The sequence below is a fragment of the Lytechinus variegatus genome, chromosome 13 (assembly GCF_018143015.1).
Source record: "Lytechinus variegatus isolate NC3 chromosome 13, Lvar_3.0, whole genome shotgun sequence".
In the NCBI taxonomy this organism is placed as follows: domain Eukaryota; kingdom Metazoa; phylum Echinodermata; class Echinoidea; order Temnopleuroida; family Toxopneustidae; genus Lytechinus; species Lytechinus variegatus.
Window position 1 is genome coordinate 9686381 of NC_054752.1, and position 144179 is coordinate 9830559.

Sequence of the window (144179 nt, forward strand, 5' to 3'; positions counted from 1 at the left end):
AAAGGAACAAAAACAGTGACTTACCTCGGCTGTCGCGCAAATTCACTTCCCGTCACAATGAACAATTGTGTACAACGGATAGCGGAGCGTGAACGTAGCGGTCGTGTACATTTTTGCTTATTACATGACGTCATCCAGCCCCTGCCGAGAACCAATTTATGAATGAAAATATAGTAAGCATGCGCAGTGCAAGCCTTTTATTTCCCCACACAGAATTCCACCAAAACAAGTGTGCAATTCTCTATCACCTCGTACCAAAATCGACCTAGAATCTCACTTTCCTGTATTTTATATGAATTATGAAAGGTATTCTCGGAGGATCTATTTTCTCACCGATACCGCACAGGTAAGCGAATTTCGATTACTTCTTGCTTTTCCGTCAAAATCTTACGAATTAGCGTCTATATGTCATCGTGTTCGTTGGAATTTGTAGAGTCTATCGCAACGTGCACAAAGTCAATTGGCTTCTGTGTTTCGGAGCGTCACGTGAATATGCATGAAATTGCAGAGTTTCAATAATTTTCGATCGATACCAGAGCGATCCGATCACGAACCAAGACCATTTACGGCGTACACAACGTGACCGGATATCGTTATCGCTATCGATACTTCCGCATGCAGTCCGAAGGAATTATTTTTGGGACCACGTGGTCATGACGTGATCTGTGCGATTGACCAATCAGCGGTCTTCGAATCGCTGTGCAGAGACGATCTATCCGTTGTACACAGTCTATGGACAATTGTTCGTTGTGCCCGTTTTATCCGATCTTAAGTACCGGTACATAAACATATATGGCCATTGAGTCCCCTGTACAGATCGCGCTAGAACTTCGGTCTCTGTATTTGGTGAGTGAAGCCAACGGAGTTCAGCTGAACAACCAACATAACAGAGGCCAAAGCTTTTGGTCTATGGCCTTATGTGCAGGTAGCGGCCTGGGCAGGATTTTTCTTACGCGTGTCGCAAACCCGCCGATTCGGTGGTGGCCGATTTTACACGTGATGTTTTGATTTTCACATGCGCTTTGATTTGATCCCGGTAAAGTCAAGTTTCATTGCCAATCCGCGAAGTTCACTGTAATATTGTTCTAATCGGCGGCGCACACCAATACAAGAGTTGATATCGGCAAAATGTTGAAATGTTAAGTTGCTGTTTATCTAAAAATTTATATGGGTCTTTTTGTCTGGAAATGTTTTAAAGTGTTTTGAGCTGTATTGACTTAAAATATATTTGGAATACCTTTCGTTATGGACTCCCGTTCTCCGAGAAGAAATATATTATAAATCACGCATCTATCAGGACATGTTTTAACATTATTTTGAGGTGCTTGAGTTGAAATATATTTGATATGCCTTTCGTTACGGACTCCCGTTCTCCAAGAGTAAATATAAATCACGCATTTTTCTGACAACCGCGGGACAGAAAAATAAAAGAAAATAGAAGTCACAAATATCTCAGATTAATGAACGATCTATTAGGAATGTTTTAAAATTGTTTTGAGGTCCTAACGAGTTGAAATATATTTTATATACCTTTCGCTATGAACTCTCTAAGAATAAAAATCACACATTTATTCTGACAACAGCGGAAATGAAAATAAAAGAACAGAAGTCACAAACATCTAAGTTTAATGAACGATCTATCGGGACATGTTTTAACATTGTTTTGAGGTGTTGATGAATTAAAATATATTTGATATATCTTTCAGTACGGACTCCTGTTCTGCGAGAGGAAATATAAATCACGCATCTATCAGAACATGTTTTAACATTGTTTTGAGGTGTTTGAGTTGAAATATATTTGATATGCCTTTCGTTACGGACTCCCGTTCTCCAAAAATAAATATAAATCACGCATTTTTCTGACAACCGCGGGAAAGAAAAATAAAAGAAAATAGAAGTCACAAATATCTCAGATTAATGAACGATCTATTAGGAATGTTTTAAAATTGTTTTGAGGTCCTATTAAACGAGTTAAAATGTATTTTATATACCTTTCGCTATGAACTCTCTAAGAATAAAAATCACACATTTATTCTGACAACAGCGGAAATGAAAATAAAAGGACAGAAGTCACAAACATCTAAGTTTAATGAACGATCTATCGGGACATGTTTTAACATTGTTTTGAGGTGTTTGAGTTGAAATATATTTGATATGCCTTTCGTTACGGACTCCCGTTCTCCAAGAGTAAATATAAATCACGCATTTTTCTGACAACCGCGGGAAAGAAAAATAAAAGAAAATAGAAGTCACAAATATCTCAGATTAATGAACGATCTATTAGGAATGTTTTAAAATTGTTTTGAGGTCCTAACGAGTTGAAATATATTTTATATACCTTTCGCTATGAACTCTCTAAGAATAAAAATCACACATTTATTCTGACAACAGCGGAAATGAAAATAAAAGAACAGAAGTCACAAACATCTAAGTTTAATGAACGATCTATCGGGACATGTTTTAACATTGTTTTGAGGTGTTGATGAATTAAAATATATTTGATATATCTTTCAGTACGGACTCCTGTTCTGCGAGAGGAAATATAAATCACGCATCTATCAGAACATGTTTTAACATTGTTTTGAGGTGTTTGAGTTGAAATATATTTGATATGCCTTTCGTTACGGACTCCCGTTCTCCAAAAATAAATATAAATCACGCATTTTTCTGACAACCGCGGGAGAGAAAATAAGACAAAATAGAAGTCACAAACATCTCAGATTAATGAACGATCGATTAGGTATGTTTTAAAATTGTTTTGAGGTCCTAACGAGTTAAAATATATTTTATATACCTTTCGCTTTGAACTCTCTAAGAGATAAAAATCACACATATATATGACAACAGCGGAAGTAAAATAAAAGAACAGAAGTCACAAACATCTAAGATTAATGAACGATCTATCTCAGGACATATTTTAACATTGTTTTAAGGTGTTAATGATTTAAAATATATTTGATATACCTTTCGTTACAGACTCCCGTTCTCCGAGAAGAAATATAAAGCACGCAATTTTCTGACAACAGCGGAAATGAAAATAAAAGAACAAAAGTCACAAACATTTTAGATTAATGAACGATCTATCAGGACATGTTTTAACATCGTTTTGATGTGTTGATGAATTAAAATATATTTAATATACCTTTCGGTACGGACTCCCGTTCTCCAAAAATAAATATAAATCACGCATTTTTCTGACAACCGCGGGAAAGAAAATAAAACGAAATAGAAGTCACAAAAATGTCAGATTAATGAACGATTGATTAGGAATGTTTGAAAATTGTTTTGAGGTCCTATAAAGAGTTAAAATATATTTTATATACCTTTAGGCTTTTGCTATGAACTCTTTAAGAAAATTTAAAAAAATGTAGCTACAGCCAAAGCAAGTGATACCTCCTTCGTCATAAGGTACATTGCGTAATACCTTGGGTGAAGCAGCTGGGCTAGATCTGTCATCAGGACACTCGACAACAAATTTAGATAATCTGCCAAGATTTGCTGAACCATTAAATCAGGTAAACATGAGATGAAAATCGTTTCTCTTGGGTCTCATTTGGGAAGCCACTGAGGTCATTTTAAAACATGAGCCATGTGAGCGATTGCTTTGGGTGCATGGTGACGGACATTTCATTGATTTTTTTTCAATCAGCGACTATACAAATAAAAAAAAGTTATACAAATTCTAATAACTTTTAAAGTCTTTGATGAATTTTCGTAAAACTTTCATCAATGCTTATCATTATGTTTAAGTTCTACTATGTTTACAATAAACTTTTTGTCAGGGTGAACTGCCGCTTTAATGTTTGGTCACTTGAAAATGACACCTACGTATCACGAACGTGTGTTTTCAGTAAGTTAATTTTTAGTTGGGAAAATATACAAAATCACTTATCATTCATTTTTACCATGCTTTAATTTTTTTTCAGGTTGAGACTTCGAAAATGTGTTGACCATTTTCATCATTTTGCAATTCAAATTCCCTTTCAAGATGTTGCAAAGTCTTAGGCATATTCCTGATCTGTACGATGCAGGATCTTTGGGCGGGGGAGTTGGCATGACATATCGATTAGAAATACCTAAACATCGATCTCATGCCACCCCCCCCCCCCAGAACATCAATCAATAGAACTGTACACACATGTGAAAAAACAATACAAGAAATTATAGTCTGTTTTAGATGAAAGAATGAAAAATAAATGGTGAATCCAGCAATTAGCTGTCATACAAATAACATTAACATCTCGCTCCCGGGATCTCGCTTTTTTCCTTTCACAAAATCATCCACATGTATATCGCAAACCGTTTTAACATTCATTCACATTTTCTGATATCAAGAATTAATTTCTTGATGTCAAGAATTAATTTCTTGATATTAAGAATTCATTTCTGATTTCGAGGGTCAATGTATTGCAAGAAAGCATTCTGATTTTTAATCAGAAATTCTTGATATCAAGAAATTAATTCTTGATATCAAGATCTTCATTTTCATTTCTGATTTTGTGCATCAATATATTGCAAGAAATCATTGTGATTTTTATTCACAAATGAATTATTGATATCAAGAAATTAATTCTTGATATCAAGGTCTTCATTTTCATTTCTGATTTCGTGCATCAATATATTGCAAGAAATAATTATGATTTTTATTCAGAAATTGATTCTTGATATCAAGAAATGAATTCTTGATATCAAGAAAATCATTCTGATATTTATTCAGGAATCAATTCTTGATATCAAGAAATTAATTCTTGATATCAAGAATTCATTTTCATTTCTGATTTCGAGTGTCAATTATGTATTGCAAAAAATCAATCTGATTTTTTTTAAGAAATGAATTCTTGATATCCAGAAATTATTTTTTTATATCAAGAAATGAATTCTTGATATCACAAGAAATGAATCTTTGATATCAAGAATTCATTTCTGAATTCGATCGTCAATTTATTGCAAAAAATAATTCTGATTATTAATCAGTAATGAATTCTTGATATCAAGTTAGAAATTAATTCTTGATATAAAAATAAATGTTTTTTTGGTATCAAGAATTAATTTCTTGATATCAAGAAATCGTTTTATGATATCAAGAAATGAGTTCTTGATATCAAGAAATTAATTCTTGATATCAATAAATCTAATAATTTTTGATATCAGAAAATGTTAAAATAGCTTGCCATACGCACGTCGCTGGCCATTAAGCCTATTAGTATTACAGTTCATACATCCAAGAATTTCATCAATTATTTCGTTGTGACATGACAGCAGAAATTGAGAATGAACGTTAAGAATATACTTAGCAAGTAATTACCAGGAAAATTATATGGAACAATTCATTTTAAAATCAAAATTTCTTGAAAGTTATCAGAATCATGTAAAAATGAAAAGTTACGTCGCATCGCGGACAATTCAGTTCCAAACACTGCGTGCAGGTCCGGCTCTGGCTCAGCTAGCTAGCCGCGCCAGCGGGCTGGCAAAGCTAGCGTGGCTGGGTGGCTGGCTACTGGCTAGCCGGCTGGAAGTGTAAATGCGCCAGTGTCTATGCATGGATATTATCCGGTCAAGTGATAAGATCGTAGTTTGTCTGTTGCCGAAATGATTCTGAAACATTCTATATTTTTGAGGATTGATGATGAATGATGCAACAATTATTTTCGATGATTTTCCCTCACTTTTTATAATTTTTTTTTGCCCGTGTCGCTCACTTTTTGCGCGTGACGCACCAGGAGCTTGTGGAATTTGCGTGTGTCGCATGCGACGCGTGTGTTCTACGCTGGCGAGAACGTTGTGTACAGGGAAGAGGGAGTTGCGCAACAGCCGAAGTAAATCACTGGGGTTTTTTATTCCTTTTTAGTTTTTTTTTTCCCCGTTTTGCATTTCAGGCCAAATCGGAATAATAATCTTTTTTTGGTCCAGTTCTTTTTATATATTATTATGAAATAAAAGCAAAAATCGATGAGCCCCGTCGGCGTCGAAGGGATTTTGCAAGTCAACCCCTAACGGCTGCACGATCGCGAGCCATCTGTGTACGAGGAGAAATGAAAAGAAAAAATTAATGTTTATTTTTAAAATAACTCCTCAAAACAGAAGGCTGCCAGCTGTCTACGACTACTACGGCTGTGCATCATTCTCATCATCATGATCATGTCATTTACTCATTGCAATTGAATTTGCATGCTCCGTCCGTTTTTTGTTTTTGTTTACTGCTTTATTTCATGGTGCACAGAGAGTACAGTAACTTTGAAATAATGGCACAATCTAACATCATCCAATTTAGCTGACTTTAGCCCTCGCTTCTGGCTTACTGCTCTCTCCAATTCATTCTCCAATTTCATTTCTCAGTCATAGCCATAGGCTCACACTACTGACACAGATTTTAACATGTGGGACTTGGATAATCGTATCCCAACAAAGGAAAACGCATTTATCAATGCATGATTACTGATAAGTTATATTGGTTTTACTATAAAATACAATAAGTTCGAGCTTACAGGAAAGTTAGAAGGTGGATACTGTCTCATCCCTGGTCCTGGCTGTTGAGAATGTGGCCCAAATCTTTGTTGAGGCATGTTTGAAGGCATTGGTGATGATCCGTGCCCGTAAGGATTTGACGCCATCTTCTTCATCTCTGATAATTCCGGCGATTCCACCAAAAAAAAGGGGGGGTCATACGGTATGTATTGTTGATATCTCAAAAACTAGATATATTTATGATGGTTTTGCAACAAATTTTTTTTTAAATAATAATTAAATTCTCAATTATAAAATGACAAATTATTTAATGTAAAAATCTAGTCAAACATTGAAAAATCCTTATGATCAAGAGTTTGGGCTTATGTTTTCTACCTAAATAAAAATCGTCTCGGCTTCTTTGCCCTTTGTCTCGAAGAAGTTTAGGCCGAAGAGAGTTGGGAAGAGAGCCGTCTGCTAAACCTTTCCCTACTTAAAAGTACTTACTCAAGTAAGTAGATTTAAACGCTCCTATGGCAAAGTATATACCCGTTTGGATGCATATTAATTTTACATAAGATTTACTGGCAAACAACATTAAAATTCAATTGGAATGATGTTAAATAACTAATGTTTACTATGAGTTTGGTAAGTAACCTCGCTCAATGGCAAAGGATGTGCTGGGTCTTGCGATCTTGCTCATGTGTAATTCGAACACTACTATCACAGAAACGTGAATCTCGCTATTGTGTTGCATAGGGAAGGATGTCGCACGTAGTAATGGTCTCGGGATTGATCATAATCAGTAGGGATTTTTAGATTTGCACGTTCGCGTTTATGCCTTTAAATTTATTATTTACTCCATCCGTGATCCAGTCTTCTTGAACTGCTAGCTACTGACTGACCCATATCAGTTCATAATTCCAAGAAATTCCAAAAAACAAGACTCTACCGTCGCGTCTCTAGACTAGAGAAAAAGGTCAGGATTGGATCATTTTTTATTTTAGGTGTACCGTTGGGAAGTGGCATAAGCCATAACTAAGTCGTAATTTTGTAATGGCTTCATGCTTATAATGCAAAGGTTCCTCCCCCGGACTGTGCCAATTCTTAAGAGTAAGACCTCACTGTATAACACCAGGAACTGGACATAGATTAGAGGAATAGAACTAGAAGATTCTGCGTCCATGACTGAACCTTTTTGTATACCATTTCTTTTCATCTAAATTGGGTACAATTTTGGAACAGTATCAAAACAATAGAAGAAAAGACAGCAAACTGCAAATTATGATAAGTTAATGATTAAATACCAGTTGTAACAATCTCAAAATGAGTTCGAACGGAATGAAGTTACCACCCAAGTGTTTGTATGTGTGAATAAAAAATATGTGCCAAATGGTTGAAAAAAATGCGTAATTGTTGAGAAATGAGCAAAATAAGCACGGAATTCCAAGCAATATTACAACTCTGTCCCTCATATGCTTTTCTTATAGATAGTACAGTGCGCGACACTGGCACTGGTTTGACGGTCCCAGACTGGAAAAAATTGATGTCGGGCCAGAAACTTTTCAGAAATAGCCAGATTTACTGGTCCGACAAATATACCAAACTGTTACAAATCTTTTGTTAATCATAAAAATGGCTCTGCAGTCTCAAAAAAATGGCCCTTATGAATTATGTTGTAGTGTGTTTGTGTACTTTGCACTAGGTTTTTTTTTGGGGGGGGTAACAATAAGCAATAAAAGGCAGCAAAATAAAAATTAAGTCTCTTTTAGGTTTTTCTTTATTTGGGGGGACTAGTAAATTTTAGAATGGGACCAGTAAAAATGGAAAAACTGGGTATTTACTGGTCCAACATGAACAGGTTGGACCAGTAGAAAAAAAGGGTTAGTGTGGAGCCCTGATTAGTAATCATAAGAATCATTGGTTTTGAGCTAATATTCATGATGGTTTCACAAAGATAAGTTTATATTAATGTACCAGATCTAGATATATGGTGACAATATACCTTGATTTAAAAGACTTTCTCACAAAATAATTGTTTGCTGCACCAACTTTCTTTTACCTTTAATATAAATGTAAACTTATGTTGTAATTTACAGGAACTTTTGTTAAGTTTACTCCAACGATGTTATAGGACGAAGCCTGTTCATCGATCAAAGTAGAAATGTCTATTGCTGCTCTCCTTCAGACAAAATTAGATGCGCAACTTATGTTGGCATGGAGGGGTGGCAGGGGTATCGTAGACAGTGAAAAATTCCATGTTCTGTTAAGTGACATTTCCAATACCTTCCTTACTTTATCTTTAGCCTTTTTTAATCTTTTGTATCTTTTCAGAAAGTGGAAGTTTGAGTACTGTTACAGTCTTGAGTTGGTGCACTTTGAAAGTTTTGAAACGTCTTCAGGAAAAATGGAAGACCAATCGGGGACATTGGTAACCATCCGTCTCATCCGTTCATTTCCTCATCGGAACATCAAACACTTTGTCCTGCACAACATCAACCTAGATGATACTGTTGAGGAGTTTATGAACAAGATACGAGAAGGTTGGTGTGATATATCACTGCAAAAATTGTTTTTATTTATTGATTTAATTTGCAAGCTTTACTTATTGAGTTGTTACCTCTACTGAATTTTAACTTATAAAAATTTATTAATGGTTAGGCCTATCCTACACCTTTGGAATGAATGTTGAATTGAATTAAAATTGAATTTCTATTTGTCAGTCATTAAATTTTTCATTCACATTTATTAATCTTTATTATACATAGTAATAGTAATTTATTTTCATTATGGATATACTGTTTCTTTTTTTTTAATACATGAAAGTCAATGTAATAAATGATCATATTAAAAGAAGAAATAATGAACATTGTCAATTGTAAGTGATAATGATCCCACATACTGGTACTGATTTTTCACACAGACAATTTTATAAATAGTAAGAACAAAGACGGATATCCATGTCATTATTGTACCAATTTTATAGTATATATGCACAAATAAGATTGGAGGTTAATTAGGATAAGTGCATCACATAGTGTTTTTGTTTTGATATAAATCTGGGGAGCGTTTCATGAAAGTACTTGTCGGACGTTTTATCCGACAAGTCCTGTTTTATCCGACAGTTACCATGGTAACACTGCCTCTCAGCCAATCAAAATGAAGGAAAGATGTCAGATCTGACAACTTGTCGGACAAAAATGTTGATGAAACGCTCCCCAGAACTTTCACAAGTGTGTTTTTTCCTTTAATTTGATCTCTTAATTTTTCTCTGTTTCCTTTAATTTGATCTCTTAATTTTTCTCTATATTCAGATATCAAGACGAGAAGTGGCCTCCCTCCTCCATTTAGGAAACATGCGTATGATACACTGAAGATTGAATACAAGGCTTATGGATCAAAGGTAATAATAATAACCATATATTTACCTGGGGTAGCCACTTCATTTCTGAAAACTGTTCTCCCAGCGGGTCCTGCTATTATTATTACCTCGGCTTTAGCTGGGCTGCGTAGGCGCTCAAAACATTCAAAGAATTTCTTCTTATCAGGTACCCATTCACCTCACCTGGGTTGAATGCAGTCCAATGTGGGTAAATTTCTTGCTGAAGGGAAACACGCCATGGCTAGGAATCGAACCCACGTCCCTCAGAATGAAAGACAAGAGTCATAACCACTAGACCACGACGCCCCAACAATGATGTAGATAATGATGAATTTGAAAGCAGGGCTTGAAATAATCCAAGGCAATCCTTTGGTGGACTTGATTGCCTTCATGATGGGGAAATATTTCAAGGGAGCTCTGAGCGATTTTGCCCGTGAAATGCTAAAAAAAAGCCCTGGAAATCCCCATTAATCGCAATGTTATTAAAACGCCTATGAAATTTTGCATATTTAGGCAGTAAGTGTTGAAAAGTAGTCCCTGCTTCATAAACCTTAATACTGGTCTTTGATGTGGGGGGTGCCTTTTCCTGTAAAAAATGTGCCCTACTGCGAAGCAATGAAAACATTGACATTCAAGTACTTAGTATCGGTATTTAGCCAAACGAAATAAAACGGATACATTCAAGCACTTTTTGACAATTTTCAACATTTAGTAAGCACAACCTTTACCTTTTTTCCAGCTGGATCTGGAGGACAGAACTGAATCTGAATTAAAGTTTATATCAGACATCTCCAGCATTTTTCACTAAGTTTTTATCATTTAAAGTGGGTTTACATTTCATTTTTCATTTAATACTTGTTTCTCCACACTTTTCCCAAGCTTGACAATGATTAAAAAAATAGAAATCAAGCCTAAGCCATTTCATGTAAATCACAGCTCAGTGTAAAGCAAATATCGTCACGATGGCCTCTGTGTGTTGGGGAGTGGGGTGGGGTGCAATGCACTCTTTGAAATGTTTTGGGCAAGGAAACAAGTTTAAAAAGGTAAAAGATATCTTCAAATCAATTTTACTAGCTAAATTCCACGTGTTCTTCATGATTAAGGTCTACTTTTATTTGCATAACTATTTCAAAGTTCTGCGCAAATCATTTTCACTAACTTTTCAAAAGTAAGTGGTGCTCACTCAAGCGGAAATATTTTTCGACAGCTCTCTCGTCATTTGCTTAAATGGATCTGTACCAATGCTAAAATGTGGAAAAATCGTCAGAATATTACAAATATATCATTTTACAGGACTTTTTCTAAGTGTAAACTTTTTTTTGATACGCACTGTATAACTGCAAAAAAAGAAAGGGACATGTGTGTAGAAGAAGAACATCCAAGTTTTCCAGATGTTGGAACCTTATGAGACTTTTTGAGATAAGAAAGAGCAAGATCATCATGGTAACAACAAAACTGATGATTGTACAATTTCATCCCCTGTGGGTAGTGGGTAGTGGGCTTTGCCCACTACTTCAGGGCGTGACGACCCTGCCTGACACGAGTCCCGGGCTCAGCTGGCTCCGGCTGACAGTACCTGGTATGGGCCCCTTATCCAGGGTTACGGATACCCCACTGCCTTTGGGGTCACCTAATTTGTTAGGAGAGGCTACGGTCTGGAGATTTCGCTGTTGCTGTTCTAGGACACTAGACCAATTCAGATGAACTCTAGATTTAAAGGGTGGGGCCAGGCTGCGCATCCTGTACTCCACCTTAAAACTTCAGTGCGCAGGCAGGAAGACTCAGCTTACTGCAACCAAGAAGTCCTGCAGCGATGAGAAAGGGGCGAATCCGGCAGGTGTAAGATGACGCTGGCAGCCGCAGTTCCAATCTTACATGCAGGCGGCATAGGATATTGGTCGTCTCGATGTTGACCCGGAGATGACAACATCACCCGGCACACCCTATGTGACCAAGCAGCCCTGTTTAGGGAAAGCTCTGCTTGCTCCAATCCGGAGAGGGGCCTAGAAAAGGTGGCCTAAAGAAATGCTCATCTCCAATATACCCAGTTGGTTTACCACGGCCAACGGGCATCTTACCTTGTGGTCGAAATCAAATGAGAGCAAAAAAGTTATCAACAGACTCTAAAATGAAGAACATGAATCTTGCTTGTTGGAATGTTAGGACCTTACTAGACAACAATGCTTCTAATCGCCCACAACGAAGATCTGCACTCCTAGCCCATGAACTTCGTAGACTTGATGTAGACATAGCAGCCCTTAGTGAGGTTCGCCTCCTCGAGCAAGGTAGCTTAATTGAACAAAATGCTGGCTATACACTATACTGGTCTGGCAGACCGTCAGGCAGTCGTCGAATTCATGGTCTTGGCTTAATGATCAAGAACTCTATCGCCTCTAACCTTTCAAGTTTGCCAGTTGGCCACTCTGAACGCATCATGTCTTTACGTCTGCCTCTGCTCGGGCAGGAACATGCAACCATTGTGAGTGCTTATGCTCCAACCCTCGATGCCGATCCATCAGACAAAGACAACTTCTATGCAGACCTCCGGCTTATCATTGAGCGTACTCCACCAAAGGATAAGCTCGTGATCTTAGGTGACTTCAATGCCAGAGTTGGCAAGGACTATCAAACCTGGAAGGGAATCTTGGGAAGACATGGTGTCGGCAAATGCAATGACAATGGCCGCCTGATGCTAGAACTCTGTGCAGAAAAGCAACTGACTGTGACAAATACCCTCTTCCAGCAGAAGGATCGTTACAAGACTACATGGATGCATCCGCGTTCTAAGCATTGGCACATGATCGATTTCATCCTTGTAAGACAACGTGATGTGAAGGATATCCTACACACCAGAGTCATGCGCAGTGCTGACTGCAATACAGACCACAGACTTGTTCGCAGCAAAGTGAGGTTCCACCTGAAGCCCAAGCCCAGAAAGAGAACAGGTGTTGTTCCATCACATAAGCTCGACGTCAATAAGCTTCAATCACCAATGCATAGAGAAAAATATCAAGAAGCACTACAAGATTATCTTGGAGAATGCGATCCAAGCCTCAACAACGATCCTGAACAGATGTGGGAACAGATGAAAAAGGCAGTCCTTCACACTTCCAATGAAGTCTTGGGACCTTGCCCCAAAAGAAGTAAAGACTGGTTTGATGAGAATGATGAGGAAATTTCCAATTTGTTAGCTAAGAAGAGATCAGCTTTTCAATCCCACCTGGCCGATCCTTCATGCGACAGAAAGAAAGCGGCGTATCGTCAAGTTTGTAGCTTGGTCCAGCGCAAGCTCCGTAATATCCGAAATAATTGGTGGAAAGAAACTGCCAAGAGAATTCAACTCTACGCCGACAACGGTGACACAAGAAACTTCTATGAAGCACTTAAATCAGTTTACGGACCAACTTTTCACGTGCAATGTCCCTTAAGAAGCGCTGATGGAAAATCTTTATGTACAGACAAGGAGTCCATCCTCAATCGTTGGTCAGAACACTTTGAATCACTTTTCAATGCCAACAGGCAAGTGTCGGCAGATGCCATAAGTAACATCACTCAGCAGCCTCTCCAAGAAGAACTTGATAGGTACCCATCTTTACAAGAGGTTGAGAAGGCTATCAACCAAATGAAGTGTAACAAAGCCCCTGGAGTTGATGGAATCCCTCCAGAAGCCCTGAAGTATGGTGGCCCTGCTCTCCACTCCAAACTCCATGAACTTTTCAGGGTCTGCTGGGAGCAAGGCAAGATTCCTAGTGACTTAAGGGATGCTGTAATCACCACCCTTTACAAAAATAAGGGCGAAAAGGCAGATTGTTCCAACTATCGTGGTATCACCCTCTTATCCATCGCTGGGAAGGTTTTAGCCAGGATTCTGCTGAATAGGCTTCAGCCCACCATTGCAGAGCCAAATCTTCCAGAGAGTCAGTGTGGGTTTAGGGCAAACAGGAGTACCACAGATATGATATTTGTTCTGAGACAACTACAAGAGAAATGCATCGAACAAAACAAAGGCCTATACGTAACTTCCGTTGACCTCACTAAGGCCTTTGATTCTGTGAGCAGAGAAGGGATGTGGAAGATTCTGGAGAAACTAGGTTGTCCACCCAGATTCATATCCATAGTGAAGCAGCTGCATGTGGGACAACGTGGGCAAGTGAGGTACAAGAGTGACCTGTCTAATTCTTTTGTGATATCCACAGGAGTGAAGCAGGGTTGTGTCTTGGCTCCAACCCTCTTCTCAATTTTCTTTGGTATGATGCTGGAGCAGGCCATGAGAAATATACATGAGGGAGTATACATCCGTTTCCGTGCAGATGGAGGACTCTTCAACCTTAGACGCTTTAAGGCTCACACCAAAACTCGGGAATATCTTGTACGTGAACTGCTTTTTGCAGATGACTGTGCTCTAGTAGCACACAGCCAGCAGGATTTACAACGCATCACTACATGCTTCTCGGAATCAGCTCAGTTATTTGGCCTATCTATCAGCATGAAAAAGACTGAGGTATTGTTCCAACCTGCACCTCAAGCGGAATACTCTCCTCCGGTCATATTCATTGAGGGTTCAGAGCTAAATGCTGTCAAGCACTTTACGTACCTGGGAAGTACTATTTCAAATGATGCTAGACTTGACAAGGAAATTGACAATAGACTCTCTAAAGCAAACAGTGCTTTTGGCAGACTACGAAGGAGAGTCTGGAACAATCATCACCTTAAAACAGAGTCTAAATTGAGCGTCTATAGAGCTGTTGTCATCTCAACACTCCTGTACGGGGCAGAGTCCTGGACTTTGTACCGCCGTCACATACGCCTTCTAGAGCGTTTCCACCAACGATGTCTCCGAAGCATCTTCAGGATTCGCTGGCAAGACCATGTGACAAACGTTGAGGTTCTCAAAAGAGCAGGCTTGCCAAGTATCGAAGCCATCTTCATACAATTGCAGCTGCGTTGGGCTGGGCATGTCTACAGAATGGAGGAAAACCGCCTTCCCAAGATTTTGCTCTTTGGTGAACTTTGCTCCGGCAAGCGGAAGAGAGGTGCACCTCGTAAACGCTACAAAGACTCTCTAAAGTGCAACCTGTCCTTGTGTAACATCAGCCATGATATGTGGGAAGCGCATGCAGTGAATCGAAATGCATGGAGGCAACGCACCAAGAAGGCAACTGCTTCCTTCGAAGCAGGACGTCGTGCAGCCTTAGAGGAAGGACGCAGAAGGCGGAAGGCCCGTATTTCCACTCAGGACGCTGCCCCCCATGAGCAAGTCCATCCATGTCCAAGATGTGGGAGAGTGTGTCTCTCCAAAATTGGACTTTATAGTCACAAAAAGTCATGTAAATCTTCCTAATCTTCGCTTGCGAAGTTCAGCCATTATTATTATTATTAATATCGTTATGGATATTATGATTATGACTGTAAGATGATGAATGATGATGATGCTTATGATGATGATGATGATGGTGATGATGATGATGATGATGATGATGATGATGATGATGATGATGATGATGGTGGTGGTGGTGGTGGTGGTGGTGGTGGTGGTGGTGGTGGTGGTGGTGGTGGTGATAATGATGGTGATGATGATGATGATGATGATGATGATGATGATGATAATGGTGACAATGATGATTATGATATTATTTGTCTATGTTGGTTTCATCATCATTTTTTTTATTGTTATCATTATGATTAGCATAAGAACAATTCCACACATATATCCAACCCTATTTGTTATTCATTCCTTTGGCTTTGTGAAATGGTTTGTATCTTTTTTCCAGTTCATATGAAAAGTTGCAATGCTCTCAAATTGTTAAGGGACAAGTCCATCCCGACATAAAGTTGATATGAATAAAACAAAAAAAAAACAAGTATAACACTGAAAATTTCATCAAATTCGATCAGTCAGATGTAAAATAAGAAAGTTATGACATTTTAAAGTTTCGCTTTAAAAAAAAAATAGTTATATGCACATCCTGGTCAGTATGCAAATGAAGAGAGTGATGATGTCATCCACTCACTATTCCTTTTTTTTTCAATATAGAAAATATGAAATATTCTAATTTTCTCCTTATTGTCTTATGAAACAAAGTTTATTCCTCCCTGAATATGTGGTAATACCATTTTTTTTTTTACATTTTATGAATCATTAAAGTTGGTCCTTATTGTCAAATCCATAAAAATTGAAATATTTTTAATTCAAACAGTAAAAAACAAAAGAAATAGTGAGTGATGGACATCATCAACTCATTTGCATGTGACTCAGTTGTGCATGTAACTGTTTTGTGAAAATCAATCAAAACTTTAAAACGTCATTACTTCCTTATTTTACATCTGATTTGGATGAAATTTTCAGCGTTATGCTTGCTTTATTCTCTATTGATTCAAATCAACATCTTTCTGGGGTGGACTTGACCTTTAAGGCATAATACCAGTCTGTGTTGTGAATTTTTTTTAGATGAAAAATTAGCGTAGGATGTACAAAAGTGTTGTTTACTATATGGAATTTACCATTGTTATGAAATTACTATTTCTATTATCATCACCTTCCAATAAAATATTATTAAGAGATGTATGGATGGGTGGTTGTTGTGTTTTGTGTTTTAAAGGACAAGTCCACCCCAACAAAAACTTGATTTGAATAAACAGAGAAAAATTCAACAAGCATAACACTGAAAATTTCATCAAAATCGGATGTAAAATAAGAAAGTTATGAAATTTCAAAATATCGCTTCATTTCACAAAAAACAGTTATATGAACGAGCCAGCAACATCCAAATGAGAGATTCGATGATGTCATTCACTCACTGTTTCTTTTGTTTTTTAATTTTATTGTTTGAAATATGAAATATTTTGATTTTCTCGTCATTGGCATGTGAAATGAAGTTTCATTCCTCCCTGAACACATGGAATTCCATTATTTTAACATTTTGAGCTTCAGGCAGGAAGGTCCTAATTGTCAAATTTGTAAAATTGAAATATTGTATAAATCAAACAATAAAAAACAAAAGAAATAGTGAGTGAGTGACATCATCAACTCTCTCATTTGGATTTAACTGGCTCGTTCATATACACTATTTAGTTGAAAATAAGCGAAATGTCATAACTTTCTTATTTTACATCCGATTTTGATGAAATCTTCAGCATTGTGCTTGTCTGATTTTTCTCTTTTGATTCAAATCAACATTTTTCTGAGGTGGACTTGACATTTAAGAGGTGTTGCAGGAAAATATTTCTAATCAATTTAAAATTTCTCTTGCTAATTTACGTTTGATGATGATGTCAGCAATCATAATGATGCTCATTATGATAAGGGTGAAAAAAGGTGTCTATTTTTTGTAAAACATTTCAAAGGCAAGCAACCCCCCCCCCCACACACACACACACATAAATGTAGGACCCTTTTTTTTCTTGTCAAAAGAAATGATGGGAAAATGATCCCATTTAAGTGTTGACAAGTTGTTGTTTTTTGGGAGGTTACATGTTTTTGTTTTTTGAAAAATTCCCCCCCCCCCCCGGCCAATCCTAGATCTGCCATTTTTTGGTAATACTGTAGTACATGTAACTATCAAAACCAGCAATTCCATGGGGTTTTTTTAAAGAAAAACAGTAATTCTAATAGTTTTACTCCCCAAAATGGGTCTCATTAGAAAATATTCATCATTCTGAAAACCCTTTTTTTACTTTGAGGAAGTCTTGTTGGGGGGGCGGAAGTCTATTTTGAAGCATATTTGTCTTCAGGTTATCATATGCACCTGTTGGCTGGCGATATAGTCATGTATAAGGGCATTAGTTACAAGTTCACAACGTGTTTCTCTGCTTTGGTACCATGGAAAAATAGAATGACCCAATTACGGTGACCTTCCTCCATCACATATTTTGCAGGGTGCATGTTGATGAGCCTGCCTTCAATTCACACTACAAAGATTTATCGCAATTCTGTGCAAGACAAAATAAACTCCTCAAAAAAAGTTTGGAAATCTGACTTTGATCGACTATCCCTCCTCGGTTTTAATGAATATTAATATGTGATTGATACCAATGAATAGATCATTTAATTTTCTTGAAAACGATACCCTACATGATATGATTATGGTTCACATGGAGGTGCAGTGCCTTGAAATGTGGGGCAAGGTAAACATTCAAAAGTTGCAAAATGACACAATATTGAAAGTCACTGTTCTTTTTTTCCGTGGTGATGAGTGAGTTTCTCATCAGTTTCATTTGTTTTCATGCACCTTAACATTAACATGGAATCAAACACAAGGCACCTCGATCTGCACAAGCAAACACATAACAAACAAACAAACATGCATGGGTATTCCAAACCACGACTCAAACCATGTTATTTCACAGAACTATCACTACATAAAACACAACAAAATGTAAAAAATGAAGCTCTAAGCAGGGGCTTGATTTGAATGGATTTTCATCTCTAGTGACACGGACAAAAGAATCAAGTTCTTTATTGACCCTTCAATACTATTTCTGCTCGTTTTGCAGCTTTTCAATTCAGACTTCATCCAACACTTTTGAATCCTGCTCTTTATTACTTGATGGCTTGATCGTAACAAGCATGGTATAATTTTAAGGAGAATTAAATATCTTTTGAATGATATCAAATATGCATTGTGTAAAATTGGCAGTGTGAGAAATTAATGGCCAAACTCAGATTTCCAATCTTTTTTTTTTGAGGGGTTTATATGTAGATAAGTACATCGTTTACATTTCAGTGAACTTTAGAATCTCCCAAATTAATTTTGAAATCATATAATGAAACTATTTGAAACATTATGCTTTTAAATCAACATACAAAAAAAGGGTCCAATTACAAATGCGCACTATTGTCAGATGGCACTAAATTTACACTTGTAACATTGGTTTGAGAAATTGAGAACCCTGTTTATAATTTCATTTGCACATGTTTATTATTTGAATAAGCAGTGAACTCATTAAAAATTGTACATTCAATTTACATTTAGATGCTGAAACCATTATGTAGCTCGTAATACACCTTTGTGATATTGGACTATTTTTGCCTTTGAAAGGGGAAGTCCTAACAAAAAGTTTGTTAGTAAAAATACCAGAAAAAACAGAAAATATTGGTGAAGGTTTGAGAAAAATCCATTATACAGTGCGTATCAAAAAAAAGTTTACACTTTGAAAAAATCCAATAAAATTATACATTTGTAATGTCCTGAAGATTTTTCCACATTTTAACATTGGTACAGATCCATTTAATCAAATGACGATATAAATGTCGAAAAATATTTCCGCTTGAGTGAGCACCACTTACTTTTGAAAAGTTAGTGAAAAATGATTTGCGCAGAACTTTGAAATAGTTATGCGAATAAAAGTAGATCTTAATCATGAAGAACATGTATAATTCAGCTATTAGAATTGATTTGAAGATATCTTTTACCTTTTTTGACTTGTTTCCTTGCCCAAAACGCTTCGAAGAGAGCATTTCACCCCACCCCTCTCCCCCACATACCGAGGCCATCGTGACGATATTTGCTTTATACTGAGCTGTGATTTACATGGAATGGCTTAAGCTTGATTTTCATTTTGTTAATCGTTGGCAAGCTTAGGAAAAGTCTGGAGAAACAAGTATTAAATGAAAAATGAAATGTAAACCCACTTTCAATGATAAAAATTTAGTGAAATAATGCTGGAGATGTCTGATATAAACTTTTGTTCATATTCAGTTATGTCCTCAGATCCAGCTGGCACAAAAAAGGGTAAAGGTTGTGCTTACTAAGTGTTGAAATTTCAATTTGGGTGGCAAAATCGTTACAAAATGCTTGAATGTATCCATCTTATTTCAACTGACTAAATGTGCAAGGGAAATGTATGAGAAATGTTTTGCAGGGTAAGTTTGATTTCACTGTTTCCCCTTAACACAGCGTGAAAACGAGAATTTCTGCACAAACTGATTTCTGCTAGCTTTACAAAAATGGACAGTGCTCACTCAAGTGTAACATTCTGACAAAACTTTTACTTTCATTGGATAGATGAGACCCAAACCCAAGATTATATGTGAAAAAATTACCCACATGTTGTATATTTTTTAATTCCCAGGGCTTTTTCAAAGTGTAAATTTTTTTTGATACGCACTGTATAAAGATTAAGAAAGTTATTAGAATTTTAAGTTATTGATTTGTGACATCAAATATGAGAAGCTCAGCTGCCCCCATATGATATGTAATATAAAGTGCATAATTTTCCATTCTTTCATGGTTCATGATGACTAAAGGCCACCGCACACCTTACGACTGTTCGCGATCCGATTTTGGAACAAATCGCATTTTGCTAATTTTCTGAAAATGTGAATGGAACATATTTCATTTGTGGTTAAAATCGATTGAAAGAATACTAATATAACCATTTTGAAAGAGTGCAAGCCTTTATTTTCGAGTAAAGGCCAAATTAGTTTCAAATCGTTGTCAATGTTACAACTGCTATGACGTCATTACGACTAGATATTAAATTTGCTTTTATTCTAAGAAGGATGACAGCATAGTCACAGATTTGAACATAGATTTCGTACAAAGATTTCGAACATTGCTCAGTAAGATATTTCGAGTCTCAATATTAGCATCAAATTCTACTACATTTTATTCCAAAATTGAGTCGCAGACTAATCGTAAGGTGTGCGGACGCCTTAAGATATAATTTGTCAGCTACTCTGTTTATTTAATGAAGGTACAATAAAACCCATTTTCATTTTTTTTACAAAATGGCATTTCATTGATTTTTTCACTTATGATACATGGCAAGCTGCTCGCATATGAAGTCACACATCAATCACCAATATTTTCTATTTTTCTGCTATTTTTTATAATAAATTTTTTGTCAGGGTAAAAATTTGATAAACAATAACAATTCTCTTTCATTATGAAAATCATACATGTAAGAGATGTATGATGGTAAATTGCAAATTAGTCTAATGCCATTCCGTCCATCAGCATTTCGTCTAAAACCATTTAGTCCAATCATCACCTTGTCTAATCACCATTTTGTCTCGTAACCAGTTGGTCTAATATCCATTTCATTTTCATTCATTTTGCACAATTTAACACTTTGTCCAATTAGACCAAATGGTATATATGGACTAAATGGCTATTGGACCAACTGTTAGACAGAATTGCATTAAACTAAATGAAAGTAGACCATGTGGTGAGTGGACGAACTGATGGTAGACCAAATGATAGTAGACAAGTTGGCAATTGGTCTAATTGGCATTAGACGAATTGGATAAAAACCATATATGACATGTATGACCTACTTTACCTGTTAATAAGCCAGCTGTTGTGTAATTTGAATCTTTTAATCAGTTCTTTATATAACAATATTTTGTTGTAAAAAAAAGAATTCTCTCTCTTTTATCAAACTCACTCATTGATATTGATCATAGTTTTTATCAGCCATTTCTCATGTGGCTATCGTGTGACATATACTGGACATTTTCAGTTTTAATTTGCGGCACTTAAAACAGTTTTCACTTCTGTTTCTTTTCAAATTCACTTGTGGTAATGATTATGGAGAAATATTTCACGTGCATTCATGTTTTTGTTTAAGTCATTTCAATTATTTTTAATTGTGACTCATGTGGAACAGCATTGCTTTGGTAGGCCTACTGGCATGATTGACAAACAATTTTGAATTGAATTGAATTGAATGAAGTTCATTTAAAATTAAAAATATACAAAATCAAGTTATATACATGTATAAACAAACACAAAGCATAAAAAACAAGCCAATATACAAATTAGCAATAGTTCTTTTAAAGGGTATTATTGGATGCCCATTAAGGCAGAATGTTTGTGGTGTTTGGTCACCTGGAGAAAAAAAAATTAGATAAAGGATGATGGAATACAAACATGTCATAATATTGTGAAAGAATTCAAAGAAATAAATGAAGCGAACAGTGGAAGGCGTAGCTTAAATCAAGGTTCCCCAGAGCTACCTGCCCTTTTGGAAAAATTGGTGAAGCCAAAAAAATGTCTCTGCCGGGATTCGAACTCAGGCCCCCAAGCTTGAAACGCGGATGCCTTAACCACTAGACCACAGAGATGGGCTAGTGGATAGGGCGACCTCGATCCGATTGACCGTCAAATGAACAGATTCTCGACACCATACCAATTAAATTTCATATACATTGTATAGGGCCTACATGAAAATAAACACTTCCATCAATTGCAATGGAAAAATTATTACAATATATACGTCACAGGTTTTTTTGAGAATTTTATATACATTTATAATGAGAGTGTATATGTACACACATTAACTGTCCATACTGCACATAAGCTCATTTTATAAGCCTAAGTTGCACCCCCCCCCTCCCGCCCCATTTGCTTTTTTTATGACAGATGTCATTTAGGGATTAACAGTTATACCAATTATGATTATTTGAAGGTGAAAGGTTATTCTCAGGAAATACTAATTACTTATTTATGGGTTGATTGTGTTTTCATGAGCTGGATTTGATAATTCCAGCTCTTGGTATGAAGCTGCATAGAATGGCTGTTGTCGGTCATTTCCATTGTGCACTTGTTGCATATATTTGACATACTTACAATTTCACCATGAATTCACTGTTCTCCAACTCCATACATGTACACATTTTTTGCAAATAGGCCTATGTTCTTATGCTGAGAATTAATTAGATCCTCAAGACGTAGTCAGCCTATGCTATTAAAAAAATATTTAAAATTTTAAGCCTGTCACTCTACTAACTACTATTGTTTAAACTTTTAAACGATATGATTAATATTTAAAACTTGTCAATATTAAACAAGAGTTTAAAGGAGAATGAAACCATTGAAACAAGATAGCTTGTGTGAAAACAGAAAAATCAAAGAAACAGATCAACGAAAGTTTGAGAAAAATCAGACAAATAATGAGAAAGTTATGTGCATCTGAATATTGCAATCAATGCTTTGGAGACAGCAAATTGGCAATGCGACAAAGATGTGTGATGTCACTGGTGAACAACTCTCCCCCATTACTTTAGTATATATTTCACTTGAATTGCCTCTTTTATCACATCTATCCATAGATCATGTGTTCTTTCTACATGAGGGCATGTATATAATACATATTTTTTAAGAATACATCATGGATAAAGAGTTTGTATCATCATAAGAAAAAGCAAAGAGACATTTTGAGGGTATTTTATAGTCCACCAAAGGGAAAGTTGTTCATCAGTGACATCACGCATCCTTGTCGCATTGCCAATAGGAGGATCTCCATAGCATTAGTGATTGCAATATTCAAATGCTCATAACTTTCTCATTATTTGTCCGATTTTTCTCAAACTTTCTTTATTCTTATTCTTTGATTTTTCTGTTTCTACACAAGCCTATTTGTTCCAAAGGTTTTATTCCCCTTTAACAAATAGTTGTTTGAGTGACAGGCTTAGATAACGTACTCAAATTTTTACAGGTAAAATTATAGAATTTCTTATGTTAATAAATTTAATGCAACAGGGTAGAAACCTTTATATTTTATGACTCTATTTTCATTAATTTGTCGCTTAATCCACGAAGTAGCACAACGTCACAAAATCACATGAAAAGTTAATTTTAAGTTTCTTTCAGGTTTAGTATTCTCAAGCTATGGTCTATCGTTTTACCGATATTTAGAACCCAATTCTCTCTACTTAATGAGTTGATTAAAGTGAAAAAGTGACACTAGCCTCAAAATCCTTTGTAAAAAATGCACGAACCGGCACGCAGGTGCGCGCTGTTTCTATGCACAAGACGTCACTTGTGTTTGAATCACTGCTATGTCAAGATTTGATGTTCATTCAATACATTTTTAATATGCTCTTGGTATGTGCATTCTTCATTCTGTTAAACTTCACAATCATAAAGCAACGGGCAGTTGAAAATGTAAAAACTTTTTTTGTGTTTATCTCGAAAAGTGATTACGCGCATCAACGGTCGGGTGTGCCACTATTACCGTGTTTACACATTGACTCGGCTCGGGTGTTGAATCCGCGAGCCGGGTTGAACACTGCGAAGAAGGGATCAGAGATCGCGTTATACATACATATAAAAAAGGCGAGTTCAACACGGCTCGCGGATCTCGAACAGAAGAATTATGACGTCGCAAATTAAACGCGGGAAATTCACCGCCGGAATCGAATCTTGTCCGTGCGAACAACAACAATGCCAAAAGTGAAAGCGCGCGCAGTGACCTGGTCAAGAGAGTTTGACACGGCTTTCTGTTTACACACGAAAAAATTGCCGAATCTGACTCGGCTCGCGGGTTGAAACCTACGATTTTGGCGGATCAAAAAAGCCGTGTTCGACACGGCTCGCGGATCACACTGATCACGTTTACACAGCATAAAATTGCCGTGTTGAGCACGGCTCGCGTGTTGAACCCCCGAGCCGTGTCACTGTGTAAACACGGTATATGTGGATTCGGCAACAAATTGTGGCTATTTCTTTCATAGCAACCTAGTATTATATCTGAGGTCCATACATAAAAGTTAATATGATAATAAAATTTGCAATAACAGTTAAAATCTGCTGAAATCCTTTAATCTGATTGGCTGATAATAGATTTCTTATAAAAACTGTTCATTTGTTATTTTAACAATTCTTCATGAAATGGGACCCATTTCTCAATATTCACTCAGACACTCATCCTAATACGGACTTTATCCTTTTTTTTCAGTTGATGGCAGAAAGGCAATGTGTATTTATGCTGCTTGGGAAAATAAGAGTCCGTTTTCATTAAACGCTTCTAAAACTAATTTACTAGAAACCGATTCAGGACACCAGTTTGGAAGATCACTTTGCTAGCATTCCCACTTGATCACATGAAAGGGATTTTCAAAATCACTTCACGTAAAGCGATCTTGTTGCTATGGAAACTCTCTCAGTGGGATGACACGTTTCGCGCGAAATTCAAACCTGCAGCATTGGCATTCTACACCAGTCATGTGGAGTAGCACGCTCAAAAATGTGCAAAGATCGCTTCCCGAAGAACGGTTGTGTCCTCACGCTAAAACCAGTTTAACGAGGCAAAGCGATCTTGAAAACTACATCGCGAGGTTGTCTTCTGAACTGGTTTGGAAGATCGCTTCTAAGACCACTTCGACCGTTTTCACTACGTGTTAAACTAGTTTCCACTAGACTAGTTTTAGGAACGTAGTGAGAACAGTGTCTATATGTTGGCAGAATAATATTACATGAGTCATAGCATTATGATTGCAATGGGAAAAAACTGGGTGACCTTCTGTTTCATATTAGACTTATTTACACCTTTCAGATGCTAGAAGCTTTATACAGAATGAATACAATGAACGAGTCTATGGACAAAACAATGACAACGAAATGAAATGAGCCAACCGTTGTATTGGCTCGGATGGTAGAGCATCCGTCTCGCAACCGAGAGTTCAAGCCCCGGCCGTGTCAGACAAAGAGATGTTAGCCGCTGCTACTTTATTTGGCATTCAACAATTTAAAGGGGGAGTGAACCGTGTGTGGTCTCTCATTGGCTGTGTGTTATAAATATATAGCCTTAAGATATACGATTCCAGATATCCGCTTACACTACAGAGAATAAATTGACCTATAATTATATTTGTATAGAGAAACTAAAATGTTTTGAGAGGAAAAATAATCGTTTGCTAATTGGTAACATAATTATTGCGGTATAAATGTAGAGTAGTTACATTGTAATTAGCATATTATCATTCAAGTAGGTCTATATTACCAGACTACCCTAGCATTTACCGTGTTTACACATTGACTCGGCTTCGGGTGTTGAATCCGCGAGCCGGGTTGAACACTGCGAAGAAGGGATCAGAGATCGCGTTTATACGTACATATAAAAAGGCGAGTTCAACACGGCTCGCGGATCTCGAACGGAAGAAGAATTATGACGTCGCAAATTAAATCGAATCGAATCTTGTCTGTGCGAACAACAACAATGCCAAAAGTGAAAGCGCGCGCAGTGACCTGGTCAAGAGAGTTCGACACGGCTTTCTGTTTACACACGAAAAAATTGCCGAGTCTGACTCGGCTCGCGGGTTGAAACCTACGATTTTGGCGGATCAAAAAAGCCGTGTTCGACACGGCTCGCGGATCACACTGATCGCGTTTACACAGCATAAAATTGCCGTGTTGAGCACGGCTCGGGGGTTCGACACGCGAGCCGTGCTCAACACGGCAATTTTACTGTCACTGTGTAAACACGGTAATTATGGGTCAGGAAACTGGCCAGGTATGAGTAGTTTAGGAATCGAGATGGTTTGTATAGAAGAGATAGAACAATGTCAATCTGCACAGTGAGTGCTGGGCCCACAGTCCATCTAGCAAAAATACATTTTCAGAGCATTTCTATTTCAAATTTCTATTCCAAACAATGAAATGAAATATGGATTTTTTGTTCATTTTTTTTTCAAACTTAAATCAATAGAATACACTAGACTGGTAGAGTGCTTGCCTCATTAGCAGCAGGTTGTGGATTCAATACCCAGCCAAGACACACACAAAAAAAAATGGGACCATTTGCCTTCTTGCTATATGCTCAGCATTGAATAAGTATCACAATAACATGTTATGTTATGCAGGGTATGCTGCTAGAACAGTTTTCTATTACTGAAGTGGCTAAACTGGGAATGTTATCATTATCGTCATATCAAATTGTAAATTAATAAATGAGTATGTTTTGTTTGTTATTGTTATTTTGTAGGTACAGATATGCTTGGCATTCAAATTTACCTCATGCATGAAATAAACTCCACATCATTTTTCTTTTCTTTTTTATTTCATTATTGGTGTGCAACCTATAGTTTTTCATATGTACAGAAGATGTTTGAGTCTGTATGTTACCAACAAGGAATCATGATGAGTTCCTTTTTTAACATTCACTTAAAAAGTTAATAATGTTTGATTTTTTTATCGCATTTTGCAGACAAGTGATCCTGTTATTAATAAAGGAGATGATGACAAGCTTATGCTGAAACCAAACCAAACTCTTAGGGCATGCAACATAGGTAATAATCTCAATATTGTTTTTCCTGTTGCTAAATGGTGGTGGTGGTGGTTATGGTGTTCAAGGTGGTGGTGGTGGATCTGATGATTGTCATGGTTTTGGTGCTGGATGTGGTAGTGATAGTGTTATTGTTGTTGGTGGTAGTGGTGATTATGGTGGTGATGGTGGTGATGGCGGTGGTGGTGATGGTGGTGGTGGTGATGGTGGTGGTGGTGGTGGTGATGGTGGTGGTGGTGGTGGTGGTGATGGTGGTGGTAGTGGTGGTGAATGTGATGGTAGTGGTGTTGTTGGTGGTGGTGGTATTTGTGGTATGGTGGTAGTGGTGATGGTAGTGATTGTGTTGGTAGTGTTGGTGATGGTGTTGATTGTGGTGGTGGTGATGGCGGTGGTGGTGATGGTAGTGGTAGTGGTGGAGATGGTGGTGGTGAATGTGATGGTACACGTAGTGGTGTTGTTGGTGGTGGTGTTTGTGGTATGGTGGTAGTGGTGATGGTAGTGATTGTGTTGGAAGTGTTGGTGATGGTGTTGATTGTGGTGGTGGTGGATGTGATGGTTTTCGTGGTGTTGGTGGTGGATGTGGTAGTGATAGTGTTATTGTTGTTGGTTGTAGTGGTGATTATGGTGGTGGTGATGGTGGCGGTGGTGATGGTGGTGGTGGTGATGGTGGTGGTGGTGGTGGTGGTGGTGATGGTGGTGGTGAATGTGATGGTAGTGGTGGTGTTGGTGGTGGTGGTGTTTATGGTGTGGTGGTAGTGAGTGTGGTGGCAGTGAGTGTGGTTGTAGTGTTTATGGTGGTGGTGGTGGGTGATGGTAGTGGTTGATGGTAGTAGTAAATAAATGTAGTAGTAATTTTATTACAAAACATAAATGCTTGTAAGCTAGCAACCAGAGGATTAAAGGCTTAAAATCCTCTCGGGGTGGCATGATAATAGGAATGAATGCTTCATTCCTGCCAGATCCAGATAAAATTTATATATGATTATGAGTCAGCAAAAAACTCTTGCAATCGTATAGCTAAAGATCTACTTTCTACTTGCCTCTTATAAAAGATATCTTATAATTTGCTACATGTATGTACTCAAAAAAATATTTTAATGTTTTATTTTGTTTAACCGGCATATTGTTATCAGGTTTTTAATAATTTTCCATCCTTGTATCCATTCGATGTATCCCTTCCCCTCCAAATTCTTGACGTAAAATACTGTAGCACTAAAATATTTCATTTTAATTCAAATTTCAGATTTACCACTAAATAATTGTATTAAAGTCTCTCCAGTCTTTTAAATTTATATTATTCACCTGTTGAAATAAACTGCAATCTCTTTAATACCAGTATACTTTTTTTCTCCATATAAAATTCCATTAATACTCATCAGTGTGGTTTCTTATATTTCAAATTTTGATTTTGATATGTATATTGATTATTTGCTGTATTTTATTTTGTGATGTAAATTCCACTCGATTCAACTTTGGACTGTTTGACATGTGGTTTTTCAAATTCATATCAAAGTAGGAAAAAACGCTGTAATTTTATTTGTGATTTTGGATAGTATTAGTATGAACTTGCCTGTGGATATTTTCTTTCAGGAGTATTATGTTATGTCTTTTTACATTTTGCTTTGTTTTGTTTGTTTGTTTGTTTGTTGTGGTTCTGGGGTTTTTGTTTTTTTGCTATGAAACCAGCAGGATACCTGGTACACTGTTGAAATATTGGGTAAAATTTTAACCAGCACGAGGGTAATTATTATGTGTCCAACCAATTTGGGGCAGTATTTTACCCAATGCGGGAAGCATATTGTCTAGTAAGGTTAAAAATAAGCAGCAATTACTTTAGAATGGGCAAAATTTTCATCACATTGGATAAATGAAAATGCCCAAAAGAAATGCCCAATGTTGGACACATAATTACCCTCGTGGAGCATTTTTGCCCAATATTTTTTATAGTGTGCTTTATTTTGTTGTCTTATTGTTGAGTATATTTGTATGTCTTTATTTTCTTTGCAGAGAATGAGACAGAATTGTCCTTCTTCAATCTCAAAGATTATGAGGAGTACAAACTTGATAGCACTACAGTTTGGTGACGATAGTTTCCTTGATATCTGTACAAATATCTTGTGAGAAGAGATTCTATACAAAAGTAAGTTTTTTGCTTCTTATTACAGAGCTGCCAAGAAGTACTGATTTTCAGTATTTAGTACTGAAAAGTGAGAATACTGATAGTTTCATGTAAAATACTGATTTCTATAGTTTCAGTTGTATGTGTGGTCCTATGGTATTTCTTGAAAATACTGATTTCCTCACCAAAATACTGATTTTCAGCTTCAAAAATACTGAAATGTTCCTTTTCAGGTTGGCAGCTCTGCTTCTATATATTTGATATCTATATTTCATTTCATTTATTTATTCTTTTATTATTTGTATCGTAGGCTTCTTGTGATTTATTATCTCATACAAATTGTTCATGATAAAATACATACAAAGTAATACCTGCAACTAATTTGCTACAGTATGTATTTAACAGATCTCTTTTTTTAGTTTAATTATTTAATTGAAATAAAATATGAAGCAAGAAAAAATACAATCATGAATATCATACAACAAAAATAAGAATAAGGGCAGACAAAATGGAAATGATTTGATAAAATGCAAGTCAGAGGTTGGAAAAAAAAATTTGCTAGCAGCTAAAGAAAATGTGTTGATTTTATATATAATCATACACGTGAAAAGAAATGCTTGATGTATTGCTCATTGTTAATATGTCAGCAAGGTGATGCTCTCCTTGAATATCGTGATTTCTTTAGGTTTTAATCCCGAGTCTGAACAGAGTTTGTATGTGTCAGGCATCTCATGTTGCAGCTCCATTACCCTTGTTCCAGATGTTTTCAAACGTTATTGAATGCAAACACAATATTGACAGCAGAAGGGAAAATCCCTTCTCCAGATCGCAGACATATCAGCTCTCAATACTCTCACATTTATTGGTCTTTAAATTCGAAGAGACGTTAGGTTGCTAAGGCCTTAAAGTTCATTTAATGCATGTATCCATTGAATTTTCTACTTCATCAATTTGTGGAGGCGGTAGTCAACGAAAGTGCATGCATTACTATCTGTCGCAATCGCCCAGACTTGTCTTAAAATATTCGGTTTATTTCGAACGGCAAGGTCGACTGTTATTAAACCATGATTTTTTTTTCCTTTGTGTAAGCAGAGGTTTGTGGTAATTTGTTTTATTGGATGTAGAAATTGATTGTCATGTATGATTCGTTTCAATTCTGTTGAATTGTGTTTCAGAAACAGATTTTGAATTCTCTTTTTTTTGTCACATCATGGGCACTGACGAAGAATGGGACTCTACCTTTCATTTTGAGAGCTATGCTCCTTTTGAAATCTACGATTTTATTTCTACGGCATTTACTAAACTATTTGTGATTATTTTGTTCCATATGCCGAAGCAGACTATTTGTTCAAGTTCACCTTGATTTTTTAATAAAAGCATAAGACATACAGAAAATTATTTGCGAAGGTTTGATGGAAATCGGTCAAAAAAATAACAGAGTAATGAATTCTTGTACTTTTGAAATTAATCAGACAAACAAAACACTAAAAATTCAATCAGGATTGGAACGGAATAACAAAGTTGTGATGTATTTAATATATGCATTTATGTCTTCATGAATATTCAATTAGCAAATTGATGATTCCACTTCCCCCACTTGTTCTTTTCTTTTGTATTTTAGTGTATGAAATTATGTTTATTCAAATTTCATCCTACAAGAATTTTTTTTAAAGTTGGATGATAACCAATTTAATGCATTACTCATTGCTGTAACTTGTTTTATTATAATAAGCGAGACATTGTCATGTATGAAATATTTATATGATTTTAACATGTGATGAAATAATACATATGAAAGTTAGGGCATGTCATCATCAGCCCACCTAATGAATATTCATGGTGTGCATTTAATTTGCTTTCACAAAATATTCCTATAGATGTTACAATTCAATAACTTCATTATTTGTTATCAGATTTTGATGAAATTTTCAGCATTTAGCTTGGTGAATTTTACTCTGTGTATTTAGATATTATTGTTTTCAGCCAGGAGTACCCCTTTAATGGTGATTATGTGGAGAAGAAAGATATTGGTTGACTTGTGGAGAAGTTGGAAGTATTTGAAAAAGGAAAGGATGTAGAGAAAGAGGGTGAAAGAAAGAGTAAAAGACAAGGAGGAAGAAAGGATAGGAGAAGAGGAGGAAAATAAAAAAGAAGTACCAACAAGAAGAGGAAAACAGGAAAAGATGAAGGAAAGGAGGAAGATGAGGAAGGGAAATGAAAAGAAGAAAAAAAGATGTGGCATGAAAAGGGAATAGATGAAAGAACTTGATATCGACTTGATGCAGGTTGTTTTAACATCAGAGAAAGGTTGCTTGACATCTAAAATAATGAATATGCATGTAGACTTCGAAGTTTACAAAATATAAGGAGATGTTATTGGGTTTATGAACTTTATCCCCCTAACAATGTCTGTGACTCTCACTGTTCCATTTCATGACTACATGATATGGACTCTTTTGATGTCATAGCTTTTATTGTGTGGAGAGAGAGAGAGCACTAGGTCTAGAAATCAAATTCCACATGCATATTTTACAAACAATCAAAGAAATTAAAAAGAAATCAATGGCCACAAAATTTTTGTAAGATTCAAATGTTCAGGGATATTAGATTATAATTCACATTGTGAACCTGGGTAATAATTTTTCCCCTTTAATACTGTGCACAACTTGATGAGCATTTTTTATCATAAGGGAAAAGCTTTTAACCTTTTTTATTGTTGAAAGCTTTTTTCTTATGATAAAAAAAATGCTAATAGGACTAGGACCTAGGTCTGTACAGTCAGTACAGTACAGAGAGAAAGGCTACTTTAACACAAAATACTTTTTGTGTTGCAGTTTTAAATGATGTGGAACAAGAAGTGATGCAATACCAATGCCTCAGAACCCTTTACCAAAGCTTTATGCAGGCTTTAAGACTAGTATATGGGTTGTTTTATTCAATCTTCCAAAAGCTCAATGGCTCCTTTTAAGGCGACCGCACACCTTACAATTGGTCTGCAACTCAATTTGGGAATAAAATGTAGTATACTTTGATATTGAGACTTGGAATCTTACTATGTAATGTTCGAAATTATCGTACAAATACCTTTGTTCGAATCTGTTACTATGCTGTCATTCATCTTAGAATAAAAGAAAATTTAATATCTAGTCGTAATGGCGTCATAGCAGTCGTACGATTGGCTGCGATTTGAAACTAATTTGGCCTCTACTCCAAAATACAGGCTTGCAATCTTTCAAAATGGTTATATTAATATTCTTTCAATTAATTTTAACCTCAAATAAAGTGACATGTTCCATTCACATTTTCAGAAAATGAGCAAAATGCGATTTGTTCCAAACTCGGATCGTGAACAGTCATAAGGTGTGCAGTGGCCTTTAAAGATAAATACCTGGGGGATGTTTCACAAAGATTTAAGTATGACTTAAGTCGCACTTAAATGCCGACGCGTACATGATTATGCAACGCGCGATCTTATTGATAGATACGCATTAGTGCGCGTCCTCATGACACGATCTGACCAATGCGGTCAAGTCTTTCATACCGTACGCAACTCGGTATTTAAGTGCGACTCTTAGTCATACTTAAATCTTTGTGAAACACCCCCCAGTTTTGGTAACGAGCTCAAAATGAGTTCAAACAGAATCCAATAAGATTACCACTAAAATGTGCCAAAATTGCTCATAAATGAGCAAAATAAGCACAGAATACCATCAAATGTCAGGTATTTTTCCAAGCAATATAATACTCTGTCCCACATATGCTTTCCTGTGTTAGTGATCATCAGAATTATCGGTTTTCAGCTAAAATATCAAGAATTCATGAAGATAAGTTTATTTCAATGTCCCGGATCTAGATCTATGATAATATCGTGGCAATTAACCTTGATTTTAAAGACTTTCTCATGAAATAATTGTTTGCTGCAACTACATGCACTGTTTTTTACCTTTAAAATAATCGGAGATCGTTTCAGTTATGGTGTCTTCATTAACCTCCAGATGAGAGTGCAGAGGTGTCGTTGGGTTGTGTACTGAAATCTATATGATCCTGAGACTTTGAATAGCTTGCCTTTATAAAGGAAGCTGTATTCCTACATGTAGATCTATGTATGTGTTAAAGGGATAATATTGGCAGAAAATAATCATACACCTGATTTGAATAGAGTAAAATTTACTGAGCAATTTGCTGAAAATTCCATCAATTTCTGATGACATGTTAAAAAAAAATCAATAAAGTTATTGAATTTTGAAATTAAAGGAGTACTCCATGATGAAAATAATTACATCTAAATGAATATGGAGTAAAATTCACTGAGGGTATTTGCTGAAAATTTCATCAATATCTGTTAACAAAAAAGAGAAAGTTATTGAATTTCAAAGTTAAGCAATATTTTGTGAAAACAGAATAAATGCATGTCATCATGAATATTATGTGGGCTGATGCTGTCACATCCCCATTTTCCCTTTTCTTACGTTATTACTACAAATCATAATTATTTCATATGTGCGTATGATATGTCTCCCTTAATACAATAAGTTGCAGCAATGAATATCTAATGTATTGAATCAGTTGTCAATCCAAAATTGTCACTTCTTGGAGAACAAAATTTGAATAAACATAAATTTCATATATTATAGAAAAGACCAAGTTGGGATGTGACATTATCAATTTGCTCGTAAACATGAATGCATACGGCTGTTCACCAAAATAATGCAAATCTTTAAAATGTCATAGCTTTGTTATTCCTTGTCTGATTTTGATGAAATTTTCTGTTTTGTTGTCTAAATTTCCTTTATCTCTTTAAATCATACTATTTTCAGCCTGGAGTACTCCTTTAAAGCAGATACGAACCGATAGCGCCATCTTAAGTCCTCAACTACTCATACCTGGCCAGTTTCCTGACCCATAATACCATACCAGCATAGTCTAGTAAATAAACCAACTTGCATGATAACATGCTAATTGACAACCGGTACTCAATACATATATACCGCAATAATTATGTTACCAAGTAGCAAAACAATTACTTTTCCTCTCAAAACATTTTAGTTTCTCTATACAAATACACTTATAGGTCAATTTATTCTCTGTAGTATTAGTAGATATCTGAAAACGTATATTTTAAGGGGGAAGTTCACCCTGACAAAAAGTTTATTGTAAAAATAGCAGAAAAAATAATAAGAAATATTGCCGAAGGTTAGAGAAAAATTCATCTAATAGAATAAAAACAAACAATTGTTCATATTGTTTATGCTTTTTTACAAGTATATCAACATGTCATGATGAAGATGGTGGTGGTGGGTGGTGATGATGATGATGATGATGATGATGATGGTGATGATGATGGTGATGATGATGATGGTGATGATGATGATGGTGATGATGATGATGGTGATGATGATGGTGATGATGATGATGATGATGATGATGATGATGGTGATGATGATGATGATGTTGATGATGATGATGGTGATGATGATGATGATGATGATGAAGATGATGACGATGATGATGATGATGAAGATGATGATGGTGATGATGATGATGATGTTGATGGTGATGAATAGTGATGATGATGATGATGATGATGATGATGATGATGGTAATAATAACAATAATGATAATAATAATACGGAGGAGGAGCAGCAGAATGATGATGACAGTTGCAGTGGTAAACATATCAGACTATCACTATACAGTGCGTCCCAGAAAAAAGAAAACCAGAATTCCCATGTCTTTTCTCTTCAACGGAAAAAGAATAATGATATCTAAAAATTTACGTAATCATATATTTCAATTATTCCTCTTTTAGTGAGATGAACACTTTACGCATCAATGAGCAAGATTAAATGTCAAAACCAGGTTGCGCAGAAAAACTGAACACAATTGGTTTGTGATGAGACGACCATGCTGTTTCGACGATTGGCTTATTAGCATTTCTTTTGTATTCTTTGTTAAAGGGGAAGTTCACCCTGACAAAAAGTTTATTGTAAAAATAGCAGAAAAAATAAGAAGAAATATTGCCGAAGGTTAGAGAAAAATTCATCTAATAGTTAAAAAGTTATCAGAATTTCAATTATTGGATTTGTGACGTTTTATGCGAGCAGCATTCCTACATAGCGAATGGTAAAAAAATCAATGAAATGTCATTTTCTCAGAAAATCTAAAATGGTTTTCACTGTACCTTTTGTATATCAATAGACAAATCATTTTACACCCGATCATGAATAGAAAACAGAATTATGTCATCAGGAACCATACAAAATTTGAAATTCATGCATTTTATATTACATAACCGGGGCAGCTGCTCGATATGACGTCACAAATCCAAAACTTTGAACTCTAATTACTTTCTTACTCTTTAACGGATTTTCCTCAAACCTTCACCAGTATTTTTTATTATTTCTTTTGCTATTTTTACAACAAAGTTTTCTTTAGGGTGAACTTCCCCTTTAAGACTATGTATTGATAACACACAGTCAATGATAGACCACGCTACAACCATATGTTCAAAGGATTTATGGAAAATGTATATTGAAATTTGTGGATTTTTGAGTGAAACAGTGATTTTTACATTCAAAATCAAATCCAGAATCGTTACCCATTTTGTTTTCCAAAAGTGATGCATTCTCTTTTTACGTCCCTTTTCATCCACTATTCAAATTTTCTACATGTTTCTATGATTTTCATACAAAAGGAAACATATTAACTAGATACTGCATGATCAAGAGTCTATTCACAAAAAGAAATATAAACCCTGACACTTGAATTCTCAGGAGCTTATTTGTCAGGTTGGCTAATAGATACAAATGAAATTAGGACATTGAACTGTGTACTATGATGAGGGGAAGTGTATTTCATTGATTTGCTTCATCCTTCCCAAGAACCAATGGTTTTTACCACCGTTAACGGTGACCTCATGCCGGGATCTGGGTCAAACGATTTTCAGAATTTAGAACAGTAATGAGATCTTTGACACTATCCTAATTCCTTTGCTCCTCTTTGACGTCATCAGGGAGCAATGATTTAATAAAATGTTTCCCACCAACCAATGGTGTTTGTGGCCCAGTGCTGCGGTTGGAAACAAAAAGGGATAACTTTCTGTGAAAGACATCTAGACGTCCAGACATCTTGTCGTATATAATAGCTTACAATTTCAATTTTTTAATGGATAAGCCATGCACCTATACTTATTAAAGATAAATTGGTAAAACTTTGTTCTGAAATTAAAGTTTGCTAACCATTTTATGAAAGTTTGCATGCCGATAACAAAGGTGTGATTTTTTAAATTAATATAGGGCAACTTTATCCAGATGCAGAAGCAAAATTTATACTGGTGGCATGTGCACTTTAAGGCCACCACAGACCTTACGACTAGATCAAGATCCGACTTTGGAGAAATTGCATTTTGCTAATTTTCTGAAAATGTGAATGAAAATTAACTTTTATTTGAGGTTCAAATTAAGTGAAAGAATGCTGATAATACTGTATCGCAATTTTGGATGATTCCAAGCATTTATTTTGGAGTGAAGGCCAATTTAGTTTCAAATCGGAGCCAATTGTACGATTGCTATGACGTCATTACTAGATACTAGATTTGCTTTCATTCTAATAAGGATGATAGCATAGTCACAGATTTGAACAAAGGTTGTACACTAATTTAGAACATGACACAGTAACATATTCCATGTGTCAATATTAGCATCAAATTCTTCTTCTTTTGGAAACAGTACAGGCCACCGTCCGGTGTATTGTCGTACTGCTACTACTACTATTCAAAAATTGGGTCACAGACTAATCATATGGTGTGCAGTGGCCTTTAAAGGACAAGTCCACCCCAACAAAAACTTGATTTGAATAAAAAGAGAAAAATTCAACAAGCATAACACTGAAAACTTCATCAGAATCGGATGTAAAATAAGAAAGTTATGGCATTTTAAAGTTTCGCTTATTTTCAACAAAATAGTTAAATATGAACGAGCCAGTTACATCCAAATGAGAGAGTTGATGACATCACTCACTATTTCTTTTGTATTTTATTATATGAAATATGAAATATTTTAATTTTCTCATCGTTGTCATGTGAAATGAAGTTTCATTCCTCCCTGAACACGTGGAATTCCATTATTTTAACATTTTGTGATTCAGGCAATGAGGTCCTAATCATCAAATTCGTAAAAATTGAAATATTGTATAATTCAAACAATAAAAAACAAAAGAAATAGTGAGTGAGTGACGTCATCGACTCTCTCATTTGAATGTAACTGGCTCGTTCATATAACTATTTTGTTGAAAATAAGCGAAACTTTGAAATGTCATAACTTTCTTATTTTACATCCAATTTTGATGAAATTTTCAGCATTGTGCTTGTCTGATTTTTCTCTATTGATTTAAATCAACATTTTTCTGAGGTGGACTTGACCTTTAAGGCTTCAGTCACAACAAAGATATTGACTCCAAACTGACCAATAAAATGCCATTCAAACTAATGTAATAGCTTTGATCAGTCAGGGGTCGGTCTCATTGGTATGACTGTAGCGTAAGAGATAGATTTACCACCCATCTGAGAAGGGGGTAATAGTAAACATGATAGTCCCACCCCATCGATTAACCTGATGGGTTTTCATCAATGTCCTTGCGGCTTGCGCTGAAAGTTTATTCCCACATGTTTCTGGATCCAGTTCTGGAATGATGTATAGATATTGTGAAAAGTGCTTGTCCTGAAATTATGAAAGAAGAGACCACCAAACAGCTAAATGTGTTTTGAAAATTAAGAAGATGAAGTAGGGAAAGTCATGGTAAAAACATAAAGAAAAAGTTTGATTTTAAAGAGAAATGCCAGTAGTTGCAGTAAACTCTGATTTCATGAGAAAGTCTGTAAAACCAGGCTTAATTATCAGAATATCATCGAGGATAAAGATCTGGTACAGTTACATAAAGTTAAACTGAACTTTGTGAAATCTTGAAATATACGATGAAAATGTTCACACTGAAGATCACCAACACAGATAGGCACACGTGGGACAGTGTAATAATATCGCTGGAAGACCCGACGGAAGTGACCGAACCCGCGCTTACTTTGCTATTTCTCAGCAATTGCACAATTTCTTCCAGAATCATTTGGCACATATTTTTTATTCATACAAACAGACACTTGGGTGGTCATTTTATTAGATTCTTTCGAAAGTTATTTTGAGATCATTACCAAAACTGGAATTTAACTTTAACAATGTCTTGTAATTAAATTGTAAGCTTTGGTGTCATGATTCATTAGAATATTTATTCTTTAGACGTATGCTGCGCATAATGTACATCTCTGAAAAATGTGCACTTTTCAGATGACCGTAGCTGGAAGCATTATTACAGGGGATATGTATTTCTTAGGAAATTAGAATTAAAGTGTCTTATAACAGATACCTGATATCCTGTTCTAGATCTATCCAATTGGGCCGTTTTCAATGACATGTCTGCAATATGGGAGAGTATTATAAAATGGAAATTTGTCACAATTACACTGTAGTTTACCACTGAGAAAATAAACCCATTAATTGTAATTTTCATGTAAAAAAAAACACCCCCAAAAAAGAGTTAAGCGGTATGATCATAAGTTAACCTTCAGAATGGGGGCCTAGTCTCTGATATTATTGGAATTTATCAACATCTGTAGGATGTTTTTGCAATGTACGTAGATACACAAATCAAAGGAAAACAGAAGCAAGCCTTAAAGATAAATTCCAGTTTTGGTAACGTTCTTAAAATGACTTTTTACAGAATCTAATATAATGACCACCCAAGTGTCTGTTTGTATGAATAAAAAATATGTGCCAAAGGATTCTGGGAGAAATGGTGTAATTGCTGAGAAATAAGCAAAATAAGCGTGGATTCGGTCACTTCCGTCGGGTATTTATTCCTGCAATAATAATACACTGTCCCACGTGTGCCTATCTGTGTTGGTGATCTTCAGTGTGAACGTTTTTCAACGTAGATTTCAAGATTTCACAAAGTTCAGTTTATGTAACTGTACCAGATCTAGATCCTCGATGATATACTGACAATTAAGCCTGGTTTTACAGACTTTCTCATGAAATCAGTGTTTACTGCAACTACTGGTATTTCTCTTTAAGTTAAGCCCATGAAAATTAAAAGTATTCCTTTGGGGGGAGCTAATCTGTCATTGGAAATCATGTCAAATGTTTCTACCTAAGGAGCATAATGTGTTGCAATTTATAAAGAAACAGAATATAAGTAAGTACAGAGCAGAGTTTTCATTGCGAAGAGGTGAACACATCCCACTGGGACCTGAAGAGGCACTGGATGAGCTGTATAAAGCCTACTGATTAATGTGAAAACCTAAGTCTGTTTGGGGGGTTTAATGTGATATTTTCTGATTTAAGTTTCTGTGTGTGTCTCGGCAATAGCCAATTAATTATGTTGTTTACAAGGCCAGGGTGACGGCATTGTGAATTCATGTGTGATTTCTTTTCATCAGAAGTGTGTCTTTCATTTTCAAAATATTTGTTTCCCCTGTACATTTCATTGACATTTATGTATAGCATGAGGAAATGTATGTTGTTGTCTTCCTCCTTCCTTTGCTCTGATAGCGAGATGTATCGCAAAACAAGCATCTGTAGAGTTGTTTGATAATAGCTGTCGGATTTGTCAAGCTTTATCTCAGCTGCACTTTGAAATGAACTTCATGCATATTCATGAAGTGGGAGTGTCCACTTTCCTGCTGTGGGCAGGGCTCTGGGAGCTCATCCCCCTCTGATGTTCATAAGCATTATCTTTTCTTCTGTTACTCTCGCATCACAGAATCTGGGTTATTTGTCAAGGCCTCTTTGCAAGGAGTCAAAGATTCACATTTTGTAATGTGTCACAAATTTGATTTTCCTCTGCTGTAGATTAATATTGAAATGTTGCTTTTTAGAGTTATCAGGGGTGGAATAAAAATCATGTTATAGAAAATGTGGATCACCTCGCTCTCTCTCTCTCTCTCTGCCTATCTCCTTTCGTAATTTCTCTCGGAAACATTGCATAAATCTTGTTAAAATTTGAAGTGTTACCATTCTTTAATGTAATAAACCTAGAAAGCGTAAAAGAGGGATTTTCCCTTTCATCAAGTGTTTGTCGATTTGGAAAGATTAAATAATCAATCAACTGCACTCAAAAAAATTTGCTACCAGAATTATGTCAACTCAAGTTTACAAGATGAAAGTTAACACGATGATAGGTGTATTCAGACCACCTCGATCAACAGAATAGGGGGAATTTATATGGCTCTGAGCTATTTTGCCCCCAAAATGCTCAAAAACAGCTCTGGAAAATTAAAAGATAGCCTCTGAAATTCTTTATGATTCACTGTAATGTTGATGGTCATGCAGTGTTGCAAATTGTGGCAGAAATTTGTAAAAAGTAGACCCCCAAAATAAAAACAAAAATTTGCCTGAATAGCCATTACGAGAATTAGTTCAGTCCTCAAAACACCTGATAATTATTTTTTTTGGCATTTATACCGACCTAAGGCAGACCCTTTCAGGATATGTCCTCAAAGTTACAAGCGTGATCAGTAAGGTCTTATTAGCAGGAGAGGTGCATGATTCAGAGCTGCCAAGTAGTACTGATTTTCAGTATTTAGTACTGAAAATAGAGAAGAATACTGATGGTTTCATGCAAAAGTTTCAGATTGTGTGTTGTCCTATGGTATTCCTGTGATAAATACTATTTGCCTCACCAAAATACTGATTTTCAGCCTTGAAAATACTTAAATGTTCTTGTTCAGGTTGGCAGCTCTGGTGATTCAAAATCACCAGTTCAGCAACCCACAGCCCCTGCACCCATCAGTTGCTGGGATGATAAAGTTCTTTTAATTTTCTTTCACATCGCCAAAATACCTGCAACCTTAAACAATTCAATATCATCGTAATCTTTACAAGTACCTAATCACAATGGCAAAAAATAGAGTATTTCCTGATCAGGGTAGATCAGAATAAATTTCCTGATCAGACTCTCGGAGAATACCTGGTATTCCCAAACCTTGAGGCGGTCTGAATACGCCTTTATTCCCTTTTCTTTAGGAGTATTCTGTTTGTGTTACATATATCCCCATTTACACCCCCTTGTGTGTAGTTCAAAATTTAGGCCGTTCTCAGGATCAGCTCCTGGTCAATAATAAAAAAGAAGAACGGGACCAGGACAGGAATGTACATGTGTGGGACTGAGATGTTAAATGCACGAGGGTGTCTTTAATCCAGTTTTCACACCCCTATAAATAGAGAATTATTGTCTTGAGAAAGGCAGGCAGTGCGTGTGGCTGGGGCCATGCAGTTTGAACCCACTAGCGAGGTATTAGTCTACTTCTGACAAGGAAAGTGAATTATATTTGGGACATTTCTTTCTATCGTGCAAAATTGTTGTGACAGTAAATTGGCAACTTGTCCACTTATCACGTGGTCTACCTTCATTTTAGTCCAATGCCATTCTGTCCATCAACATTTCGTCTTCAATCATTTGGTCCAATAATCACTTCGTCTAATGACCAGTTCACGAGATGGCAGTTAGACGATGTGGATAGTGGACGAACTGATGGTAGACCAACGATAGTAGATGAGTTGGTCATTGGATGGATTGGCATTAGACCAATTTGAAATAAACGATGATGACCATTATTTTTTTTGTTTCATCCATTGGTTATTTATGCAAAAATGACCCATATTCTGAGCTCAAAAATTCAAAATAAATATTTTATCTACTACAAATGTATGGGTAGCCAAATGTAGAATTAATCATGAATAATTAATATAGTGTGTAAATTCGGCGATTGTGGGCAACTTTCCATCATATTTGTGGTGGTAACATCAGGCCCAAGAGAACAGACTGAAAAAAATGTTTTAAAAAAGGGGATGTATATAATAATAATAATAAATAATATAGGGTATTTATATTGCGCACATATCCACCTTGTTACATGCTCAAGGCGCTCCTATATTACCCGGCTAAGCTAGGCGTTCATAGCGCACAGCTTTTTAAGGAATTACTTCCTACAGGTACCCATTCACCTCACCTGGGTCGAGTGCAGCACAATGTGGATAAATTTCTTGCTGAAGGAAATTACGCCATGGCTGGGTTTCGAACCCACGACCCTCTGTTTCAAAGTCCGAAGACTAATCTACTGGGCAACAAAGCTCCAACGCTTTCTCTATTGATTTGAATCAATAGAAAAAAATCAGACAAGCGCAATGCTGAAAATTTCATCAAAATCGGATGTAAACTAAGAAAGTTATGACATTTCAAAGTTTCGCTTATTTTTAACAGAATAGTTATATGAACGAGCCAGTTCCATCCAAATAAGAGAGTCGATGATGTCACTCACTATTTCTTTTTTTCTTTATTGTTTGAATTATACAATATTTCAATTTTTATGAATTTGATGATTAGGACCTCCCTGCCTGAAGCACAAAATGTTGAAATAATGGAATACCACGTGTTCAGGGAGGAATGAAACATCATTTCACATGACAATGATGAGAAAATCAAAATATTTCATATAATAAAATACAAAAGAAATGAGTGAGTGATATCATCAGTTCCCTCATTTGCATACCGACAGAGATGTGCATATAACTGTTTTGTGAAATGAAGCGAAACTTTAAAATGTCATAACTTTCTTATTTTACATCTGATTTTGATAAAATTTTCAGTGTTATGCTTGTTGAATTTTTCTCTTTTTATTCAAATCAAGTTTTTGTTGGGATGGACTTGTCCTTTAAAGCAGGGAAAGAAAGCCGAGTGAACCAACGATCTTCATATAAGCTGGATGGAGCTCTCGCACGCACACATAGATGACCTTGAGACCGAGGAAAAGTACTCCAAGACACAATAAACAGTATATGAAGAGCTCAGTTGCAAAAGGGGTTAGGTCCATTTCCATCAAATTTTATTTTTTTTTTGGTCTCGAACTAAAGATTTTTAGTAGCTCTATAAAGATGATAGCAAAGAAAAGTTGTAATTCCCTTTAAAAAGTGAACAAAAATGGCAAGAATTTTTTTCTTAGGGGTTAGGTCAAGTACAATTTGGTTTCAAAAGGGGTTAGGTCCACAACATTTTCTTTTAAAGAATATTCAAAGAAATATAAAGACAGGTAGATTTCGTTTATACCCAATTTTATACTCATATGGTAGGGTTTTTGAGAATTTAGTTTCGCATAAGAATATTGCAATATGGGAGAAAAAAAAGTGATTTTCTTCGAGTGGACCTAACCCCTTTTGCAACCAAACACTTCTGAAGAGTTTGTCAGAAGGGGTTTGGCCAATTTTTCATAAATGTCATTGTTTTTGTCTCAAAACCTATAGATTTTTAGTTTCTCTGATGATACCAGAGAATATTTGAAATTCTCATGAAAACATGAATAAAAGTGGCAAGAAAAATCACTCTTTTAATCAAAAGAGATTGGATTCATTTTTAGTGTGCTTGCAAAAGGGGTTAGGCCCACAATGATAATTTTTGAAAAAATAAATAAAAATGTATATAAAACTTGAAGACAGGTAGATTTCTTTTATACCCAATTTTATGTTCACATGGTAGGGTAGTACATCATGACAATTTAGTTTCTCATAAGAATATTGCAATAAGTGAGAATAAAAAACATGATTTTCTCGGAATGTTCCAAAATGGACCTAACCCCTTTTGCCACCAAACTCTTCATATGAGGCCATACTTACGCGTAAATTACTCCACGTATGCACACCCACAAGCAATAGAAAAAAGTGTGGAACTTTGTGCGCACTTGACCATTTCCGGCTCGGGGGGGGGGGGCGCTTCCATTCACGAGTGGATACCATGCGCGACCATGGGGTCTCGAAAAGCACCCTAAACACGTAATTTCCATATTCTGAAAATGCACCCCTTAACAAGTATTGGCGTGTGAAACCCTAATATTGGAAACAAAACGATACTCTTGGCAAATGTTCCCGAAATGAACCCCTAAACAAGTACAAGCATGTTTTATTGTTACAGGTCCTTCGGTTGTCGGCTTTACCTTATTTGGTTCAGTACGACCCCACCTTCTACACCTCGCGCAAATCGGACTCTAAACACAAAGTGTTGGGGCAAAAAGGACATCCTTTATAAAACATTTTAATTTTGTTTTATCATCCCCGCAACTTCGACCCTAAACACGAAATTTTCCTAGCAAAATAGATACCTTTTTTTCATTATTTTTGTGTTTTTGACACCCTTATCACGTTACGTACGTAACGTGCCCTATCGTGAAACAGACATCCTTTTTACGTGTTTTTTGGTTCGCTCATGGTATCCACTCGTCAATTTAAGTGCCCCCCCCCCCCCGGGTTCCGGCTCAAAAAAGCGCATTGCAGCTCTATCCACATATTGATATTTATTCAGTGAACATATGAGAAATGGGAATTTGCCCTTAATTTAAACCCAGATTTTAACCGGAGTTCAATATCCAGGCCAGCATCCAGTGAGACGAAAGAGGGCATTAGTCCATCTGGGTTTGGGCATGAGAGGCATTTGCTAGAGGAATTATTTATAGATCTCACAAGCCAGAGAGAACATACCACAGACCCCAAAACACAGACACACCTCCCATTCTTTTAATAGCTATAAACCTAGTTCTGCATGCAGTGAAAAGGTGACAGGGAAGTGTTACAGGGCCGCTTTGCACTTCTTCGAAGTCCCCGAAGGGGGGGTTCATGACCAAAAAGTAGTATGTATGTGCCGCGGGCGAGACAAAAAACGGGCGCCTTGGAGCGGTCTTATTGTAAAAAAAGAGGGTCCTCGGAACGGGCTACAGAACTACAAATGTTTGTGAAAACAGGGGTCCTTGGAACAGGTCGCCTGCGTGTGCATCCCAATAGAACGGGCATACGTGCATGCAGCTAGCCCGGCGGCACAGCTGCCAGATGCACTAGCGCAGAGGCGATGGTCGGACAGTGCTCTGCGGCTGCTTTTCACCAAAATTGCGGCTCATCATAGCAGATCAATGTAACCGGAACGGCGTAAATATGCAAGAATATGTGAAGCATTGGAAAGGATATCTTTCCTCTTTTTTCTCCATAAGCAGAAAATGCTATGCTTTGGAGTAGCTCTCTGTTATTTTTCTCAATAAGACAAAAATGCTATGCCTTGGAACGAAAATTTTAGCGTTATACCCCTTTCGTAAACCCAATTATGCGGCTAATAGCAGCATAATTTGGTCGTAAAATTGGAGGAGGACCAGAGTTATCCGCATTATTTTGATGCTGCTATTATCCGCATAATAGCAGCATCGGGACAAGATTTTGAGTTTATGAACGCATTTCCAAATAATGCAGATAATTGCCATGGTGCGGTCACAAGGTCACCCTTTTCCAACACAACCGCATCGGAGGGGGCGTGTCCAGTTGTCATGACGATTATCCGCCTTTTTCAGGACGGGCGCTCGTAAAAATAATGCGGCTTATTTTCAGAGTTTGTGAACGCAATTTTTATTGAATTATCCGCATTACTCTTAGGCGGCTAATTGGAGGATAGGTTTATGAAAAGGGTATCAATTGCATGGCATATGCTTGATTTCGGGACTTTGAATTGATTGAAAGTTCCGTGCAACGCTCCATAAGAACGCATTTCGGAATGCAGTAGGAATGTACCTGTTCCATATTCTTTCCACCCTAACAAAAAGTTAATTTTAAGGAATACAGAAAAATGAAACAAGTGTATAATGCTTAAATTTTATTTAAAAATCTGTTGTGGAATTCTTTGAAGAACGGTATTTCAAAGTTTTGCAAATCTTCACAAACAATGTAGGTAGGTGATATGCCAATAAGAGAGTCAAGCAATTTTGGCAGATTTTACCATCAGGAAGCAAATGATAATTGATAATTTTGATGATAACAAGTATGATGATACACCAATCTGGTGGACTGTACTTTCACAGATGATGATGGTGACGATGGTGATGATGATGATGGTGATGATGATGATGATGATGGTGGTGGTGGTGATGATGGTGATGATGAGGATGATGAGGATGATGATGATGGTGGTGGTGATGATGATGATAGTGATGATGATCGTGATGATTATGATGATGATGATGATAACCTATTTATCGGTTGCACTAATATCCATAGCACATAAAATAAATAAATACAAAGGAAATAGTAGCTGAAATCATCAGTTACTTCATTTGCAATTTACCAGCCAGGATGTGCAAATGAAGTAAATTTCAAAAAAATTCCCATCATGCTTGTTCAGTTTTTCTCTGTTTATTCAAATTTTACTTTTTACTGAAGAGTTGGCTTTCACCTTGAAAGAAAAGGAAATTAATATTCCTTAGATTCGCAGACTTGCAGGAGCACCTTGTTAAGGGTTGCATGTCGCACAATCAGCCTTTTTTAACTGTGAATATCCTTGATCGTTTTTTTTCTTTAAGAGATTGATTGATAGTCAACAGAAATTAAAATATTGTGCCGCTGTCCTCGTGTCAAGCGCTAAAAAATGCTGATCCGCTGTCCTCTTTGGTCTTGAACTTCACAAATATTTACACGTTTAAGGAACCCTAAACCAGTTCATCTTTCAAAAGAATCCAACATCGTCTTTGGCCATGTACCAAATGGCAGACAAATCAGGCCACACTATCCCTCCTGGTGGCATTCCATAGGGTCTCGTAAGGAGTGGGTTTATGGTGTCACTGTGTGTTTTTATTTTTGTTTTGGTTGCTAGGTTCAGTCATAAGAAATCAGTGTTCAACTTTTTCATAACCTTCAGATAAAAGTTGGACAGTATGAGACCATCTTTATAAAGCATTTTACAGTAATTACATGATCATGGTGGAACGTTGTAGCCCAGTGGACTAGTCTCGGGACTTTGAAACAGAGGGTCATGGGTTTGAATCACACATTGTACAGCACTCAACTGAGATGTGGTGAATGGGTGACGTGGTATGATTTTATTCTTGAAATGATTGTGCTTTAGAAGGTTTGCTAGGCTAAGGTCTAGCTGGGTAGTGGCATTGGAAGTCCCTTTGTCATCATCGGTATTATCATCGTCATTATCGTAATGATCATCATAATCATTTTCGTCATTATCATTGTTATCATGATTATCAACGTTGTCATCATCATCATCACCACATTCACCATTGTCCTCAGCAGCACCATCACCATTGTCACCATCATCATCACCATCATCATCAATACCGTCACCATCAACATCTTTATCTTCATCACCATCAGTTTCATCATTAGCATCATCATCACCATTATCATCATGATCATTAACATCATCATCATCACCATTATCATTATCACCATTATCATCATTATCATCATCATCACCTTTATCATCATCATCATTATCATCATCATCACCATTATTTATCAGCATCATTATCATCATCACCATTATCATCATCATCACCATTATCATCAATATCATCGTTATCATCACCATCATCATCAATACTGTCACCATCAACATCTTTATCATCATCACCATTATCACCATTATCATCATCATCATCACCTTTATCATCATCATCATTATCATCATCATCACCATTATTTATCAGCATCATCATCATTATTAGCATCATCACCATTATCATCATCATCACCACTATCATCATCATCCCCATCACCATTATCATCATCATCACCATTAGCATCATCGTCATTAGCATCATCGTCATCTTTAGCATCATCTTCACCATTATCATCATCATCTTTACTATCATCATCCCCATCACCATTATCATCATCATCACCATTATCATCACCATTAGCATCATCGTCATTAGCATCATCGTCATCATTAGCATCATCGTCATCATTAGCATCATCATCACCATCATCATCACCATTATCATCACCATTATCACCATTATCATCACCATCAATAATACCATCACCATCAATATCTTTATCATCGTCACCATCATCATGGTCATCAATACCATCAACATCTTTATCATCAACATCATCATCTTCTTCATCCTTTATATCCTGATCATTATCTATTACAATCTAATGAATTCCCTTTAAAACAAGCTGCTCCCCACATCAAATGTGTACACATATTCACATGAATAATCCCATTGGTTCTCCATTCAAGTGGTTAAGTCAAGGGTGTGAGAGTTCTGATTTTTAGCTGATTTCAGATTTTTTTTTTATTCTCAGCTTAATTTCAGCTTATTTTTGGCTTTCCTCTGTACAAAATGTATGTGAGCTCTTTCTACTCATACTTTTTCAACACTCTTCAACTTTTTTATGATCTTTTTATTTGTGATCACTCACACCCCTGTTAAGTGTACAAGACTCATACCCCTTTCATAAACCCATCATCCAATTATCCGCCTAAGAGTAATGCGGATAATTCAATAAAAATTGCGTTCACAAACTCCGAAAATAATCCGCACTATTTTTTTTACGAGCGCCAGACCTGAAAAAGGCGGATAATTGTCATGGCAACTGCACACGCCCCCTCCGATGGAGTTGCGTTGGAAAAAGGGTGACCTTGTGACCGCACCATGGCAATTATCCGCATTACTTTGGAAATGCGTTCCTAAAGTCCAAATCTGGTCCCGATGCTGCTATTATGATGATAATTGTAGCATCAAAATAGTGCGGATAACTCTTGTCCTCCTCTGATTTTACGACCAAATTATGCTGCTATTATCCGCATAATTGGCTTTATGAAAGGGGTATCAATGTCAACATTTTGTAGAGGTGTTAATTGGGGCTGAGTTGGATAAGTCTCCGGACTTTGAACCACAAGATCCGGGATTCAAATCCTACCGCAGCACTCACGTCCTTTGGCAAGGTGTTTATCTACATTTGTCACTCTCCAACCAGGTGGTATAAATGGGTACCCAGTAGCAAAATTCCTTCAATTCTCAAGCGCCCTCATAAGAGTAGCCATGCTAAAGGCTAAAGCCAGGGTAATAATATGCAGTGCTTAGAAACATTGCATTAAGCGCTATATGAATGTTGCATATTATTATTATTATATTACATATTTTATCCACATCTGAACCAATTTCCAAAAAAAATCCCACCTGTGTTTGAAACATAATATCTAACATCCACTATGAATTTCTAGCAGAATAGCTTAAATATACCAATTCAAGTTCAATTATTGTATTGTCATAACAGAAAAGTGCCTAGGAAAAAGTATATATATATATATATATATTTATATTTATATATCACTTAAATTGGCAACTTTCCAAGTATTTGTATTAAACAAAAACTAAATGATTTTTCTGATACAATCTTATGTCAATAATACAATGTTTTAAAAGACTGAAAATAAATGACCCAGTGAACCGATACTTGTATGTGTTGAGAATTTAGATATTGTAACTCAGGACTTCTATGCTATCCTTGATAATTGTGTCACCTGACTCTTTTTCTCACATTTAGTTTTAAAATTCTTTTTAATCTTATCTTATTCTCATGCCAACTTTGTTGAAAGGTGCCAAGCTTACTACACCCCGGAGCAATATTAGTCCAGTTGTAGCCTGCAGAAGTTGGTAGTTGTGAAATATTATACCATGATAATTGGGGCAACAGGTGGAATGAAAGTGTCCCAAATATTTCTCCAGTTTCTACTGAAAGTTTGTTGTCCCCTGCATCCGAAACTTTGTTGTGTTAAAAGTAGAAGGAAAAAAACCTACTATTGATAAAAGTCATAACATACACATAAACTTGATTCAAATTCAATGATAAAACATATTACAGAATTTATAAGCCTTTAGGGAATGAGAAAGAAGTTGGGAAAATGAAAAGAAGGGTTTACAAACTCGTTAGGCATTTATCCTCATTACCAGGTCCCTAGTGGAGGACCTTAAGCCGTTGGTCCCCTGGTTGCTTGCTCACAGGCATTTCGTGCTTTCTTAGCAGCAGGGTAAAAAAAAACCTTGGTAAACCTCATTAAAAGTAAATGTAATGGGTGAAGAAAATGAGAATCAAAATAGCAGCCATTCACCTTGTGGACCCTATGTAATATTTTTGTGTGTCTGAGGGTGTGGGGTTGAGTGTGTGACATGTGTGGGTTTGAGTGTAAAACAAAAATGTATTTTTCTGGTCGACCAGTGACCACACAACTTTACAACATTTGACTGGTAAACCTTCCATCTATTTTCTCATCCGTAGGGCGATATGCAGCACCGGTTGGATGATGGATCCTGGCCTCTTGCCCAGAGGATGACCTTGAGAAAAGAAGAGTAATTGACCCTGATCATCACCCCAAGGCCCTCCACCCCCCCCCCCTCTCTTTCTTTCCTCTGACTTAAACGCTTATCCCATCCCACTCCGAACCTCAATTCCTCTTTTATCTTAATCACAACCCTCCCCCCCCCCTGCATTCGTGGATATCTATTACCCACCATTCCTCATCTCCCCTCAACTCTAATTTCACCTTCATCACCCATCCTTCCCTGATCCTTGGTCATTGACTCATCCCCCCTCCCCAACACTCATTCCATCACACCCCCCCCCCTTCATCTTTGGATATCTATTACCCACCACTCCTCGTCTCCCCCTCCCCAACACTCATTCCACCACACCCCTACACCTCAACTCCAATTTTATGTTCATCAACCCCCATCCCCCCCTGCATTCTTGGATATATATTATCCACCACTCATCATCCCCCTACCTAACACTCATTCCATCTCACCCCTGTACCTCAACTCCAATTTTATGTTCATCTCCCACCCCCCCCCCTGCATCCTTGGTTATCTATTACCCCCCCACCCCCCACTCCCCCCCCCCCCCTCCCCAACACTCATTCCATCACACCCCTATACCTTAACTTTGATTTCATCTTCATCAACCCCCCCCCCCCTGCATCCTTGGTCATCTGTTTCCCCATCCTCCCCCCTCCCTCTGGCATCCAACAACCCCAACCCTCATGCCATCTTCCCCTTACTCCATTTCCACCACCTAAAGAAGGGAAAATTTTCTGTCAAACTTTTGTCTCTGGGCCAGGGTAGGAGAAGACCCCGATCATCCTCCGAAGAATTCCTTTCCGGTACATCTGAACAAAAACTGCTGGATTACACGTCAAAATTGATGCATCCTCTTTCTTGGAAAGTGGCTTTTGAAGCATGGCCAGGAATGTAATGGATTCTCCTGAAATGAAAACAAAGTCTCTCAAACAACATGTTTTCTTTCTTTTTTCTATGGATAGATGTATTTATTTATATGGAACGTGAGAATTTCATTGGTAGACGTGATTCTTTCAAATGTGTTTGTTTTTTTAAGACAAATCCCAGGAATTTTGGCATCAAATATCAGGTCTGTCGTCCCATGATAAAGGGAAGCAGCTCTGTGGAATGAGTTTCCTATTAAAAAAATTGTGGAAAATATGTCATTATTTTTTGTGGGAATATAAAGAGTTACTTGCTTTTGCAATGTCTATATTTTAGAAATTGGGGGCTGTGTGGCTCCAATTACCTTAGCATCATGGAGGGCACACAGAAAATTTCCCAAATCATGGAAAAAATCAAGTTCAAAAAAAAAATGGAGTTACTTCCTTTTGTCATGCAATGGCAGGAGTGTACAAAACTGTTGATATCAGAATTTTCAACTGAAGTCATATAGTCAATATAAAAGACTTAGTGGCAGTTTCATCTTTAAAATATTGATTTAGGGAGTACACTTTTACAATAAAATGATAATTATAACCTATATGGATTATGGATATAGAGACAAATAAAAAAGGCCACAACTATATTTTCTTCTCTTTTTTTCTTTTGTATTGAACCTTCCACCCCTCATTTCCATTTGCACTATTTTATGTTGATTTTTTTTTAAATGTCAATGCATTCATTTGTATCTGATTTATGTTAATTTGTTTTTGTTTGAATGAAAATGAGGAGGAATTTAATTCAATTGAATTAAAAACAAGCCTGCATTTATTGTTTGGGATGTGACATCTGTTTTAGGATAATTACGTATTTTATATGTTTGAAATATAAATGGCACCTGAAAGTGAGACTAGTGAGCACAGATAAGTTCAAAGCATACATGCATTTTTGCTTTAACAAATATGAATAAAAGTTATATTCCTTTTTAGCCCCAATACAGGATATGCATTTTATTTAGCAGGCTAATTCAAGGTCAAGTTTACAAAAAGACAATTCCTAGTAATGAAGTTCATTTGGCTTTAACAAATATGAATAAAAAATTGTACACTTTATCCCCTATACAGGATATACAATATCTCTTAGTTAGTAGGCTAATTCAAGGACAAGTTTACAATTCTTGTAACATTTGTGGTTTTGGGGAATTTTAAGAAAACTGTACTCTGTGTGTAGCTGTGTTCTCACAGCTGCATGTCTTATTTATTCATGTCCAAAAGGCAAGTTTATTTATGTTAGTATTATTGTAATATTTGTTAGAATAGTATTGTAAGGTTTTGTTTTTTTATGTTAAAAATGTTACTGAAAAACGTTTGCTTTAAATGAGCTACTGAAGTCAACATTTAGTATATATTTTCCTGAGTTTATACTACTTGCACATCAAATATGATTAAGTGCATTCTACTTGGTGTGTTGATGTATTATAAACTATCAGACACTTGTATCTTTTTTATGATATAGGCTTTTTGATCAAATCTTTAAAAAGAAGAATACACTCTTCAGTTATCTTTGTGGGTTTTCAGTTTATATTCCTATGATAATATATCACATCGTTATGACTAAACGATATCCCATGTCTCTGTATTTAATTTATGATGTTCTATGATCTCAAAGGGCGCAGTTCGAGATTTCTTCATGTTGGGGGAGGGGTGTTGTAAAACTAGTGTACTGTAAGTCTGTAACAATACTTCAAAAAGTGACATCAGAGCATTTTCTTTGCCAATTCTGCCTGTTAAGAATTCTGATCTATATTTATTGATTTTCGTTTCAGGGTGGGGTCATTTCAAAAAAATTTTTTTTTTACTTTGATAGAATGCTACCGGGTGTATTCCATTTTTTGTCTTTTTATGTTTTGAAAAACAATGAATAGAAACTTTATTGCATAAATTGACACACTGCTAAATATACTTTCTTTTTTATTTTGGAATATATTTTCTGTTTTATTTTGGAATGTATTTCATTCTCAAATAATAGTTTTATACTTTTATTTATATGAATGTAACAAGGGTCTTTAAGACCTTATTTTAGTTATGCATTATATTACTTTCGTTTGCCTGAATAATATATTTATTTTAATTGTTATCATTATGAAATTAATGAGGGAGAGAAATATTCATAAAAACTTGTTTATGACTTTTTAATGTTTTGTATGGATCAATTAAATTGAAATGATATTTTGGGTTAAACTTGTCTCCATGGAATTTTGTTCTTTTGTTGATTTTTCTTTTGGTCTTTGAAATTGTTTGTTTGTTGTTTGTATTTATTTCCATATAAAATAATTAAATATATACATGTTGAAATTAGACAAATCATATATAATCATATACAATATGGAGGATGGCCCATTTCAGCAGTACTTACATAATACCACTATTCTTCCATGTGGTCCTTTGAATTGAATTGAAGTGAATTTGGTAAATATCGAAGTGGAGGATTCTGAACATCATTAATTAATTTACTACATGAATTGCTTCTCTAAACCTCTTATCATGTTACACCTGAAAATATGTAAACGTATTGTGGCAAGCCATTTATTTATTTGTTCATTTATTGATTGATATTGGCGAGCAGTAGAGCTAGAATCTCATTACAATGTAAAATTATATGATATTTACAATAGAATTACCGGACTTAATGATTGGATGGCATTAGTTATGGAAATCAATTAGGTTTTTAAAAAAAAGAAATCCTCGGGGTAAACTCCCTTTTAAAATGTTTGTAACCTTTTTTTAATTCCTGTCCGATTTTTTATGAAATTTTAAGTTGTTTTGTTTGTCTAAATATACTTATCTGTTGGAAACATCCCTTTTAGCCAGGAGTACTATACCCCTTGACCCCTTCAAAAGCGGGAAAGAAATGCGACGATTATTTGGAATATAATGGTGAAGATGAAAAAAATAAGGTTGGTCTGAGCGAGGAAGATGCTTAAGATAGAAAAATGTGGAAGGTAGGATTGTTTTCTTGGCGTGACAGTCAGTAACCCTTTGTAAAAAAAAAAAAAATGCGGACTGAATAAATGACGATGCAGGGGCGGATCTTTGAGGCGAGGCCCACGACTTTTAATCGGAGGACACCCCCCCCCCCCTCTCTCTCTCTTATAGACAGAGTGGATCGTCCTTTGATGGCGATGATACAGTGAGTGACAGATAACAAGATCATTGGTGTCTTTAATATATCAAAGGGTACACACTTTAACTTATCATGTTACCGCCCACCAAAGTACTTTTCACACCCTCTCTTCAAACTGCTTTATTCATTCATCAGTGCACTTAAAAAGGTGGGTATACCCAGAGCTGATTTTTTTTTTATATTCAGGCCTTTAAAAGAGACATTTTACTAAGCACTTTTTTTAATCAAATAGAATGTAAATGAAGTTCGATATTCGAGCTAAAGTGACTTCAAAACTGCCTGGATATTTTATGCTCCATTTACACCTCTTGAGCAAGATATATATCTCATCAACATTGGCGGCGGAAGCCAAAAAAATTAGGGGAGGTCCACCTGAAATTTTTGGATGGACACTGATACAAATTTGACAAGCCCCCCCCCCCCCAAACAAAAAAAAAAGTTATCAACCTGAATTTTTGGAGTGGATCAAAATAATGTAAAGATGACAGGGGACCTGGAGGCGGGGGGGGCTGGCTCCGCAACCCCCCCCCCTTCCCACACACACACATTTTTTTTCAAAGACCGTGTACAAAAACGTAAAAATTACCATCTGCTTATGATTTTTTGCATGGCCAGCCCCCCCCTACACACACACACTTTCGGCTCAGCCCCCAACTTCCAAAACCGTTCCACGGCCCCTAGATGCTGATTGTAATATAATTGAATTTAAGTCAAAAATTGGGGTTTATTTCGCTTTTGAGGTTCGGTTTTATAATTGGCTTGACGTGCAGATTTGACATCGGAGCAATATTGTCGCGGAGCTAATGTCATGGAACCATTTCTTGCAAACAGATGAGATACTGATATTAACAGTAATCTTAAAAGTTAAAATTCAAATCCTTTAGGTGTAAATCTTAATACAGTATTCGAATTGGTCACTGATCATATTTGATTATTTTTATTATATATTCGGCAACGAAAATGACAAAAACAATACAGTTCATTATAAACAATTCAAGATAAGAATTGTTAACCATTAAAACGCCAGGGACAGAAAAGGTTAACTAAATTACTGTGACATAAAAATTCCTGTCCCCTTTCCTCCCATCTAGAGTCATTTTAAATCCACGAAATTTGGAGTGCAGAACAATTCTGTTACTAGACACGGATTATTTAAAGTACTAAAAGAATATTTTCAATCTATTTTAGTTTGGATGTAAAATCATTATAACTACCATAAATGACCCTTTTGACATTTTGTAAAGATAAAATAATCTATCAAATTCTTTTCCTGCAATATTTAAAACAGGCAAACCCGTGGCGTAAGGAGCAAAACAAAATTGAGGGGACAAGATAATCATAATGGATGGGGCAAAAGTTCTAAAAAGATGCAAGCAGGCGAAACGAGCAAGCATAAACTGTGACCTTTTTAATACAAAAGTCTAAATTTGGACGTGTTTTGACATATTATATTCTAAAATAGTATATTTCACTCTTTTTTCTATCTTTTCCCAATTTTTTCTCTCCACCCCCCCCCCCCCCCCCCCCCCCCTCTCTCTCTCTCCCTCTCCGCTAGTACAAAGTGACAATTTATGCTGCGGGTTCTTTGATGGAACATTGGTTATTTTTTGTCCTTGCGAAATGCAAACTTTGGTCGCTTGAAGCTGAGAAAAAATGAATTATTTCATTTTTTTAAATAAGATTAATAATATGAATTGTAATTGAGTATACTTGAAGCAATATCGTATAGGCCTAATGACAAAGCCGGTTCTCTGTATATATAGCCACTTCAAATTTATTCTGTCTTCGTTTATTTTTGTTATGAATTATTACGACTGGCATGCTCTGTGATTATGACTTTATACTGTTTGTTTGTTTTATGAGAACGGGAAATCAAAAATACGATTTATACAAATACAAATGAGCCAAAAAATTTGAGGGGGTAAGACATGCATTATACGTCAAAAGTTGTAAAAAGTTGCGAGCGATGAACTTTTGACCTAATTTCATTTAAAAGAAAATCGTAATTTTTGTGACAGATTTGGACATAGTTTTTAGAAAATGATACCATATTTCTCACCCCCTTTTTAATTATTTTTCTGGATCTCCTATTCTCTTGATAGCGATTTTTCTTCTTCTTTTTTTTGGGGGGGGCGTGGGTCAATGCCCAGCCCCCACCCCCTCTGTACGCCAGTGGCTTGAAGACTGGTCGATAGTATTGACTTAATCTCAGCATCAGTCTGCAACCTTCGATCAAACACCTCCGGAATTTCTCCCACGCTTCGTCTCTGAGTCTATCAATTTCATTTCAAACTGACGTTTGCCATATTTGAGAATAGCACAGTAACCTCACATATTGCAAGATGTAACCAAAACGAATTTTAATTGTCACCATTATACTCCATATTTGACGTCACTATTACGTCATTTATTTCCCTTTCAAGTAGATCGATTGACTGTGGACATGGCTGGAAGAGCGATGGTTATTTTAGGATAATCGGAATTGATCACTAAAGGCAAACTGACCGATTTAAGCGCTCGGGTCTTCGACGAGATAAAATTAATCAAAAGGGAAATCGAAACTTTATTAAAATGTGGGGGAGAGTAGCAACTATATCGATTTGTAAAGAGCCCTTTCGGCTATATATGGACCACTGAAGGCTACACTGAACTTGTAGAGTTCAGAAGTATGGACTGGCAAAGTTAGTGACGTCATAGTTTCAGGCAGTCAAACTAAATTAAGAAAGGAAAACTAACTAAGACCTTCGGGGAGTTCCTGAATCATATTGCTTTAGAGTAGTTAAGAAAAAACTATAAAAAAAATCTTATCAAGGCCCTTGGAAGCGGGAATATGCTGGTGTGAATTACCCCCAACACGAATTTCCGAAAATGCTGCGCAATAAACCATGCACAGTAAGAACGTCCCAAGGAAACTAGGTTAATTGGTATGCCAAAAAATCAAGTTGTGATTTGACTAAAATCTTCTTCATTTGGGATCAAAAACCTTTTTTTTAATTTTTTTTGTTCTTTTTTCTGATCAAAATTTCCTTCATTTTAGAGTGATAACTTTTTTTTTTTGGGGGGGGTTGGTGTCTTATGTTAAACCAGGACCCCTCTTTTAACACCGTTCCCAGGCCCCTCCATCCGCTAAAAGTGGAAATACTAACACTGTGAAGGCCGCCTGTCCAAATGTAGCCCCAGACAGATATTATAGGGGTAAAATCAAACTTGAATGTTTATTTCATTTGAAATGTAATCAGCGAAATTTAGATTTAATTCACTCCTCAATCCTAAATCAATACAATCTCCCTATATTCATTTTACTTAACAGGTCCCAGGCGCGGATCCAGGAGGGGGCCGAGCCGGCCCCGCCCCCCCCCCCCATATATTTTGACAACCTGCAGACAAAAGTGTACTCTTTACCTTGATAGAAACTACGAAAATCAGAAAGAAAAGTAAGAAAGAGGTATCATACCAATGATGTGTAATTTACAGCCTCGTATTGACCGGCCCGTCCCCGAAAGGAAACAAGAAAAAGGTTACACTTCGTAATTCCGAAGCTTCGTAATTCCGAAGGTTCTTTATTCCGAAGGTTCGTAATTCCGAAACACGTAAATTGCCTATACCTCGATGTTCGTTAATCCGAAAACGAAAAAGGGTTCGTTAATCCGAACATTTGTGGCGTAATTCCGACGATTCGTTATTCCGAAGGTTCGATAATCCGAAAACGAAATAAGGTTCGTTGTTCCGAAGGTTTGTTAATCCGAAAACGAAATAAGGTTCGTTGTTCCGAAGGTTCGTTAATCCGAAAACGAAAAAAGGTTCGTTGTTCCGAAGGTTCGTTGATCCGAAAACGAAATAAGGTTCGTTTTTCCGAAGGTTCGTTAATCCGAAAACGAAATAAGGTTTGTTTTTCCGAAGGTTCGTTAATCCGAAAACTAAATAAGGTTCGTTAATCCGAAAACAAAATAAGGTTCGTTAATCCGAAAAATGAAAACCGGGAAAGCAGATCGAGGCAAGGGGAGGGGGGCGGGGGACACTTTTGCCGTTCAATTATTATGAGGATGGGAAGGCAAGGGCGGCCGAACGAATTTTCGTTGGGGGTAAAGCCAAAAAATGACACTCATACGTCAAAATGGGCACTTTGGTGATATTTTCACCTTAAGATTATCATCTGCTTGAAGTCATTGTGTGTTTAATAGTGATTAAGTAGAGAAAAACTTTTTTTGAAGTGACTTCTTATTATGGCAAAATGTATAGACCAATTTCACAACGTGAGAGGGCAGCAGACTGGTCGCCATGCTGCGGTGGGCGAACCAACTTTTATAGTACACAAGTCAATAGGGTATTTGGTACATTCGTTCGATTTTTTTTTTTTTTTGGACCAATTATGAGCAGATTTCTTGTAAGATTCACAATGAGCATTAATCGGAGAAGTTCAGGTCGCAGCTGTGCTGTGTTCAATTGCCACAACAATTGGAGAAAGCTTCAGGATTGGAAGCAAAGTGAATGTGAAATTCACTCGCCTTGGACTCATGAAGCCTGTTTGTGTGTGAAGCCGTACTCCCTGCATAGGCTTCCAGGCCGTGACGAAGGCCCTGTTTCATAAAGAGTTGCTATGATAGCAACTCCTGCTGGAATGGTAACTACCATGGCAAAAGTGAGAATTCTGCTTCCTGATTGGCTTTTATAATAAAAGTTGCCATTCCAGCAAGAGTTGCTATCATAACTTTTTTTATGAAATGGGCATTCTCACTGTTACCATGGTAGTTAACATTCCAGCAGGAGTTGCTATCATAACAACTTTTTATGAAACAGGGCCCTGGCCCTCTCTTCCCCTTCCTCCTTTCTCCTTCCTCTCTGTTTTATTCTCTTGCCTTGCCCCCTCCTTTTGGATACTTATAGGCCTGCATAAAATGTGGTGGTGGTGGTTTTTTTGTGGGGGGAGGGAGGGGGGATTTATTTGATCATGCTTAGATGGAAATATCAGTCCCTCTCTCTCTCTCTCTCTCTCCCTCTCTCACTCTCACTATCCCCTTCTCTGTATTACACTATCCCTCTCTCACACACTCTCTCGCTAGCCCCCCCCCCCCCCCTCTCTCTCTCTTTCACTACCCCCCCCCCTTTTCTCACTATTCCCCTCTCACTATCCCCCTCCTCTCACGCATACTCTCTCCCCCTCTCCCATCCTCTCTCTCTCTCCCTCTATGTCTCGTTCACTCTCCCGCTACTCTTACTAGCAACAAGAAGTGAGCTCCCTGTTGAAAACCAACAGCGATTCTTGGTCATCATCAACTCACTTTTACTGACAAAACTAAGGGAAAAAATAACCAAAGTGCAAAAATTCATCATATCTTCATCGGTCAGATATGGCCATTGTCTTACATCGTCTACCCAGGTGTCCATGCTTTATTTTATTGATTTATGATGAAGTTAATGACACAATATCAGAGCTTATCTGTAATCTTTCATTGAATTTGTACACAGAGCCAATCGCGGTCAGCGCACTTGCCCACCGCAGCAATGGCGTCGCCGATAGAGGGCCAAATACATAAACCGGCCGTGAAATTGGTCTATACATGTATTTAGGCTTTATTTTTCGGGAGAGAGTATAATGAGCGAGCGGCTTGGTAAAACAAATTCAAGGGTGAAGTTGTATAACGTTTTTTGTGGTCAATTATTCTTAAAATGGCATTATTGCGAGGTGTTGCGAGCGTGAATCACAAGCTAAAACTTAAGGTTATTTTAATAAAAAATGAAAATTAGTTTTTAAAAATCCGAGCAGATTTCTGCTGTCATTAAAAAGATGTGCATCTAACTAAAAAAATACCACGAGCGCAAAACGCGAGCTTAAACATACTGACCAGAAAAGGAACCTGTTAAAGAAAGCATTTAGTGACCTTTTTAGGATGCATATTTCACCGATCGAATGAGAGTGCGAAGCGCAAGCTGAAAATTTTCAATATTCCAGCCTGAAAACTTAATTTAACTTGTATACTTTAAAAAGAGTATTTTATTTCGAAAAAAATATGAAAAACGGCATATTTATTTTTGAAAAAGGAACTTTCCCATTTTGGAAAATATTAATTCCCCTGTTTTTTATTTCATTTTTGATGCCTCCTGCCTCCCTCCCGGCGGATCCAACTTTCGTCAAATAGAGGGGGGGGGGGCATTTTTTTAGCCATAGTTTCCTTGATCGGCAGTTTAAAGTTGATTTTTGTTTGTTTCTTTGAAAGGGTAGTCCTAACAGTCAATAATTAGCTTGATCCTTATGAAATAAAGTAAATATGTAATAACATGATAAACCCTTTTTAAATAATGCGAGCGCGAGCTACATATTTTTGTTAATATGATGGGCAATATGTTTGTGATCTTCAAAGCGAGATGCCTATGTAACTGAATTTAGACAATAACTGCTATAGCAAGAAGCGCGAACAGAATTTTTAAATATATAAGCTCTGACCTGATCTAAAGGGGACATTTTAAGAACTTTTTGCAGTTAGCCATGAAGACGATGCGTGTTTTAACCAATGGCGGCGGAACGTATTTTTTTTTGGGGGGGGCAAAGCAAAAAAAAGGGGCCAATAGGGGCAATTTGGTGCAAACGGATATTTTCACCATTAGATTATCATCTGTGTAAAGAGGTTGTGTGTTTTGTAGTAACTAAATTGAGCACAATTTTTTAAGTGATCACTAAAGTTATATATTTACATTTCATTTCTGCGAGCGTAGAGAGCAAGCGGTTTGGGGAAAGTCAAATCTGAAGATGTAAAATTCACCTTTTTGGTCAATTACTGTTAAAAGGGCATCCTTGTGAGATGTTGCGAGCGAATCACGTGCTCAAACTTTTGGAAATTTCATGTGGGCCTAGAATGATATTGATATAGATATTATTTACCCAGGGAAGCCACTTCAGTTCTGAAAACTATTCTCCCAGCTATTATTTTTTTTACAAGAATGCTTAGTATTTCCAGTTTTCAGGTTGGAAAATCAGAAAAATTTGGCTCACGTTTCTCGCTCGCATCAAGTATTGTTTATTGAGGAACTCATTCTATTCCTGGTTACAAAAAAGAAGTATGAAATGTCCAGTTTTCAGGTTGGAATATCACAAATTTTAAGCCTGCGGTTCGTGCTCTCAGTATTTAGTTCGTGAGATATATATTCTATTCATGAGTCACTAAATGCAGTCCTTAAAAGATTACTTTCTGAAGCCTGTTGCATAAAACTTTTTACCTGAGAAAACTCTGGTAAAAAATGAAAACTAAGGTTAGTCTGATTTTCGCCATTGACTTTAGCACAGGGCAAAAACTCCTGTAAAAACAACCTGAGTTTTCTCAGGTAAAAAGTTTCATGCAACGGGCCCCAGGTCAGTATATAAACAAATTACAGCTCGCCCTCGCATTAATTCTTTAGAAAGATACACATCTTTCTCGGGATTACAAAAAATGCTCCGAATGCTCACTTCACGTCTTGTTACATGAAATGTCTACTAGTTTGAGCTTGCGATTCGCTTTCAACATCTCACAAGGATCATTATTAGTATTATTTTTATTTTTATTACCAGCAGAAGCTGTTATTAAAAATGACATCCCCTCCAATACAAATCCTATTATCTAGAGGTTGCTCGCACGCTTCCAACACACTTGATCCCCTGCATCTTTAATTAAACCATTTGCTTATAGGCAGCAATTGCTCAGATAAAATCGAAATTAGCCTATGCTTGATCAGGGGCCCCGTTGCAGAAAGAGTTGCGTTTAAACGCAAGTCAAAAAATCAATTGCAAGTCAGAAATGCGCGCTGTTAATTGGTTGAAAATCAAGTTGCGCGTGATTTTTAGAGTTGCGTTTGATTGCAACTCTTTCTGCAACAGGCCCCAGGGCGTCTATATTCTTAATGAAATACATGCTTTGGCCCCAACACACGCATGTAGTCATCGATCATTATTACTATCATTGCATAATATCGTGTAATCTTGTAATGACAACATCGTTTTTGTTATCAAAATAAATTATTTTCATTTTCGGAAATACGAACCTTATTTAATTTTCGGATTAACGAACCTTATTTCGTTTTCGGATTAACGAACCTTATTTCGTTTTCGGATTAACGAACCTTCGGATTAACGAACCTTATTTCGTTTTCGGATTAACGAACCTTATTTCGTTTTCGGATTAACGAACCTTCGGAATTACGAACCTTATTTCGTTTTCGGATTAACGAACCTTCGGAATTACGAACCTATTTCGTTTTCGGATTGACGAACCTTCGGAATTACGAACCTTCGGAATTACGTACCTTCGGAAATACGAACCTTCGGAATAACCGAACCTTCGGAATTACGAATGTATGCGAACAAGAAAAAGGTGAAGGGAAGAATTGGAAAATAGACTTTATTTAAAAATTTTAGCTCGCGCTTCGCGCTCCCATTGCCTGTGTAATGAATTCCATTCAAGAGGGTTAAATGACACAATATATCCAGTTCGGATATCAATTTGCACACAATGTTTACAGCTCGCACATCAAGCTTTCATTATTTTGTTTGATTTACATAAATTGTTAATGTATATCAAAATGTTCAGCTCGCGCTGTGCGCAGCGGCTTGCATTGTTTGATATGTGAGATACCTATCCTCTTTGGAAATTCTTACCAAAATTTGTCAAAATGCTCCTTTATCATGTCAGTATATAAAAAAAATAAGCTCATGCTTCGCTCTCGCATTTAATTGTTTGAGACACATGTTTATTTGAATAAAAATGCGCGGACTATCCATTTTTCAGGTAGGAAGATCAGAAATTTTGAGCTCGCGCTTTGCACTCTCATTATTTATTTGGTGATACTTGTATCCGGCTTGTATCTTCTTCATTAATCACTAAAAACAGTCCTAATTGAGTCACTTTTCACGTTACTGTGATATTGTGATAAATTTCGGCTCGCGCGCTTCGCGCTCGCATTCTTTAGTTGGATACTTATCTTTGTTCATGATTATAAAAACTGCTCTGAATCTTAAGTTCTAAGGACATAAAATTCGCGCTCGCATTATATATTTAGACCACATGAGATTTACCTTATATTGTTTATAGCAATAAAAACTAACATATACTTAAAACTTCAGTCTTTAGTTAGGACTACCCCCTGAAAAACCAACCCCCAAAAAGCCAGATTGTAGCGGCCAATCGAGAAAATGTTGATCAAAATATTTTTCGGCCCTCCTATTGGCGAAAGCTGGGTCCGTTATATAAAGAAAAATTAAAGAAAGGGTCATTACAGTATTCTATTTTTCTCACATAGCCTACCATAGTACCAGCTAGATGAATATGGCTTTTCATAAATTCTGTAAAAATAAATAATTTAATTTTCGAGTTTGGACGCCGATATTTGTGAAAAAGGAATCAAATTACTCAAGCTAATTTACGATTCGTACACCATGGTTTCTCGAGAGTTTGTGGAGAATATAGCTTCGTCTCTTGTTCGAGAGTATTTAAGCCGGAAGGTGAGTTTTATGTAATTAAAAAATTACCAGAGAAAAGGAGAAATTATCGTTTGCATTCCCGTTGCGCGAGCGCTGGTTGCTAGCCGAGCGTTAGGCCGGGCGAGCGAGCGGCGACCGCTGCGCTGGCGCTGGCTGTATGATGGGTAGACCATCGACCCAAAGTTTCAGTGAGTCCAGGTGGTTTCAAACCGCCTCGATCACAAGAATCCCCGTTAAATTACGAGAACTTTTTAAGGCTAAAAAATACTCGTTAATTATTCCTGCATTCACACCGCCCCGAAACACATCCTTCGGGCACTCATTCAATGAACAAGGTTATAATATAATATAACCTTGTTCTCACTTATATCTCCATGTGTGGCAAAATAAGTAGCTATATTACATGATTTTTTTATTTTTTTTAAATACAGACAAATTATACATCACTTGAAAGGTTTTTTCAAGACAAATTCAATGGTGAAGACCAAATTACAATTGGAGCACCATAACTGAAGATATGGCCTCTTAAAGGGACGCTATACGCAGAACTTTTCTGCCACCCAAGACAAGTACCCATTGGGTGGCAGATCTACAGGTACTTGTAGATCTAAGAAACTTCCATACTTTTTTTCATGTAGGTTACTAAGTTAATTTGACTAAAATGCAACACAAGAGGTGATCTTGTAGAGCATGGCTGTGTTACCTTCATATTTTTCTTATTCAAACAGCTTCTATTTGTGAAAATATAGTAAGATAACAAATTAGAATAAGACAAGAGAATTGCATGGAACGCTTTGCGTTGTTAAAAAAAATTAATCAACTCTTGGGGGTCTCATTCCTCAACAGACTTTAATCAGAAAATAAAAATGAATGTCCCACTATACTTCCCAGTATCTGTAAGATTTATATCATTCAAAAGTAGAAAATTAAGTTTTGCAAGTAAATTTTTTTTTCTTTCTGTTTTCCATGTTCACTCTGTATTCTGTATAATTACCATGATGTCTCTTTTTGTTTGCAGATCTGAGAATGCGAGATCAGACAGCTGGAGCTGCAACAGTAGCTAGAAATGTACTCCACTGCTTAGAATTATAGAATATATTAACATTAAATATATTGGAATATATAAAGTTAAAAAGCAAGTCTCTGACATTATCTGAATTTCTACTACATTTAAAATCACATTTACAAAATAATCTCCCTCCTAGTAAACATAATAAAACAGGGACCCATTATTGTGTACATCATGTGAATTGATGAGACAGCTTATTGATATGATGACACAAAACAACAGAATATAGATATAGTCATGTATCTATTCATTTTAATACCAGTACCAGGCAGCAGTCAATGCATGGTCTGCGCCTGTACACCATGAAAAAAAATGAGACTGGAATTAAAAGTGCTTTAATTCCCACCTTTTCTTTTTTCTTGAAATATTAAGTTGAAATTATCATTAATTTATCATCAATACACATAATTCATGCAGAAATCAAATGCACAACTTATCACCTACAACTAATTTCAATGGGTTTAACAATAACATACATGCATCAAGTACCACACCCACGGCCACCACGCCCACTCACTCCTTTCGGTCAGCCATGGCACCAAAATCACACTCTAGGCGGCACAACATGGGCTTGCATTCGCCTCTTGCGCAGCTATGCGACACATTCTTATATATCAAAATTAGATTTTCTGATACAAATACACTTCAAAGAATTAATTTATATCTGATATTTGACTGTTCCCTGGGAAATTTTCTGTTTATACGGCTTTGAAGTAAGAAAATAGAAACACGATTTACCTTAAGTGTCCAAAAAACTCCTTTTTGTAACGAAAAACATTGCCGACATTGAAATGAAATCGTCACTAACTTGTAGAAGAAAGTCTGCCGATTTTAATGATACATAACACATGGTTATTTGATGCCCCTAGAGGGTGTCAACAAGTAAAAGTAACTTGCAAGATTAACCCGGTTCTGGAGTCATATTTTCCAAAATGGCGACTTCCATCGTGCGACGACGGACAGGTGGTGCTCTCGAAAACGGCCTTAAAAACAACATTTTGGCGATGCAAATGTGAGTAAATTGACTAGAAATAAGAAGTTTAGATATAATAGAAAAAGATCGTAACATTTTATGAAAAAAGGATTTGAAATGTTGATACACTGGCTCAATGAATTTTGCCCATTTTGTGTGTTGGCAGAATAGGAAATGTGTTAAACGCGAACCCGTTGCGATCGCTATAATAAGGGTGGCAATGTTTGGCTTATTTTCTCTTTTTCTTTGGGGCAAATGCTTGATTTTTTTACACTGACAGTTTCCATTACACCTATTATTCATACAACTTGACTCTTATTTAAATTTGATTCTTTAAATTATTTTTTTCTTAATTAAAAACAATTTTCTTGCCATATTACTTTCCACCAATAGAGGGCGTACAAAAAAATATGCCCAAAATTCAAGTTTTTGAGTGCTCTGGTGAATACAAAAATTATTTCCAAGTTACTAATGAAAAATAAATTGCAACTGTATAGAAATTAGTAATTTTGGTCACATAAGTGATATTTTAATGATTTTTTAAAGTGTGTACTCAGTATGGCAGTGAGTCCAAACTTCGCGCGTGTCCAAACTTCGCGGACGGTCATTATCTCCAAAACTAGCCAATATCCTTAAAATCTGACATCATCAATGTGAAAAGCGACCTAAAATTACCCTTCGCTGAAAGTTTCTTTAGGATTAGTCCAGTATTCATGAAAATATTGGCAAAAGATCGGCAAATTTGTCACCGTTAGCACCTGTTTTGAAGAAAGCAACAAGCATCACGATATCGAATTTTGCAAGCAGAAATCATAAAAAAATGTGAGTTAAATGTGGTACTAACCGATTCAATAGCATTTTGCCATCAATCTGATATAAATATTTCACTTTTTGAGCTTGAGTCTTTGTTTAAATCTCCACAAAAGCTTTGGTGCGCGAAGTTAGGTCACACTTTTTCTGAACGGTTTTCCAGCACAGCCCGCATTCGCCGATCGGAATAGAATTTTGAGATCGCGATACCGGCGAAACCCCGTGACCTACTTTACATTTTCGTCCATGATTTTATAGTTTACGATCTTGCCGTCAATGTGGTTACTATTTCTTGAATTGGTTTTGTATAAATTATGAATAATTTGTGGACAAAATTAAGCCTGATGAATATCTTTGAAAAGTGCGCGAAGTTTGGACACCCCATCATACAACATTGGCATTCCATAGTCCTACCTGTAGATTCCCCACAGCTCACAGGCAGGGTGGTAGCAGTGAACAAGTGCCTTCGGGATTATCCCGAAGTTACGAGTATGCGCAGTGTGGTCTGATAAGCAGGCAAGGCGGGAGATTCAAAATCACTAGCCCAGCAGCCACCCACGCCGCCGCGCCCAACGACACGCTGGGATAAAAGTTCCCGTAATTTGCTTTCACATCGCCAAAATACCTGCGACCTTGGAAAAATCCCCACGAAAGTTCTCGTAATTTCGCCAAGTACCTACTATTTAGCGGGTATTTTCTTTCGGGGAAATTACGCGTAGTTCGCTTTCACATTACCAAAATACCTGGTATTTTCTGATCGGGGTAAATTTCCCGATCAGAGAATACCTGGAACTGGCGAACTTCGAGGCGGTCTAAAACCGCCTTCTAATATATTTTGGTTGTTCCGCTGAACTGCGTTGGCTCCGCTGAACTGCGTTGGCTCCGCTGAACTGCGTTGGTTCCACTCACCCATACATAGACTGAAGAGTTGTTGGCTCGTACGTACGGTACAGTACGATTAGCAGTACCGTATAGTTAGATCTAGTAACATTCGGTGGAATTGGAAACCAGGGGCCCGTTTCATAAAGGACTTGCAACTGTTGTAACTTTGCCATAATGGCAACTACCATGGCAACAGGTCTCAGCAGCCAATCAAAACCAAGGTTACCATGGTAGTTGCCATAATGGCAAAGTTACAACAGTTGCAAGTCCTTTATGAAACGGGCCCCTGATTTTCTAATCTTTTTTTTTGTAGGCCTAGGCCTACATAAAAATTTTATTAAAATGTCACATTATCAAAGAGAAAGTACCGGTACATTCAAACTGACGAAATATATGTAAAATTCAGAAATATCGTACCTTAAACCGCAGTTACCGCTAATTCCTTTCAAATGATGATTGAAACATAGTCTTCTTCGCACTCACAGTCACACAAGCATGCGAGGTTAGTTACCTCGCACAACGCATTGTCATTTCATAATGAATTTTGATGTTTTCATTCATCACACGAATATGAGAGAATGAAACACGCCAAAATCTTCAAAATATGCTAAATTTATTAATGTAAATCTTATCATCTAACGTAATTTTAAAGGTCAAGTCCACCTCAGAAATATTTTGATTTGAATCAATAGAGAAAAATCAGACAAGCACAATGCTGAAAATTTCATCTTTCAAAATCGGAGTTATGACATTCCAAAGTTTCGCTTATTTTCAACAAAATAGTTTTATGAACGAGCCAGTTACATCCAAATGAGAGAGTCGATGATGTCACTCACTATTTCTTTTGTTTTTTATTGTTTGAATTATACAATATTTCAATTTTCACGAATTTGACGATTTAGACCTCCTTGACTGAAACATAAAACATTAAACAATGGTAATTCCACATGTTCAGGGTGAAATAAAACTTTGTTTCACAGGACAATGAGGAGAAAATTAGAATATCTCATATTTCATATAATAAAATACAAAAGAAATAGTGAGTGAGTGATGTCATCAACTCTCCCATTAGGATGTAACTGGCTCGTTCATATAACTATTTTGTTAAAAATAAGCGAAACTTTGAAATGTCATAACTTTCTTATTTTACATCCGATTTTGATGAAATTTTCAGTGTTATGCTTGTTGAATTTTTCTCTTTTTATTCAAATCAAGATTTTGTTGGGGTGGACTTGTCCTTTAAAAAATGTGCTCGAACTTATTTATTAAGAGATATTTTAAATGCTTACACCCAAATCTTAGCCAAGATACTCCGTCCGATCCTTAATACTGCAGTGGAAATTATGCAAACAACAATCGAAATGCAAATTTTTCCTTTCGAACAGTCTAGATTCAAGTCGTCGGGGCATAATAGGAAATTGTACCAAATAAATGGCGCTATATCATAAAATAACGCTGAACAGCGAAAAAAAACAGAGGAAAAAAAATGCGGAGCGCCTAGAACGCAACCAGCAGTACAGCTGATCTGACGTAAATGACGTAAACAAGCAAGTTTATTAAATAATATTGCGCTCCCTCTCTGTGCGTATAGAGAAAACTAGCAAATAAGGTCCATGTCTTCTTCGACATCAAGAAAAATCATCGATATAAATTACCAGAAAGACAGAGGAAATGAAATTGGCTTCATATCGTTTGGTAAGTTTCATATCCAAAGCTTATCTGATATCAATCTATTTCTAATTTTAACAAAATAGGCATAAACTTATTGCAAGTGCCATGCCAGTGGTTATCCTGTGCACAGCGGCGGTAATGTACCCATGGGTATCATCATCGATCCTTTCGTTGGTCAACGTAAGTTGCCATCTTGGATGACGTCATCATCCTTACAGACGTATGCACCAGTTGCCAGATATCGCGATTTGTGCCGCTCCTTTGCGCTTGTAGATGTGCGTGCGTTCAGAATTTGTCACTCGCATTGGTTTTCCAGTCCAAAAGCCTTAGTAAAAGCACATCACGTTGAGTGCAACACACGGCTGCCATTTTTTCCTCTCAGGCAGAAAAGTAAAAAAAGAAAAAAAGGAATAATAAGGAATAAATCATCGGTAATGTATACTTTTGTTATTTTCTTAGAACTTATAAAGTATCAAAAGAAAGATTAGAGTCTAACAAAAATAGTGGGCCTTCGTTCAAGATAATATAATGTCATTTAGAATTAAAAAAAAAAAATCTGGACAAAACCCGTCCTCCGAATGGGTGACCTGATTCCACATGCAGGCTCGTACTAACACACATAATGGGGATTATAGTAAAATGTCAGAAATTGTTGAATAAATCCCCAGAAACGACGGTTATTTCTGTCTATATGAAGGGGTGACCATAATTTGCGCACATTTTTAAAATTAACATTAAGTTTATTTTCAATAAAAAATTTCTCACAGCCCACACAAATTAATCAAAATCATCAAGATCCTAAAGTCAAATTCACTTGACGGAATTATAAAGTCATGAAAGTAGGTCAAGGGTTTCGCGATCTAAAAATTCCATGGCGATCGACTAGTGCTCGCTCGGCTGAAAAAGTGTCATAAAAAAGTGTGACCTTTGTGCACAATCGTTTTGCAAGGATTTAAAAAAAAAATTAAAGCAGACAAAGGTAAGATAATTATCAGATGGAGGATAAAATGCCATAAATTCGGTTGGTACCATTTACTTACTTATACCCTTTTTACACAGGATTTTCTTAACCCCGGACTATCGCTAACCCCGTACTATCCTTAACCCCGTACTATTTTTTTTCCTTTTCACACATGCCAAATTGTTATTGCTAACCCCGGATAAGGAATGCTTGCTTTTTACACACGAAACTCTCAAACCCCGGACTAGTGGTTTTTGTCGATCATTCGTAGTACAAGTACTTCACTCGTACACTTTTTACACACGCTAACATTTCCTTAACCCCGTACTATAGGTGGGGCTAAATTACTATTTAGCCCCACCTATAGTACAGGGTTAAGCTTAGCCCACTTTCGTTTTACACTAGCGATCTAAACCCTGTACTATCGCTCTTAGCACCGCAATTGCTGGGATAACCCTGCTTTTTTGCAGGGCCAAATAATCCCGTACTATAGGTGGGGTTAGCCCACTTTGCAAAAATGCTGTGTAAAAAGAAAGTGGGCTAAGCTTAACCCCGTACTATAGGTGGGGCTAAATGGCAATTTAGCCCCACCTATAGTACGGGGTTAAGGAAATTTTAGCCTATGTAAAAAGGGTATTATTTGGAGACCTCTGCGTGTAAACTGGCTATTTCTTGATGCTTGTCGAGAAGATCATGTTTTTTTGGAGCGGACACAGAATGTAACAAAATGTGCCGATGTTTTGCCAATATTTTCACAAATGGAGACCTTACCTTCAAGAAAGGAGTCGTCCGTGTAATACAAGTGTAAAAAATGAGAGGGGTTCAATTGCTGTATACCTGTAACTGTATGGGACACACTTCAATTTTGTACCAGTAAATTCTGAGCTCACTGCAGCTTCCTTTTGTGGTGTGACGTAATTGAATATCCGCGCACTCCTTGAATCTGGGGCCCTGTTTCATAAACTTGTTACAATAACAAATTTGCAATAGCAGTTAAAAGCTACTGACATCCTTCAATCTGATTGGTTGATGGTAAATTTTTTATTTTAACTAGTCTTTATGAAACAGGTCCATGGTGTCTCCAAAATTCAAGAGAACAATTTTGCATGGTTCAAGTTGGTTTACGGTTTCATCAAAATATCCGCATATTACAGCCAATTAGGCTAAATTGCATTGAATATACAAAATATAACAATACGATGATAAAATGATACATTATAAATTATGTACTTTTTACAAATTTAACGACAAACGCATTTGGTAACCTGGCAGATGAAGGAAAAGAGGACAAGAGTGTAGAGAAAAGGGGAAAAGAAGTTTCAAATCAACAGAGTAGGGGATGATGTAGGTAAGAGGGGTTGATGAAGATAAGGGGCCTGTTGCATAAAACTTTATACCTGAGAAAACTCAGGTAAAAACTGAAAACTAAAGTTAGTCTGATTTCTACCATTGACTTTTAACACAGCACAAAAACTCCAGTAAAAACAACTCGAGTTTTCTCAGGTAAAAAGTCTTATGCAACGGGCCCCCAGGAGGACATGATAGAGGGGAAGAAGAACAGTATATACATGGTGGAAATAATTCTGATTTGATTTTAAACCAAGGGAAAAGAATGAAGACTGAAAAAAAAATGTAAAAAGTTTCTGAAAACTAATTTTCTTCTACTTGTACCGTATCTTCTCTGCCGTGTACAGGACTGCAAGAGCACTTTGAAAGTCATGGACTCTGAGATGCCAAGGACGGAGCAGAGTATCAGTAACAGATCACAGCTCGCCAGGGAGGTACACATTGAAAAAATCATGAGGAAAAACAAGGTAGGTTCTTTCGAGTGTTGAGTGCTGCTTCGAGGTGCTGAATGTAACTGCACTGGTGTGGACAAAGTGCTCTTAAAAATTATGCGTAAGCTTATGCACAACTGGAATATGTTTTTAGGTGCTACGTCGGCTCCCATTTGATATATCATTTAGCACAAGAAAAGGTCACCAGTCGTGCATAAAGTCGATCGTAACTGACAGATCTGGGGGGTGTTTCACAAAGATTTAAGCATGACTTAAGTCGCACTTAAATGCCGACGCGTACATGATATGCAACGCGCGATCTTATTGATAGATACGCAGTAGTGCGCGTCCCCATGGCACGATCTGACCAATGCGGTCAAGCCTTTCATACCGTACGCAACTCGGTATTTAAGTGCGACTCTAGGTCATACTTAAATCTTGAAACACCCCCCTGCTTTATGAAAAACCCACACGGAGGAGGTTTTACAAAGACATAGGTGTGATTCATTTTTTAACCCAACTGGACATTTAAGTGTATTATAAGTCATACTTAACTCTTTGTGAAATACCCCCCACCCCTGTTTGCATCATGTGGGGATTCCCTTTTAAATCTGTATCTATTTATTTTGTGCTTGTAGTTTAGGGGCTTGTTCCATAAAGACTTTAAGATATTATTATTTATCATTATTATAATTTTGTCATTATTGTTACCACCGTATATTAGTTGTATCATAATACACGTCATGTGAGTTAAAATTTATTTTTAGTTATAGTGCAAGCTATTTCTGTACATTTCCTTTGGTTATTGGGCATAGTTGACTGCTGTTCTAACAAAATATATTCAATATTCATTTTATTTGAACCGTGATTTTTCTTTCTCCTGTTGAATGCTAATTGAGCTGTATGATCTGTGATTGAAGTTAGTGTCCTGGCCATTATCTACGAGAGGGTAATAATTGGAGGGGGGGGGTAGTTGCCAAGGGGATGGTTGCCCATTTTCATAGTCAAACTGCCTTCAATAATTGTTTTCTGTTATCCACAATATTTCTTGTTTTTAGGGTACCACCAAGCCCTATCGATCTTTAATTGAGGTCATTATTGGGGGAGGGGGGAATTGTCCTGGGGGGTATTTTCCCAGGGGGTAATTGTCCTAGAGCATAATTCCATTAATAATTATTTTCTGTGAACCACAATTTTTTTTTTTTTTAGGACGCCACTGAGCCCTATCGATCTATGATCGAAGTCATCGTCAAGTTCCTGATTGAGAAAGGGGGTAGCAGCAAGGACAATGATGGCATCCCTGAGCAACGATCCTCCACAGATCTTAGGTCATCAGAAAGGAAGACTTCACACTCAGCCCGGGGAAAGCACAAGGAGAAGTCGGATCAGAAACAACATGGTGCGAAGTCTCCTAGAACTAGTAACAGTAGTCCTACTGGTAAGTGAAGGTATTTTGTGCAGACCTGTTGTATGAGTCTTACAGTAGTTAAACAATATGAAAGTAAGAGTGCATCTCAAAATATATTCTCTATATTATAATGTCTTTTTGTATCCAATATTTTTTATAAATAATTAATACTAAGAAACAGAGATGCCAAGTTCAAAGACCAGCTATGCTTGAGATTTTCTGTGAATCTGAGTGAGATCACAGACATTGTGTACAATGTATATGGGGATAGGCTGTGATAGTTGCGTGAGACAGAGATTTGAGATGAACAAGAGTCCAAAATGCTTGAGTCTCACGCATAATGCATGAGACTTGGTAGCTCTGAAGAAAGCATGAATGTTCCTAAATTAGCAGCCGAAGTGAGCAATCAAAAAAGTATATTGTTGAGTTAAGAAATAAGTGGCAATCTTCTTTTGTCAAGAGAGAGTTCTCTTCATGAACTAAGAGACTCGGACAATGTGAGGCTGTGACTGTTGCTATAAAAGGATACATTTTTTTTGTAAGATGTCCTCAAAATGTTGAGGTATGTTTTTTTTAAGGGCCAACTAAAATGTATATGTAACTTTCATTCTTTTTGCACTGTGATTGATATTGATGTTCCAAATTTTGCAGAATTGACCGGTCTACCTCAGTCAGACGTCAGCACAGGATCGTTAGGTCGGGAACCCACCATGGTCATCACCATGAAAGACCGGCCGAATGTGAAACCAGATGACCTACAGCTTGCCAAAGATCTTCAGTCACAGAAATCCATTGGTTCGGATGAAAGTAAAAACAGATTGCCCTCTTCTTCATCATCAACGTCGACGAGTAACATGAATAAATCCGGAAAGAAGTCCATTCGGCCGGGCAGCGCTTCAAAAAATAGGGGATTATCAGGACCCATCACCAGCAGCTTGGATGTGAGTTAACTTCTCTCTGATTTCATTTTGATAAAATGGAATAATCTAATCTTAACTAACATAATTGTTATGTTGCCCTCATTCATACAAATGACCATAAAATGTGGAAAAACAGGGTTGACATTGTTTTTTTTTAGCAGATCCCAAATTTTACAAATGCTAGGTATTGTGAGAAGATGTCACATTTGCGTGAAGACTTTGCAGAAATTTATATTCAATGGCTTCAATATATGCATTTTGCCTTCATGAATAGATAATTTCATGCATGCTTTTCATTGTGCAGCAAATAATCAATGGTAATTATTTAAAAAAAATGACTTACTCACCCAACTTTCCGAGTCAGTACCCTGCAAAAATCCTGAAATTTATTTGCCCCAAAAATGTAGCTTGTAATTTTGAATTGAATATTACATTCAATTTCATTTTTTTTATTGCACAATATATGTAAATTTGATTCTTTCTAGTGATTTAAAAAATTGAATATGAATAAACGAAGATTATCATAGCAGTGTAATTTTAATCATGTTTCAAGAGCAATTAAGATATGCATATTTTATTGATTTTAGGCTGGAGATAGAAGAAGAAGCCAAAAGAGTTCAAAGTCCTCAGCGCACTCCCTGATATCAGCAAGTAAGTCTGCAACCTTTGAACCCGACATATCTACCTCAGGCTTTGACCTTTCCCCTTCCAAGAAGACGACGTCGTCGTCAAGCCGTGGGCTGCTGAAGAACTTTGGCTTTGATCTCTCTCCGGAAAATACCCTAGAGACAACAGAGTCCGCCGGTAAGGATGCATCACAAGAGCTGGATGAAAAGACCAATGGACACGCCAACTTGTCGTCTACAAAAGCTGACAGGTCCTCAAGACATAGAAGATCCTTCGATGATAACACGGATGTGGGTAGACCAGGAAGTAGATCAGGAGTTAGCAGCTCTAGGTAATAATGATGATGATGGTGTTGATGATGGTGATGAGGATGATGATCGTGAGGATGATGATGGTGGTGATGGTGGTGATGATGGTGATGATGGTGGTGATGGTGATGATGATGGTGAGGATGATGATGGTGATGATGGTAGTGATGGTGATGATGATGGTGAGGATGATGATGGTGGTGATGGTGGTGATGATGGTGATGCAGAGCTACCAAATAGTACTGATTTTCCGTATTTAGTACTGAAAATAGAGAAGAATACTGATGGTTTCATGCAAAATACTGATTTCCAAAGTTTCAGTTTATGAGTTGTCCTATGGTATTCCTGTGAAAATACTAATTTTCCTCACCAAAATACTGATTTTCAGCCTTGAAAATACTGAAATGTTCTTGTTCAGGTTGGCAGCTCTGGTGATGGTGATAATGGTGATGATAATAATAATTATACTTGCTTGTATAGCGCTTAATACTTACTTTGTCAGAAGTCTCTAAGCGCTCTACAGTATGCAGCACTCGATGATGGTGATGATGGTGATGATGATGATGACATGGTGATGATGATGGTGATGGCAATGATGATGGTGATGATGATGATGACGATAATGATGTTGATGATGATGGATGATAATGATCCTTTGTTGATTCCACGGATGTTGGTTAAAAGAAAAAATGATAAAAGTAATATAAAGTTCCAGTCTTGTATATCTTATTATCATCTAACACTGTTTTTCCAGTGGGAATTCGAATACTGATTATATCATGTGTTTAATCACGCAAACCTTTAAATAACAGATGCATTTCAAGGAGAGTAGATCAATGTCTTGTTAAAGGCCATAACTGCTGCTACAGGGATCCTTGTAGATCTAAATCTCGAGACTTATGACGTCATGTAACATAAAAAAAAATGATGAATTCTAAAAACTTTTTTATGATGGATTGATGGATTTTCCTCAAACATTTAACAATATTTTTAATTAATCTTTTCTTCTATTTTGATAATAAACTTTACATCATGATGAACTTTCCCTTTAACAAAGTCAATGTGATATCAAATGACTCCTTTCTAATAAGTAAATAACTATAACAGCAAAAAAATCTAGTGCTCTGAATATGCACCAACAAAATTCCTTTGATTTTGCTGGCAGGAAAGGACCATCTTTGGACATGCCATCAGTTAGCACTCAGAAGAAAGAAGTCTCAACCCTAGGTGACCTTGAGATGGGGGATATAGACGACCTTGATGATGACTTTCAAGGAATCCAGCTTGGTTCATACACACCCAGTGGCAAGAAACCCATCGATACCAGACCAATCACACAACAGCTTGCAATGGTAAGTTGTTGAAGATCAGTGTTCCTGCTAGAGAATTATTAGTGTTGGTCACAATTTCATAGTGATTTTAGGCCAATTTAGTTGTCTTAAAGCTGAAAGTGAATGAAACATCATGTGATAACTATCTGACTTTGCAAATCTTTGAAAATAAAGTATTATTGCAAATGAAACAAAATTACGGACAGAAATTAATCAATTACAATTCTTCTTTGCAAGCAGTTGTGCTTAAAAAAAAATTCATTTGAAATTAGTGGTGGTCAGAAGAAATGTTTATCAACATGAGTGGTGGTCGGAAATCTTCTGTGCCAGTGAGACCAGGGCCCAGTCTTACAAAGAGTTACAATTGATCCAATCAATCACAAATATCGAAAGCCAGCAACATCAACATCTAAAATGCATGTTCAAAATATTTTCTCGATATGCTGTATCTTCATGCGCTCATCCTTTTCTTGAAAATTCAGTGTGCTTCATTTTAGTACAGAGAACATTGTACAAATTTCCTGAAGAAAAAATTATGACGTTGATGGATTTCCATATACTTGAGATTGCTTGGATCAATCATATCTACAGGAACTTTGCATAATGTCCTTTGTAAACAAAGAGAAGCACACTAAATGTTCAAGAAAACAATGAATGTATGAATATTCAGCATATCTAGAAAATATTCTGAACACAATATGCAGTTAAGATGTTGACTTTGCTGGCATTCCATAGTTGTATTTGATCAGATCAATCATAACTCTTTGTAAGACGGGGCCCTGGTGGGTGTTTCATGAAAGTTGTCAGCACTGACTAAATTGTCAGTGCTGAAAATTTCAGTGAAATCCTTGGTTTTGATTGGCTGAAAGGCACTGGCCTCTGACAGTTACTATGGTAACTGTCGGAGAAAGACAACTTGTCAGTGCTGACAACTTTCATGAAACGGTCCCCAGATCTTGATCCACCATGGTATGGTGACAATAAACCTTGAGATCAAAGACTTACTTATGAAATCAATGTTTGCTACAACCACTGTGGTTTAATTTTAAGCTGTCCCTCAAAGCAGACTGTTTCATTATCATCTTTTGAATATACAGCAATTAAAGACCCTCCTGTTCGGTCAAGGAACTGGGTGTTTCAATGATGAATGGAGGTTGCAGGGCCTCGGCTTCAATGAGCTATCAGACATTTCGTATGGGATCGTCCAACACAAGGTATGAGTCGGAATGTGATATTGCTGTGAATATGTATTCATGCATTGATGTGATTTAAATTCTGTTACTGCTTACGTATTGCTGTCTTTATGTCCTGTTATACCAGCATTAGTTCCCACAGTTGCGATTTGCGTCACGATTTAAATGGCGTACTTAATCGTGGAGTAATCGTAGTGATCTTATCAGATCAGTCGTGACATCCAAGAAGGTGACCAAGGAGGCGGTAGCCAAGAAGCCAAAGGCCTCGAACCCCAAGACAATCGTATTGATCGTATAAAATTTTTGAAGGGTTCAAAATTTCTGTAATATGTTACGATAGGCCAATCGTGGCTTTTATACAGGATCACACGGCAGTGGGGACGGGGTATTAACAATCAGTATTCATCGAAGTGGTATGAATGTTAATTCTATGTTTTGATGAGAAAAACAATATTTTATTTACAACGATTGTCACTGAAAAAAATTTACTTGTCTAAAATTTTTCAATATTTAAGTGAGGTATTTGGTGATTTGCTGCTATTGAGGAATGGTATGATATACTGAATTTGAACCATATATGAAAACTTCATAAGTGTTATTTTATTCTTCCCATAATGCATCATCGGCAGCATTAGGCATTGAAAGAAATTGTCACCAAAGAGACTGTAGCCTCTGTTGTGATATTTTATGTAATTTGTTTTACTTTCTTTTACTTTCTTTGAAGGGTGGCCCATGCGGTCTGCTAGCTTCAGTTCAGGCCTGCATGCTTCAGAGGCTGTTATTCAGTGAAGGTAGCACACCGATGACTGCTGCCAATTTGAAGCTACTGTCAGAAAAGAGGAGAGTCAAATGTTTGGTTCAGGCCATCTGTGATATAGTGTGGAGGGCAGGCCAGAAAAGGAATGCAGTCATTGCTCTGTAAGTAAATTAATTTTGATTATTTGCTTGTCAAAGTTACATAGAGTATTGAAAACTTATTTCAGTTTCATGTTGGGTTGCCATGGCCAAGTGGTCTTAGGCGCCTGACTCGACATATGAAAGTCCTGTGTTCGATCCCCGGCCACGCATTACGACAAAACCCTTGTTGGGGAGATGACAGCAGTTCAGTGCCCTGAACAGCTGTTGTATACCTCCTTAACAAAAACCTTGTTAGAGGATCCAAGATATTTCGTTTGCGCTAGCAACCCTGTATTGCCCAAATATTTCTCCTCCGCAGGTAAGCCTGAGGTTTAGACCATAAACAACAGGTGTGATATTATGTAAGGGAAGCTCTGCCTGTAGTAGGCCTTTTGGAATCAAATTATTTTATTGGATTTTTAATCAAGTTTTCAAAGCCATTGTATTTTGAAATCCAATCTTAATTTGTTTTCAATTTCGAACAAAGAAAATCGGCCCCAAAATAAGGAAACTATCAAAGAGAATAAAAATGGTTGCATCCAGTGGCAAGCGAGTTTGCTCTAATCTTGGTAATTGCGGTTTGGTTTTTTCGGACCCATAAATTGAAATGCTGTCACACATTCTTGGTAAATATTTGTGCACTTTTTTTATATTACAATTTTATTTATTAATGTTATTGTTTGTTATGAATTCCATGATTATATACATTTTAAAGCTATTTTACCATTGTCACCAGTGATTACCTTTGCCAAGGGAGGAGGGAGGCATATCATCAACATCAACTTGAGAGCGGTGTTGGCTCAGTCAGTAATGCGTCTGCCCGTCGAACCAAAGATCGTGGGTTCGAGTCCACCCCAGGCGGATGACTAAAGCCAGTGCGTTGTGTGTAAACGTCTCTCCCATGTTTCATAGATGCAGGCTATGTTACAATGGAAAACACTCCGTCCCTCGGATAGGACGTTAAATGGAGGCCCCGTGTAGAGGAGAGTCACCACCTTTGCACGTTAAGAACCCATTGCACTATTCGTATAAGAGTAGGGGGAAGCCCCGGTGTAGTGGTCCACCTGCATTCCCCCCAATCAGTTATATCGGGAGGAGAGACCTGCGGGTCACAGTGATTCAGTTCGCTTTTCGCCTCCCAGGCACAGGTGACGCCAAACAAAAATAATAAATAATAATAATAATTCGATGTCTGACAAGTTCTTTGGTTTTGATTTGATGGGAAGCAAAAGTGTGTCAAGATTTACCGTAATGACAAATCAGACTGTCCGAATAAAGTCATATCATGAAATTTTTCCCATGGATCATTAATGAAATTTTCACAGATTTTTCTTGTAGGGAATCATAAACTAAGCAACACTTGATGCAGTAATTTTTACTGCATACAATTAATAATCAATTCTTCTAATTTTCTTTTTTTTTTCTTTCATTAATTGAATTGCACCTTTTTAAGGATGGGGTCCAGAAAAATTTCATATAAAAAGCTGATCGATTTTAACACTTTTTTATTCTGTATTTGTAGGCCAGCTACCAAACCCCATTTCTCAGGAGGAGGGCGTTACAAGAACGATGGGCTTACGGAAACGGTTAGTCACTGGAACTCATCTATGTAACTCTTTTATCATGGCCTTAAAATGTGTTATTCTAGCACTATACATGATATAGTCAGAGTCTGCCAGAGTTCACCTTCTTTAAGTTGAATAATCAGCTGTAAAATGAAAATGATTTTTTAAATTCAAATTTTACTTAAATCAAGTACATTTCTGTGCTTTTAAAGAGATTAGATTACTTATATTAGATTTTACAATTTCATAAGATAACATTAACTGTAATGATTTGATAAATAATATATTTTTTGAAGAGTAGACATGATTTTTAGAAATTTAGAAGAAAAGAAAATGAATCTTACAAAACAGAATGTAATTCTGAAGAATTTGTAAAACATTTTTATTTATGTATATAAATTTATGTATAAGAAATAAAGAATACAGGTTTGGGTTATAAAAAAACACACAAAAAGAATAAGACTGAAAATGAATTCCATTTCATAACCAATTATTTTAGCATGTACTACAATCCATTTTTATATGTTCATTACAAAGTGAAGTAACAATGTATGTATGTATGTTTATTTATTTAAATACGGGATTAAAAAACCTGCTTTCAGCTGCAAGGCTGTTTTTCAGCAAGTCCGTACATAAAACTTGAAAACATAAAACAATAAATTATTAATCATGAACAAAATAATAAATACAAACATTTGAACAGACATAAATTACATGAGGAAAATAAAAATTTGAGATAAGAGAATAAGAACTAATAAAGCAACAAAAAACAAATCAATGTATAAACATAAACAAAAGTACAATATACATGATAAAAAATGAAAGCAATACAATGGTCAGAATCTCAGTCAGCAACATTTACGGACAACTAATTGGATAGATATTTTGGATGCATTGATAGATTTTATTTAGCATAGCTCTAATCTTGAATTATATTTACATAGCTTGCAAACAATATTAGATCTGTTCCCATTTCGGTTATCCTTTATTTCAGAAAGAAAGTATGATCTATATTGGATGTGTTCACATTTAATCTATGTGTTTTAGAAAGTGTGTGTACTCTTCATTGGACATGTTCACACTGTAAATTCAGCTTACTTATACCAATGTATTGTTTTAGATTAACTTGAACCTGTTCAAGTCTAGAGATGAACTTGCTGATTACGTCCAGGGAAACATCGGTGTATTCACTGAGAGCAAGGGAAGAGGTTGTATTCTTCTCCTCTATTCCACTCTTTTCTCAAGAACTATCGACATGTAAGTAATGATAACAATCTTTTCCATTCTTGTAAAGTGCATGTCATGGCCAACAGCTAATTCGGCTGTAGTAAATATGTTTATCAAACAAATATCAATCTTTCTGTCTTTTATCCTCCATGTTATACCGGACATGGTGGCTCCGTGGTAGAGTGTCCGCCTCATGAACGGGAGGTCGCGGGTTGGATCCTCGGCCGAGTCATACCAAAGACCATAAAAATGGTACTTTCTGCCTTCTTGCAAGGCTCTCCAAATTTACATTGGAGAAGGATAATAATAACATTAGTATGCTACACAGGGCCCACTGGTATAGCAGTTTCCTAACTGAAGTGGTTACCCTGGGTAAATAAAACATTATAAGTATTATTATTATTATATTCTTTGTATTTTAGTCTGTATGCTGTTTTACATTGTACTTTGTTTAATGAAATGTGTTTGCTATTAGTTATATGCTCTTATTTGCACTGCCCTGCAATCTGTTGCAAATGAAATGAAACTTCAGGCAGTTGTGATTAGTCAAATTCTTTATATAAACTTGCTGAAAATTCACCTTTCACCTACTTGCAACCGTAAAATGCTGGTCATTTGTCCAAAGTTTCCCAAAATATTTTGATTTGATACTAAATATGCAAGAAAAAACCTGTTTTTTTATTTTAATTTACTTGAGTTTGCTTGTGAAAATAAAAACAATATTTGAAATTTCTTTAACCTCATTTTGTTGTTGTTGTTATATTCACCTTATAGAATTATGACTATTTTCATCACCTTCAGTAAATAAAAAACATCTTTTAGACATGTGAACTGAACAGGTTTTGTAAAAGAAAAAATATAATGGATATTGACGAGGTGTTGTGATGTAGTGGTTCAGTCACTTGACTCTGAAACCAAGGGTTGAGGGTTCAAATCCCACTTAGTGCCAATGTCCTTTGGCACAGCATTTATCCAATTTTGTCACTCTCCACCCAGGTGTTAAATGGGTACCCCATAGTATGTGAAAGTCATTGTGATTAGAGTGGCATGTGTGCACCGATAAACGGTTGCCTGGCCAGGATACTCCCCAGGGAGTGGAGATGGTGCACTTTATGTGTGGAATAGTGATGGATCCTATGACTGGGGTAATAATAATTGCAATATAAAGTGCTTAGAAATCAAAGTATGAAGCGCTTTACAAATGTACCTACATTATTATTATTATCATCAATATAACATAAAACAATGCTTTTGATTTTTATAGGGTAATGGAGGATATGGACAATATGGAGAACACATTGATTGGAGCTCATGGCTACTGTACACAGGTGAGTAGGTCATTCCAGAGAGGTTTGGTGAAATTAGAACTGAACTATGGAAAGCCAGCAGCACCATAAATATTTGTATACAATACAGTCAGCGAGAAGGCCTAGTAAAGGTCGTAACTGCACTCTCTGTGACAAAACTGCTATTCATGCGTTTCGTAATACAAACAAGTTGCAGCAGTATTGTGACCTCACTCATTTGCTTTGATCCTAAAAGCCCTGTCACATTGTTCCATGCAAGCCTTGCGTGTGACTTGCGGATAACTATTTTTGCTACCTGTAGGTTGGCCCATTGAAAGTATCTCGCAATTCACATGCAGAAGGGCACACAAGTCTGATTTGCACGTAGAAAAGTTTTGAACATTTTTGCGGGTGAGTTGCGGATGATTGAACGATGTGACAGAGCCTTAGAAGATTGGTCGACAAAAGTACTCTACAGTGCATAGAGATTATGAATATAGTGCACTATATAAATACCCCATTATTATTGTTGTTATTATTATTATATTATTATTATACTCAACACCATGCATTCATCCCATTTTGTTTCTCGTTCAAAGTGATAAAAAACCTACTTTACGCACTGCTCTTTTCCTAGGATCTCACCCGTAGTCCGACTCATTGATCCTTACCCTTTCCTGCGCATGTCTTCATATTTTGTACGTCTTAAGACAAAATTGGTCAAATCACAAGCTTCTCATGATAATGAATGTAGGTGATACATTTATTATTTATTGCATAAATGCAGTATTGTCATTGATAATAATAATAATTCTTATTCACCCAGTGGAAGCGCCGTGGTGTAGCTGTTCTGTTTCTTTCCTTGTAATCAGACGGTCATGTGTTCGAATCCCACCATGGCCTAGCGCCCTTTGGCAAGGCGTCAATCCACACTTTGCCACTCTCACCCAGGTGCTAATTGGGTACCGGTAGAAAACAATCGTCGTCGTGGTTGGTTTAGCAAGTGTGCGCCTAACAGGCTGCTTGAAATGCTATGAATCCAGTGACCGGGTAATAATAATTGTGAAGCGCTTTGAACAGTCGTAGATTGATAAAGCGCTATATAAATGCCAATTATTATTATTATCCAGCTGTAAACTGTTTATCCAACGGGCCCTGCGTATAACAGGTCCCACTTTTAAAGTCTGATTCGGCCAGGGATTGAACTCACGACCTCCCATTCATGAGGCGGGCGCTCTACCACTGAGCCACCATGTCTGGTTATTTGATTATTTCTTCCTTGTATCGGTCATCTTTGCAGGAGATGGTCAACCTGATAGTGACCGGTAAAGCGATATCCAACGTCTTCAACGATACGGTAGAGCTTGGTTCGGGGAAGGATGTCACCAGATTGAAAGGGTTGAGTGGACGTTCGGACATTGGCTTCCTCTCACTCTTTGAACACTACAAGTCGTGTCAGGTAAGAGCTCTTCCTTTGAGGGAATCTTATCTTCTTGGAAAAAACTTGGTCATGTAACTTGACTTGCTTAGTGGATCATGGAACCTGTTATTTCTCATCCGAATGGGGTTGAAAGAAATAAAGTTGAAGTTATGCAGGGATTCAAGTTTATTTAGGGATGTTCTTAAACTAATATGGAAATTGGAAATGCCTTTGCCGACTTAGTTGTCCCGGTAGCAAAGGACTTTGAGAACTCTGTGTGACAAGGTGGGAATAGGTGTAGCAGGATTATTTTGCGTGAACCATTTCTTCAGGATTTCGGGTTTCTGCATCCCTGGATGTTGAGTTTCCCTTCAGTGGTGGCATTAGGCCTAGTTACAGTGGGTTATCCTGTTTGTGCATTTGGAATGCCCCTGCCGTACTAAATCACTCACAACTTCAGCTTGATCACTTCTATAGAAAGGCATGCTTTTTGAAGCAGGGGGTCCAAGAAAGTTGCAGTTTGTAAGAGATCAATCACATATCTTTTCATATGCATCTAACAGCGTTTGGCTCATGCTACTTTTGTCATGGCAATCACAGGTGTGTTTTCTTCACATTCTTTGCATAGATTTTCTAATTGGTACATACAAGGGAAATACAAGAAATTGTAGTTTGGTACTTAGGTACTGCGAAAGAAGTCAGACATGTCATGAATAGGTTTTAAGTAGTTCAGTTCGATCTTTGTAAGGTCTGCCATAGTGGGCATCATCTTAGTGTTCTATATCTCAATAAGCATACTACAGTGTACAGATTCAAATTTTATTGAGGGAGAGTGGAAATACTCTCATATTTCTTTCAATAATATGTACATGTGAAAACATACAAATATCATACATTATTTTGAACATAAATATACAAATATAATTATGAAACATTAAGATGAGATTAAAAAAAATAATGAAAGAAAAAGATATCCAAAAAAGCCTCAATGGCTTGAAAAAAAGGGAAACCAAGAATAAAACATAAGAATGATTATAGAAAATGATTTACAAATAGAACAGAGTACTGGAATGCGTCGCCACAACAGTACATTAGAGTTTGATTTCGATGATCGGTGGGCACGTCGTCAGTACTTTCTTTCAAACAAAAACACTGACGACATGCCAGCAAATCCTGTTGGTGTTTGATGATTCACGTCAACATTTTCATATGTGCTGTTCCATCTGGTGCGAACAGCTTGCTGCCACTTGTAGATTGGAAGGTTAAGTTGCTTTTTGTTTGTCCGAGAGCAGAAAGGCGGCGTTGAAGCCTCTGTGTGTGAACTCTGCCAGTGTAATGCATCCAGCCAGAGGCGTGCACATGAGCCTGCGATTCAGGTGACACGACATTTGCTCTAACGACATTTGCTCCGGTCTCCATATCTCAGATGGCATAGGGTTAGAGTTTAATTGTAAGAGTTTTTGATTCAGAATAATGAAAAGATCAGGATTAGGGTGTATTCAGTTTTGGAGGTTGGTTTTTTTATGCTTGGTTCAACGTGCAGATTTTCCACCAGAGCAATTGTCGCCAGAGTAAATGTCATGGAAAATCCAGTTCACTCCTGCTCTGGCAATCAAGTTCAGTTCGTCTCCAAAGTATGGAACATGTGCCCTACCATTGTCTCTGACAGCTTCTGTGGTATTTGCAACGCTTTTTGTCTCACCTGCGAAGCAGAGTGAGACTATAGGCGCCGCTTTTCCGACGGCGGCGTCAACATCAAATCTTAACCCGAGGTTAAGTTTTTGAAATGACATCATAACTTAGAAAGTATATGGACCTAGTTCATGAAACTTGGCCATAAGGTTAATCAAGTATTACTGAACATCCTGTCAGAGTTTCATGTCACATGACCAAGGTCAAAGGTCATTTAGGGTCAATGAACTTAGACCATGTTGGAGGAATCAACATCGAAATCTTAACCTGAGGTTAAGTTTTTGAAATGTCATCATAACTTAGAAAATATATAGACCTAGTTCATGAAACTTGGACATAAGGTTAATCAGGTATCACTGAACATCCTGCATGAGTTTCACGTCACATGACCAAGGTCAAAGGTCATTTAGGGTCAATGAACTTTGGCCGAATTGGGGATATCTGTTGAATTCCCATCATAACTTTGAAAGTTTATGGATCTGATTCATGAAACTTGGACATAATAGTAATCAAGCATCACTGAATATTTTATGCAAGTTTCAGGTCTAATGATTAAGGTCAAAGGTCATTTAGGGTCAATGAACTTTGGCCGAATCGGGGGTATCTGTTGAATTACCATCATAACTTTGAAAGTTTATTAGTCTAGTTCATTAAACTTGAACATATGAGTAATCAAATATCACTGAACATCCTGTGCGCTTTTCAGGTCACATGACCAAGGTCAAAGGTCAATGAACTTTGGCCGAATTGGGTGTATCTGTTGAATTACCATCATAACTTTTAAAGTTTATGGATCTGATTCATGAAACTTGTACATAAGAGTAATCAAGTATCACTGAACATCCTGTGCGAGTTTCAGGTCACATGATCAAGGTCAAAGGTCATGTAAGGTCAATGAACTTTGGCTATGTTGGGGTTTTTTGTTGAATAACCATCATATCTGTAAGTTTATTGGTCTCGTTCATAAAAAGTGGACATAAGAGTAACCATGTATCACTGAACATCTTGTGTGAGTTAGAGTAGTATTCAAAGTCAGCACTGCTGCTATATTGAACCGCGTGATGCAGGTGAGACGGCCAGAGGCATTCCACTTGTTGTAACTTTTGCTGCCAAGCGGGAAGCATCCATTACCCGGTCACCTGGCATGGATGAAAGAGATGCTGAGATGCATTCTGCATCATGTGGTGGAAGGGCCACAATGTTGTCCAAAGTGCGAAGTACCCACTCCACGATGACTGTATGAATTGTTACTCCCCAAGTACTGCGTCATGTTCTTGGCAGTCCTGGGGCCAGTTGCAGAAAGAGCTGCGATCAATCGCAACTCTAAAAATCATGCGCAACTTCATTTTCAACCAATCAGCAGGGCGCATTTGGGACTTGCGATTGATTTTTTTTACTTGTGTGTAAACACAACTCTTTCTGCAATGGTCCCCAGGGATCTGAAGTAAGGGAAAAGTTTTCTCTTCCATCAGCAAATAGATGGACTACATCATTGTGTAATTTCTCATACAACTCCTGGACGACTGTAGAAACTGCCTTTCTTGAAGGAAGAGTTTATCTTGGGTTGAATGCCTTCAGCATCTTCACAAATCCCTGTTCCTCTACTGTATAGATTGGTTGCATATCTTGGGCAACGTGGTTTGCACCAGCTCTTGTCATTTCTTGGGCACGGCCACTGGTTGGATTGCATGCCATCAATGTTTGGAACATGTCCTGTGAAATTGAAAAGAAAGGCAGAAAGAAACTTGTTCATTTGTTCTCTTGGACTCTCATGTTCTCATGCAGCTCTTGAACTCTTAAAAAAAAATCATCTAGTCATTTTATGTTTTTATTGAAAAGAAAAGTCCCTGCTGTGGTGTTATATACATTTGTCCTTCCTTGCAATTGTTCTTACTTCTGGACAATCCTTTTCTTTTTATGGTTTATCTGTTGAAATGCATATTAGGTGGGAACTTAATATTACAAGAGTCTTATTTATTGACAGTAGTCATTTTATTCATCATTTATTAATCTTTATGTTGGAATTCATGATATTAGGTGGGAACTTATTACAAGACTCCAAGGTTCCCGATCTGGGTAGTCTGCAGTGAGAGCCACTTCAGCGTGTTATTCTCTCTCAAGAAGGAACTGCTCGGGGATTGGAGGATGGAGAGACATTTTGATCTTTATTACTATGACGGACTCGCCAAGCAACAGGAGGAGATTAGACTCACGATTGGTACGAAAATAAGATAATTGTGATGGGAATGATGATGGCGGTGATGATGATGATGATGCTGTTGATGATGATGATGATGATGATGATGATGACGATGGTGATGGTGGTAGTGGTGATGATGATGCTGGTGATGATGTTGATGCTGGTGGTGATGATGGTGGTGATGATGATGATGATGGTGATGATAGTGATGATGGGGGTGGTGGTGATGATGGGACTGATGAGATTATAATGACCGTGATAATGATTTTGATGATTGGTGGTGAATGATGATGGTGATGTTGATGATGATAGTGGTGATAATGGTGATGATGATGATGGTACTGATGATGATGATGACATTGAGACTATAATGATGATGGCGATGCTGATGGTAGCGACAGATATGATGATGATGGTGTAGGTGATGTTGGTAATGATTGTGATGGTAATGACGATGATGGATAATGGTAAATAATATTATGGGATTATAGATGGCATATATGTGAAAAGCAAGGTGATATATCAGGCTTTAGGACAGATTGCATACAGGACTTTGGCTTTAAAGAGCTTATATTGATATGTATGTGTTTGTTGCTATAAAAAGCACATTTGATATGTTTATTTACTGTTGATATCTTCTTTAGACACTACTCAGACATGTCCTGCCTCTGATGATGATGATCTTATACCACCCCTAGAACACTGCATCAGGACAAAGTAAGTTAATCATATTTTGTGAAATGTTAGGGTGTCTTTCTTTCTGTCCATTTATTTGTTAGAAAATCTATGATTTAAACCATGGTTTGAAAAAAAAATAACAGAGGGATAAAATAACAATAATAGGTTGATAGATTCCCTCAGCATGGGTCAATACCTATTTTAAAAATCTTTTCAATCAATTACATTATGATTGTTTAATAAATATGTTTTAGAATCGATTCTCAAGTTAATTTCATTGAAAAGGGACTTGCATATATGTTTACTACCTCATGTAGGATTATGACATCATTGGCATCTTGATTCATTTACTGCAAAGAATAGCTACTGATCATCCATCTTTTGCAAAGAATACCTACTGATCATCCAAGCGTTAACACATACCACATAAATATGGTATCAAATTATTTGGGAGAAGATATTTTTCAAGCCATATATAATGATTATGCGTTCATGACATATTTTTTCCTTAAAATTTGTGAGGTGTGAAGTTTTTTTTTCCTCATACGGTATATTCTTAACTCACTAACATCACTAAGTTGTTAATATTTTTATTGGTATGTATGATAGTAATTTTCACGGTTATGAGAGTTGGGCTTTTGGGGGCTTTCATTTTCAACTGAATTTCAGCTTATTTGAGCTTTCCTTTGTACAAAAGTGTTGGAGCTCTGTCAAATTTAGTTTTTTTTAAGCATTCTTCAGCATTTTTCAGCTTTTATTTGTCATCAGTCACTTCCCTGCACTTTCTTGGTCATTATTTGTTGATAAAATGTTATTTCATAGAGAAATTAATTATATATCAAATCACTTCATTCTTGTAGATGGCCAGAAGCGGTGGTCAATTGGAACGGATCAGAACCCATCTTATGATCAACTGTTGGTCTTTGGAGTGTCGCTCTAGTCTTGATTTGGTTTGATTCAGAACTCACCTGGTGGAACACATATGGACACCAAGATAGATGCCTGACGATCCCTTCATCACCCAAAGACTGAATTGACGATCTCTCTGCGTGCATTATCAAGAGCCCCTATATGTAGAGAGCAGCGACACGAGAGGTCTGCAGTTTTGACCCTCAAAATGGCATTCAGATTCTTGCCATTCAAGAGATACAGGTTCTTGTTGAGCTTGGATTGAAAGCTAAGTAACGGGAAGAATTTCTTGGCCCTAAATTGGCGTTACTCGAGAATAATAATAATATTCCACTTTTATATAGCGCTTAATATATCGGAACGACGTGTCTAAGCACTTTACAGAAATACCTGATGCACAGCCCCAACTCATGGTCGACTTGCGTCCAATGTATAGCCCGTTGCCTAATTTTCACTTTATATACAAGTTTTACAGAAGGGGTTGAAAGCAAAGTGTAATGCTGGGCCCAAAGGAAGTTCTAGAGCAGATTCAGGGATGATCCTTCAACTAGGATTGTTTCCGACGTATCCTGTTAAAGAAAAGGAACAACAAAATATTATTTAACCCTAAATAGACTGGGCTATTTCGATGCCTAAGAAGACGGGGGGGCTGATTCAGCCCCCCCTTATGATCTCGGCCGTCGATTGCGCAATCGCGACGAAAATTGGCACATGCGTTACCCATGGCATTCTCTACAAAACTATAACATCAAATTCTGCAAAAAATCTCATGTCTCATTAATTATGCTAATTTATGGGTAAAATCATAAGTTTGCTCTAATTAATAAAATAATGCCCCTGAAATGCTAATTTTTGTTTCACATACTCCAGATAGGCATCTGATCAAATTTATTTATAAAAAATTTCAACATCATCAACATTGTCAATGGAAATTGTCAGGGACTTTATTTTGACCATAAAAAAGATAAAATTAATCGATTTTAAGCAGTAAAAGGAAAAATAATGATACATTTATGAATTTTGGCTAAAAACACTATTTGCATTGGATTTGTACACAAATTCATGTTTTTTAGTAATTTGGGGTCTGCATGCACTTACAAAATGTTGCGTAATTTCGAAACCGCGTACCCGGGGGTCACAATTTTTATCTCAAAAGTTGCGCGAGACTTGAAAATAAAAAGTCAGCGAGCGACGCGGTCAAAAAAATTTCGCACGGCAGATTTATCGCTAAAAATGTCGAGGGGGGGGCTGAATCAGCCCCCCCCCCCTATCTTTTTAGGGTTAAGCAAAGATGATTTCTGTTTTTGGCACAAAGAGGCCCATATTCACAAAGGTTGTTTTAATTGTTCAATGTAACCAAACCATGGACTATGTTGATTTCTTGTATCACATATCCCCCCCCCTCCCCTCTTAATAGCAACTGAATTAGCTTGTGAAGATAAACCTTATCTTTGTATTCTTCCATGTTTGATCAGTTTTATATATACTTGTGTTTTGGAAGCAGTACCTCTTTCATGTTATTGAGTACAGGTAGTACTTCATGCAAATGAGATGTTTATGTATTAAAGAAAGATTTACTTGATATCAATGTAATTGAATGAATTAGTTTGCTGTTTATTGTGGAGATTCATATTTTCACTTTCCATGAAATCTATTAAATTCGATGGATGATAAGATATAATTTGTAGATCTTTTATATGAATAGTGTAAATGTAGGGGTGTTGTGGTATAGTAATTGTGACTCTTGTCTGTCAATCTGAGGGACATGGGTTCAAAACCCAGCCATGGCGTGTTTTCCTTCAGCAAGAAATTCACCCACATTGTGCTGCACCCAACCCAGGTGAGGTGAATGGGTACCAGGCAGGATTAATTCCTTGAAATCCACCGAGTGCTGGAAGGCTGCTCAGTTGAGCTACAGCTGGGGTGATAATAAAAATAACATCGTGCCTCGGAATAGGCTATTTCTAGATAGATGGCACAATATAAATGCCTATTATTATATTTTATGATTTTATGGTAAATATTGTAAAATAACCCATTAGTAGAATTTGTTTGGTTGCAGGCAGCCAGACAATAGTTATACGCTTTACTACATGTATTAGAAGAGACAAACAATTCATGATTGAGATGATGCTGTTGATCTTCTCGTTTTCTTTGTTTTGCCATATATTTATAAATGTTCATATTTTCTACAGTACAGTATATATGAATTGTCTTTTAGTGAGAAGTGGCATAGTCAACACATCACTAGTCTGCAGGCACAGACCCTTTCGCGGTTCGCATAGTGCATAATGCTGAGTCTGAAGTAGTGAGACTATATCCACTATATATTGTGACTGGCTCTATGCTATTTGACACAGAGGCCCGAATTCACAAAGGTGGTTTTGAAAACCCATGGTTGAGTCCGTGGTTTATGCAGATTTCCTGTATAAATTACGCTTAATTTAGAGTGGACTCATGAATAAAATAGCGTACCTAACCATGGTAACAGGCGTCAATTTGGCGCACTGTGACAAAAGCGCGTATCAGAATTGGTCATTTTTTGTACACCCGCCAGATACGCACTAAATTAAGCGTAATTTATACATGAAATCTGCATAAACCAATTACTCAACCGTGGGTTTTCAAAACCACCTTTGTGAATTCGGGCCAGAGAGGTTGGAGTCTAGTCTTGACTTTAGACATGGTTTTGGTGAATGTGTCAAATTTGAGTCTGTGCTTGGAGACTATAACATCAGAGCAATAAATTGGTGTTTAGGAGACATGATCAGATCGGACCGGTAGACCATTGTATGTTAATTGTTCATCCAATCATATCTTTGATTGGGGTAGGGCTAATTTTCACAAAGATGTAACTCTGACTTCATTGATTTTACTCTCCCATTGAATATGTCAGTTATCCAAATCATATTTCTGCAAAATACTGTGTGTGTTACATATATTACCATTGACTATGGTATAATTGATAAATTATTTATTGAATTCAATTGAATTCAGATGTCAGAATTTGCCAGAAATGTTTTTATTTATGCAGCATCAAATTGATTATTTTGATTGGATGATATTGAATGTTTGTTCTGCTTGTTCGTGACTATTACAAGTGTTTGCTTTTCTAAATAATAATACAAGAAAGAAACAATCATTATGTTGTATACAGACTGATATTTATTGTAATGTTTTGGCTTATCTCATTAAGCCTGTTGCTAGCTAGGCTTGGATACTTTTTGTGCCCTTTTTAATTAATATTTCCCTATTATGTACTGTTATATAAAAGTAGGTCCTTTTGAAAAGCGGCCTGGGGAGTGTTTCACAAAGATTTAAGTATGACTTAGAGTCACACTTAAATGCCTGGTGGGTGTTTCATAAAGCTGTTCGTAAGTTAAGAGTGACTTTAAGAACGACTGGTGATCCCTTCTTTTGTGGTAAATGATATATTCATTGGCGATGGTTTAGCATGTAAGAAAGGATCATCAGTCGTTCTTAAAGTCACTCTTAACTTACGAACAGCTTTATGAAACAGCCACCTGGTTAGGTGCAGTATAAAAGGCATGACCACATTGGTCATATTACGCCAATAGGATGTGTACTTCTGTGCAAGATTGTGCGTTGCATATCATGTACGCGTAAACGTTTAAATCTTTGTGGAACACCCCCCCCCCAGCCCTAAAAGTATTCAAACTTGAGGCTTGCTTGATCCACAGATAGACTGCTGATCTGTATGAAGGTCATTGAAATAGACTTACTGATAGAAGAGACAATTTAAAGGGGAATCCAGCCTTGGCCATAAAATGTTATGTTGGGAAGGAGAAAAATAAATTAAACAGAATGGTGAAAGTTTGAAAGAAATCAGACAAGCAATGAGAAAGTTATAGCTGCTTTAAAATTGAGATCACTAATACTATGTAGATTTCAAATTGGCAACTATGTAAGTAAATTATGACAAGGGGCAAGGACAACTTTCCCATAGGCCATGTACTTTATCATCAGGGATTTGTGGTTTTCTCCTAAGTACCCATTCCCCTGGGGCAGTAATCTAAATATAACCCAGGTAGTATATTGTAGTATGTCCTCATGAAAGAAAAATATAATTTGAAATAAAACTTTTGGGAAAAATGACATTTTAGCCATAATATGTATTGGAGTACATGGAAGAGTAGTCCTTGCCTTACATCACTATGACATCCCATATGCGGCCAATTTGAAGTCTCCATGGGTATAGTGATTACCAATATTTACAACTTTTAAAAATTCATAACTTTCTTGTTGTTTGTCCAGTATTGTTCAAACTTTCACCTATCAACTTGTCTGATTTTTCTTTTCCTTATAAAAACAAGTTTTTATTTGGGTTGGATTCTCCTTTAAATGAAACATGACAGGAAAGTTATTTATGCATGATATCACAAATCTTGGTTAAATTGCCATAATTTCGACATTGGAGTAAAATGCTACCCATTTTTCTAAAATCTTTCATTATCACTAAATTCTGAAAACCCATTTAAAACTTTTTAAAAATTTGATATTACTGCTTCATGAAAGTCAAATGCCACTCATTTTTCTAAAACCTTTATTATCACAAAATAATGAAAACCCAATAAAAACCTAATAAAGAAAAAAAAATCATTCTATTTATGTGATATTCCTGATTCAGAAATTAAACTTGTTTCAAAGGTTTTGTTCTATATTAATTGTAAGTGCTTGAGACCGGAATGATAGCTTTTTTTTTTGAGGGGGGGGGTGGTATTTGAGTTTGAGTTTATTTATTTACTTAACAACAATATCAATAACGATAACAATGTGTTAACATCACAGCACAAACGTAACTATTCTAGTATACAGATGCAATTGCTAACATTATAAAGTATAAAATGAGAATACAAACGATAAATCTGAATACATAAAATGTGACATGCATTTATAAACCTAAAACAAATGTTTTAACAATTTTTAAGATCCTAGTCACAGTTTCCAATATTGATGATTGAACAAAAAGATACGTATATGGTTGAATGTTGTTAAGAAGGAACCAGAAGGTAGCACAAGTCGAGACTGATTCCTTCAAATCTTTGATATTTTACATAAAAGAAATACGTGTGAACAGTGAATAATGCTATAAATGTTGTTTGAAAAATCACCATGTTATATAAAACATATAATTAGAATTAGAGATTTATATAGAATACTCTTTATTCTATTGAAATATTTCCTATTCTCTTGTCAGAATTAAATTAGAGGGTTGGTTGTATTTATGTAATATTAGCTGATCTTGATTTTGTATTGAGATGGGCATTCATTCAAGCCATTGTTAACCATCCTTCGATTTTTAGATTTAAAATGATTTCTTAACATAAACATTCAAGTTGTTTAAGATCATGGATATGAAAGTCATTTCAATGTCATAATTGTAGGAAATAGAGTAGAAAAAAGGTCAATGTTCATTTAAATGAGTCCAGTCTTGTTTTACAAATTAATGAATTTCACTTTGCTTAGCTGAAAAAAAAGTATGCCAATCTAAGCTAGGCTTCTGCCGGATCGAGACAGGAGATATGGGACACCATTTCTTTAATGGGAAAGAATCCTTGAAACTTTTTGAATAGTTTGTCAAGATAGCGAAGGCATAAGTATTTGGTGATACTCTATCATTGTGCTATTTTGGGTAATTAAATTTGAGGTTACATGGCCAGGGGGCCAGGACACCCATTATAGAAACTAAATGGAAAAGCATGGGGAGAAATTAATGTGTCCCATTCTGAACTTTTCCCATTTGCACTGGCCAATAAAAAAATAAATAAAACTAAAAATGGCCACTACGGCTAACCTAGCTGTGACTTGAATGTGCTCAGGAATGAAAAAAAGGAAAGCTTTTGGGAACTTTGCTTGTGACTCTAATCCGGCTCTAATGCTAAATTTAATAACAAAGTCATACCCCCCCTCCCTCGCTCCTCGCAGCAATAAAACTAGAGCCAGCGAACTGAGCCACGTACGTACAGGCACCTCATCCTCATCGGTAACCGCGGAGGCCGTGCCCGGCCGGGTGCCACGGGCACCGGCGGGGCGGCCGGCACGATCACGCAGCGCAGCGCCCGGTGGATTGCACCCGAAACAGCACGTTGGTACCTGTTCAGCGACGACGTCCTCGCTCACGGATTCCGGGTCGGGTTAGTTAACTCAATTCCGGATGATTTCATTATTATGGCGCCCATCAAAGGGAACACTGGGGGATTCATAAGGAATTTCTGTTTCGGATTATTCTTTGGATGCTGTATAACTTACGCCACAGTGAAATATTCACGCTCAAACGTGCTTCGAACTTCGACTATTATTGCTTCGGATCCCCTCCGTAAAGACTCGCTGCTGCAGCCCGACGGGCACGTCGTCGTGGACGAAGGCAACAGAGTTCTGGAAAGCGAACTGAAACATTTTGAAGACTCTCATCACCATGAATTTGTGGGTAAGATATGCATGTTCATGGTGGGAAATATGCAACATTTTATTCCTTAAGTTCTGGTTAGGTGATCATCTCGAAGTCGAATGCAGCTTCGCTGCTTTAGCTTTGCAGCCAGAGAAATTAAAACTTTTAATTTAAAATTTAAGTAAAATTCTGTTAACTTTTTTTTAGTTTGGATGAGCTTTAATATTTTTAGATCAAAACATTTTCTGTCTTTCTGAATCCGATTTTTCTTAGATAGCTGGCAGCAGTCTGTTTCGAGGAGTTTTTAAACATTTTTATTTGTTTTTCTTATTTCTTCTCGTACACAGACGGCTCGCTATTGTGCAGCCACCATCAGGGGGGTTAACAATGCAAAATCCCCCGACGCGGGGCGACGGGGCTCAGCTCATCGATATTTGTCTGACTTTATGTAATAAAAACATATGAAAAGATCTACCAAAATAAAGATTATCATTCTGTTTTAGCCTGAAATGCACCAAAACAGGGAAAAATAAACTTCAAAGGGGGAAAAACAGTGACTTAATTACTTCGGCTGTCGCGCAACTTAACTTGCCCTGTTTAGCTGTTTTATTCCAACAAAGCCATTGAGTCCCCTGTACAGATCATGCTAGCAAGTAGAAGTAGAACTTCGGAGTTCGGTCTCTGTATTTGGTGAGTGGAGCCATCGGAGTTCAGCGGAACAACCAACAGAACAGAGACCGAAGCTTTTGGTCTAATTTTTCTCAGTGAGCACTCAATTTGCTTTAAGTTTCATCAACTGAAAGCTGCACTGGCATCTTGGGATTGGAGTTTCAGTTGAGAGTAAACTGATTGATTGCACAGTTATCGCTCAAATGTTGTTTTGATCATACTCTGCTCGACCTTCATAATGAAATATCATTATTCTGAATAAGAAATCAGAAATGGAGAGATAAGAGAGTCTAGATCCTAAGATCTACATGTAGCTCTAGAGCTAGCCTGTATAGGGATCTTGATCTATCTATTTTGGCATTGGTTTTTTTACATCATCAACATTGTTTGAAAAGTTCTATAGATCTGGTCATACACTGTATTTTTTTTTCGCTTCAAAAATATTAAGTTTGAACTGAAGTTAAGAGATTTATGTTCATGCCAACATGCAGTTGTGCAAATTCATGTTCAGATTTTGATATTATGATGGGGGGACCTAAAGCTATGCACTTTGTTTTCAAACGATTAAAGCTATGCCAATTTTAACATTTGAACAAATTATCTTTCACTAAATTGTGGTAAATATGGTAAAGATCATTAACCAGGAAGAAAAACATCACAAAACTCACAAATACGAAAATCCTGCCGTGTTTTCCGAGCAACTCTTAATTTCGCCGTCGGGCGTATAAGGGGTCCTTAGAGCCACATGTACGCACTCAAATTTATCATGCAAAAATATATTGTTTCCTGTGCCTCAATTTCTAAAATATGTTCATATTATTGTAGGAAAATTTGAAATTAAATTGAATGTAACTCCAAAATTTCAAACAGTTTCCAGTTTTCTCTGCATTTAGAGATTCACTGCAGCCTCTGTATAAAAAATTGAATAGGAATCTTTCGTCACTCTGCAGTCACAGTTCCACACAGAGAGTGCGCATTTCCATTGAAAACTGCATGCATGATGAGGGGTGCGTAGCTACAGGACCCCATACCATGATACAAATAGAATTATTACGGTAATTGAGTAGAAAATTGCTGTCAATTTTGTCTTCTTACGCAAATAACAATGGTATTGTGCTTAACCATTCTTATCCGCAGGTCAGGATGCCATTGCACAAGTCCTTTATGAGAAGGTTCGTATTCTTTGCTGGGTCATGACAGGACCTCAAAACATTGATACAAAGGCTGTTCATATCCATGCCACTTGGGGAAAGCGGTGCAATAAGGTCATTTTCATCTCCTCCGAACCATCGGACAAAGTCCCCATCGTGAAGGTAGCGACTCAAGAAGGGCGGGATTTCCTGTGGCAGAAAACTAGAGGAGCTTTCCAGTACCTCTACGACAATCTGCTTAACGATTATGAGTGGTTCCTGAAGGCAGATGACGACACATTTGTCATCGTTGAGAACCTGCGCTACTTCTTGTTGAAGTACAGCCCAGATACGTCCATTTACTTCGGTCACAAGTTCAAGCCCTATGTGAGGCAGGGTTACATGAGTGGAGGTGGTGGATACGTGACCAGTAGACAAGGTGTGAAGAATCTGGTAGAGATTGCCTTTAAGGATCCTAAGAAATGTTGGAGTATGGACCACAGGGGTGGAGCGGAAGACGTTGAGATTGGCAAGTGTCTTGAAAACGCTGGTGTGGTTGCTGGGGATTCTAGAGATGCCTTGCAAAGAAATCGTTTCCATCCGTTCCAACCGGAAGCACATCTCAATCCCAATGGCCTTCCTGAGAACTTCTGGTACTGGAATTACATCTATTATCCACGAAATGAGGTAGGTGACTTTCACCAGTTGTAATTGGAGAATACAAACCTCTTTCTTATAAATTGTCATGTCGTACATTGTGATCTATCCAAAGCATTTTCTCATGTTTTCTTAGACCATGCACTATCTCTAATACCCTGTATTTTCTGTTGTTCCCTTTCTCATGTCATGGGGCTGTGGGCCAAATTTTTCTGCCTAACCCCGGCTATCAAATTCTTGCTTGTCTTGCAAAAAATTTAATTCAAGACTAGTAGTCAATGAGCCTTATCTCAGAAAGGCCAATAGAAGTAGAACTGCTATTTTGCAGGGCCAAATATTCCCTCTACTATAGGTTTGGGTTAGCCCACTTTACATAAAAGCTTTGAGAAAAAAAGGGGGCGAAGGACAAGTGATTTTATTTATGACCAGTTCAAAATACCGATATGTTTTTGTGCATTTCAAGTTTGTTTACACCCCTTGAATAATTGTGCTCTTTCATTTTGAGACCAAGTAACATTGCATGAAAAACATATCCAGTGGGCATTTTATAAAGTTACATGTATCATGGACCCATTACAACTGGACATTCAATGAATCGCCTCCTTTGGACCGAAGACCGTCACCGTTAATCCTTTTATAAACAGTGCGCTGGCAACCGACTCTCATCAAGCCGGTCGTAAATCATGCTGTCACTGATGGACAGTGGAAATCAATTGTGCGCTGCTCCTACACATTGCGATGTTGTCTGTTCACTTGATCAAAAGCAACAGACAGCAGCGAACGTTAGCACTATGAAAATGATCGCAGAAACAAGAAAACAGGCATGCATAAACATATTTTTTATGTACATTGCTAACAACCGCTCACAAAAAGTTTGTCAGTTGTCACCATGCAAAAGATTTTGAGAATCAATGCAAATTGCACGAAAGATTCACAACTAAAAAAATGGGAAACCATTGTGCTAGTACATGTCAGCGTACTTCAGATTTTCTCTCATAGATTTACTAGTGTTATTTGGGGTTGCTGTTTCAAATAGTTTCAAAGTTCTGCTGCTTGATTTGGATAGGAAGAGGTGACTGTATTTCTACATTTTGTAATTTGTTTTTATAGATTGTTTCATTGCGTTTTCTTCTCTGCAGGGATATGAAGGATGCTGCTCAGATTACTCGGTAACATTCCACTACATCCCACCCGCTGCGTTGTACAACCTGGAATATCTTGTGTACCATCTGCGCCCCTTTGGTGTGGGAACGTTCCCGTGTCCAGTAGATGTACCGAAGGAGATCCTCCAAGAGGCACGTTCAAGGCAACTATCGCAGCATCAAGGAGAGCAATTGCAGCATCAAGAACAACCACCTGAGGATCAGGAAGAGAAGAATGTGGAGCAAGGAAAACAGTTGGGTCAAGAGAAGCAGGAGGAAGCGGGACAGGAGGAGAGAGAGACTCAGCTGAAACAAGGAAAGGAATCAAATGAGCAAATGGTTCCCGAAAAACCTAAAGAAACGGAAGCGAAAGAATCAGAACCAAAGAAAGTAGAAACAGAACAGAATCCTGATGAGACAGGCCAAAATAAAGAAGACACCATTCAAAACCAAGTGAACAAAAATGGAACTGATGATAAAAAGGTTCCTGTTAGATGATCAAGGGCTGTTGAATTAGAGTGTGTATTATGAATTATAAATTCTAAGCAAGTCTTAATCAAAGAATATTTATTTTATTGCAATATTTTCCTCAAAACATATGATCTTTTTGAGAGAGTTTATCATGCTAGAAGATGAAGCGCAATAATTAAGGTCAACAAAATATTTGTTTAATTGGATAAAGCCTATTAGAATGTAGTTTTTTTTTGCATGAAAATGCCTATTTTCTTGCAAAATTTGTAGCATGGTGTTTACCAACGATGGTAAAGTTATTGTTGATGTTTTAAATGTTATACTTGTTGGCATTCATTCGAACGGTTGTATCAGTCAATTTTGATTTTAAAAAATAATTGATTTTAAGATATTAAGTCCTATTTTATTCCTATATGAATTTTAGGCAGCAATGTATTTTTGTTTCTGAAATATGACTGGATTTTCATAGTAATGTCATACAAATTGTTGATAAAATGCGCAAATCCCATTGAAAACCTGTACTGTAGCAAAGCAAACAACAGCTGCGCGCTCTTAATATGCAAATGCGCAGTCAGCCAAATGTGTGATACAATGGTTCAGATGACCGCTGACAATGTATGCAACAAAATATGTTTTGGGGCTTGATTTTTACAGGTGAGTGATGCACTAATAATTCTTCATAATGTGTCCTTTGGTTTAAAAGATACACTGGGTGATTTTGTGTTGGTGTTGGAATTTGGATTGCTTCCCCTAGCCCCAAAAGCTATTCTATTCAGATCACATTATTGACATCTCAAAATATGGTGAGTGGCTTTTCGGGACCATCTTCCCTTTTGATAATATTTGGTGTTATACTCGTGTAAAAATTGACCTAACACCAACACCAATTGGTCAGCACTGAACTTGAAATCACCCATTGTCATATGAAAGGAGTATGCCACTTTGAAGATGATTATATCTGAAATAGGGTAAAATTCAACCAGCAAAAGTTGAAATCTAATCAAAATTTGATAAAAAATTAAAGTTAAATCTTTAAAGTTTAGTGATACAGTATTTTGAGGAAATAATAATTATATGTCCATTTATATGGTGCAGTTACTATTTGCATATACTCAACTGCGCTTTGATACTGTTAAATGCATGGCGTCCTGAATTCGCAGTACCGTAAAGTGAGCTGATGATGTTAATGCCAGATTCCTTTTCCTTATTGAATTACGTAAAAGTATCTAATATTTCATACGTGCGTAGGTGTGTGAAACATGTCTCCAATATACAGTTCCAGCAGTGGTAATCTAACTCATTACTGCGATTATGCATCAAATCAGTTGTCATTCCCGTTTTTACATTTTATGGAGAAAAAAGGGCATGAATGTAATATCTTATAATAAGAATAAGGAAAAGACATCATCAGCTCGCCCTTTGCATTTTTATAGCGACGTACATAAAACGAAAATGATGCAAAACTTTGAAATTTTCATAATTTTGTTGTTTTGATGGTATTTTCAGTGTTTTATTTGTCAGGTTTTATATAACACTCACAGCAGATTTCACACTTTTTTTTCATCTGGGGTATATCTAGTTTAGAGAACCCCGTTTTGCCTTTAATTTCATATCCTCCATGATGAAAAATGATTTTACTACATCTTGGTTCTTCCCTTGTCTTGCTAATGACTGATTCAAAACTAAAAAGTTTGAACGATATATTTTCAATTGGTCTAATGCCAATTCGTCCAATTACCAACTTGTCTACTATCATTTGGTCTACAATCAGTTTGTCCACTCTCCACATGGTCTCATTGTCATTTCGTCCACTCACCAATTTGTCTAATAACCAGTTCGTCCATTAGCCATTTGGTCTAATTGGACTTAGTGTTAATAGGGCAAAATGAATGCAAATAAAGTGGATATAAGACCAACTAGATATAAGACGAAATGGTCATAGACGAACCGGTGATTAGACGAAGTGAGGATTGGACTAGATGGTTATTGGACCAAATGCTTGTTAGACGAAATGTTGATGAACGGAATAGAATTAGACTAAATGGAGGTAGACCACGTGATCAGTGGACAAGTTGGCAATAGACAAATTGGCAATTTATCATTTGTTTGGGCGTGTTGAGGTTTTACCCCTACCAAATCTGCAATTCAGCTTTAAAATGTGTACGAACCAGCAGCCTCATTAGCCCAATCCTCCAGTCCTCATCTTCTCAAATCTGACCATGTTTATTACCTATTTCAAGGCAACATTCTGTTAAAGATAACTGTCAGTTGTAGTAACAATCTCAAAATGACATTTTACAGAATCCAATATGACCATGACCACCCAAGTGTCTATTTGTATAAATAAAAAATAGGTGCCAAAGGATTCTGGAAGAAACTGTAATTGCTGAGAAATAAGCAAATTAAGCGTGGATTAGCGCACTTCCGGCAGGTTTTTATTCCAGAATAATAATATACACTGTCCCATGTGTGCCTATCTGTGTTGGTGATCTTCAGTTTGATCGTTTTTAGCTTAGATTTTATGATTTCACAAAGTTCAATTTATGAATTAAACTGCACCATATCTAGATCCATGATGATATAGTAATACTTAACCTTGATGTTAGAGACTTTCTCATGAAATCAATGTTATACTGCAACTACTTTCATTTAGCTTGAAGTGTAGTCTTGTCCAATTGAATGATAACATACTAATTCTATACTACCATATTCTGATCGCAATGATATATTACAAGTAGCAGAACAGGCACTTTTCCTCTTAAACCCATACCAGTCCTTAAACAATTAAAATATGGCCTATTAATTCAACCTCTGTATTTCTGATAATTATCTCAAAAATTCTTGATTGGTACATTTTGGCCCGAATTCACAAAGGTGGTTTTTAAAACCATCGGTTGAACCCATGGTTTATGCAGATTTCCTGTATAAATTACGCTTATTTACCGCATGTAGTTAAAAAAAATGTCCAATGCTGATGCGCGCTTTTGTCACAGTGCGCCAAATTTTATTCATGAGTCCACTGTTTGAAGAATGGTCTCATTAATTCAAAATAGCGTACTTAACCATGGCAAAATGCGATAATTTGGCCACTGTGACAAAATTCTGCATCAGCATTGGACATTTTTTTATCTATATGCGGTAAATAAGCGTAATTTATACAGAAAATCTGCATAAACCATGGGTTGAACTGATGGTTTAAAAAAAAACCACCTTTGTGAATTTGGGCCTATAAGACTAGCTATTTTTTACACATAGTCAATTAGAGACAACACACGGTGTTTGCTATTTGTCTTCCCCTTTAAATAAATCGTTTTTGCATTCATTGTAGGAAACAAGGAGTGGGGAACATCTGGCATTGTTTTTTGCCTCAGTGCTTTTTAAATATTGATTCCCAACTCAGTCAATAGTCATGTTTGAGCAAGTATCTGAATTAGAGTAAGGTACGTACTGAACACGTTTAAGTCACCAGACTATATACACATGTATGTGTACCCAGGGGGGAAGCCAGGATTTTCCAAAAGAGGAGCACATTTTCCCTGATGAAAATTTGACAAGCAAAAAAAAAGGTTTTCACTTAATATCAAAGGTCATTTCAGAAAATTTGACAAGCAAAAAAAAAAGGTTTTCACTTAATATCAAAGGTCATTTCAGAAAATTTGACAAGCAAAAAAAAAATGTTATCAGGTTCTCACTTTCAAAGTGGGGGGGGGGGGGCAAACTTGGGTAAAATCTGTGTTTTTACATAATAAATTTTGATTATGGCTCTCAAAATGGAGGGCATGGGCCGGCTGTGCCCCCTGGATCAGCCACCGTTGCTCCATCTTTAAAGATATGTAACTCAAGTTCTTTTTATCCTCGAGCAACAAAACTTTCTAGATTATTAGCCAATTAATTCAGCTTTAATATGATACCAAACTTGTTGACATAGCTACTGTACTTTGATTTTGAAAATATTAAGGAATAACCCAACAAAAATATGTAACAGCACCACCCTTTTTGGTGGGCGGCCTCATGACACATGGCCATATACACATGTAACGGTGCCTGCTGTGATAAAGGTAGAAATTTGTTGTTTTGTAAATAAATTCATTGTGATCGTCTCTGCCAATGCCATTGTCAGAGCTGCCAAGTAGTACTGATTTTCAGTATTTAGTACTGAAAATAGAGAAGAATAGTGATGGTTTCATGCAAAATACTGATTTCTTAAGTTTCAGCTTTACATGTGGTCCTATGGTATTCTTTGAAAATACTGATTTTCTCACCAAAATACTGATTTTCAGCTTTAAAAATAATGAAATATTCTTTTTTTGGTTGGCAGCTCTGCATTGTAAATCACATTCCATAGAGTTTATTTACATGTAGTATCACACAATGTCTGCCGCCAGTGAAAGTTGTACTTAATTGACAAATCTATGAAAGAATAGTTTAGTATAGTGAGTGATTGTATTACCAACTGGCCTTGTATTACAGAACGCGCGCATCGTACGCGTCAGAAAATAATTTCATATGCTCAAAACTTTGCAACATCCTTCCAAAGGGATCTTGAAAAGAGAGATGATGAAAAATGGTCAAAACACACTTTTATAGTCTTAATATTCAAAAAATAATCAAATATGGTCAAAATAGCTCATCAGTGATTTTGCTGTTTTCTCAACTTGTCCCATAGAAAACACACGTTCGGTAATATGTTACCTTTTTCAAGTGACCAAAATATTTCACATGCGAAGAGGGGTCCAATTCGAGGCTATATCGTAAAAAAGGAAAACGACTTTGGCAAAATTTTTACATACATGTATCTATATTTTGCAGGTAATATTGTGAAAGTTTGGTGAATTTCATGAGAATGTGTTTGATATGAATTTTATGATTGAATTCATGAAAAGTGTTCGGTAATACGATCCACTACTATACATTGTAGGTATCATGGTTCACCGTGAAACCGTCATAAGTTACACTATGAGAAGAATTGAGCACATTTTTGATTTGGAACTTGCTTGGCTTGGGTTCTATACAAGAATGATCATGCTATATAGTGCCATAATTTTTTGCCCTATCCTTCAAAGTTTGTGCAATGCGAAATCAACTAAGGAGCTTATTGTATGGAAAATAATTTAATGTACAAGCAACACTACTTGTGGCAGTCTTCAATGTAGGGGGTGTTTCGCAAAGATTTATAACCTAGAGTTCCACTTAAATGCCGACACGTACATGATGTGCAGCGCACAATCTTATTGATGGAAACATGTAGATACATTAGTGTATAATTTTTGCATGATCTGACCAGTGTGGTCATGCCTTTTATACTGTATGCAACTAGGCATTAAGTACAACTTATGTCTTTAGGTGGTTTCAGACCGCCTCGAAGTTCGGGAAATGTACCCCGATCAGAAAATACCAGGTATTTTGGTAATGTGAAAGCAAACTACGCGTTATTTCCCCGAAAGAAAATACCCACTAAATAGTAGGTACTTGGCGAAATTACGAGAACTTTCGCGGGGATTTTTCCAAGGTCGCAGGTATTTTGGCAATGTGAAAGCAATTTACAGGAACTTTTGTCCCAGGAGTGTTGTTGGGCTAGTGATTTTTTTAATCTTGCGCCTTGCCTGCTTATCAGACCATACTGCGCATGCTCGTAACTTCAGGAAATTATCCCGGAAGGTACGTTTCGGGGCAGTGTGAATGCAGGAATAATTAATGGGTATTTTTTTAAGCCGAAAAAAGTTCTCGTAATTTAACGGGGATTTTTATGATCGAGGCGGCTTGAAGCAACCTATTGTGCAACACCCCCAAGTCTGGGGCGTGTTACATAATCAACGCCAGTATGTCTCAGAGAAAAAAAGTGAGGGAAATTGGTATAAAGTGAAGAACCAGGGCCCAATCTTACAAAGAGTTGGGATTTTATCAACCACAACTATGGAAAGCCAGCAACGCCACAATCTAAAATACGTTTTGAAAAATTTTTCTAGGTAGGATTTATTCATTCATATTTTTCTTGAAAATTCAATATATGCTTCTCTTGGGTTTTCCAAAGTACATTGTGCAAATTTCTTTAGGAAAAATTATGTCTTTGATGGATTTCCATGTAGGCCTTCTTGAGATTGATTTGATCGATTACTCTTTGTAAGATGGGGCCCTGAAGTTACTAGTACTTTGAAATATAAATTCATTTTAACTGTCGGTATAAGAATCATGAGACCTGATACAAGTTTATGACTTTGGATTGTTAAAAACTTAAAAAACTGGAGTAATCAATCATCCTTATTTTGGAGGAATTCGTACAGTCCAAATTTTTATCCCACTAGTCTGACAGGCTTGATTGATGGGCATATCATATCTTCAATTTGTGCAGTATTGTCCCTTACACTTAGAATACTGTATCTCTGATGACAAATGCATATGTGTATAAATGTATGTTTCAGGCAAAGTTGGCAGGCAACATAATGAACATGTCATTGATGTCTGTCCAATTTTTCCATTGTAAATACATGAATTTATTAGTAGTCGAGAAGAGAATAGAATTTTATGTAGTAATATAGCCAGTACATTTCAAAGTTCCAGATCAAGACTCTACATGTAGGTCAAAATAGTGGCCAGAGAATCAAGATAAAATGTAGCAGTGCCAAGTGTGACAAGTTGGCATTGCAAACACTTTAATGAATCCCGGAGCCTCTCACCTGAACAGATAGAATCAATATTCATATAACATGTACATTTGTATGTAACTTATTGGGGGTTTTTTTACGATGTTTGCTGTAGATTTATTGGCATGTGTTGTTATACCATTATTAATTGTCTTCAGTGTATGTTACATTTAAACCGCATACATTCGTAATTCCAAAGCTTTGTTATTCCGAAGGTTCAGTAGTCCGAAAACAAAATGAGGTTCGTAATTCCGAAGGTTCATTAATCCGAAAACGAAATGATTAACGTACCTTATTTCGTTTTCGGATAAATGAAACTTCGGAACATCGAACCTTATTTCCTTTTCAGATTATCGAACCTTCGGAATAACGAACCTTCGGAATAATGCCACAAATGTTCAGATTAACGAACCCTTTTACGTTTTTAGATTAACAAACATCAAGGTATAGGTAATTTACATGTTTCAAAATTACGAACTTTCGGAATAAAGAACCTTCAGAATTATGAAGTGTAACCGATTAAACTTCCTGATATACATGTAGAAATATACAGCTTTTAATATTGGATAATGACTGGAGAAATTTCTTCTCAGCTGATAATATCTACAGTACATGAATATTGATCGTTTGATTTGGAATGAATTGAATTTTTGTACATCAAGTGCCAAATGGTATTCCTCAAAAAAAATAATTAAAATGTTGTCTTCTAATATCTAGCCTATATATATGTAAAACAAAAGACAATCCAAACAGACATTGCAATTTTTTATTTATTTGGATTTACTGAGTAAAGAATACAAGATAGTTAGTAATACTGACTTATATTGTTTTTAACTGTCCATTATTCTTTATAACAAATTTATTTTTATAAGCCGAGGCTGGATATCAATGATGGCCCAGGGCCATTGCAAATTTTCTTCAGGTCTCCATTTAGTATTGAAACATGTATGTTTCTTGTTTTAACCCAGGCAACCAGAAATTTCTCAAAGTGGGCATTTGTTTGTTTATTTTTGTATGTATTTTACCAACTTTTTGCAATTCAAAATTGCAAGCTAGTATGTTAGCACTTTTTTTAACTTGATCTACAGTAAGGACAAATACAAGTACATTTACTTTGGAAGTTGAGAGTCAATAGTTTACTACTTGTCTATCTGTGCAAATTCTATAAAAAGTGTCCTTTTATCGAAGTTGTTCAATCTTACACATCTTCAAAAATATTTGACCGGTCACAACAAATTTGGTATAAAACAATTTAAGGGATTGTCATGTTCTCTCAGTGTGGTCTTATCACAATTTACTTATGACTCCAACTGTATAACAAATGAGAGCCAATACTTTTACTTTTTGACCGAATGACCGCAAAAAATATTCCAACTCCGACATATTTCTATAATGTTGGAAAGTAGAATTGATATACTTGTTCTCTGTTTATATACCATTTTTTCATTATTTTAGTGTTTTTTACACTCTTATTACGTTACGTATGTAATGTGCCCTATCTTGAAAAAGACATTCTTTTTACGTGTTTTTTCAGTCACACATGGTATCCACTCCTCAATGTGAGTGGCCCTGGCACCCCCCCCCCCCCCCCCGACGGGTGTGGTGCTACTCATTGGCTGCCAGACTCACGATTAATTGGGCAAAATGACTCCAGGTCCCTGTTGTACAAAGAGTTATGATTGATCGGATCAATAGTAACTCTATGGAAATCATTGTCAGTGTCAGTAACTCTATGAAAATCAGTGTCATAATTTTTTCTACGAAAAATTTGCAAAATGTTCTTTGTAAACAAAGGAGATTACACCAAATTGTCAAGAAAACAATGAATGCATGAATATACATCACAGCTAGAAAATATTTTGAACAAACATGTATAATAGATGTTGACATTGCTGGCTGTCCATAGTTGCGATTGATCGGATCAATCGCAAATTTTTGTACAACAGGGCCCTGATATTGTATTGATCTCTGATTTCTATTTTGAACAATATAGAATTTTTTTCCTTTTTATTTCTGTTACAAATTCAGTGTAAATACACCATCTTTTTTTACTATTATGCTTGATATCCATTTTACATTATAAAGCATGTAGGTTAAACTGTACTTAAAGTCTTTCATTTAATTAGACCTTTTATATATTTTGTCTCTGTCATACTTTTGATAATTAATTTGTTCTGTTATTTGTACCTATTTCAGTGTTTATTCCTTTGGCCAAGTTGAATTATATCCAACTTTCTGAGAAAAATTCATTTTTTTAATTGAAATTACTTGGCATGTACATATATATGTGACATCACAAAATACAAGCTTGAAGTCAGCTGGGCGTCGGCTTTCATTGGGAGTTGATCATTGCTTGCAGACCCCAGATTTGGTGAAAAGCATTTGAAATGGCTGTAACAGAGATATCTTTTGGGGAGAGCAACCTGATGTGTCCCCTCCCTCCCCCGACAAATTCTTGGCCAAGCTGCAATAGCCTTTGGCAACAACTGTCAGGTTGGGGAAAAGTGGGATACAAGACAGGCAATTTTTAGGGGCATTACATAATATCTGTGGTCATAAATCCCAGAAAATGTTAAATTTAAATCAATAGAGAAAAATCAAGTGAGCATAATGCTGAAAATTTCATCCAAATCTGATGTAAAATAAGTTATCACATTTCAAAGTTTAATTTATTTTTAACCAAAATGTTATATACACAACTCAGTGATATGCAAATGAGGGAGTCAATGACATCCTTTAGTCACTATTTCTTTTGTTTTTTTATTGTTTGAATTATATCAATTTTTATAGATTTGATAATGACAAACTTGACTGAACCACAAAATGTTATTACAGTGGTAATTCCAGATGTTCAGGGAGGAATATAACTTTGTTTCACATGACAATGAGGAGAAAATTAAAATATTTTATAGAATGAAATACAAAAGAAATAGTGAGTAGGTGGTGTCATCAGTCCCCTCATTTGCAAACCCACCAGGATGTGCATATGACTAATTTGTAAAATTAAGGAAAACTGCAAAATGTTATAACTTATTTTACATCCAATTTTGATGAATTTTTCAGTGTTATGCTTGTTGTATTTTTCTCTTTTTATTAAAATCAGCTAGTTTTGGGGGTGGACTTGTCCATTAACAAATCCACAGCTCTATTTTCTTTGATAGATTTTGCCAAACCATGAATAGGCCTACAGTGTTAACATTATTTTTTGCTTTAATATAGTGATATTCAGGTTCATACATTTTTAATCTATTTCAGGCATTTTGTTTTTTCTTTCCTGTCAAGAATCGATGATTACTTCAAATATTTATTTGAATTTTACTTGTTATCACCTTTAATTTTTGCGTTCATCGGACAAGCACTTGCCATTTTCTTCATGGAATAATTTTGATTTGTATTCAAGATTTTTTAATGACAAAGAAAGGGTGATAGTTGTACTATTAATCATTATTGTATTGTAATGACCATTATTATTTTTGTTATTGTCATCATTGTCAACAATATATCTTTTTGAAATCTTTTATTACAATCAGTTGTTATCATTGATATTGATACCGACAACCTGCTAATTTTCACGATAGAAAGAAAAAAGACATTAAATATTATTAATTCTCATTAAAAATTATATAAAATAATACTGTTCATGTAGTGATAGAAGGTGTCTTTGTGAGTCTGTCCATAAAGGGGTGTGTCCACCCAAACAGAAAGTTGAATGGGATGAAAAGGGAAAAAATAAAACAAGCAATGCACTGACAATTTCATCCAATCGCATGTAAAATATGAAAGTCATGAAAGATTTGCTTAATTTCACAAAACTATTATATGCACCTTTCTTGGTCGGTGTGCAAATGAGGGAACTGATGACATCACTCACTAATTCTTTAGTATTTCATTATGTGAAATATGAATTATCTCAGTTTGTTCCTAAATGTGAACTTTGAATCCTCACTGTAAAAACTGTAGTGTTAAAACTGATACCAGTTGGTGTTATTAGAGGACCACACCCTGAGGTGTTAAAATAACAACCTAGAGATTGAACATGACAACAAAGAGTGTAAATGTAACAACCATAGGTGTTGTAATAACACCTATAGGTGTAAAACTAACACCCCCAATTTATCACCAGTGTAAAATAACTGATGTTGTTCTCTATGTGCACCGGTTAACACCACAGTTTTTGCTGTGCTTGAATATAAGGGATCACCATTAAAATATACAGTATAATTCAAACAAAATAGTGAGGGACATCATAGTTGCTCTCATTTGCATATGTACTTATAACTGTTTTGTGAAAAAAGCAAAAGCTGAAAAAATCTTAACTTTCTTATCTGACATCTGATTTTAATGAAATGTCCAGTGCTATGGTTGTTGGATTGTTCTCTTTTTACTAAAATCCACTCTTTAATGGGCTGGATTTTGGGACTTGCACTTGATATTTTGACTTGCATTCATTTCAAATGCAACTTTTTCTGCAACAGCTAGCTCCTGATCATACGAAATATTGCAAATACACGTTGATTGTTGAGAGTCGATGGTCGACACTGCTGGTTTGATTTTCGACAAAGACTGCTTTTTTCATCAGTTGCTTTTGACAATAGATTCCCTACGTTCCAGAAAGCATCTCCGTTGTGGTTTCAAAAACTTCCTTTTCCCTAAAGGCCTGGTCACAACGCCCGAGCGTTGTTGTAGAGGTCGTGGAGCGGTAGGGAGAGAGGGTCGAATTTCGCTCACAAAATTGGGGAAAAAATCGAAAACAAAATAAAAACAATCGAAATCGAAAATGGTGAACGGTAGCGATCGGTGATGATTTTTTCTCTCCGCTCCACGACCGCTCCAACAACGCTCGGGCGGTGTGACCAAGCCTTTACATTACTCTGGGCAGATAAGCCGATATCACCCTAGTCTACAAATGTAGACCCACATCTGCAGTGTGTACCTCAGCTGATTCAACGAGTCTGCATAGCAGACTAGGTCTACTGAGGCTGCAGAAGGGCTCGCTACGCTCGCCCTTTCAGGCTGGTTTGCTTCGCAAACCAGTAGCAGATCTCACCTCACGAGCCATTCAGAGTCTGCATAGCATAATATCACCCTAATATCTCTCCCTCTTTCCCCAAAGATAGTCCTTACCTTAGGTTCGAACAAGCAGTTCGTGAATATCTTTTCTTACAAAAGCATTTTTAATACTAATTTAGTAGTAGGTGAAATGGAGATTACAACATCATAACTTGAAATATGATGCAATTCACCGTATAACATAGTATACCGGGCATGGTGGCTGAGTGGTCGAGCGTCCGCCTCATGAACAGGAGGTCGTGGGTTCGATCTCCGGCCGAGTCATACCAAAGACTTATAAAAAATGGGACCTTCTGCTTGGCGCTCAGCATTTAGATTGGAGAAGGGTTATAATAACATTATGTTATGCAGGGCCCGCTGGAAGAGCAGTCTTATGATTGAAGTGGCTACTGGGTAAATAAAACATTATTATTATTATTTATTATTATCATTAATATTAATGTTATTATTATTATCATTATTATTACTATTATTATTATCATTATTATTATCATTATTATTATCATTATTATTATTATTCTTATTACTCTAAACTAAACAGGAGGTGCCGTACGTGGCCAAGTTGTCTCAGGGGTCTGATTAAACACATAATTATTGTAAGAATCATAAAAATAGATTAGTAAATGAAAGAGGAATAGCAATGTTTGAGAAACTTAGTACAGTTGATTGGGAGACAGTTTATAGTAACGATGATGTGAATATATGTTACAACTTTTTCATTTCCAAATGTTGTATGTTATATGATGAATGTTTTCCTGTCTGTACTGCAAAACCACGCAGTTGTAAAACACATTTTAAGAAACCTTGGATTACAAATGGTATATTGGGGTCAATATAACATAAACAAAGAACGTATAAAGGTACGATGAATACATTGAATACAAGGAAAAAAAGGAAATATTATGATTATAAGAATAGATTAACTTCCATAATTAGAGCGTCAAAGACAAAATATTATTCTATGATATTCTTATCAGTCAAGGGGGACATGGTTAAAACGTGGCGAGAAATTAATAATTTACTTGGAAAAATAAACAAAATTCGCTACCACAAAAAATGTTTTATGGAAATTCATCGTTCCATTCATCTAAATTAAGATAAAGCACAAGCTTTCAACTCTCTTTTTATCAATATGGCTGAAAATATTTCAGCATCAATTCCTAATTCAACTAAGTCATTTAAAGACTTTTTGACTACACCCTCCATGTCCTCTTTGTTTCTGAATCCGACCTCTCCATTTGAAATTATTAATCTTTGCCATGAACTTAAATCATCTAAAGCAACAGGCCCAGATGATGTATTAACTTCTGTTTTGAAAAATGTATACATTTTTTTAACCTTTGTGTTGTATTTATAATAACTCTCTTGTATCAGGAGTATTCCCCAAAAAACTTAAAATTGCCAAAGTTATTCCTTTATATAAGAAAGGTCCAGTTAACTGTATAAAAAATTACAGACCCATTGCACTTTTATCTACTTTTTTTCAAAATTACTCGAAAAAAATCATGTATAAAAGAATTTATAAATTTTTATCCAAAAATAATCTCCTAGTTTCAGAACAATTTGGCTTCCGGAAAAAACATTCTACTTCTTTAAGCATATTAAATATTACAGATTATATATTACGTATATTTGATGAAGGTAAATTTTGCTGTGGGCTTTTTATGGATCTTTCCAAAGCATTTGACACCATCGACCATCACATACTGCTTGAAAAATTGTATTATTATGGTATAAGAGGTGTATCTCTTGAATGGTTTAGTAGTTATTTTGAAGGAAACAGTATGTGATGGTCGATGGTGTAGCATCCGATTTTTCATATATAAATACTGGTGTTCCACAGGGATCTGTGCTTGGGCCACTGTTATTTTTGTTGTATATAAATGACATTACACATACTTAAGATATTCTCAAATTTTCATTATTTGCTGATGATACTGCCGTCATTTCATCTCACAAAGATATAAATATTCTGATTTGTAATATTAATGTTGAATTAGAGAAACTAACTGAATGGTATATATTTGTAACAAACTCTTTTTAAATGCTGATAAAACACATTACATAATATTTCATTCCACACAGAAAAAAAGTTTCTTGTTAGGTTTCCCCTGTGTATATTAAAAATGATATTCTTAAGAAATGTAATATTGTAGAATTTTTAGGCATCAAACTTCATGAATCGCTTGATTGGTCTCACCACATTTTTCATGTTTGTTCTAAAATCTCAAGGGGGGTTGGTATTATAACACACTTTAGAAACACCCTACCAAAAAACTATTTTATTAACTATTTACAACAGTATTATATTACCACATATCAATTATTGTAATATGATATGGGGCAACTCTTACAAGACACACCTATACAAAATTCATATTCTTAAAAAACGTTCTATCCGTATAATTACTCATTCTATACATGACACCAAGTACTCCTCTGTTTTGTGACCTAATTTTTTTTCCTGTTTTTGATCATGTAACAGTAAACAATTTAATATTTATGTTCAATTTTCATAAAAAAGAGCTTCCATCAATATTCAATGATATGTTCAAATTCTTTTTATCATTCTTATGAGACCAGAAACAAATGAAAATTTCTTATTCCTTTTGCACGTACCTCATTATCCCAACATACAATAAGATTTCAGGGTGTTCATGATTGGAATTTGTTAATTATGTTGTGAAAAATTCTTCAACTTTAACGAGATTCAAATACTTATGTAAACAATTATTGTTTAAACGTTTAATGTGCACTGAGTAGAGGGTATTCTTTCTCCCTCTCAACTCTATCTTCCCTCTTTCTTTCTCCCTATCTCTCCTTTTCTTTTTCGATCGCTTCCTTCTCTTTCTTACTCTTGCATATGGGTGTGTGTTGGTATGTTGATGCGATTGTGTGTGTGTATATGAGACAGTTTTTTTATCTGCTTTATACGCTTTAACATTGTAAGATCTGTTTTGTTTTGTAAATGACTGTTCAGGGCCCCGTCCTCGCAAGCTATGCTTTTCTTGGGGTCCTTCCGATTTTTAGTTATTAATTTTGTATTTATTTTGATTGAGTTTTTAATGGAAAATAAATGAACTGAACTGAATAAAAGTCAGGGGTTCGATCTCCGGCAACGGCACTTATGTCCACTATCTCTAATCGGCATGCTCTTAATGAATATTCAAATAAATGGAAATGTTGTACGCACAATGCTAACTGTGTGTGCATTTGTTTAAAAAAAAGATTGATGAATAGAAAAAAAAATTTGGCTCACAAGGTTTCCTTTAAAACATAATAAACTTAAGATTCACTATTTTATCCTCGTCCTGTTTGCTCTCGCTCGCAAAACCTGTTAAACGTCAGCTGCGTGGCCTGCATGGACTCTGTTCAAGTTATGTTTCCACAACTCCACTGTTGAATTGAAATTTTGCCAAAATATCATGAATGACAATCCGTTGCCGACTTGGCAGATTTTCATGGGATTTTATTAGACCCTATTATGTTCTTAAATGAAGGCTATATATGAGTCAATGGATTGAACCGGGGAGGGGGTCTCACTTACTTCCCATTGCCTTAATTTTCTAAACAAAATGTGGCAGGGCTCTAGATCTGTTGTGATAAATCGTATTGTTAAAACGTGTATTGGCTCCCTACCCTCCCTCTCCGGCATTCGATCCAAGTAATAGTATAAGAGAAATCAAACACACTGAAGAGCAAATTTTGAAACTGTACATTCATCCTACAATCAGTTATAAATATATACAGCTATATACACACACAACATTGGCATATGAACACGGCCCATATATTAATCCTTCGCAGTCCAGTTGCTACCTGCTTTGTCACTCATTGTGAGCACAGCCCATGAATTGATTTTCTGTAGTTCAGCTGTCGCCTGCTTTGTCACTCATGTGAACTCAGCCCATTAATATTGATTAGACAGGAATAACCGTCGTTTCTTGGGATTTATTCAACAATTTCTGACATTAGTACTATCATCCCCATTGGTGAGTGGAACCAACGTAGTTCAGCGGAACAACCAAAATACAGAGAGTGAAGCTTTTTGGTCTACGTGTTAATCTGCTTTGTCACTCATGTGAACACAGCCATTATTGATTGTCTGTAGTGGAGGCGTTACCTGATTTGCCACTCGTCTAAAGACTAGCCACATCTCTGTAGTACAGTCTCAGTCCAGCGGTTACCTCTCTCACCACTCGTGCAAACCATGTACAAATAGGTCCATGTGCAAACACAGTCCTTGGTCAATTAAGTGGTTATTTAAACAAGAGTTTAATATCTGAAACAACAAAGTGTTATTTTTACCCAAGGGCCACTTACATTGACGAGTGGATACCATGCGCGACCCCCCCCCCCCCCCAAAAAAAAAAAAAACACGTAAAAAAGATGTCTTTTTCAAGATAATATATCCCAGGACCAAAATCCAATTGAAACCAGTTGGATTTCCAACTGGTTTCAATTGGTTTCAATTGGTTTCAACTGGTTTCAATTGGTTTTAACTGGAATTTAACAATTTCCAGTTGAAACCAATTGAAACCAGTTGGGCAACTGGAAATCCCAACTGGAACCAGTTGGGTAAATGGATATGACTTCCAACTGGAAATGATTTCTAACTGGAACCAGTTGGGTAACTGGAAATCCTAACTGGAACCAGTTGGGCAACTGGAAATCCTAACTGGAACCAGTTGGGTAACTGGAAATGACTTCCAACTGGAAATGATTTCTAATTGGAACCAGTTGGGTAACTGGAAATCTTAACTGGAACCAGTTGGGCAACTGGAAATCCTAACTGGAAATGATTTCTAACTGGAACCAGTTGGGTAACTGGAGATGACTTCTAACTGGAAAGATGGGTAACTGAATTCTAATTGGAACCAGTTGGGTAACTGGAAATAAAACTGGAACCAGTTGGGTAACTGGAAATCCTAACTGGATCCAGTTGGGTAACTGGAAATGATTTCCAATTGGTTTCCAATTGGAAATTTTCCAGTTACCCAACTGGATCCAATTGAAACCAGTTAATTTGCATATTTTCTGCCAGTGTGCACAGATTAATGTTTTATGAGATTCATCACAATTTACAATGTATCTATTTAATTTTTTTCAATTTGAAGTTCCACACTTTTTTCAGATAAGTGTTTCCAATACTTAGCAGTGAAAACCATGTTCATAAATGTTATAGATTATAATTAAAACAGATTCAAAGATAATTAGTACACCACTAACTGTTACCAAATTACATCAAATAATAATACATATATTTGAAGAACTCCAATATGAATATATACATATGAAAGTCTGTATTTTATCAATGCCCTTTACATTGGTATTAATAGACAAATAACACTGCTTCTGTGTTGGCATGAGCAATAGTTAGTGCAAATGCTAATTAATTTGTAACTAATTAAGTTCATTCCAACAGGAAGTTCCAATTGGATCCAGTTGGAAACCAATTGGTTTCAACTGGTTCCAGTTGAAAACCAGTTGCCTCCAATTGGTTTCAACTGGAACCAATTGAAACCAGTTGCCTCCAATTGGATTCAACTGGTTTTAATAGGGAAATTGGAACAACTGGAACCAATTGAAAACCAATTGAAACCAATAGCCAACTGGTTCCAGTTGCCCAATTGGTTTTAACTGGAACCAGTTGGCAACTGGTTTTCAATTGGAACCAGTTGTTCCAATTTCCCTATTGAAACCAGTTGGCCAACTGGTTTCAATTGGTTTTGCTCTAATTCGTTTCAACTGGATTTTGGTCCTGGGATGGCACGTTAAGGGTGTCAAAAACAAAAAATTAATGAAAAAAGGGTATCTATTTCGCTAGGAAAGCTATACGTGTTTAGGGTCAAATTTTGCGGGGATGATAAAACAAGACTCAAATGTTTCATAAGGGATAAACGTCCTCTTTAATTGCCCCAACACTATACGTGTTTTCGAGTCCTATTAATTTGCGCGAGGTGTTGAAAGGTTAAACCGACGATGGACCCATGACACAACAATAAAATACCGCTGTACTTGTTTGGGGTTCATTTCAGGGAATACTTGTCAAGAGTATCGTTTTGTTTCAGAATATGGAAAAAGTACGTGAAGTTGGGTGCTTTTTGAGACCCCGTAGTCGCGCATGGTATCCAGTTGTCAATTAAGTGCCCCCCCCCCCGGTATTTTTAATATTCAATACTCAATGAATTAAGCACGGCTTTTTTTTTTTACAGAAAGACGTCTGTCAATAATTATTGATAAACAAGTCATTGGTGAATCTAGTCGCAAATTAAGGGTCTATAACCCGGTCGGTCCTAGTCTGCTATGCAGACTCTGAATGGCTCGTGAAGTGGGATCTGCAGCTGGTTTGTGAACCAGCCTGAAAGGGCGAGCGAAGCGAGCCATTTGCAGCTCCAGTAGACCTAGTCTGCTATGCAGACTTCTTGAATCAGCTGTGATACACACACTGCAGATGGCGGGTCTAGAGTAAGTTGTAGACTAGGTCGGTCCATGCAAAAAAGCAACAATATAGTTTTAATGGACTATCTACACTATATGAACCCTGTACATAACTTTTAAATGTGGGAAAATTCTTTTTTTTTAATTTGTGATGTTATTATGCTATAGCAGTCCCGCATCAGATATCTTGATACATGAATTTCATTTTAATTCATTAATGGAACTTTATATGAATAAAAATATCCTCATAGAAAGGGTGTTTAATATATGTTTTATAATATATCCATTTTACAAATAAAATTCTAAACACTAATATCACTCGACATTCACAAATCTGTTATTCTTGACGGATCCAACCATCAATATTTGTCTGTAATTTTGATTTTTTTTCCTTTTATTTAAACAAACTTTTATTGTCAGGGAGAACTTCCCCCTTCAAACTAAACCGGAATCAACAGTTTTTCATGGAGACAACTGCTACCTGTGATAGGTCAATTACCACAAAACCCGTAAAAAACAAGTAAAAACGGCAGGATTCATTAAAATGATATTGCAGGTACTGGAATTAATTTTTTCATGGTGCTATAAATTCAAGTAAAAAAACAAGTAAAAACGGCAGGATTCATTAAAATGATATTGCAGGTATACTGGAATTAATTTTTTCATGGTGCTATAAATTCAAATGATTTTTTTTCAAATGACTCTAACTTTGCTGTTAAAATAATGAAGATGGCAACAATGATTGTTCACCATAATGACGTACGTTTTGCCATAAAACAGGGGATCTCGCCTAGCTGTCGGCGTCACGCGCGTAAAACATTCCCCTTTAGACTTGTGTGTTAAAATTTTTGACAAATTCATAAAAAGTAAACGTGAAACTATATAGAAGGTCGAATGTTTATTACCATTGGATAGGATATATATCTGGTATTCCATATCTGACCAGAGAAGGTTTTAAAATTCCAGCGCATTTTAAAAATGAATCGCAAATTAGGAAGATAAAAAACCTATGATGGGATCAAATTTATCAACTGAAACAGTAAAATAGCCCTAATTCTTCCGCCAGCAAAAGAATAGTTCCAAAGTCATTTTAAATCTTCACAATTTGGGCAAAGGAAGTTCAGTAGTTATATACCATTTCTAGAATCACTTAGATTTTCAACTATATTCATACATTGTCAATCAGCAATATCAAATTGAAAAAAAAAATCGAATGGGTTGGGTCGAACGAATTTATAAACCTCCTGTTGTTATTAGGCTCATGGAACCTGTCATTTATATGCATGTACATGTCCGACATATTGTCTGACAACTTTCCTCGTATTTGATATTGGCTGGAAAACACAGTTCCTATGGTAACTGTCGGATAAAACAAGACTTGTCGGATGAAACTTCCGACAAGTCCTTTCATGAAACGCTCCCAGGGAATATTTTTATTATTTCGTTTTGATCTGATGTTTGACGCTAAAAAGATGCACCCCGACGATGTATTCTTGAATGCACATGACTTGTAGATTGTGAGATGTTTTGATAATAATCTGTAATCTTGGCTCGAGTCCGGAGACTTGAGGGGACTTCAATTTGATCAATTTCCTGCATGAAAGCTGTATATATACAACCCTATAGTAGTTTATGTGTGTATATATACTGTGGTGCCTCAAAATGCACATAAGTTTAGGGGCCGTGGATCCGGAGGAGGGGGAGGCGGGGGGGGGGGGGGGTAGAGAGGCTTCAGGGCCTCCCTATACAAACGTGACAAAATGTAAAACATTGCCATTTATGTCTGTTTGTGTTTTTTTTTTTTTTTTGGCATGACCAGGCCCAGCTCCTCGATATTTAAACCCGTCCCGCGGCCCCTTGTGTTAATTAATTTACATAAAAAAGTCACGCATGCACTCACTTTAATTTTAGTATTTTTAGAATATCGATATTTTGCAGTAAAAACAGTACATTCAGCTCCCACCTGATCCCCTCCCCAAACACATTTTCTTTTAACTTTGTTAAATGTGTCAGGATCGATTTCCTACCCTGGATTCACTGTTTCCATTATTTGGCAAAAAATGTGTTCAATTTGTTTATTATATTTGAAAAAGAGTAACACCATTAAGGAGGATCTGGCAAATTATTTTCTTGGTAAGTCGACAAAATATTTCACTGTCTTTACTTATTGTTCTGAAATTAATCTCAAGACTTAATTAGCAAAGTCGAATACGGAGGTTTGCTCTGGGATTAATGAAAGCTTGGTTTCAATCTTTAAAAATCTATCTTCCTGCATGTAAAAAAAAGTCTTTCCTGTCCCAGCAAGGATTGTGTCTATTCTAGTATGCACACGAGAATGTAGAATCATTATTTGCTGTATATATTTACACAGAAACAGGTACTATTAGCTCTGGTTCGTGGGGGTAAACTCTTACGTACGTTCAGGAGCGGATCCAAGATTTTCCAAAAGGAGGGGGGGGCAAATTTTTCAACCAAAAATTAAGGAAATTTCTTACCGGAAAAAAGAATGACAAGCAAAAAAATAATTGAAAAAATAAAAATGTCTTCAATATCAAAAGAGGGGAAACACCTCTGTTTTATTTTTTTTATGGTACAAATTTTAATTTTGCTTCTCAAAATGGGGGGGGGGGGTTACGTGCCCATGTGCCCCCCGGATCCGCCCCTGGGTACATTATAATGCTAAAAATACAAAGCAATCATAATGGACCAATATAGGCTGATAGGCGCAGGTGGAAGTGATCGGGAGTTGATTGATTTTATTTGGCAAGTCACCATAACATATATACAGTAGCATTAAAACAACAGGCTTGCACAGGATGACCCACGAAAGCTCGAAAGCTTATTTCCAGTGGGGTCCTGAATTAAGATAATAAAATGGTTCAATTATACTATTTACATATTAAAAATGAAGGAAAAAAATCAGAATTTAGTATTACCAATAAATAATATGTATAGACAATAAATTAGATATATACAAGAATATAACGAAGAAGAAGAAGAAAAGAAGGAGAAGGAGAAGGAAGAGGAGCAACAGAAGAATAATGGGGACGAGGAGTAGGAGACGGAAGAAATTGATAACGAAGAAAAATAAATAAGGAGAAGAACAACGGCAGATACGTTGACGACAATAACAACACGAAGAGGAGAATAGGAAGAGATAAAAGAAATAGAAATAGAAGAAAGAACATATCGAAGCTTCAATCACACTATGTAAAATACATAATAATACCTGGTAGAGAAGAGAAAAGACCTAGGTCAGTATTCAGGCTTAATCAACCGTATAACATATCATTTGCATCTTCTTTTTGACTCTCAAGTGAAAGATATTCTTTCAATTTCCTCTTAAAATGCAAAAAGTTTCCTATTTCCTTTATATAATTGGGAAGGGAATTCCAATGTTTTATAGCATTGTAATAAAAGGAGTTACCAATACTCCCTATCCTTTCTGGTAAGCAAAAGTTGAAATGGCTGTTTCTTGTATTATAGTTATGTATTTCGGTAACGAGATTAAAGTTTGATCCAATGTAATGGTTCGATCTATTGTGATAGATTTTATGCACGTGGTGCAAAATAAGCTGCTTTGATCTTTTGTTGACTTCAAGAAAACCTGCTCCAGTGAGTTCGGTATAGCCAACATGGGTTCTGGGACCAGAACAGTTAATGAATCTAACAATTTTATTCTGTATAATTTTCAACTTCTTTTTATCGAGTTCGCTTATGCCACTATACCAAGCAGGGTTAGCATAGTCAAATAAACTCTGAATAAGTGCAAAACAGAGAATACGCCTTGCTTTTTGATCCATACAACTTTGATACCTGTACAAAAATTTCAAACGGGCATTCGCCTTTTTTACGATTGATTCTACTAAAGATGAAAATGAAAGGGAGCTAGTCAACTCAATGCCTAAATACTTTACAGATTCTTTCCTCTGAATTATCTTATTATTGTATGATACTTCAAATTCAAATGAAGTTTTATGATTACTTTTAGAACAAAACAGAATGCTTTCGGTTTTGCCTAAGTGTAACGATAATCTATTATCAGTCATCCAATCGACACATGTAGACAGCTGTTCGCTAAGTTTTTCCTCAACAAATTTTGGGTTGGAATTTGAACAAAGTAGTACGCTATCATCTGCATACAATAATAATTTACAGCCAGCTTTTATACAAATAGACATGTCATTGATATAAGTTGAAAATAGGATTGGGCCTAAAATACTTCCCTGTGGAACTCCACACGTTATAGGCATAATTTTGGAACGAATATCGCGAATAGCCACTACTTGATGTCGATTCGACAAGTAGGATTTGAACCATGCGACAGTAGCCTGGTTAAAACCCAATATTTGTAATTTTTTTAATAAGATGCCGTGATTAACTGTATCAAATGCTTTTTGAAGATCTAGAAGTACCATACCAACGAATTGTCCCTTAGAAATATTTGTTCTCAGATAATCAGGAGCCTAGATAAAGTTGCAAAGCGACATGGTGGGTTACTTTATCCTACCCTGTCGACTAAATAGCCCTGTTATGCCGACATGGCGAATTAATTTATGTTGCCATGTCGACTCAATAGCCTTACATGTCGACATGGCAAGTTATTTCATCTTGCCATGTCCACATGTTGATATACATATATCTTGCCAAGTTTACATGATGAGAGTCTTGCCATGAAGGTCGACTTTGAAAAAAATGCCGCATGTTGACACGACGAGATACATTATTTTGCCGAGTCGACTTATAACTTAAGTCACCTTGGTGTGATATTTTATCTTGCCAAGTCGACTTATCTCGTCATGACGACATATAAGTTTTTATAAGTCGATAATTGGCAAGATAACGTATGTCGCCATGCATGAAGACATAGTACATAACTCTTAATGAGTAGACTTGGCGATGCAACGTACGTCGCCCTGTCGACATTATGTCAAGATGAAGTATTTATATATCATTACCTCATCATTTCATTATTCATGCTATATATTTTTTTGGTAAAAATGAAGGAACAGCATTATTTACAAGTTCTGCTTTCCGTTTGTTTCCTTTTTTCCTCATCAGTGAATTTTACCGAATATGGATTTTTACCCCCAGTTTTTACCTGTATGCAATAATGTAAATATATAAAATCGGGAAAAAATACGGCACGTTGGACTATCAGAAGAAAAAGTTGGGTAAAAGAAACCTAAGCTATTGATGAGTTTATGGTATGAAAAAGATAAATGATTATTACGATAGTTATGTAAATTTAGTTAAAGAATCATTTTAGAGTAGGCCTAATATTGCAGGCGAATATTGCGTTCCTCTTTCCGAGAGAGAAGTTATTTGTTACGGTACTCCATCACAATGAGCGTTCCATAACAATTTATTCAGCGAGTCACGTCGCCATGACTGCCTCACTGAGATCAGTGGACTGCCTAGCCTGCCTGCGCTAGCTAGCGCTTGCATACACGGTACACGAATATCATTCGCTAATAACTCATCGGGATTTCGGAACGATATCACCCGACACTGGCCCGGTACAACAAGAGTATACGTTCCTGCTTCCTACGGGCCGCGCCACGGGACGGCCACTGCACTGAAAGTAGAAAACAAAGTCTGATTCATCATTTGACTTGCTGTAAGTTAATGTAATTTGCATGTAATGCAGCATATTATTAGCTAGAAGTTAGAACAACATAGAATCCAATCAATAAATAAAAAATCCAAAATTCGGATAAAAAATTTTTAATCAGGGTTAATTATTAAAGTTCATTCACAGTCACACAGATCGGGTCACTCACACAACATGCGAGGTTAGTAATACTAACCTCGCACAACGCATGTGGTTTCATAGTGGACTTTGACGTTTTCATTCATCACACGAATGTGAGGGAATTAGAAACGCCAAACGTTTCAGTATTTCTCCACTAATGATTTCTTTTTAATAAATTTAGTTTAAAAAAACAAAATGAAGTGGAAATTATTTATAAAACTGTTTTTATCGCTTACCTCCAAGTCTCAACCAGGATACTCCGTTCGATCCGTCCTTAATACTGCGGTGGAAAGTACGCAAACAACAATCGAAAAGCAATTTTTCGTATCGAACATTCTCAATTCAAGTCGTCAGCGCATAATAGGAAATTGTACCAAAAATCAACAGGTTGCATCTCATGTATATACTTATTGGTAAAGTACGCCATCTTTTGACAAGATGATGATGAAAGTGGATTGAACGAGCAAGAAAATAATGCTGATCGCCTAGAATGCAGCTAGCTTGCAACACCGTAAACAAAGGTACGGTAGGCACTTAAGAACCAAGTTTGAAAGGACACTCGTAAAATTACGTCACTCTCGCGATGAATAATCATTAGATCGTGGTCGTGCGTGTTCAATAAAAACTCTCTGCATGCATGCATTCAGTGTGTATTGAACACGCACGACCACGATCTAATGAATATTCATCGGCGAGAGTGACATAATTTTACTTGGTTCTTAAGTGCCTACCGACTTTGAAATAATATCGCGCGCCCTCTTTAGGCAAAAGTTGATATCAACGCTGATCAAGAGGCATCTACGTGAAGATCACGAAAAATGCTCTTATTTTATTCAAAACAACACCAAACAGAATTCAACAAACGATCCATATGGTTCGGTAAGTGTCATAGAATAAATATAGGCCCGAATTCACAAAGGTGGACTAAAGTTATACCAGGGGTATAAAACGCGTCATTTGACGTCATTTTAATCCATGGACTAAAGTTAGCACCTAGGTACTAACTTTTGCAATTCACAAAGGTGGACTAAAGTTATACCGGGGTATAAAACGCGTCATTTGACGTCACGATTTAGTCAGCTCTTTGGGGTGGACTAAATCGGTGGATTAAAGTTAGTCCACGGTTTTAACCAATCAGACAGCAGCATTGCGGTTGCAGAAAAGTTTGCTGCAAAAAAAGTTTTTTGGACGGAGACGAGATTCGGTGTGATCGGCTTATCTAAAGCTTAAAATTTCACGACTTCGACCGAGATTGTAAGTAAATTACATAATTTATTGGAGCTTAAATCATGACGGAGCCTTCAGTTCCATCTGTAACTATCATTGATAGCTTTAACTTTCCAAAAAGTGTACTCGAAAACTTGAAATGGTATCTTAATCATTGTTATCGTCGCGTCTCTAAGCTGCTCAGTCCCAGCCATGTATTTTTGTGTGCGTTCTTGGTTATCAGATGAGCAGTGCAGTGCGAGACGCAATTAGCAGTCACACTCACAGGCGAGGTAGGCGTGATTGAAAGGCCGATACTAGTTATGCCAGGCAGTGATTTTGAGTGATTTTCGATTTTGTGTGATTTTCATGGAATTTTTGTTGTCTACGATACCCCTGCCAACACAATACTGTGCATCGAATTTTGTCTGAAAAGTGAATCAAGACCAAGGAGAGCAGCGATAAAAATAAATAAGAAAAAATTCTAACGTTACAAATACAAGAGCCGGTCTAACGTTAGACATTCTACCCTGGGCTGGCTTTGCCTTGGCTTGGATAGATGGCCAGGCTTACCTGGTAGCCATGTTAGAGTTAGTCCTACAACATCGTTGGAGTAAAAAAAAAATTTAATAAGGGTCAACTCGAGTCTAAGGCTAAGCCCTGATTTAAATATTTTTGGAAAAAAATGTTTTAAAAAGATTGGGTTCCACTCACCACTGTTTACTCCAACAGCTGTATATGAACTTAATTTTAATATGACTTTGATTTTACTAAAACTAAGTTTTACTTACCTTCGGCATCGCATTTGCGATCACTTCTAGATTTACGGTGTCGTCAAAACAAAAAATGGAAATCCTAGGCCTAATTGAATAATTTGAGTAATTCTAACTGAGGTCTAACTTTGAAAATTCTATCTTTTGGGGGTTATTTTCTCTACCCCACTCTCTTTGTTTCAAGTATTTTTTTTCACAAGGTGTCCTTCCAATGTTAAATCCACACGAGACTGCACATAACTACAAGTGCATTTGATCTTTAGTTCTAAACATTTGTAGTAGACCGATAAATAGGTTTATTTCTGTCAGAGATATGCTCCCCTGAGACTTCATGTGGCTCCGCAGCATCCCCTCTCACAAAAAAATCAGAAAATGTTGAAAGACTCCTTTGAAACAGCGGATTTTATCATTCTACAATTGAACCTGCTTATTATTTTTTTCTTTGATATAGGGCCTAGTACATTGCAGTATGATTGATGAATAAATATTTTTTCATTCTTTTTTTTCTTCCATATCAGAAACAGACCATACTCGGCAGATTGTGAGATTGTGATCAATCAAGACGACAAACATGGCTCACATTTTTGAACTGCTGTGCCTTCTTGCAACAGAGTGAGGTATGTCTTATCAATTCATATTGAAAAAAATTAGATATCATTAAAATGGCATTTTTCATTAAATGTTATTTCTGTGATTTGAATTCATCTTGTGATTGTTAATGTATCATGTATGTTACTTTTTCATTCTTGTCATAGTAATTGACAAAAAGGAAGAGGGGGGGGGGGGGGACCTTGCTTGTATGTTATAAGTATATGTGTACTGGTCACTAGCTTTTTTTTAAAGGCTTGTTGATCTCCAATTAATCCTGACATTTTGTTGAATATTTATTTAAAAGAGAGAAAAAAGCATAGTCAGTCTTATGAATGCCAGGGGGGGGGGTGGATGTAGAAAAAAAAAGTTTAATGAGACTTTGATGAAGATTCATGAAAATATGTTATTCGAAAGTCACTCGCAAGCAATACCCTCTTTTTGTGTAAACAATGTTCCATAAAATTAGTGCCTTGCCTTCACTATTCAAGCCAATTGAAAGTGATTCAGCATCTCTTAGACGCGCATGGTTTGATCAATGATGATGATCAGCAACAATTGGCAGTTTTCTTTCTTCACATTTACAAGTACATGTAGGTAAATAGAAAAGCTACTCATGACAATTAGACATTTTTATCCTATCTTTTTTTAGGGATTTCTGTATAATCTTTGACATTCTGTTCCTCACTTTAAACACTTTTGAATTAAATGAAATTCAAAGAGTAAATTGCCCATTCATGATGACTCTTCAACACAATCTTTCAACTTCCATGCAGATTCAGCAACACATAGGAAGACCACAGCATGGATTAAGAGACAGGAAGAATCCATTTGAATGCTACAAGGATGAACCTTTCAGAGTGGGCTACCAACAGAGAGAAACGACACATTGCCTGACATGTTACATGTTTTGACAGGACTTTGTTTTTATGCCATTGGTGAGTTTGAATATGCGAACTATAAAGCAGAAGGTAATTGGGGGGGGGTCAAATTATGTTCTATGAAATCGATTCTCCAGGCCAAAAATAATGAGATTTTTATAAAGAAAAATTTGGCTCGCAAAAACCATCAATATTGGATGGAGAATTATGAATTGATTCAATTTTAAAGTTTTACATTACTTGGGGGAAACAGTTCTGTGTATCCTCATGAATATGCAATATTCACATCCCCACTTGTTCTCTAGTGATTTGAAATTATAATCGTTCATTTTTTTCCTCCAGGAATGTAAAAATGTGGTTGACTGCTGATTATATATTTAAGATAGTTATTGCGAGTTCAGAATAATGTAAGGATCAAGGGTTGGAAGTATCTAGTCATGAAAATTAAGTTTTCTGTTTTGCATAGCATGCAGATTTTCCATTAAGTAATTGTCGCCAGAGCAAATATCGTGGAACCCTTGTACATTCATGTATGGAAAATGTGTGGATGTGACATCATCAGGCCACTTCTTGCATATTAATGATAACATGCACATGGTTTACAGAAATAATTAATGCAAAACCTAATATAATTCATCATCCAAATTGTATGATTTTTGTTTCTGCTTTCAGTCAGGAGTACAGGGGAGGGGGAGTGTTGGGGTATTTCAGAGAAAGGTTTTTGTGGAAATGAAACATGTAACCCTTTGGGTTGCAAATGGGTGGGGATTTTATTTTTCTCTCATTTTTTACAATGTAGCAAACTAGCAACATTTTTTAATACAAATATGTCATTCAAGTGGGAAATTATCATGAAGGATGGTTTATAATCACCCAAAAAGAAATATTGGTATGTCATTCCAGCTTAAGAGAGATATTCTCCATTTTGCATGGATTGTTATTGCAGTAGATTTTTTTTTGTGAATCTAAGAAAAATCTCTTTAATCAGTTCCAGTGCATCATAAACATCAGCTCATAACAGAAGCACAATGTTTGCAAATGTAAATGGTAAAGTATCAATTGGCTTTCATATCAATAAAGCAATTACACAACATCACTTATCATTCATTAACTAAAGGTACCTTTTAGAAGATGCAAGCAGACAAAGCAACTATATCATAGTCATCCGTGTGCAGAATCATCAAAGATTTTTCTGAGGCAATGGCAAGGAGTAACAGTTAATGAAGTGTCCGATGACGAGAAATTCAAACCACCCAGCGACAATTTGATGATTGCTACAGGTTTCCAAGAGTCGTAGGTGCTATCGATTGGGGCCATGTCTACATCAGGAGTCCTGATGGGGAACAAGACCTGTACTTAGCAGGAAGAACAGGTCTTCTGTAAATGTATAGGTTGGTATACACACTCAGTTTTCAATTTGATATTCTCTGTATTCAACACCTACTAGATGTATGTGATAATGAAGAAAACATATATTGGCCCCTACTGCATACTGTATTTAATCAAATTTCAATCTTGTTGGTCAAATTTTCTTGTAATTTTATACTCTTTATATGTGAAATAAGACAATTTTTAAGATTTCACAGAAGAAAAAAATATATAGATAATCTGCTAACTTTCCTATTGCAGGAGAAATGAAAAATAGTAAAAAAAAAATGCATTTTGCTCTTCAGGTAAAGGGGGTATTAATTGCTTGATCAATGAAGATATATTTCCAGAAAGAATAACGAAGAGCAAATTTTTTAATATTCATTTTGTTTTGATCCTTATTGCAGGTATCCGTTGCTCCTCTCTTTGATGAATTCCTGCCTGCATTCTGTTGTCAATAGAAAAGGACCATGTGCTTCGGGTATTAAGCATTCCATTGGATTATCTGTGTATGAAAGTGGACACTTGTGATCACAAAATGGTAGCTTAGTTGATAGGATGTATTCATGCATTCCGATTTATGATCAAATGACCATCTTGCTTTTAAAAACCCAAATTCACAACATTTTTCTTGTTTGACAAAAGGTTTGGGATGTGAATTCCAGGAAATAAATGACACACACGATGGGAATGTATAAGCAGGGATGTGAGAGGTATAAGCAACATTTTGCTCATGCTTAACTAAGTTTGGCATGAGATGGTCTTGGTCATTCTTATGATTCAAGTCTATTTTTATACCATTTCAATATCAAAACCTCTTTGTTAATTAAATGGTCATATTTCTAAGCATATGCAGCTTCCTAATTTATCAAATTTAAATTATATAATATCATTTTTGCTGAATATCCTTTTTTTTCCCACCTATTTTCATAGGCACTAAGATACATTTCTGTAGTAAGCACTATATATACATTGCAAGCTATTATCATTTGTTTGATATTACTATTTTATGATAGAATCATCCTTTAATTTCTTTCAGAAATATAATTGCCTAATTACCTGTGATATTCATGCTTTAGCTGTAGAGTTTAAAATCTTGACTAAACTTTTTTTAATCCATTGTTTATCTATTTTTATTCAGAGTTTCTGATGCATTGTTAAGAAAATGTAAACAGTCTATTCAATCTTCGTATCATTATGTAAAGAATTTCAATCTACTTTAAAAAAAAATAATGTACGAAATAAACTGCTCTGTCTACTACACATGTACATATAAGTTTTGATTTTAAAGGTCAAGTCCTCCCCAGAAAGAATTCGATTTGAATTAATAGAAAAAAATCAACCTAGCATAATGCCGAAAATTTCATCAAAAATGGATGTAAAATAGGAACGTTATGACATTTATAAGTTTGGGTTATTTTTCACAACACAGTTATATGTGGAGATCAGTGGCATGCAAATGAGACAGTCAATGATGTCCTTCACTATTTCTTTTGTTTTTGTTGTATGAATTGTACAACATTTCATTTTTTTACAGATTTGACATTGAGGGCCAACTTGACTAAACCAAATTATATTATTAAAATAATGCAAATTCCACATGCTAAGGGAGTGACTAATCTTGGGTTCACTTGACAATGAAGAGAAATTCGAATATTTCATCTAGTAGAATAAAAAGAAATAGTTTGCATACCGACCTGGATGTACATATAAACTGTTATGTGTGGTCAAGCGAAACTTTAAAAATGTCATAATTTAATATCTTTACATCAGATTTTGATGAAATTTTCAGTGTTACACTTGTTTGATTTTTCTCTTTTTATTCAAATCAACTTTGTTGGGGTGGACTTGTCCTTTTATTTTGATATCGTTTTCAAGTAATTGTGTCAGGAGAAAACAAAAATGAAATTCTTTTATCAATTCTGTCCAAATGCTGCATGGTTCATCGTTCTTGCAGGAAGCAAAAAATAAATTTATATAAGAAAGACTGCAAAGGAGAGATTAATGTTATGTGTAAGGCAGGGGCGGTGGTAATGGTATGTTGGTTAAGGTTGTGTATGAAGAAAGTCAAGTGATTGCTTGCTTGTGCAGGAGGATATACTTCAAGAAACTTGTTGTAGGGTATACTGCAAAATTATTTATAGTAAAACTTTTGAGAGAAAAGTATTTGGCACGTTAAGATGCACAATAATGTACATGTGATGGAAGCAAATGAGAAATGAAAGGAGTAAAGGTTGCTACATGTGTCACTGAGAGAATGGCCAGTGGTGTTATAGCATAAATCTTTGTTAAAAGTTATTTTCTTTTAGGGAAATTTAGTCCCTTCAGTTTGAAAGTATAGAGGGGGACCACTGACCATGGAAAAAAGCCCCTCCCCCAAAAAAATCTTTATTACCAAGAAAAAAAAGAAAGAAGGGTAAAACATATTTTTTGAATATTATGTCAAATCTATCACAAAATTGGATATTTGCAATTAAAATTTTGAATATTTTTCCTTGCAATTTTTTATTTTATTTTACCTGATATGCCATATTTAGCCCCCTCAAAATTTTGGGCTTAATACGTACACCACTGTTATTTCCCCAATTTCAAATATATCATTGATTGGGTGGAATACCCTTTACACTTATCCAGGGTTGATAAGTCTTTATTTTTCTGATAAGGAAATTGTGTTTCTTTTAAAGAAAAAAATATACTGCAAGCATGGTGAATAGCTTAACCCCCCCCCAAAAAAAAAAAAATACTGCAAGCACAAACTGGAGAATAGGTAAAGGTTGGGAATAATGCGATTGCAAGAGTGACCCGAGTGTGGAGGAGCTACCAATGAGTTTCTCAGCTCCTTTTAGAGATGTTGGTAGAACTGACTTACAGAGTGGGGGGGGGGGACTTGGGGCTCTTCCCCCCAAAAAAAATAATAAATTCATGACCAAGAAAAGAAAGATAAAAGAAATTAGGGTGAAATAGAATTATTCTTTTATATATATCATGTGAAAATCTAACAAAAACTTGGATATTTGTTAATTTAATTGTCAATTAAAAAAAATTGCTCGCTTAAAATTATTTTTTAAATCCATTTATCGAGATACATATAAAAAGACAAGAATAAATAAATGAATTGAAAAAATACTTCAAATGGGAAAGTCAATTCTGAGGGAGAGGGAAAGGAAAAGGGGCACGCTTGTGGACGCGGGATCAGATCAAGGTCATGTCGCTTGGCCCCACGCGACGCTGGCCCCACCATGTACCAATTAACGTACACAACCTTAACCTAACCCGGGACAAAACCCAAACAAAGATTCAATTCCATATTTCCATTTTCAATCAAAGCTAGCTCCGGGCAAAGTTCCATCGGACTTCGATAAGGTAGGTAGGATTATACAATAGTATCAGATTGGTTATGATTTATTTCAAACAAATCATAATGTGCACTCAATCTAACATTTAGATTTAATTGATGTGTAACGTTAGATTTAACTTCCGTAGATCTAACTTCCTCAAGCCTAAAAAAACGCAGTACAGTATTAGATAGATTAGGTAGGCCTAGATCCACGTCGTACTGCTGTGTTACGATGCCGATCGATATGGACTTCATACATAAGACCAAAAAGGCAAAACTAAAAACAACTTTGGTCTCTGTGATTGTTCTGCTGGACTCCGTTGCCTCCACTCACCAATTGAGAAATAAGAAATTGAAAAAAAAATGTTTACAACCCCCTCGAAACAGCCGGTTGCTGCAGCTGTCTAAAAAAAGTTATAACTTGTTCACGTTACCATACGGTGTACCGTATACATTGTGGTGAGCTTGAACTTCTCGATAGAGATACGGTACGATGCTGCAGGCGCAGCCGAGCTAGCTCGCACGCAGGTAGCGCTAGTCCGAACCTAAGTTGGCCAAAATTAACAAATAAGTAATGACAATGTTCGTTCTCAACACCGCATTGCTAAGAAATTCAAGTGCATGCTGCTGATACATGATTTTTTGGTTGAGGGTTGAGTTCTGCCTCCTAATTCATGTGATGGCGACGTTTCATACGGCCCTAGCAGACTAAACTCTCAAATACGGCTCTGAGCATGCTCAGTACTGCTTTATTACACTGAGCATGCTCAGTGCAGTGCTATAATAGTATGCTAGCTTCAGTTCATGATTTAATCCATGGACTAAAGTTATACCGGGGTATAACTCAGCCGTGGACTAACTTTAGCACCCGGGTATAAAGTTAGTCCATGGATTAGTAAGTCCACCGTTTGTGAATAGCGCGGTGGACTAACTTTATACCCCGGTATTAGCTAACCCCCGACTAAATTTAACCCCGGTATAACTTTAGTCCACCTTTGTGAATTCGGGCCATAATGCTTAGCTACGATGTAAAGTCATAGTTATTTTACTATAAAAAGGGTGTGAAAGATTCGCGTGCACCAGGTGCATATGAATCCTTCACACACGAGACGATTTGAAACCATGAGTGAGATCGGGTTTGAGAACTGCAGTGCAGTACCACGGGCACTACCATGTAACATGTCCATGTTTTTCTCCTCAAATATGCATGTCCATTCTGCGTCACGTCACTCCATAACCAAGTTTATCAATATTCATATCTTATTAACTCAGTGGATCAAAATAATATAACAAAAAATGCATGCAGCCGAGTGCATTAGTGGAAATGCAGAGCACGCCACTTGTTCACTGCTACCATCTGGCCTGTGGAGAATTTACAGGTAGGACTACCATGGTATGCCAATGATGTATAGAGCACACACTTTAAAAAATCATTAAAATGTCACTTTTGTGACCAAAATTACTAATTTCCACACAGTTTTAATTAATTTATCATTAGTAATGTGTGTATAATTTTTGTATTCACCAGTGACCAGAGCGCTCAAAAACTTGAATTTTGGGCATATTTTTGTGTACGCCCTCTATTGGTGGAAAGTAATATGGCAAGAAAATTTTCATTTTTTGATCTCTATTTTTAATTAAGAAAAAATGATATAAAGAATCAAATTCAAATAAGAGCCAAGCAGTATGAATTAACAGGTCTAATGGAAACTGTCAGTGTAAAAAAATCAAGCATTTGCCCCAAAGAAAAAGAGAAAATAAGCCAAACATTGCCACCCTTATTTTGTCACACATGGAGATATAACTGAGAACAAGGTTATATTATAACCTTGTTCATTGAATGAGTGGAGCACGCGAGGTTTCTTTACTACTTTAGTCTTAGATAGATGCCGCATTGTGCACGAGCCGCTTGCGGCGAGTGCCCAGTGTGCATCAAATGAAGAAACCGATCTTTCTCTGCATTTACTTTATAACGCACGACAGAGCAAGTGCATTATTTGTTTTATAAAATAGCAACACAGAAACAAATATCTTTTAAATCAAATGTTTTGGATGGCGATGTTTTAGGTCGGCCCCAGACGTGAATAATCATATCTGATTGATACACATCTGTAAGTACTCACTCATTCAATGAACAAGGTTATGATATAATCTTGTTCTCAGTTACATCTCTGTGTGTGGCAAAATAAGGTTGACAATGTTTGGCTTATTTTCTCATTTTCTTTCGGACAAATACTCATTTTTTTTACACTGTCAGTTTCCATTACAGCTTGTCATTATATAACTTGGCTCTTAAGTAAATTTGATTCTGTAAATGATTTTTTCATTATCAAAAGTAGCCTTGAAAAATGAAAATTTTCCTGCCATATTACTTTCCACCAATAGAGGGCATACACAGAAATATGCCCCAAATTCAAGTTCTTGAGTGCTCTGGTCAAAAGAAAAATTATACTAAGTTTAAAGTTACTAATGAAAATTGAATTGCAACTGTATAGAAATGAATAATTTTGGCCACAAATATGATACTTTAAAGTGTGTGCTCTGTACAGCATTGGCATACCATATTCCTACCTGTAGTCTAGATTCCCCACAGGCAGGATGGTAGCAGTGAACCAGTGTAAGTGCACCCGCACACATACTCAAATATCCTTTCAATTTTATGTTCTTTAAAAAAGAATTCTGCAGACTGTTCCCTGCTTGATCAGGACGATGGCGATACGGAGCGTACCTTGGCAGAGGTCTGTGTCCGACGCCGTCTCATGGCACCAGGACCAAGCTCTGTCGGCTACCATCTACATCCTCAGGGAAACGGGTCCTACAGGGTTCCTACTCAAGGAGGAAGGAGAGTCCAAAAAAGTCAAGGTACGGCAAGTTCCCCCAAGTCTGTGCAGTCCCCCTTGTCTGTGCACATGCGTATCTGCGTGATTCTAGTAAAATAAGATAGGGCCTACACAACGAACACAAACTTTACGCATGCACCACATAGACAGATATTCATTAAAAAACCTGACTCAAAATGATGGAAGAAATATGAATTTTGGGCGTTTCATGTGACGGCCTCAAAATGCATCCTTTCTCATCAAAGTACCCAAATCATGTGCAAAGTGAATGGGTGCACAGACATGGGTACCATTTTTTTTTCAATCTGAAAATGACTGCCCGAGGTCTTCTCAAAGAAAATCCTATATTTCTTTTAAATTTTAATGAGATATTTGGTACACTTACTCATGATAATATAAGGAACATTATTAACAGAAAGTTTTTGTGAAAAAAAAGAAGTGCATATTAAATCTTAACTCAAATCGTTAGGTGTGCAGACTTGGGGACCACCATCATACTTGTTTCTTTTACTGTTCATTAAAGACCATGAAGACATGGTCACACCGCCCGAGCATTGTTGGAGCTGTCGTGGAGCGGAGAGAAAAAAATCATCACCGTTCGCTACCGTTCACCATTTTCGATTTCAATGTTTTTTTGTTTTCGATTTTTTCCCCAATTTTGTGAGCAAAATTCGGCCCTCTTTCCCTACTGCTCCACAACCGCTCGAACAACGCTCGGGCGGTGTGACCATGCCTTTACAGAGTGTTAGAATGGTTGGCATTACATATACCTGCCACAGACATGCCACGTCTCACCCCCAAGGCGTGAGAATCCTGCAGTAGGGACGCTTCCTTCCCTCCCCAAATCTTTCTCATGCCTGTATCACAACTTATCCCCATAATACATTCAACACAGTGTCTTGGGATCTCACAACCAAGTCATAGTTCTATGTCTAAAATTGAATAGAATTTATTGCATTGAATTGAATTTAACATCACCAAATCTCACTGTCAAGTACAATTACACGAATAAGTACATCACATATATGAACAAAAACATTTGGTAATTGGAGCTAGCATGATAGCAAGATGCTTCTTGAGGTGAGCCCCCAAAACTTGCTTGTCTTTGTAATTCGCATGATCGCTGCTGCCAAACTGTCCGTATTCAGTTAATTTGTGAAATCAAAATCTAGACACTGGATGACCATCTGATATGATGTCATGGCCAGCTTTAAGTCACTCTTTGGTAATATTCATTGAAGTTTAATACTTTGAAATTTTCTTCATGTTTAGGTATTTCTCGGAGATCCTCACAAGTGTACGTGTACTACCTTCAGGAAGGAGAAGGATCTTTGCAAACATATTTGTTGGTGAGTTTTACCATTTTTTTTCAGTTCACATTTTTTGCCCTAGGATTGGCTTGATAATATCAATGCCATTTTTGCATAATTTGTGATCATCCACCCCCAACCAGCAATATATCGCCAGTGGAGGTTCTCTGTAAATAACCAGAGGGCAATTCCATAAAATAGTCAACCTTTTTGTATGTCCGACCCCCATTTTTCTCAAGTTTTACTTCACTTCATAAACTGACCAAGTCATGATCATTTGAAAGCATTGCAGACTGTCTAAAGAACAAAAAATCAGAGACAGAAAATTTCATGAAGGTCCCACATATAGGGGCTGGACGTGCATATTTTATGGAATTGCCCCAAAATAATGATTTGTTCTTCAAATGGCAACAATGAGAGAATTAGCTCATCTGAAAGAGATCATTCGTTTTCTTATTGACAGTATCAATATTTGCAATTGTAAAGTTGAATGAAGTACAATAGAGTTATGTACCATTTATGGCAGACTGCTTAAAAGTTTCACTATTAATTAAGAGTGCACGGTTTGCACATCTCATGCCCGAGCCAGCCCCGAACTTCAAACCTCGTTTTCTCCTTATATTTCAAACCTCTCACAAAATTCTTCTGCATTTCAAGAAGCACTTGTGAGGGATATTGTTGATGATCAATTTTGATGAGTTATGTATCATCTTAAGGCTTAGTATGGGCTTTTCCAAAAATCTCCACTGAAAATCTCAAAAATTCATTTTGAGCAAGTAATTGTTTTATTTGGGTGGCTGGTCACATTGATAAAGCAACGACCATGGAAATATGCCCTGTGATTGGATCATTAATTCTTATTCTTTTCTTCAATTGGCCCACTTTATGATTTTTCAAAAATTTAATGCTATTTGTATTTGTTTATTTTCTAAGGGTACTGCTGAAGAAATTTCGTCTGGAAAGGAATAATGAATGTAAGTAATCGAGTAATCCTATCCATTTTTCTGTTATCATCAAAATCCCAATTCACAGGAACGTTGCATCTCTACAATAAGAATACATCCATAATATAAGTGTAAAGGTGTACAGTATATAATACAGAATTGCCATGTTTAATTGATAGTTTGGTGCAGTTACAGTGGAAAACACTGTCCCTTGGATAGGAGGTTAAATGGATGCCTTGTGCAGGGGAGAGTCACCATCTTTACACATTCAGAACCCACTGCACTATTCGTATACTAAAAGAGTAGGGGCAAACCCTGGTGTTGTGGTCCACCTGCACCCCCCACCTAATCACTTACGTTGGGAGGAGAGACTTGCGGGTCATAGCAATTGGGTTCGCTTTTCGCCTCCCAGGCACAGGTGACTCCAAACAAATGATAACATTAACTGATATTAATATAGAGTACCGAAGCGTTGACGTCTGTTGCCATGGTGTCATGGTGGCCTGGTTCTAAACAAATGACTCCGGGGGGGTGTTTCACAAAGATTTAAGTATGACTTAATTAGAGTCGCACTTAAATACCGAGTTGCGTACGGTATGAAAGGCTTGACCGCATTGGTCAGATCGTGTAATGAGGACGCGCACTCATGCGTATCTGTCAATAAGATCGCGCGTTGCATATCATGTACGCGTCGGCATTTAAGTGCGACTTAAGTCATACTTAAATCTTTGTGAAACACCCCCCGGGTGCTATTTCATGAAGCTGTTCATAAGTTAGGAGCCACTTTATTCGACTGGAGATCCTTTCTTATGCGCTAAACCATCGCCAATTTATTATACCATTTACCACAAGAAAGGATCACCAGTCGCTCTTAAAGTAGTTTTTTAACTTACGAACAGCTTTATGAAACACCCACCCGAAAGTATTGCGACTCGCTCATAATGGTGTATCGGGCGTGTTTCTGAAGCACATCACCATTTTTGCAAATACAAATGTTTATAGACGATCGTCGGCTGCGACTCTAATTAGAACCACCATCCGGTTCATTGTCATGACATCGTTGCTTCACACTTTGGTAATGTAAATCAAGGTAAAATACTGTATGAGGATATTAAAAGTTACCAAGACAGAAGTGTTTTCGAGTTTAACAAGCTTGCAAATTTCTGTTTTGAGGAAAGATAATTAATATCTCATGGTTACATTGAATTCAGTATCCTACCAAAGAGGCCTTGTGGAGCGTGAGATCAACGCTGTTCTGAGGGGTCTCGCAAAGAAGGAGGACCCACGGAGGCGGGCAGCGGCGGCTCGTCTCGCGAGGAATGCAGGCAAAGGGGAGACATCTTACTCTCATTCTGATGGGAAGGAAGCGTTACAGCAGAGGGAGATCACTGAGGATGATGTCTGCCCTATTTGTCAAGATGAACTCCTTGGAAACAGAGAGCCAGTCACATTTTGCAGGTCAGTTATGTAGACCAGAGGCCTGTTTCACAAAGATTTAAGTATGACTTAGGTCGCACTTAAATGTCGACGCGTACATTATAAGCAACGCGCAATCTTATTGATCAATACGCAGTAGTGCGCGTCCTCTTGGCATGATCTGACCAATGCTGTCATGCCTTTTATACTGCGCGCAACAAGACATTTAAGTGCGACTCTAAGTCATACTTTAATCTTTGTGAAACACCCCCCAGGGTCCCGTCTTACAAAGAGTTGCGACACTGATGGATTTCCATAGAGTTATGATTGATTGGATTAATCTTAATGCTTTTTATAGTTTCTGATTGATCATCGTTTTATAAATAGTTATGATTGATCCGATCAACCTCGGGAAATCCATCATTGTCATAATTTTGTCTGTAGGAAATTTGCACAATGTCCTTCGTAAACAAAGATAAGCACACTGAATTGAATTGTCAAAAGAGTGAATTTATGAATAACATCATATCTTGAAAATATTTTGAACAAATGTGGAGTTTAGATGTTGATGTTGCTGGCTTTTCATAATTGTGGTTGATTGGATCAATCGTAACTCTTTGTAAGACGGGGGCCCAGTTCTTCCTAACTCTTATTTGAAAGGTATACGCTCCTGGGATTTAGGAGGGCGCTATTGGACGGGTTTGTTACGTCCTGAATTCGCCGCCATCTTTATTTCGATGATCCAAACTGCATGCAGCTGTTAATCGTCAACAAGTCGCGCAGCACATTCACTGTATACATGCACAGTACACTTATGCTTCGCTGCTTTTGGCTACATCGCCGTTGGACCAAAGGTTTACTGATGTCTCTTCACACATCAGAAGGAGTCTACAGTTGTCTCAAACCCTGATAGAAATACAATACAACAAAATACAACACTATGGCCCATATTCTGAAGTCAGATTTAACTTAAACTCAGGTTTCAAGTTGTGGTTTAAGTATGGAAAGCCAATTGTTACATAAATCACTAACAGTAAAGATATCATATATCAGCTCATTTGGCTCTCAAATCATTCATAATTGTCTAGGAAGTATAAATAGATGATTGTCTTCATCACCGATGAATCTAAATGTAAGAAACATACAACTTAATGAAAAATTTGACACTTTTTGCTTCCCATAATTTTAGCACATAGTTAGACCATGGTCTAAGTTAACCTGACTTCAGAATATTTACGGGGCCTCTGTGTATTGTAGCTTAAATGATCACTTAACTTTTACTGTGGAGCCAGATACCTGCATCTATCTATCTGTCTGGCGTAACATGAAGATGGTTCACTTTCAATTGGTCTAATGCCAATTCGTCCAATTACCAAGTTGTCTACTATCATGCGGTCTACCATCAGTTAGTCCACTATACACATGGTCTAATTACCATTTCGTCCACTCACCATTTTGTCTAATAACCAGTTGGTCCAATAGCCATTTAGTCCATGTACCATTTGGTTAAATTGGACTAAGTGTTAATTTGGCAAAATTATTGAAACTAAAATGGATATTAGATCAACTGGTAATGAGAGGAACCGGAGATCAGAAAAAGTTATGATTGGACCGAATGGTTATTGGATCGACCAAATGGTTTGTTAGACAAAAGTTTAATGGACGGAATGACATTAGACTAAATGAAGGTGGACCATGTTGTGAGGACAAGTTGGCAATAGACAAATTGGCAATCACAGCTTGCTGTTAAGCATCCATTGTCTCTTTCAGTTGCATTATATATTGTTTAACTCTCGCGTTCTCGTCATTCATGCGAATTTACTCTGACGAGTGCATGTCGAAAGCTTCAGTATATCCGTTTTTAAGGCTACTTTACGATTTTGCTGTACTAAACACTTATTTATATAATTTATTTCTATTATGTTCAGTGACGTGTAATTCTGTAGATTGCCAAACGAGCAACAGAACCTGACAGGTACAGGCCTTTGTACATCGCTGCTATTATGATTATTGACTATTGTTTTTTTAAATATTAAGAAAATTGTTATACCTATGTATACTGCATTTAACGATTATCCAAATATCCATCCATCCATCCATAATTCATTGTTCGAAATAGACATGAAATGAAATAATCCGAAAATTTGCTTTGCCCAATTGATCGTGGGCCCGGCAGCCACCGTGCAGCGCCAGATCGACGAGGCTCTAATCCTTTAATTGTTGAACGCCAAACAGGGTAGCAGCAACTCTCATCTTTTAACGTCTTTTGGTCTGACGGGCCGGGGTTTGAACCCCCGACCTCCCGGTTGTGAGACGGGCGCTCTACCAACTGAGCCAACACACCAGTGTTGGCGACTTTGAATTAATTCTTTTAATTTGGTCTAAATTTAAAGCTAAATTCCAGCTTTATGGAATGTACATACCTGTTTAGACACACTAAAAATCCTTTGTCTTAACAATATTGTTAGCACTCTGTAGCTCACCAGTTCTCTGTTATGTTGTTTTTCATAATCCAGGTTTGGTTGTGCCAAGAGCATTCACATCAAATGCATGAAGGTATGGGCGGACCATCAGAAGTCCACGGGAGAGACAGTCTTGAAGTGCCCCCTCTGTAGGGAAGATTTCGGTCAGATCGACATCTTGGAGGCGGAGTATCGCAACTCGTCTTTACAAAAGACGAGAGCGGAGTGCGCCGATATCCATATGGGCAAGGCATGTGCTGCATGCAATCAGTCACCAATCTCAGGAAAATGTTATAAGTAGGTTATAATCAGAGAGGATATTGCGTTGAGAAGGAGGGGGGGGGGCTGTTTTGAATTTTGTGTTAACAATACACTGAATAAATTGGATATAAAGATGTCTTAATTGTTTATTCTCATGATAATTAATGATATATATAATATAGCATAATACAGAGCGTATCAAAAAAAAGTTTACACTTTGAAAAAGCCCTGGGAATTAAAAAATATACAATATGTGGGTAATTTTTTCACATATAATCTTTGGTTTGGGTCTCATCTATCCAATGAAAGTAAAGGTTTTGACAGAATATTACACTTGAGTGAGCACTGTCCATTTTTGTAAAACTCGCAGAAATCGGTTTGCGCAGAAATGCTCATTTTCACGCTGTGTCAAGAGGAACGGGCAAAATCAAACTTACCCCGCGAATCATTTTTCATACATTTCCCATGCACTTTTAGTCAATTTAGATAAAACGGATACATTCAAGCATTTTGTAACAATTTTGCCACCCATATTGAAATTTCAACACTTAGTAAGCACAACTTTTACCCTTTTTGTGCCAGCTGGATCTGAGGACATAACTGAATCTGAACAAAAGTTTACATCAGACATCGCCATCATTTTTTCACTAAGTTTATATCATGTAATATGGGTTTTCCTTTCATTTTTCATTTAATATTTAATACTTTTCCCAAGCTTGACAATGATTAACAAAATGAAAATCGAGCCTAAACCATTTCATGTAAATCACAGCTCAGTGTAAAGCAAGTATCGTCTTAATAGCCTCGGTTTGTGGCGAGTGAGGTGGGGCGCAATGCACTCTTTGAAGTGTTTTGGGCGAGGAAAAAAAGTTGAAAAGGTAAAAGATATCTTCAAATCAATTTTACAAGCTAAATTCCACGTGTTCTACATGATTAAGGTCTACTTATATTCACATAGCTATTTCAAAGTTCTGCGCAAATCATTTTTCACTAACTTTTCAAAAGTAAGTGGTGCTCACTCAAGCGGAAATATTTTTCGATAGTTATAATGTCATTTGCTTAAATGGATCTGTACCAATGTTAAAATGAGGAAAAATCTTCAGGATAATTTTACAGGATTTTTTCAAAGTGTAAACTTTTTTTGATACGCACTGTATAGCATATGTCACTGAAATATAAAAGTTTAAGTGTTCAAAAAAGATGATGATGATGATGATGATCATGATCATCATCTCCATCATCATTGCCATGATGATGATAATGATGATCATCATCATCGACGTCGTCCTCTCATTATCATCGTCATCATCATAATCATTGTCATCGTAAACATCATGGATATTAATGATATTTGCCATGATTTCTCATCTACTTTCCAGAAAGAAAAACATTTCCTTGACCCTATGTTATGATTTTATTGTTTTTCAGATGCACAGAATGCAGAGACCTCTACTTGTGTCAGAACTGCTTTGTATCTAATGCTCATTCAAACCACTCATTCCAGTTTAGGCAGGTAAGTCTGTGATGATAGTCTCACTTCAGAGGAAGGTGACATTGACGTCAAATTAAGTTTGACGGAAGCAGGAAATGCAGTTTGGCTAGAGTTGCCATCCATTAAGTCCAATTCAACAACTGTGAACTGTGCCTTCCATGGTCCTATAGAAGCTCTGAAAATAAAATTCTATATTATTTATGACATCAGTTTTTTTTCTGGAGCTGTTTAGATAGAAAAACGTTTGCAGTTTACAAGTATTAATTGGGGGAAAAATATTAAGGGAAAGTTAATTATGATTTTGTTGCCCCCCCCCCAAAAAAAAAATATTACCACAAACAAATGACAATATTCATGAGTAATGCAAGCTTGCGTTGCCAACAATAAGTTCTTTATTGTCTTATTATTGCCAATACGTGGAAAACCAAGATGCTCATATGTATATATATATGTATTTTTTTTCTTGAGAGGAAGTTTATACTTATTTTGTTGCAAATAACCATTCAATGACACATTCTAAGTCTTTTTTTTTTTAAATATATATCATTTGGAAAATTTTGAATAATTGCGAAGTTCAATTTTCATAAAATTGATGTCACCATTGTACTATGTGGTAAAAAATATTTGATTCACGTTATGCATGATTTTGAGAACCTGAAGTTTTAAATGATTTATTTCAAATGTAGCTAACAATTTATGGAAAATACATGTCAGACTACATGTATACCCAAACAGCATGTGTCAACACAACCAATTTGATCGAAATCTGACCATTATATTTTGATTTTATCTATTACCATTTCAATCATTGAGACATTCATCTGGCTTACCATAACCAATATGTAACACTTGTCATCTGGCTTACCATAACCAAGATTTAACACTTGTCACCTGACAACTTTCCTTGATTATAATTGGCCAAGAATCACAGACAGGTGTCTGACTTGTACTATGGTCACTGTTGGATAAAACATTCTACAATTCCTTTCATGAAATGCTCCCAAAGCGATTGTAAATTTGTGTTCTTTACATACACCTTTTCAAAATTCCCCCAAGTGTATTTTTGGTGTTGTTTCCTATCTGTAGAAAAGTAACCAGAGATGGCGTCCTGCTCAGCGTGGATCAGGAGGAGCTCTTCCGACAGCGGTCATATCGGACCTTGAGAACAGAGATATCACGGATGAAGATTATGATACTCTACTGCAGCTTGATAAGTGAGTTTTCTTTTTTTTCCATTCCCCATTTTATCAACAGTAGGGAATTCGGTTTACAAGCTGTAGGTCAATTTCTCTGATCTTTTAGTGAGAAGGAGAGATGTTGCGAGTAAGAAACCCATTAAGTGATTGTTTGTCAGAGTTTTAGCTAGAAGGAGAATGAGTAATACTTTTTTAAAGAAAGTTGAAGTAGGTAAACATAATTGTTCTGTTTTTTTCGAGTAGAA

General features: G+C 36.5%; 4 protein-coding genes and 1 long non-coding RNA gene across 7 annotated transcripts in view; 4 read left to right on the top strand and 1 right to left on the bottom strand.

The window, feature by feature from the left end:
* Positions 1-6880: 6880 nt before the first annotated feature.
* LOC121426366 (UPF0538 protein C2orf76 homolog) lies at positions 6881-50344 on the top strand. 2 transcript variants are annotated; one of them, XR_005971599.1, is made up of 6 exons: positions 6881-6955; positions 8779-8987; positions 9759-9847; positions 26756-26837; positions 28841-28973; positions 50102-50344. XR_005971599.1 is itself a non-coding variant. In XM_041622647.1 (5 exons), exons 2-5 carry the CDS (start codon positions 8852-8854, stop codon positions 28915-28917), a joined length of 384 nt encoding a protein of 127 aa, XP_041478581.1. In that variant the 5' UTR covers positions 6881-6955; positions 8779-8851; the 3' UTR covers positions 28918-29057. The 2 variants fall into 2 exon arrangements, 1 of the variants encoding a protein (XP_041478581.1); XM_041622647.1 differs by lacking the exon at positions 50102-50344 and having other exon boundaries at positions 28841-29057.
* A 13097-nt stretch (positions 50345-63441) lies between these two features.
* On the top strand, positions 63442-90136 carry LOC121426190 (probable ubiquitin carboxyl-terminal hydrolase MINDY-4). The gene is made up of 15 exons (XM_041622394.1): positions 63442-63691; positions 71731-71850; positions 73024-73252; positions 73874-74163; positions 74730-75100; positions 76243-76429; positions 77506-77622; positions 78326-78519; positions 80021-80084; positions 81184-81320; positions 82555-82618; positions 83877-84035; positions 87726-87906; positions 88533-88605; positions 89427-90136. The coding sequence occupies exons 1-15, from the start codon at positions 63626-63628 to the stop codon at positions 89473-89475; spliced, it is 2301 nt and encodes a 766-aa protein (XP_041478328.1). The 5' UTR covers positions 63442-63625; the 3' UTR covers positions 89476-90136.
* A 5452-nt stretch (positions 90137-95588) lies between these two features.
* LOC121426276 (glycoprotein-N-acetylgalactosamine 3-beta-galactosyltransferase 1-like) lies at positions 95589-101414 on the top strand. Its single transcript, XM_041622516.1, has 3 exons — positions 95589-95923; positions 97691-98370; positions 99480-101414. The coding sequence occupies exons 1-3, from the start codon at positions 95665-95667 to the stop codon at positions 99978-99980; spliced, it is 1440 nt and encodes a 479-aa protein (XP_041478450.1). The 5' UTR covers positions 95589-95664; the 3' UTR covers positions 99981-101414.
* Positions 101415-101672: 258 nt separating this feature from the next.
* On the bottom strand, positions 101673-103499 carry LOC121426277. The gene is made up of 2 exons (XR_005971585.1): positions 103164-103499; positions 101673-102762 (listed from the first exon to the last, which is right to left on the bottom strand). It is a non-coding gene; the product is annotated as an uncharacterized LOC121426277 (long non-coding RNA).
* Positions 103500-122585: 19086 nt separating this feature from the next.
* Positions 122586-144179, top strand: part of LOC121426110 (E3 ubiquitin-protein ligase Zswim2-like) — a 28294-nt gene continuing 6700 nt past the window's right edge. Inside the window, exons 1-8 of one of the 2 annotated variants that reach the window (XM_041622274.1) lie at positions 122586-123725; positions 134689-134875; positions 136126-136202; positions 137097-137137; positions 138319-138565; positions 141040-141282; positions 142675-142759; positions 143825-143952. In XM_041622274.1, coding sequence (XP_041478208.1) covers positions 134723-134875; positions 136126-136202; positions 137097-137137; positions 138319-138565; positions 141040-141282; positions 142675-142759; positions 143825-143952 — 974 coding nt within the window. In that variant the 5' untranslated portion in view covers positions 122586-123725; positions 134689-134722. The remainder of the gene's footprint in view (positions 123726-134688; positions 134876-136125; positions 136203-137096; positions 137138-138318; positions 138566-141039; positions 141283-142674; positions 142760-143824; positions 143953-144179) is intronic. The other variant, XM_041622275.1, reaches the window with a different exon arrangement.

What these genes read in the sequence shown, in the direction of transcription:
- LOC121426276 (XM_041622516.1), top strand. Translation starts at nt 95,665, where the DNA reads ATGGCGCCCATCAAAGGGAACACTGGGGGATTCATAAGGAATTTCTGT. An exon ending in TCATCACCATGAATTTGTGG is followed by an intron (nt 95,924 to 97,690) that starts GTAAGATATGCA and finishes TCTTATCCGCAG; the next exon opens with GTCAGGATGCCATTGCACAA. An exon ending in TCTATTATCCACGAAATGAG is followed by an intron (nt 98,371 to 99,479) that starts GTAGGTGACTTT and finishes TCTTCTCTGCAG; the next exon opens with GGATATGAAGGATGCTGCTC.
- LOC121426366 (XM_041622647.1), top strand. Translation starts at nt 8,852, where the DNA reads ATGGAAGACCAATCGGGGACATTGGTAACCATCCGTCTCATCCGTTCA. An exon ending in TATGAACAAGATACGAGAAG is followed by an intron (nt 8,988 to 9,758) that starts GTTGGTGTGATA and finishes CTCTATATTCAG; the next exon opens with ATATCAAGACGAGAAGTGGC. An exon ending in TCTTAGGGCATGCAACATAG is followed by an intron (nt 26,838 to 28,840) that starts GTAATAATCTCA and finishes TTTTCTTTGCAG; the next exon opens with AGAATGAGACAGAATTGTCC.
- LOC121426190 (XM_041622394.1), top strand. Translation starts at nt 63,626, where the DNA reads ATGGTTTCTCGAGAGTTTGTGGAGAATATAGCTTCGTCTCTTGTTCGA. An exon ending in AAATCATGAGGAAAAACAAG is followed by an intron (nt 71,851 to 73,023) that starts GTAGGTTCTTTC and finishes TTTTTTTTTTAG; the next exon opens with GACGCCACTGAGCCCTATCG. An exon ending in ATGGGATCGTCCAACACAAG is followed by an intron (nt 77,623 to 78,325) that starts GTATGAGTCGGA and finishes CTTTCTTTGAAG; the next exon opens with GGTGGCCCATGCGGTCTGCT.